The sequence below is a fragment of the Lepisma saccharinum genome, chromosome 11 (assembly GCF_977018435.1).
Source record: "Lepisma saccharinum chromosome 11, izLepSacc3.1, whole genome shotgun sequence".
NCBI lineage: Eukaryota > Metazoa > Arthropoda > Insecta > Zygentoma > Lepismatidae > Lepisma > Lepisma saccharinum.
This window is the reverse complement of record NC_139239.1, coordinates 86,416,634-86,560,812: the sequence shown is the minus strand read 5'-3', so window position 1 is coordinate 86,560,812 and position 144,179 is coordinate 86,416,634.

The following is a 144,179-nucleotide window of genomic DNA, read 5'->3' as shown; positions in this document are numbered from 1 at the left end:
TTTCGCTAATTCATCAAGGCATGATTTTTCGATAAATTCACGTTCAATGCTAATTTTCATATGAAAACTCATTTTCTCTACAGACCAACCCAGAGACGATTTTTTTAAAAATGTTGAATTATTATGCATTTCAGAGCATGAGAAGCGTTTTAATTATTACATTTTGCTTAGAAGATAAAAACTTGATTTTTAGAAAAATTCGCGTTTAATGCTAATTTTCGTTTGAATCTCATATTCTATACAGAAGAAGCCAGAGGAGTCATTCCATGCCAAATCAACACAGATATGTGCAATTTTTAACCTGACCATCTCCGATTTCCATGAAATTTGGGGAATTGAAACTATGCATGGAACTTAGTAAGTATGAAAATTTTTAGTTTCGTGCGTCTTGTAATTGTTAAATTATTCAAGGTCAAAGTTAGCATAAATTGCCCTTTTTGAGCCCGCTTAGCTATACTAAATCTGCTGTAACTGCGCCCCTATTTTGCCTAGGAAGCTCAAATAAAGCTTATTGTACAGGGAATTGAACAAGCTTTCCAGTGATATATAACAAGCCTACCTTTGGATACAAATATAATTTTGTCACGTGACCTTGACTTTGACCTTGAATATCTCAAAACATGTCATCACCAAAAATCGTGAAAAAAATATATTTGGTCCCTCATACCATACTCTAAAACATATCAAAAAATCATTCTGGGACTGCAATGGGATCAGAAGATACAATATAATATGTGTAACTATGTGACTGATAAAAGCCCGATTACATGAACTTTGAAGAGTCAAATGTCCCTTAACACTCCCTACAAAATGTGAAGGAGTTATCCTGGGTATAATTGGTCATGAAAGAAATAGGTTAGGCACAGGGAGATCCCTAGCCGTGTGTGTCAAGCACAGGTCCGGCATATTGTTGACCACCATATTGAATTCAACGCAAAAATTTCAAAGGAAAGGGGGTGATGTGATATATCAAATGAGGCTAGAATTTCACGAGAAATGAAGTAACGAAGGTTTATCCAACATATATTTAACCAGCAAAAATGTATTACTGCATGCTTGTAACCATTTTCTCCTTTTCGAGGTGTTAAAAACAAAGCATTGGAATTCTCCTAACGTGTTAGGAACTCATCGAGATCACGCTGACACCTTGGGAGAGAAAGAAGTATACGAACCATTGGATATGATTTTAATCAGCTGCATTCACCAAATAGTTGAATAGTGAAGAATATTGGGAAAAGTATCTCAAACAATTACGTGACACTTCCTTTGGAATGAAAAATTCTTCAGTGACGAGGCAAATTTTTATGTTCACGGTGAAGTTAATAAAAAATAATATGCAATACCTGTGATTTGCTCAGTCGAATGGTTGTTGCTGGTAAGCTAATTATGTGGTATAATGTATGGCGAACGGAAATGGTTGGTCCATATTCAACAACGGAACCTTAAATGGTGAGGACTTCTTGGATTTGTTAAGTGAACAGGTTTTTTCACCCTTGCTTTCGGGATATGGCACTTTTCGAGAGTTTTGAAACAGGACAGAATGTGACTACACTATGTAGACATTTTCGCAATTTCTTGATGGTAATTTTCTAGGTAGATTGATGGGCACACGGGGATCTATTAAAAGGCCTGCACATTCCCCAGATCTAACATCTTAGGAGGACTTTTGCCTTCAGAAACATTTGAAAAGAATGGTGCATGCACTAAAAGTCCCTGATATTGACCATCTGAGAAAAGGCATAGTTGCTGCTTGCGATGTTGTTGCACATGCTACATTACCAAATGTTCTACGCGAGTGTGAGAGACGTCAACGAGTGTGCTCACAGGAACATTGACAACATTATAATGTGCATATATCGTAAGTGAAAGATATTTGTATAAATTTTTGCTGGTTAAATATATGTTGGATAAACCTTCTTCACTTCATTTCTCGTGAAATTCTAGCCTCATTTGATATATCACATCACCCCCTTTCCTTTGAAATTTTTGCGTTGAATTCAATATGGTGGTCAACAATATGCCGGACCTGTGCTTGACACACACGGCTAGGGATCTCCCTGTACCTAACCTATTTCTTTCATGACCAATTATACCCAGGATAACTCCTTCACATTTTGTAGGGAGTGTTAAGGGACATTTGACTCTTCATAGTTCATGTAATCGGGCTTTTATCAGTCACATAGTTACACATATTATATTGTATCTTCTGATCCCATTGCAGTCCCAGAATGATTTTTTGATATGTTTTAGAGTATGGTATGAGGGACCAAATATATTTTTTTCACGATTTTTGGTGATGACATGTTTTGAGATATTCAAGGTCAAAGTCAAGGTCACGTGACAAAATTATATTTGTATCCAAAGGTAGGCTTGTTATATATCACTGGAAAGCTTGTTCAATTCCCTGTACAATAAGCTTTATTTGAGCTTCCTAGGCAAAATAGGGGCGCAGTTACAGCAGATTTAGTATAGCTAAGCGGGCTCAAAAAGGGCAATTTATGCTAACTTTGACCTTGAATAATTTAACAATTACAAGACGCACGAAACTAAAAATTTTCATACTTACTAAGTTCCATGCATAGTTTCAATTCCCCAAATTTCATGAAAATCGGAGATGGTCAGGTCAAAGGCTGTGTTGATTTCGCATGGAGTGACTCAGAGATGATTTTCATTAAAATGTTTTATTATTATGCTTTTCAAAGCCTGAACATCGTTTAAAATCTGACATTCTGTCTACAGTATCAAAACTTGATTTTTCGAGAAATTCTCGTTGAATGGTAAACAAACCTTGAATCTTATTTTCTATACAGACCAAACTACAGATGATTTTCAGATAAATGTTGCATTATTATGCCTTACAGAGCTTGAAAAGCTTATTAATTCTGACATTTCGACTATAGGATCAAAATTTGATTTTTCGAGAAATTCGCGTTCAAGGCTAATACAAGCTTGAATATCATTTTCTTTACAGACCTAGCCAGAGATGATTTTCAGAAAAATGTTGTATCAATATGCTTTTCAGTGCCTGAAAAGCGTTTTTATTCTGATATTTCGACTTTAGGATCAAAGCTTAATTTTTCGAGAAATTCGTGTTCAACGCTAATATTCGTTATAAACTCAATTTCTATACTGACCAAACCAGAGATAATTTACAGAGAAATGTATTATTATGCTTTTTCAGAGCCTGAAAAGCGTTTTAATTCTGACATTTCGACTATAGGATCAAAACTTGACTTACCGAGAAATTCGAGTTCATTGCTAATATTTGTATTAAACTCATTTTCTGTGCAAATCAAACCAGAGATGATTTTCAGAAAAATTTTGTTTTATTATGCTTTTCAGAACGTGAAAACCGTTTTGTTTGTGACACTTTGACTATAAAGCTAATACTCGCTTGAAACTAATTTTCTATATAGACCAAACCAGAGATGATTTTCAGGAAACTTACTTACTTACTTCCTATAGTCCCCTTCTGCCATCATAGCGTAGGGTTGGTTGTCTCGATCCATCTCCTCCATTCCTGTCTGTTTCCCATCATTCTCTTCATCATATTTATTCTCTTATTCCTTTCTCTTCCAATCTTTTCCATTCTGTCTTCAAACATTATCCTTGGTCTTCCTTTACCTCTCCTACCTTACATCTTTACTTCTAGAATTTGCTTTACCATTTTGTCTTCATTCATTCTGAATACATGTCCCCACCACTTTAGCTGTCTCTTTTCAATTATTTTCTCTAGCGATTCCTGTTCCACTTCTCTTCTTATTCTTTCATTCCTCACTTTATCTCTCGTAGTCTTATTAACATCTCTTCTCAGGTATTTCATTCCACTAGCCTGAATTTTATTCAGATGTTTATCTTGAAGTGGTAAACTTTCCATTCCATATGTTAATGTAGGGACCAATACTGATTTGCATAGCTGCATTTTTGTCTTTACTGCCACTTCTTTCTTTCCCATTATTGTTTTACTGAACTGATAATATACTGTATTTGCTTTTCTTTTCCTATTTAGGATTTCTTCATCACACCTACCATCACTTGTTATGATGGTTCCTAAATATTCATATTCATCTACTTCTTCCAAGTTCTCGTTTCCATACCTAATTGCTATTTCATGATCTTCTTCTCCTTTTGTCACCTGCATAACTTTACTTTTCTTAATATTAATCTTCATCCCTTTTCTAGCAATTTCTTCTCGCCATTCTATAACGCTCCTCTGTAAATTCTCTTCACTTCTAGCAATTAAGACTCTATCATCAGCATATAGCAGTACTTGCAGTTGTATTACTCTCATATTCCAATATCCTATTTGTACTCTTGGGGTTCTTCTTCTGCAAATTTTAGTTATTTCATCCATTACATTAATGAAAAGTAAAGGACTGAAACTATCTCCCTGTTTAATTCCCTTTTCTATTTGAAGTTCCTTAGACTCGTTTCCTTCTATTCTTACTATTCCTTTTACATCCTTATATACACTTCTTATTGCTTTAATAAGTTCCTTAGGTACTTCCTTACTTTCTAATGCCTCCCATAGATATTTTCTACGTACCGAGTCAAATGCTGGTATATTCGTTTATTTTTGTCCAGCATTTTCCCCATTATTGTTCTTAATATAAAAATGTGATCTTGAGTCTGTCTCCCAGGTCTAAATCCAGCTTGTTCCTCTTCAAGTTTTCCCTCCATGATTTTTCTCAGCCTCCTTTCCAATATATTCGTATACATCTTATATAACAAAAATTTCGCTCTATAATTATCACATTCCTAATTACTCACTTTCTTGTGTACTGGCACAATTATGTTCCTTTTCCACTCTTCTGGTATAGTCTTAGTACTCCATGCTTCCCTTAATATATTCAGTAGTATTTCAGCCATTCTTGGTCCTCCATATTTTATAAATTCTGGTGCTATTTCATCCCATCCTGCTGCTTTACCAATTCGTATCCGTTTAATTGCTTCTCTCACTTCATTCTCTTATGACGATGGAACGTAATGAAAAGAGAAGAAAGTGTGACTAAATATCAAGAAGACAATTCAGTCCAATCTATCTCTCAACTAATCATTCACTTTGAAAAATGTCCTCGGTTATCTATGAAGTCTTGATTGGCACATCATTTTATGTATATAACTGTCAAAAATTCAAATCAATGTTATAGCTCAGTAGGTAGCTACGGATATATGTTGAAAAGGAATACCAGCTTACATATGAAGAATAGTGCTTATATAATATAAAATAAATATTTTTATAATTATTACATTGATAAAATAACTAGAAATAACAAGAGTTACAAGAGCATCAAATTATGCAATTGTTTGAAAGAACATTTATAACATATAATGTTATTTATATGAAGAAAACACTTCTTTACTGTCTCCTTGCGAGGCAGAGCAAGTCCTTCTCTAAATATTTTGGCATCTATCAGTTCTACATCTGATCACACTCAACATGTCAAATTCCTCAATCAGGTCTACAACATGACATCCTAAAATTTTCAAAACTTCACATTTGGCTTATTCACATCCAAAATGAAGAAAATATTTCACTCACTTAGTCTTATTTCTCATAACATTTCATTTTAGATAATGCAGATGCCAGCAGATAATAATTTCCTGCTTCCAAATATTAAACTAGGCAGTTTACACCAGTTCCAAATCTTTCCTTTTTCGTTTTACAGATATAAAAGCATTTCCAAGCTTCTGTTATCAACAAAATGTCTCTGTATAGTTTAAACAAACTATTAAAGTTTAACTTATCAAGTATAATCTCTCAAAATATCCAGATTTTTAACGATATCAAACCTTCAACAAAAGCCACATCCATACTCAGATTACTCAAAGTCCAGACAACTAGTATTAGAGCAAGTAGTTCAAGCCAGATTTTTTATTATGAGTTATCTTCAATTGTTTCTGTTTTATATTTTTGTCCATAAGGGCTTAACAGCTTGAATGTTTGTGTAGTAAATGTACATATTTGCTCTGTTACTGCTATTTTACTATGTATATCACAATATACTTATCTAATGATTACAATTACCATTTTTTGAATGTTGATACAAAATATCAAGTATGACATCATATTATACATTGAACAATTTTAAAGAGTTGACCTTTGTATATAAACCTTGATGCCAATGCAAATGTACATAAATTCAATAAATTTAATTATAAATTTGAAAGTATCATATCTTTCTTGTCAGAAAGAACACATATGATTTAAAATATTTGTTTTTCATTTTGTCAGTCAAAAATAACTGTTATGAATATGAATTCAGAATATTTCACAAATTTGAAATTTTTGTCATGATATACAAATTGGATTTTTTAAACATCATATTTAATGGAATAGGTTTAAGTAGTAATTTCAGATATTTAATTGTATTATTTGAATAAAATTTTGAGCAATCATATGACTAAGTTATTATAAATATTGCACAAAAGTGGATCTTTGGACTTAGCCTAACCATTTTCAAATGTAGTTATGACAATGTATTATTTTTATTGTCATACTCTGTTATCATCATATCTTCTTCTACATGCTCCTCCTCTTCTCTTTTTTCTTATTCTCTCATCCTCCTCCTGTTCCTGTTCCTGTTCCTGCTCCTCATCTTGTTCTTGCTCATTTGTCCCATCCTTGAACTTTTCTTCATAGCATTTTCTCCATTCCTCCCTTCCTATGACTAGTACATTTTCCTTATTTCTTATAGCTCTTGCTCCTTTTCCCCAATTTCCTTTCAAGTTTTTAACCATATTCCAGAACTGCTTTCTATGTTCTACAAAACTTTATTCAATATCATTTACAAACTTCTCCCATGATTTTCGCTTTGCCTCCTCTAAAGCCAATTTACTATCATTTCTTTTTTGCACATATATTAAACTATGTTATTCTGATCTTAATTCTATGTAATTCTTCCATGCTTTCTTTTACTCTTTCACATTCCTCCTTACTTCATCCGTCCACCAATTAGTTCTTTTCCTTTTTGTATTCACATTAACTTTGCCACATACTTCCATTGCTGCATACAGTATCACTTCCTTAAATTTTTTCCACATACTGTCAATTTCCATTCCTCTTATTTCCAATTCATTCATTTTTTCTTCTTCTAGTTCCTTATACTGTTTTCTCTTCTCTTCCTTATCCAGCTGCTTTACTTGTATCTTTTCAAACTTCCTATCTCTTTCTCTATTAGTCTTCTTAAATCTTGTTATAGCTATTAGCAGTCTGTGGTCAGTACTCAATTCAGCACCTCGAATTACCTTTACATCCATAAAGGCATATAGAAGTGCTCTTGCGTAAATTATGTAGTCTATTATACTCTTTGCCTCCCTTCCCTCAGCTTCATAAGTGATTTTATGAATTTTCTTATGCTGGAAAAAGGAGTTTCCTTGTAGCAATTGGTTCTCTACACAGAATCCTATTAATCTTTCTCCATTTTCATTTATCACACTTTCCCCTCCATATGGTCCCATACAAAAATGTGACTTTATCCTATTGTTTCCAGTTCTACCATTAACATCTACCATCAATATTACCTTCCTATTCTCTTCATTCTCTTTATTCACTACTCCTTGTAATTGAGTATAGAAAACTTCTTTCTCCAATATGTCCTGATCATTTGTCGGGGCATAAACTTGTATTATTGTTATTCTTTCTTCGATTTTCAGTCTAACTACTATTATCCTTGAATTCATTGGTTCCCATGATTCCACCCTTTCTTCCATTTGCTCATTAACTATTATTCCAACTCCCTCCTTAGCTCTTCTTCCTCTTCCTGCTCCAACATGTATAAGCACATATCCTCTTTCAAGGCACATTATACCACTGCCTTTCTTCCTTACTTCACTTAGTCCTAGTACTGCTAGTTTATACTTTTCCATTTCTCCTACAATCTCCACTTCTTTTCCATTAATTGTTTTAATATTCCAAGTTCCAATTCGGATATTCCATTTCCTTGCTTGTCGTCTTAAACTAAATCCATCCTTTCCGAGGCTACCTTTATTTATCTGAATCCACTAGTTTTAGTCTGGTGTGGGGAATTAGCCCAACGACCAGGCTGATTTTCATTTTCAGGGATTATCCTTTTCAGAGCCTGAAAAGCGTTTTCTTTCTGACATTTCGACTATAGGATCAAAACTTGATTTTTCCAGAAATTCGCGCTCAATGTTCATACTCGCTTGAAACTCATTTTCTATACAGACCAAACCTGAGATGATTTTCTTTAAAATGTTGAATTGTTATGCTTTTCAGAGCCTTAAAACGTTTTAATTATGACATTTTTATTATAGGATGAATAATGATTCTTCGACAAATACCTGTTCAATGCTAGTTCTCGTTTGAAACTCATTTTCTCTACAGACCTAGCCAGAGATCATTTTCTTTAAAATGTTGAATTATTGTGCTTTTCAGATCCTGAAAAGCGCTTTAATTATTACATTTAGTCTATAGGATCAAAACTTGATCCTTCGAGAAATTCGCGTTAAATGCTAATTTTCGTTTGTAACTCATTTTCTCTACAGACCAAGCCAGAGATGTTTTTCATGAAAGTGTTGAATTATTATACTTTTCACAGCCTTAAAAACGTTTTAATTATGACATTTTTATTATAGGATGAATACTTGATTCTTCGACAAATACCCGTTCAATGCTAGTACTCGTTTGAAACTCATTTTCTCTTCAGACCTATCGAGAAATGATTTTCATTAAAATGTTGAAATATTAAGCTTTTCAGACCCTGAAAAGCGTTTTAATTATTACATTTCGAATATAGTATCAAAACTTAATTTTTCGCGAAATTCTCATTCAATGCTAATACTCACTTGAAACTCATTTTCTCTACAGACCTAGCCAGAGAAGATTTTCATCAAGGTTTTGAGTTATTAAGCTTTTCAGAGCTTGAAAAGCTTTTTAATTATGACATTTGGACTATGGGATTAATACTTGATTTTTCGACAAATACGCGTTCAAATGCTAGTACACGTTTGAAACTCATTTTCTCTACAGATCAAGCCAGATATGATTTTCTTTAAATTGTTGAAATATTATGCCTTTCAGAGCCTGAAAAGCATTTTAATTATTACATTTCGCTAATTCATCAAGGCATGATTTTTCGATAAATTCACGTTCAATGCTAATTTTCATATGAAAACTCATTTTCTCTACAGACCAACCCAGAGACGATTTTTTAAAAAATGTTGAATTATTGTGCATTTCAGAGCATGAGAAGCGTTTTAATTATTACATTTTGCTTAGAAGATAAAAACTTGATTTTTAGAAAAATTCGCGTTTAATGCTAATTTTCGTTTGAATCTCATATTCTATACAGAAGAAGCCAGAGATGATTTTCATTAAAATGTTTTATTATTATGCTTTTCAAAGCCTGAACATCGTTTAAAATCTGACATTTTGTCTACAGTATCAAAACTTGATTTTTCGAGAAATTCTCGTTGAATGGTAAACAAACCTTGAATCTTATTTTCTATACAGACCAAACTACAGATGATTTTCAGATAAATGTTGCATTATTATGCCTTACAGAGCTTGAAAAGCTTATTAATTCTGACATTTCGACTATAGGATCAAAATTTGATTTTTCGAGAAATTCGCGTTCAAGGCTAATACAAGCTTGAATATCATTTTCTTTACAGACCTAGCCAGAGATGATTTTCAGAAAAATGTTGTATCAATATGCTTTTCAGTGCCTGAAAAGCGTTTTTATTCTGATATTTCGACTTTAGGATCAAAGCTTAATTTTTCGAGAAATTCGTGTTCAACGCTAATATTCGTTATAAACTCAATTTCTATACTGACCAAACCAGAGATAATTTACAGAGAAATGTATTATTATGCTTTTTCAGAGCCTGAAAAGCGTTTTAATTCTGACATTTCGACTATAGGATCAAAACTTGACTTACCGAGAAATTCGAGTTCATTGCTAATATTTGTATTAAACTCATTTTCTGTGCAAATCAAACCAGAGATGATTTTCAGAAAAATTTTGTTTTATTATGCTTTTCAGAACGTGAAAACCGTTTTGTTTGTGACACTTTGACTATAAAGCTAATACTCGCTTGAAACTAATTTTCTATATAGACCAAACCAGAGATGATTTTCAGGAAACTTACTTACTTACTTCCTATAGTCCCCTTCTGCCATCATAGCGTAGGGTTGGTTGTCTCGATCCATCTCCTCCATTCCTGTCTGTTTCCCATCATTCTCTTCATCATATTTATTCTCTTATTCCTTTCTCTTCCAATCTTTTCCATTCTGTCTTCAAACATTATCCTTGGTCTTCCTTTACCTCTCCTACCTTACATCTTTACTTCTAGAATTTGCTTTACCATTTTGTCTTCATTCATTCTGAATACATGTCCCCACCACTTTAGCTGTCTCTTTTCAATTATTTTCTCTAGCGATTCCTGTTCCACTTCTCTTCTTATTCTTTCATTCCTCACTTTATCTCTCGTAGTCTTATTAACATCTCTTCTCAGGTATTTCATTCCACTAGCCTGAATTTTATTCAGATGTTTATCTTGAAGTGGTAAACTTTCCATTCCATATGTTAATGTAGGGACCAATACTGATTTGCATAGCTGCATTTTTGTCTTTACTGCCACTTCTTTCTTTCCCATTATTGTTTTACTGAACTGATAATATACTGTATTTGCTTTTCTTTTCCTATTTAGGATTTCTTCATCACACCTACCATCACTTGTTATGATGGTTCCTAAATATTCATATTCATCTACTTCTTCCAAGTTCTCGTTTCCATACCTAATTGCTATTTCATGATCTTCTCCTTTTGTCACCTGCATAACTTTACTTTTCTTAATATTAATCTTCATCCCTTTTCTAGCAATTTCTTCTCGCCATTCTATAACGCTCCTCTGTAAATTCTCTTCACTTCTAGCAATTAAGACTCTATCATCAGCATATAGCAGTACTTGCAGTTGTATTACTCTCATATTCCAATATCCTATTTGTACTCTTGGGGTTCTTCTTCTGCAAATTTTAGTTATTTCATCCATTACATTAATGAAAAGTAAATGACTGAGACTATCTCCCTGTTTAATTCCTTTTTCTATTTGAAGTTCCTTAGACTCGTTTCCTTCTATTCTTACTATTCCTTTTACATCCTTATATACACTTCTTATTGCTTTAATAAGTTCCTTAGGTACTTCCTTACTTTCTAATGCCTCCCATAGATATTTTCTACGTACCGAGTCAAATGCCGGTATATTCTTTTATTTTTGTCCAGCATTTTCCCCATTATTGTTCTTAATATAAAAATGTGATCTTGAGTCTGTCTCCCAGGTCTAAATCCAGCTTGTTCCTCTTCAAGTTTTCCCTCCATGATTTTTCTCAGCCTCCTTTCCAATATATTCGTATACATCTTATATAACAAAAATTTCGCTCTATAATTATCACATTCCTAATTACTCACTTTCTTGTGTACTGGCACAATTATGTTCCTTTTCCACTCTTCTGGTATAGTCTTAGTACTCCATGCTTCCCTTAATATATTCAGTAGTATTTCAGCCATTCTTGGTCCTCCATATTTTATAAATTCTGGTGCTATTTCATCCCATCCTGCTGCTTTACCAATTCGTATCCGTTTAATTGCTTCTCTCACTTCATTCTCTTATGACGATGGAACGTAATGAAAAGAGAAGCAATTGTTTGAAAGAACATTTATAACATATAATGTTATTTATATGAAGAAAACACTTCTTTACTGTCTCCTTGCGAGGCAGAGCAAGTCCTTCTCTAAATATTTTGGCATCTATCAGTTCTACATCTGATCACACTCAACATGTCAAATTCCTCAATCAGGTCTACAACATGACATCCTTCAATTTTCAAAACTTCACATTTGGCTTATTCACATCCAAAATGAAGAAAATATTTCACTCACTTAGTCTTATTTCTCATAACATTTCATTTTAGATAATGCAGATGCCAGCAGATAATAATTTCCTGCTTCCAATTATTAAACTAGGCAGTTTACACCAGTTCCAAATCTTTCCTTTTATAAAAGCATTTCCAAGCTTCTGTTATCAACAAAATGTCTCTGTATAGTTTAAACAAACTATTAAAGTTTAACTTATCAAGTATAATCTCTCAAAATATCCAGATTTTTTAACGATATCAAACCTTCAACAAAAGCCACATTTTTACTTATCTCCCATCCATCCTCAGATTACCCAAAGTCCAGACAACTAGTATTAGAGCAAGTAGTTCAAGCCAGATTTTTTATTATGAGTTATCTTCAATTGTTTCTGTTTTATATTTTTGTCCATAAGGGCTTAACAGCTTGAATGTTTGTGTAGTAAATGTACATATTTGCTCTGTTACTGCTATTTTACTATGTATATCACAATATACTTATCTAATGATTACAATTACCATTTTTTGAATGTTGATACAAAATATCAAGTATGACATCATATTATACATTGAACAATTTTAAAGAGTTGACCTTTGTATATAAACCTTGATGCCAATGCAAATGTACATAAATTCAATAAATTTAATTATAAATTTGAAAGTATCATATCTTTCTTGTCAGAAAGAACACATATGATTTAAAATATTTGTTTTTCATTTTGTCAGTCAAAAATAACTGTTATGAATATGAATTCAGAATATTTCACAAATTTGAAATTTTTGTCATGATATACAAATTGGATTTTTTAAACATCATATTTAATGGACTAGGTTTAAGTAGTAATTTCAGATATTTTATTGTATTATTTGAATAAAATTTTGAGCAATCATATGACTAAGTTATTATAAATATTGCACAAAAGTGGATCTTTGGACTTAGCCTAACCATTTTCAAATGTAGTTATGACAATGTATTATTTTTATTGTCATACTCTGTTATCATCATATCCTCTTCTACATGCTCCTCCTCTTCTATTTTTTCTTATTCTCTCATCCTCCTCCTGTTCCTGTTCCTGCTCCTCATCTTGTTCTTGCTCATTTGTCCCATCCTTGAACTTTTCTTCATAGCATTTTCTCCATTCCTCCCTTCCTATGACTAGTACATTTTCCTTATTTCTTATAGCTCTTGCTCCTTTTCCCCAATTTCCTTTCAAGTTTTTAACCATATTCCAGAACTGCTTTCTATGTTCTACAAAACTTTATTCAATATCCTTTACAAACTTCTCCCATGATTTTCGCTTTGCCTCCTCTAAAGCCAATTTACTATCATTTCTTTTTTGCACATATATTAAACTATGTTATTCTGATCTTAATTCTAGGTAATTCTTCCATGCTTTCTTTTTCTCTTTCACATTCCTCCTTACTTCATCCGTCCACCAATTAGTTCTTTTCCTTTTTGTATTCACCCTAACTTTGCCACATACTTCCATTGCTGCATACAGTATCACTTCCTTAAATTTTTTCCACATACTGTCAATTTCCATTCCTCTTATTTCCAATTCATTCCATTTTTCTTCTTCTAGTTCCTTATACTGTTTTCTCTTCTCTTCCTTATCCAGCTGCTTTACTTGTATCTTTTCAAACTTCCTATCTCTTTCTCTATTAGTCTTCTTAAATCTTGTTATAGCTATTAGCAGTCTGTGGTCAGTACTCAATTCAGCACCTCGAATTACCTTTACATCCATAAAGGCATATAGAAGTGCTCTTGCGTAAATTATGTAGTCTATTATACTCTTTGCCTCCCTTCCCTCAGCTTCATAAGTGATTTTATGAATTTTCTTATGCTGGAAAAAGGAGTTTCCTTGTAGCAATTGGTTCTCTACACAGAATTCTATTAATCTTTCTCCATTTTCATTTATCACACTTTCCCCTCCATATGGTCCCATACATAAATTTGACTTTATCCTATTGTTTCCAGTTCTATCATTAACATCTACCATCAATATTACCTTACTATTCTCTTCATTCTCTTTATTCACTACTCTTTGTAATTGAGTATAGAAAACTTCTTTCTCCAATATGTCCTGATCATTTGTCGGGGCATAAACTTGTATTATTGTTATTCTTTCTTCGATTTTCAGTCTAACTACTATTATCCTTGAATTCATTGGTTCCCATGATTCCACCCTTTCTTCCATTTGCTCATTAACTATTATTCCAACTCCCTCCTTAGCTCTTCTTCCTCTTCCTGCTCCAACATGTATCACCACATATCCTCTTTCAAGGCACATTATACCACTGCCTTTCTTCCTTACTTCACTTAGTCCTAGTACTGCTAGTTTATACTTTTCCATTTCTCCTACAATCTCCACTTCTTTTCCATTAATTGTTTTAATATTCCAAGTTCCAATTCGGATATTCCATTTCCTTGCTTGTCGTCTTAAACTAAATCCATCCTTTCCGAGGCTACCTTTATTTATCTGAATCCGCTAGTTTTAGTCTGGTGTGGGGAATTACCCCAACGACCAGGCTGATTTTCATTTTCAGGGATTATCCTTTTCAGAGCCTGAAAAGCGTTTTCTTTCTGACATTTCGACTATAGGATCAAAACTTGATTTTTCCAGAAATTCGCGCTCAATGTTCATACTCGCTTGAAACTCATTTTCTATACAGACCAAACCTGAGATGATTTTCTTTAAAATGTTGAATTGTTATGCTTTTCAGAGCCTTAAAACGTTTTAATTATGACATTTTTATTATAGGATGAATAATGATTCTTCGACAAATACCTGTTCAATGCTAGTTCTCGTTTGAAACTCATTTTCTATACAGACCAAACCTGAGATGATTTTCTTTAAAATGTTGAATTATTATACTTTTCACAGCCTTAAAAACGTTTTAATTATGACATTTTTATTATAGGATGAATACTTGATTCTTCGACAAATACCCGTTCAATGCTAGTACTCGTTTGAAACTCATTTTCTCTTCAGACCTATCGAGAAATGATTTTCATTAAAATGTTGAAATATTAAGCTTTTCAGACCCTGAAAAGCGTTTTAATTATTACATTTCGAATATAGTATGAAAACTTAATTTTTCGCGAAATTCGCATTCAATGCTAATACTCACTTGAAACTCATTTTCTCTACAGACCTAGCCAGAGAAGATTTTCATCAAGGTTTTGAGTTATTAAGCTTTTCAGAGCTTGAAAAGCTTTTTAATTATGACATTTGGACTATGGGATTAATACTTGATTTTTCGACAAATACGCGTTCAAATGCTAGTACACGTTTGAAACTCATTTTCTCTACAGATCAAGCCAGATATGATTTTCTTTAAATTGTTGAAATATTATGCCTTTCAGAGCCTGAAAAGCATTTTAATTATTACATTTCGCTAATTCATCAAGGCATGATTTTTCGATAAATTCACGTTCAATGCTAATTTTCATATGAAAACTCATTTTCTCTACAGACCAACCCAGAGACGATTTTTTTAAAAATGTTGAATTATTATGCATTTCAGAGCATGAGAGGCGTTTTAATTATTACATTTTGCTTAGAAGATAAAAACTTGATTTTTAGAAAAATTCGCGTTTAATGCTAATTTTCGTTTGAATCTCATATTCTATGCAGAAGAAGCCAGAGATGATTTTCATTAAAATGTTTTATTATTATGCTTTTCAAAGCCTGAACATCGTTTAAAATCTGACATTTTGTCTACAGTATCAAAACTTGATTTTTCGAGAAATTCTCGTTGAATGCTAAAGAAACCTTGAATCTTATTTTCTATACAGACCAAACTACAGATGATTTTCAGATAAATGTTGCATTATTATGCCTTACAGAGCTTGAAAAGCTTATTAATTCTGACATTTCGACTATAGGATCAAAATTTGATTTTTCGAGAAATTCGCGTTCAAGGCTAATACAAGCTTGAATATCATTTTCTTTACAGACCTAGCCAGAGATGATTTTCAGTAAAATGTTGTATCAATATGCTTTTCAGTGCCTGAAAAGCGTTTTTATTCTGATATTTCGACTTTAGGATCAAAGCTTAATTTTTCGAGAAATTCGTGTTCAACGCTAATATTCGTTATAAACTCAATTTCTATACTGACCAAACCAGAGAAATGTATTATTATGCTTTTTCAGAGCCTGAAAAGCGTTTTACTTCTGACATTTCGACTATAGGATCAAAACTTGACTTACCGAGAAATTCGAGTTCATTGCTAATAGTTGTATTAAACTCATTTTCTGTGCAAATCAAACCAGAGATGATTTTCAGAAAAATTTTGTTTTATTATGCTTTTCAGAACGTGAAAACCGTTTTGTTTGTGACACTTTGACTATAAAGCTAATACTCGCTTGAAACTTATTTTCTATATAGACCAAACCAGAGATGATTTACAGGAAACTTATTTACTTACTTCCTATAGTCCCCTTCTGCCATCATAGCGTAGGGTTGGTTGTCTCGATCCATCTCCTCCATTCCTGTCTGTTTCCCATCATTCTCTTCATCATATTTATTCTCTTATTCCTTTCTCTTCCAATCTTTTCCATTCTGTCTTCAAACATTATCCTTGGTCTTCCTTTACCTCTCCTACCTTACATCTTTACTTCTAGAATTTGCTTTACCATTTTGTCTTCATTCATTCTGAATACATGTCCCCACCACTTTAGCTGTCCCTTTTCAATTATTTTCTCTAGCGATTCCTGTTCCACTTCTCTTCTTATTCTTTCATTCCTCACTTTATCTCTCGTAGTCTTATTAACATCTCTTCTCAGGTATTTCATTCCACTAGCCTGAATTTTATTCAGATGTTTATCTTGAAGTGGTAAACTTTCCATTCCATATGTTAATGTAGGGACCAATACTGATTTGCATAGCTGCATTTTTGTCTTTACTGCCACTTCTTTCTTTCCCATTATTGTTTTACTGAACTGATAATATACTGTATTTGCTTTTCTTTTCCTATTTAGGATTTCTTCATCACACCTACCATCACTTGTTATGATGGTTCCTAAATATTCATATTCATCTACTTCTTCCAAGTTCTCGTTTCCATACCTAATTGCTATTTCATGATCTTCTCCTTTTGTCACCTGCATAACTTTACTTTTCTTAATATTAATCTTCATCCCTTTTCTAGCAATTTCTTCTCGCCATTCTATAACGCTCCTCTGTAAATTCTCTTCACTTCTAGCAATTAAGACTCTATCATCAGCATATAGCAGTACTTGCAGTTGTATTACTCTCATATTCCAATATCCTATTTGTACTCTTAGGGTTCTTCTTCTGCAAATTTTAGTTATTTCATCCATTACATTAATGAAAAGTATAGGACTGAGACTATCTCCCTGTTTAATTCCTTTTTCTATTTGAAGTTCCTTAGACTCGTTTCCTTCTATTCTTACTATTCCTTTTACATCCTTATATACACTTCTTATTGCTTTAATAAGTTCCTTAGGTACTTCCTTACTTTCTAATGCCTCCCATAGATATTTTCTACGTACCGAGTCAAATGCCGGTATATTCTTTTATTTTTGTCCAGCATTTTCCCCATTATTGTTCTTAATATAAAAATGTGATCTTGAGTCTGTCTCCCAGGTCTAAATCCAGCTTGTTCCTCTTCAAGTTTTCCCTCCATGATTTTTCTCAGCCTCCTTTCCAATATATTCGTATACATCTTATATAACAAAAATTTCGCTCTATAATTATCACATTCCTAATTACTCACTTTCTTGTGTACTGGCACAATTATGTTCCTTTTCCACTCTTCTGGTATAGTCTTAGTACTCCATGCTTCCCTTAATATATTCAGTAGTATTTCAGCCATTCTAGGTCCTCCATATTTTATAAATTCTGGTGCTATTTCATCCCATCCTGCTGCTTTACCAATTCGTATCCGTTTAATTGCTTCTCTCACTTCATTCTCTTATGACGATGGAACGTAATGAAAAGAGAAGCAATTGTTTGAAAGAACATTTATAACATATAATGTTATTTATATGAAGAAAACACTTCTTTACTGTCTCCTTGCGAGGCAGAGCAAGTCCTTCTCTAAATATTTTGGCATCTATCAGTTCTACATCTGATCACACTCAACATGTCAAATTCCTCAATCAGGTCTACAACATGACATCCTTCAATTTTCAAAACTTCACATTTGGCTTATTCACATCCAAAATGAAGAAAATATTTCACTCACTTAGTCTTATTTCTCATAACATTTCATTTTAGATAATGCAGATGCCAGCAGATAATAATTTCCTGCTTCCAATTATTAAACTAGGCAGTTTACACCAGTTCCAAATCTTTCCTTTTTCGTTTTACAGATATAAAAGCATTTCCAAGCTTCTGTTATCAACAAAATGTCTCTGTATAGTTTAAACAAACTATTAAAGTTTAACTTATCAAGTATAATCTCTCAAAATATCCAGATTTTTTAACGATATCAAACCTTCAACAAAAGCCACATTTTTACTTATCTCCCATCCATCCTCAGATTACCCAAAGTCCAGACAACTAGTATTAGAGCAAGTAGTTCAAGCCAGATTTTTTATTATGAGTTATCTTCAATTGTTTCTGTTTTATATTTTTGTCCATAAGGGCTTAACAGCTTGAATGTTTGTGTAGTAAATGTACATATTTGCTCTGTTACTGCTATTTTACTATGTATATCACAATATACTTATCTAATGATTACAATTACCATTTTTTGAATGTTGATACAAAATATCAAGTATGACATCATATTATACATTGAACAATTTTAAAGAGTTGACCTTTGTATATAAACCTTGATGCCAATGCAAATGTACATAAATTCAATAAATTTAATTATAAATTTGAAAGTATCATATCTTTCTTGTCAGAAAGAACACATATGATTTAAAATATTTGTTTTTCATTTTGTCAGTCAAAAATAACTGTTATGAATATGAATTCAGAATATTTCACAAATTTGAAATTTTTGTCATGATATACAAATTGGATTTTTTAAACATCATATTTAATGGAATAGGTTTAAGTAGTAATTTCAGATATTTAATTGTATTATTTGAATAAAATTTTGAGCAATCATATGACTAAGTTATTATAAATATTGCACAAAAGTGGATCTTTGGACTTAGCCTAACCATTTTCAAATGTAGTTATGACAATGTATTATTTTTATTGTCATACTCTGTTATCATCATATCCTCTTCTACATGCTCCTCCTCTTCTATTTTTTCTTATTCTCTCATCCTCCTCCTGTTCCTGTTCCTGCTCCTCATCTTGTTCTTGCTCATTTGTCCCATCCTTGAACTTTTCTTCATAGCATTTTCTCCATTCCTCCCTTCCTATGACTAGTACATTTTCCTTATTTCTTATAGCTCTTGCTCCTTTTCCCCAATTTCCTTTCAAGTTTTTAACCATATTCCAGAACTGCTTTCTATGTTCTACAAAACTTTATTCAATATCCTTTACAAACTTCTCCCATGATTTTCGCTTTGCCTCCTCTAAAGCCAATTTACTATCATTTCTTTTTTGCACATATATTAAACTATGTTATTCTGATCTTAATTCTAGGTAATTCTTCCATGCTTTCTTTTTCTCTTTCACATTCCTCCTTACTTCATCCGTCCACCAATTAGTTCTTTTCCTTTTTGTATTCACCCTAACTTTGCCACATACTTCCATTGCTGCATACAGTATCACTTCCTTAAATTTTTTCCACATACTGTCAATTTCCATTCCTCTTATTTCCAATTCATTCCATTTTTCTTCTTCTAGTTCCTTATACTGTTTTCTCTTCTCTTCCTTATCCAGCTGCTTTACTTGTATCTTTTCAAACTTCCTATCTCTTTCTCTATTAGTCTTCTTAAATCTTGTTATAGCTATTAGCAGTCTGTGGTCAGTACTCAATTCAGCACCTCGAATTACCTTTACATCCATAAAGGCATATAGAAGTGCTCTTGCGTAAATTATGTAGTCTATTATACTCTTTGCCTCCCTTCCCTCAGCTTCATAAGTGATTTTATGAATTTTCTTATGCTGGAAAAAGGAGTTTCCTTGTAGCAATTGGTTCTCTACACAGAATTCTATTAATCTTTCTCCATTTTCATTTATCACACTTTCCCCTCCATATGGTCCCATACATAAATTTGACTTTATCCTATTGTTTCCAGTTCTATCATTAACATCTACCATCAATATTACCTTACTATTCTCTTCATTCTCTTTATTCACTACTCTTTGTAATTGAGTATAGAAAACTTCTTTCTCCAATATGTCCTGATCATTTGTCGGGGCATAAACTTGTATTATTGTTATTCTTTCTTCGATTTTCAGTCTAACTACTATTATCCTTGAATTCATTGGTTCCCATGATTCCACCCTTTCTTCCATTTGCTCATTAACTATTATTCCAACTCCCTCCTTAGCTCTTCTTCCTCTTCCTGCTCCAACATGTATCACCACATATCCTCTTTCAAGGCACATTATACCACTGCCTTTCTTCCTTACTTCACTTAGTCCTAGTACTGCTAGTTTATACTTTTCCATTTCTCCTACAATCTCCACTTCTTTTCCATTAATTGTTTTAATATTCCAAGTTCCAATTCGGATATTCCATTTCCTTGCTTGTCGTCTTAAACTAAATCCATCCTTTCCGAGGCTACCTTTATTTATCTGAATCCGCTAGTTTTAGTCTGGTGTGGGGAATTAGCCCAACGACCAGGCTGATTTTCATTTTCAGGGATTATCCTTTTCAGAGCCTGAAAAGCGTTTTCTTTCTGACATTTCGACTATAGGATCAAAACTTGATTTTTCCAGAAATTCGCGCTCAATGTTCATACTCGCTTGAAACTCATTTTCTATACAGACCAAACCTGAGATGATTTTCTTTAAAATGTTGAATTGTTATGCTTTTCAGAGCCTTAAAACGTTTTAATTATGACATTTTTATTATAGGATGAATAATGATTCTTCGACAAATACCTGTTCAATGCTAGTTCTCGTTTGAAACTCATTTTCTATACAGACCAAACCTGAGATGATTTTCTTTAAAATGTTGAATTATTATACTTTTCACAGCCTTAAAAACGTTTTAATTATGACATTTTTATTATAGGATGAATACTTGATTCTTCGACAAATACCCGTTCAATGCTAGTACTCGTTTGAAACTCATTTTCTCTTCAGACCTATCGAGAAATGATTTTCATTAAAATGTTGAAATATTAAGCTTTTCAGACCCTGAAAAGCGTTTTAATTATTACATTTCGAATATAGTATGAAAACTTAATTTTTCGCGAAATTCGCATTCAATGCTAATACTCACTTGAAACTCATTTTCTCTACAGACCTAGCCAGAGAAGATTTTCATCAAGGTTTTGAGTTATTAAGCTTTTCAGAGCTTGAAAAGCTTTTTAATTATGACATTTGGACTATGGGATTAATACTTGATTTTTCGACAAATACGCGTTCAAATGCTAGTACACGTTTGAAACTCATTTTCTCTACAGATGAAGCCAGATATGATTTTCTTTAAATTGTTGAAATATTATGCCTTTCAGAGCCTGAAAAGCATTTTAATTATTACATTTCGCTAATTCATCAAGGCATGATTTTTCGATAAATTCACGTTCAATGCTAATTTTCATATGAAAACTCATTTTCTCTACAGACCAACCCAGAGACGATTTTTTTAAAAATGTTGAATTATTATGCATTTCAGAGCATGAGAAGCGTTTTAATTATTACATTTTGCTTAGAAGATAAAAACTTAATTTTTAGAAAAATTCGCGTTTAATGCTAATTTTCGTTTGAATCTCATATTCTATGCAGAAGAAGCCAGAGATGATTTTCATTAAAATGTTTTATTATTATGCTTTTCAAAGCCTGAACATCGTTTAAAATCTGACATTTTGTCTACAGTATCAAAACTTGATTTTTCGAGAAATTCTCGTTGAATGCTAAAGAAACCTTGAATCTTATTTTCTATACAGACCAAACTACAGATGATTTTCAGATAAATGTTGCATTATTATGCCTTACAGAGCTTGAAAAGCTTATTAATTCTGACATTTCGACTATAGGATCAAAATTTGATTTTTCGAGAAATTCGCGTTCAAGGCTAATACAAGCTTGAATATCATTTTCTTTACAGACCTAGCCAGAGATGATTTTCAGAAAAATGTTGTATCAATATGCTTTTCAGTGCCTGAAAAGCGTTTTTATTCTGATATTTCGACTTTAGGATCAAAGCTTAATTTTTCGAGAAATTCGTGTTCAACGCTAATATTCGTTATAAACTCAATTTCTATACTGACCAAACCAGAGAAATGTATTATTATGCTTTTTCAGAGCCTGAAAAGCGTTTTAATTCTGACATTTCGACTATAGGATCAAAACTTGACTTACCGAGAAATTCGAGTTCATTGCTAATAGTTGTATTAAACTCATTTTCTGTGCAAATCAAACCAGAGATGATTTTCAGAAAAATTTTGTTTTATTATGCTTTTCAGAACGTGAAAACCGTTTTGTTTGTGACACTTTGACTATAAAGCTAATACTCGCTTGAAACTTATTTTCTATATAGACCAAACCAGAGATGATTTACAGGAAACTTATTTACTTACTTCCTATAGTCCCCTTCTGCCATCATAGCGTAGGGTTGGTTGTCTCGATCCATCTCCTCCATTCCTGTCTGTTTCCCATCATTCTCTTCATCATATTTATTCTCTTATTCCTTTCTCTTCCAATCTTTTCCATTCTGTCTTCAAACATTATCCTTGGTCTTCCTTTACCTCTCCTACCTTACATCTTTACTTCTAGAATTTGCTTTACCATTTTGTCTTCATTCATTCTGAATACATGTCCCCACCACTTTAGCTGTCTCTTTTCAATTATTTTCTCTAGCGATTCCTGTTCAAATTCTCTTCTTATTCTTTCATTCCTCACTTTATCTCTCGTAGTCTTATTAACAGCTCTTCTCAGGTATTTCATTCCACTAGCCTGAATTTTATTCAGATGTTTATCTTGAAGTGGTAAACTTTCCATTCCATATGTTAATGTATTGACCAATACTGATTTGTATAGCTGCATTTTTGTCTTTACTGCCACTTCTTTCTTTCCCATTATTGTTTTACTGAACAGATAATATACTGTATTTGCTTTTCTTTTCCTATTTAGGATTTCTTCATCACACCTACCATCACTTGTTATGATGGTTCCTAAATATTCATATTCATCTACTTCTTCCAAGTTCTCGTTTCCATACCTAATTGCTATTTCATGATCTTCTTCTCCTTTTGTCACCTGCATAACTTTACTTTTCTTAATATTAATCTTCATCCCTCTTCTAGCAATTTCTTCTCGCCATTCTATAACGCTCCTCTGTAAATTCTCTTCACTTCTAGCAATTAAGACTCTATCATCAGCATATAGCAGTACTTGCAGTTGTATTACTCTCATATTCCAATATCCTATTTGTACTCTTGGGGTTCTTCTTCTGCAAATTTTAGTTATTTCATCCATTACATTAATGAAAAGTAAAGGACTGAGACTATCTCCCTGTTTAATTCCCTTTTCTATTTGAAGTTCCTTAGACTCGTTTCCTTCTATTCTTACTATTCCTTTTACATCCTTATATACACTTCTTATTGCTTTAATAAGTTCCTTAGGTACTTCCTTACTTTCTAATGCCTCCCATAGATATTTTCTACGTACCGAGTCAAATGATGGTATATTCGTTTATTTTTGTCCAGCATTTTCCCCATTATTGTTCTTAATATAAAATGTGATCTTGAGTCTGTCTCCCAGGTCTAAATCCAGCTTGTTCCTCTTCAAGTTTTCCCTCCATGATTTTTCTCAGCCTCCTTTCCAAAATATTCGTATACATCTTATATAACAAAAATTTCGCTCTATAATTATCACATTCCTAATTACTCACTTTCTTGTGTACTGGCACAATTACGTTCCTTTTCCACTCTTCTGGTATAGTCTTAGTACTCCATGCTTCCCTTAATATATTCAGTAGTATTTCAGCCATTCTTGGTCCTCCATATTTTATAAATTCTGGTGCTATTTCATCCCATCTTGCTGCTTTACCAATTCGTATCCGTTTAATTGCTTCTGTCACTTCATTCTCTTATGACGATGGAACGTAATGAAAAGAGAAGAAAGTGTGACTAAATATCAAGAAGACAATTCAGTCCAATCTATCTCTCAACTAATCATTCACTTTGAAAAATGTCCTCGGTTATCTATGAAGTCTTGATTGGCACATCATTTTATGTATATAACTGTCAAAAATTCAAATCAATGTTATAGCTCAGTAGGTAGCTACGGATATATGTTGAAAAGGAATACCAGCTTACATATGAAGAATAGTGCTTATATAATATAAAATAAATATTTTTATAATTATTACATTGATAAAATAACTAGAAATAACAAGAGTTACAAGAGCATCAAATTATGCAATTGTTTGAAAGAACATTTATAACATATAATGTTATTTATATGAAGAAAACACTTCTTTACTGTCTCCTTGCGAGGCAGAGCAAGTCCTTCTCTAAATATTTTGGCATCTATCAGTTCTACATCTGATCACACTCAACATGTCAAATTCCTCAATCAGGTCTACAACATGACATCCTTCAATTTTCAAAACTTCACATTTGGCTTATTCACATCCAAAATGAAGAAAATATTTCACTCACTTAGTCTTATTTCTCATAACATTTCATTTTAGATAATGCAGATGCCAGCAGATAATAATTTCCTGCTTCCAATTATTAAACTAGGCAGTTTACACCAGTTCCAAATCTTTCCTTTTATAAAAGCATTTCCAAGCTTCTGTTATCAACAAAATGTCTCTGTATAGTTTAAACAAACTATTAAAGTTTAACTTATCAAGTATAATCTCTCAAAATATCCAGATTTTTTAACGATATCAAACCTTCAACAAAAGCCACATTTTTACTTATCTCCCATCCATCCTCAGATTACCCAAAGTCCAGACAACTAGTATTAGAGCAAGTAGTTCAAGCCAGATTTTTTATTATGAGTTATCTTCAATTGTTTCTGTTTTATATTTTTGTCCATAAGGGCTTAACAGCTTGAATGTTTGTGTAGTAAATGTACATATTTGCTCTGTTACTGCTATTTTACTATGTATATCACAATATACTTATCAAATGATTACAATTACCATTTTTTGAATGTTGATACAAAATATCAAGTATGACATCATATTATACATTGAACAATTTTAAAGAGTTGACCTTTGTATATAAACCTTGATGCCAATGCAAATGTACATAAATTCAATAAATTTAATTATAAATTTGAAAGTATCATATCTTTCTTGTCAGAAAGAACACATATGATTTAAAATATTTGTTTTTCATTTTGTCAGTCAAAAATAACTGTTATGAATATGAATTCAGAATATTTCACAAATTTGAAATTTTTGTCATGATATACAAATTGGATTTTTTAAACATCATATTTAATGGAATAGGTTTAAGTAGTAATTTCAGATATTTAATTGTATTATTTGAATAAAATTTTGAGCAATCATATGACTAAGTTATTATAAATATTGCACAAAAGTGGATCTTTGGACTTAGCCTAACCATTTTCAAATGTAGTTATGACAATGTATTATTTTTATTGTCATACTCTGTTATCATCATATCTTCTTCTACATGCTCCTCCTCTTCTATTTTTTCTTATTCTCTCATCCTCCTCCTGTTCCTGTTCCTGCTCCTCATCTTGTTCTTGCTCATTTGTCCCATCCTTGAACTTTTCTTCATAGCATTTTCTCCATTCCTCCCTTCCTATGACTAGTACATTTTCCTTATTTCTTATAGCTCTTGCTCCTTTTCCCCAATTTCCTTTCAAGTTTTTAACCATATTCCAGAACTGCTTTCTATGTTCTACAAAACTTTATTCAATATCATTTACAAACTTCTCCCATGATTTTCGCTTTGCCTCCTCTAAAGCCAATTTACTATCATTTCTTTTTTGCACATATATTAAACTATGTTATTCTGATCTTAATTCTAGGTAATTCTTCCATGCTTTCTTTTTCTCTTTCACATTCCTCCTTACTTCATCCGTCCACCAATTAGTTCTTTTCCTTTTTGTATTCACATTAACTTTTCCACATACTTCCATTGCTGCATACAGTATCACTTCCTTAAATTTTTTCCACATACTGTCAATTTCCATTCCTCTTATTTCAAATTCATTCCATTTTTCTTCTTCTAGTTCCTTATACTGTTTTCTCTTCTCTTCCTTATCCAGCTGCTTTACTTGTATCTTTTCAAACTTCCTATCTCTTTCTCTATTAGTCTTCTTAAATCTTGTTATAGCTATTAGCAGTCTGTGGTCAGTACTCAATTCAGCACCTCGAATTACCTTTACATCCATAAAGGCATATAGAAGTGCTCTTGCGTAAATTATGTAGTCTATTATACTCTTTGCCTCCCTTCCCTCAGCTTCATAAGTGATTTTATGAATTTTCTTATGCTGGAAAAAGGAGTTTCCTTGTAGCAATTGGTTCTCTACACAGAATTCTATTAATCTTTCTCCATTTTCATTTATCACACTTTCCCCTCCATATGGTCCCATACAAAAATTTGACTTTATCCTATTGTTTCCAGTTCTACCATTAACATCTACCATCAATATTACCTTACTATTCTCTTCATTCTCTTTATTCACTACTCTTTGTAATTGAGTATAGAAAACTTCTTTCTCCAATATGTCCTGATCATTTGTCGGGGCATAAACTTGTATTATTGTTATTCTTTCTTCGATTTTCAGTCTAACTACTATTATCCTTGAATTCATTGGTTCCCATGATTCCACCCTTTCTTCCATTTGCTCATTAACTATTATTCCAACTCCCTCCTTAGCTCTTCTTCCTCTTCCTGCTCCAACATGTATCAGCACATATCCTCTTTCAAGGCACATTATACCACTGCCTTTCTTCCTTACTTCACTTAGTCCTAGTACTGCTAGTTTATACTTTTCCATTTCTCCTACAATCTCCACTTCTTTTCCATTAATTGTTTTAATATTCCAAGTTCCAATTCGGATATTCCATTTCCTTGCTTGTCGTCTTAAACTAAATCCATCCTTTCCGAGGCTACCTTTATTTATCTGAATCCGCTAGTTTTAGTCTGGTGTGGGGAATTAGCCCAACGACCAGGCTGATTTTCATTTTCAGGGATTATCCTTTTCAGAGCCTGAAAAGCGTTTTCTTTCTGACATTTCGACTATAGGATCAAAACTTGATTTTTCCAGAAATTCGCGCTCAATGTTCATACTCGCTTGAAACTCATTTTCTATACAGACCAAACCTGAGATGATTTTCTTTAAAATGTTGAATTGTTATGCTTTTCAGAGCCTTAAAACTTTTTAATTATGACATTTTTATTATAGGATGAATAATGATTCTTCGACAAATACCTGTTGAATGCTAGTTCTCGTTTGAAACTCATTTTCTCTACAGACCTAGCCAGAGATCATTTTCTTTAAAATGTTGAATTATTGTGCTTTTCAGATCCTGAAAAGCGCTTTAATTATTACATTTAGTCTATAGGATCAAAACTTGATCCTTCGAGAAATTCGAGTTAAATGCTAATTTTCGTTTGTAACTCATTTTCTCTACAGACCAAGCCAGAGATGTTTTTCATGAAAGTGTTGAATTATTATACTTTTCACAGCCTTAAAAACGTTTTAATTATGACATTTTTATTATAGGATGAATACTTGATTCTTCGACAAATACCCGTTCAATGCTAGTACTCGTTTGAAACTCATTTTCTCTTCAGACCTATCGAGAAATGATTTTCATTAAAATGTTGAAATATTAAGCTTTTCAGACCCTGAAAAGCGTTTTAATTATTACATTTCGAATATAGTATGAAAACTTAATTTTTCGCGAAATTCGCATTCAATGCTAATACTCACTTGAAACTCATTTTCTCTACAGACCTAGCCAGAGAAGATTTTCATCAAGGTTTTGAGTTATTAAGCTTTTCAGAGCTTGAAAAGCTTTTTAATTATGACATTTGGACTATGGGATTAATACTTGATTTTTCGACAAATACGCGTTCAAATGCTAGTACACGTTTGAAACTCATTTTCTCTACAGATCAAGCCAGATATGATTTTCTTTAAATTGTTGAAATATTATGCCTTTCAGAGCCTGAAAAGCATTTTAATTATTACATTTCGCTAATTCATCAAGGCATGATTTTTCGATAAATTCCGGTTCAATGCTAATTTTCATATGAAAACTCATTTTCTCTACAGACCAACCCAGAGACGATTTTTTTAAAAATGTTGAATTATTATGCATTTCAGAGCATGAGAAGCGTTTTAATTATTACATTTTGCTTAGAAGATAAAAACTTGATTTTTAGAAAAATTCGCGTTTAATGCTAATTTTCGTTTGAATCTCATATTCTATACAGAAGAAGCCAGAGATGATTTTCATTAAAATGTTTTATTATTATGCTTTTCAAAGCCTGAACATCGTTTAAAATCTGACATTTTGTCTACAGTATCAAAACTTGATTTTTCGAGAAATTCTCGTTGAATGCTAAAGAAACCTTGAATCTTATTTTCTATACAGACCAAACTACAGATGATTTTCAGATAAATGTTGCATTATTATGCCTTACAGAGCTTGAAAAGCTTATTAATTCTGACATTTCGACTATAGGATCAAAATTTGATTTTTCGAGAAATTCGCGTTCAAGGCTAATACAAGCTTGAATATCATTTTCTTTACAGACCTAGCCAGAGATGATTTTCAGAAAAATGTTGTATCAATATGCTTTTCAGTGCCTGAAAAGCGTTTTTATTCTGATATTTCGACTTTAGGATCAAAGCTTAATTTTTCGAGAAATGCGTGTTCAACGCTAATATTCGTAATAAACTCAATTTCTATACTGACCAAACCAGAGAAATGTATTATTATGCTTTTTCAGAGCCTGAAAAGCGTTTTAATTCTGACATTTCGACTATAGGATCAAAACTTGACTTACCGAGAAATTCGAGTTCATTGCTAATATTTGTATTAAACTCATTTTCTGTGCAAATCAAACCAGAGATGATTTTCAGAAAAATTTTGTTTTATTATGCTTTTCAGAACGTGAAAACCGTTTTGTTTGTGACTGACTATAAAGCTAATACTCGCTTGAAACTTATTTTCTATATAGACCAAACCAGAGATGATTTACAGGAAACTTATTTACTTACTTCCTATAGTCCCCTTCTGCCATCATAGCGTAGGGTTGGTTGTCTCGATCCATCTCCTCCATTCCTGTCTGTTTCCCATCATTCTCTTCATCATATTTATTCTCTTATTCCTTTCTCTTCCAATCTTTTCCATTCTGTCTTCAAACATTATCCTTGGTCTTCCTTTACCTCTCCTACCTTACATCTTTACTTCTAGAATTTGCTTTACCATTTTGTCTTCATTCATTCTGAATACATGTCCCCACCACTTTAGCTGTCTCTTTTCAATTATTTTCTCTAGCGATTCCTGTTCCACTTCTCTTCTTATTCTTTCATTCCTCACTTTATCTCTCGTAGTCTTATTAACAGCTCTTCTCAGGTATTTCATTCCACTAGCCTGAATTTTATTCAGATGTTTATCTTGAAGTGGTAAACTTTCCATTCCATATGTTAATGTAGGGACTAATACTGATTTGTATAGCTGCATTTTTGTCTATACTGCCACTTCTTTCTTTCCCATTATTGTTTTACTGAACTGATAATATACTGTATTTGCTTTTCTTTTCCTATTTAGGATTTCTTCATCACACCTACCATCACTTGTTATGATGGTTCCTAAATATTCATATTCATCTACTTCTTCCAAGTTCTCGTTTCCATACCTAATTGCTATTTCATGATCTTCTTCTCCTTTTGTCACCTGCATAACTTTACTTTTCTTAATATTAATCTTCATCCCTTTTCTCGCAATTTCTTCTCGCCATTCTATAACGCTCCTCGGTAAATTCTCTTCACTTCTAGCAATTAAGACTCTATCATCAGCATATAGCAGTACTTGCAGTTGTATTACTCTCATATTCCAATATCCTATTTGTACTCTTGGGGTTCTTCTTCTGCAAATTTTAGTTATTTCATCCATTACATTAATGAAAAGTATAGGACTGAGAAGGAAAAGGAATACCAGCTTACATATGAAGAATAGTGCTTATATAATATAAAATAAATATTTTTATAATTATTACATTGATAAAATAACTAGAAATAACAAGAGTTACAAGAGCATCAAATTATGCAATTGTTTGAAAGAACATTTATAACATATAATGTTATTTATATGAAGAAAACACTTCTTTACTGTCTCCTTGCGAGGCAGAGCAAGTCCTTCTCTAAATATTTTGGCATCTATCAGTTCTACATCTGATCACACTCAACATGTCAAATTCCTCAATCAGGTCTACAACATGACATCCTTCAATTTTCAAAACTTCACATTTGGCTTATTCACATCCAAAATGAAGAAAATATTTCACTCACTTAGTCTTATTTCTCATAACATTTCATTTTAGATAATGCAGATGCCAGCAGATAATAATTTCCTGCTTCCAATTATTAAACTAGGCAGTTTACCAGTTCCAAATCCTACAGGCGAAATGTAATAATTAAAGCGCATTTTAGGCTCTGAAGAGCATAACAATTCAACATTTTAAAAAAATCATTTCTGGTTTGGTCTGTATAGAAAATGAGTTTCAAGCGAGTATGAACATTCAGCGCGAATTTCTCGAAAAATCAAGTTTTGATCCTATAGTCGAAATGTCAGAATGAAAACGCTTTTCAGGCTCTGAAAGGGATAATCCCTGAAAATAAAAATCAGCCTGGTCGTTGGGCTAATCCACCACACCAGACTAAAACTAACGGATTCAGATAAATAAAGGTAACCTCGGAAAGAATGGATTTAGTAGAAGACGACAAGCAAGGAAATGGAATATCCGAATTGGAACTTGGAATATTAAAACAATTAATGGAAAAGAAGTTGAGATTGTAGGAGAAATGGAAAAGTATAAACTAGCAGTACTAGGACTAAGTGAAGTAAGGAAGAAAGGCAGTGGTATAATGTGCCTTGAAGGAGGATATGTGCTGAGATATGTTGGATTATTTAGAGGAAGAAGAGCTAAGGAGGGAGTTGGAATAATAGTTAATGACCAAATGGAAGGAAGGGTGGAATCATGCGAACCAATGAATTCAAGGATAATAGTAGTTAGACTGAAAATCGAAGAAAGAATAACTATAATAAAAGTTTATGCCCCGACAAATGATCAGGACATATTGGAGAAAGAAGTTTTCTATACTCAATTACAAAGAGTAGTGAATAAAGAGAATGTAGATAATAGGAAGGTAATATTGATGGTAGATGTTAATGGTAGAACTGGAAACAATAGGATAAAGTCACATGGTTGTATGGGACCATATGGAGGGGAAAGTGTGATAAATGAAAATGGACAAAGTTTAATAGAATTCTGTGTAGAGAATCAATTGCTACAAGGAAACTCCTTTTTCCAGCATAAGAAAATTCATAAAATCACTTATGAAGCTGAGGGAAGGGAGGCAAAGACTATAATAGACTACATAATTTACGCAAGAGCACTTCTATATGCCTTTATGGATGTAAAGGTAAATCGAGGTGCTGAATTGAGTACTGACCAAAGACTGCTAATAGCTGTAACAAGATTTAAGAGGAATAATAGAGAAAGAGATAGGAAGTTTGAAGAGATACAAGTAAAGCAGCTGAATAAGGAAGAGAAGAGAAAACAGTATAAGGAACTAGTAGAAGAAAAATTGAATGAATTGGAAATGAGAGGAATGGAAATTGACAGTATGTGGGAAAAATTTAAGGAAGTGATACTGTATGCAGCAATGGAAGTATGTGGCAAAGTTAGGGTGAATACAAAAAGGAAAAGAACTAATTGGTGGACGGATGAAGTAAGGAGGAATGTGAAAGAGAAAAAGAAAGCATGGAAGAATTATCTAGAATTAAGATCAGAGGAACATAGTTTAATATATGTGCAAGAAAGAAATGAGAGTAAATTGGCTGTAGAGAGAGGCAAATCGAAAATCATGCGAGAAGTTTGGAAATGATATTGAACAAAGTTTTGTAGAACATAGAAAGCAGTTCTGGAAAATGGTTAAAAGCCTGAAGGGAAAATGGGGAAAAGCAGCAAGAGCTATAAGAAATAAGGAAAATGTACTAGTCATAGGAAGGGAGAATGTGATGGAGGAATGGAAAAATACTATGAAGAAAAGTTCAAGGATAGGACAAATGAGCAAGAACAAGATGAGGAGCAGGAACAGGAACAGGAACAGGAGGAGGAGGAGAGAATAAGAAAAAAGAGAAGAGGAGGAGCATGTAGAAGAAGATATGATGACAACAGAGTATGACAATAAAAATAATAAATTGTCATAACTACATTTGAAAATGGTTAGGCTAAGTACAAAGATCTACTATTGTGCAATATTTATAATAATTTAGTCATATGATTGCTCAAAATTTTATTCAAATAATACAATTAAATGTCTGAAATTACTACTTAAACATATTCCATTAAATATGATGTTTAAAAAATCGAATTTGTATATCATGACAAAAATTTCAAATTTGTGAAATATTTTGAATTCATATTCATAACAGTTATTTTTGACTGACAAAATGAAAAACAAATATTTTAAATCATATGTGTTCTTTCTGACAAGAAAGATATGATACTTTCAAATTTATAATTAAATTTATTGAAATTATGTACATTTGCATTGGCATCAAGGTTTATATACAAACGTCAACTCTTTAAAATTGTTCAATGTATAATATGATGTCATACTTGATATTTTGTATCAACATTCAAAAAATGGTAATTGTAATCATTAGATAAGTATATTGTGATATACATAGTAAAATAGCAGTAACAGAGCAAATATGTACATTTACTACACAAACATTCAAGCTGTTAAGCACTTATGGACAAAAATATAAAACAAAGCAATTGAAGATAACTCATACTAAATAATCTGGCTTGAACTAGTTGCTCTAATACTAGTTGTCTGGACTTTGGGTAATCTGAGGATGGATGGGAGATAAGTAAAATTGTGGCTTTTGGTGAAGGTTTGATATCGTTAAAAATCTGGATATTTTGAGAGATTATACTTGATAAGTTAATCTTTAATAGTTTGTTTAAACTATACAGAGACATTTTGTTGATAACAGAAGCTTGAAAATGCTTTTATACCTGTAAAACGAAAAAGGAAAGATTTGGAACTGGTGTAAAGTCCTTAGTTTAATAATTGGAAGCAGGAAATTATTATCTGGTGGCATCTGCATTATCTAAAATGAAATGTTATGAGAAATAAGACTAAGTGAGTGAAATATTTTCTGCATTTTGGATGTGAATAAGCCAAATGTGAAGTTTTGAAAATTGAAGGAAGTCATGTTGTAGACCTGATTGAGGAATTTGACATGTTGAGTGTGATCAGATGTAGAACTGATAGATGCCAAAATATTTAGAGAAGGACTTGCTCTGCCTCGCAAGGAGACAGTAAAGAAGTGTTTTCTTCATATAAATAACATTATATGTTATAAATGTTCTTTCAAACAATTGCATAATTTGATGCTCTTGTAACTCTTGTTATTTCTAGTTATTTTATCAATGTAATAATTATAAAAATATTTATTTTATATTATATAAGCACTATTCTTCATATGTAAGCTGGTATTCCTTTTCAACATATATCCGTAGCTACCTACTGAGCTATAACATTGATTTGAATTTTTGACAGTTATATACATAAAATGATGTGCCAATCAAGACTTCATAGATAACCGAGGACATTTTTCAAAGTGAATGATTAGTTGAGAGATAGATTGGACTGAATTGTCTTCTTGATATTTAGTCACACTTTCTTCTCTTTTCATTACGTTCCATCGTCATAAGAGAATGAAGTGAGAGAAGCAATTAAACGGATACGAATTGGTAAAGCAGCAGGATGGGATGAAATAGCACCAGAATTTATAAAATATGGAGGACCAAGAATGGCTGAAATACTACTGAATATATTAAGGGAAGCATGGAGTACTAAGACTATACCAGAAGAGTGGAAAAGGAACATAATTGTGCCAGTACACAAGAAAGTGAGTAATTAGGAATGTGATAATTATAGAGCGAAATTTTTGTTATATAAGATGTATACGAATATTTTGGAAAGGAGGCTGAGAAAAATCATGGAGGGAAAACTTGAAGAGGAACAAGCTGGATTTAGACCTGGGAGACAGACTCAAGATCACATTTTTATATTAAGAACAATAATGGGGAAAATGCTGGACAAAAATAAACGAATATACCAGCATTTGACTCGGTACGTAGAAAATATCTATGGGAGGCATTAGAAAGTAAGGAAGTACCTAAGGAACTTATTAAAGCAATAAGAAGTGTATATAAGGATGTAAAAGGAATAGTAAGAATAGAAGGAAACGAGTCTAAGGAACTTCAAATAGAAAAAGGAATTAAACAGGGAGATAGTCTCAGTCCTTTACTTTTCATTAATGTAATGGATGAAATAACTAAAATTTGCAGAAGAAGAACCCCAAGAGTACAAATAGGATATTGGAATATGAGAGTAATACAACTGCAAGTACTGCTATATGCTGATGATAGAGTCTTAATTGCTAGAAGTGAAGAGAATTTACAGAGGAGCGTTATAGAATGGCGAGAAGAAATTGCTAGAAAAGGGATGAAGATTAATATTAAGAAAAGTAAAGTTATGCAGGTGACAAAAGGAGAAGAAGACCATGAAATAGCAATTAGGTATGGAAACGAGAACTTGGAAGAAGTAGATGAATATGAATATTTAGGAACCATCATAACAAGTGATGGTAGGTGTGATGAAGAAATCCTAAATAGGAAAAGAAAAGCAAATACAGTATATTATCAGTTCAGTAAAACAATAATGGGAAAGAAAGAAGTGGCAGTAAAGACAAAAATGCAGCTATACAAATCAGTATTGGTCCCTACATTAACATATGGAATGGAAAGTTTACCACTTCAAGATAAACATCTGAATAAAATTCAGGCTAGTGGAATGAAATACCTGAGAAGAGCTGTTAATAAGACTACGAGAGATAAAGTGAGGAATGAAAGAATAAGAAGAGAAGTGGAACAGGAATCGCTAGAGAAAATAATTGAAAAGAGACAGCTAAAGTGGTGGGGACATGTATTCAGAATGAATGAAGACAAAATGGTAAAGCAAATTCTAGAAGTAAAGATGTAAGGTAGGAGCGGTAAAGGAAGACCAAGGATAATGTTTGAAGACAGAATGGAAAAGATTGGAAGAGAAAGGAATGAGAGAATAAATATGATGAAGAGAATGATGGGAAACAGACAGGAATGGAGGAGATGGATCGAGACAACCAACCCTACGCTATGATGGCAGAAGGGGACTATAGGAAGTAAGTAAGTAAGTTTCCTGAAAATCATCTCTGGTTTGGTCTATATAGAAAATTAGTTTCAAGCGAGTGTCACAAACAAAACGGTTTTCACGTTCTGAAAAGCATAATAAAACAAAATTTTTCTGAAAATCATCTCTGGTTTGATTTGCACAGAAAATGAGTTTAATACAAATATTAGCAATGAACTCGAATTTCTCGGTAAGTCAAGTTTTGATCCTATAGTCGAAATGTCAGAATTAAAACGCTTTTCAGGCTCTGAAAAAGCATAATAATACATTTCTCTGGTTTGGTCAGTATAGAAATTGAGTTTATAACGAATATTAGCGTTGAACACGAATTTCTCGAAAAATTAAGCTTTGATCCTAAAGTCGAAATATCAGAATAAAAACGCTTTTCAGGCACTGAAAAGCATATTGATACAACATTTTTCTGAAAATCATCTCTGGCTAGGTCTGTAAAGAAAATGATATTCAAGCATGTATTAGCCTTGAACGCGAATTTCTCGAAAAATCAAATTTTGATCCTATAGTCGAAATGTCAGAATTAATAAGCTTTTCAAGTTCTGTAAGGCATAATAATGCAACATTTATCTGAAAATCATCTGTAGTTTGGTCTGTATAGAAAATAAGATTCAAGGTTTGTTTAGCATTCAACGGGAATTTCTCGAAAAATCAAGTTTTGATACTGTAGACAAAATGTCAGATTTTAAACGATGTTCAGGCTTTGAAAAGCATAATAATAAAACATTTTAATGAAAATCATCTCTGGCTTCTTCTGTATAGAATATGAGATTCAAACGAAAATTAGCATTAAACGCGAATTTTTCTAAAAATCAAGTTTTTATCTTCTAAGCAAAATGTAATAATTAAAACGCTTCTCATGCTCTGAAATGCATAATAATTCAACATTTTTAAAAAAAATCGTCTCTGGGTTGGTCTGTAGAGAAAATGAGTTTTCATATGAAAATTAGCATTGAACGTGAATTTATCGACAAATCATGCTTTGATGAATTAGCGAAATGTAATAATTAAAATGCTTTTCAGGCTCTGAAAGGCATAATATTTCAACAATTTAAAGAAAATCATATCTGGCTTGATCTGTAGAGAAAATGAGTTTCAAACGTGTACTAGCATTTGAACGCGTATTTGTCGAAAAATCAAGTATTAATCCCATAGTCCAAATGTCATAATTAAAAAGCTTTTCAAGCTCTGAAAAGCTTAATAACTCAAAACCTTGATGAAAATCTTCTCTGGCTAGGTCTGTAGAGAAAATGAGTTTCAAGTGAGTATTAGCATTGAATGCGAATTTCGCGAAAAATTAAGTTTTCATACTATATTCGAAATGTAATAATTAAAACGCTTTTCAGGGTCTGAAAAGCTTAATATTTCAACATTTTAATGAAAATCATTTCTCGATAGGTCTGAAGAGAAAATGAGTTTCAAACGAGTACTAGCATTGAACGGGTATTTGTCGAAGAATCAAGTATTCATCCTATAATAAAAATGTCATAATTAAAACGTTTTTAAGGCTGTGAAAAGTATAATAATTCAACACTTTCATGAAAAACATCTCTGGCTTGGTCTGTAGAGAAAATGAGTTACAAACGAAAATTAGCATTTAACGCGAATTTCTCGAAGGATCAAGTTTTGATCCTATAGACTAAATGTAATAATTAAAGCGCTTTTCAGGATCTGAAAAGCACAATAATTCAACATTTTAAAGAAAATGATCTCTGGCTAGGTCTGTAGAGAAAATGAGTTTCAAACGAGAACTAGCATTGAACAGGTATTTGTCGAAGAATCATTATTCATCCTATAATAAAAATGTCATAATTAAAACGTTTTAAAGCTCTGAAAAGCATAACAATTCAACATTTTAAAGAAAATCATCTCAGGTTTGGTCTGTATAGAAAATGAGTTTCAAGCGAGTATGAACATTGAGCGCGAATTTCTGGAAAAATCAAGTTTTGATCCTATAGTCGAAATGTCAGAAAGAAAACGCTTTTCAGGCTCTGAAAAGGATAATCCCTGAAAATGAAAATCAGCCTGGTCGTTGGGCTAATTCCCCACACCAGACTAAAACTAGCGGTTTCAGATAAATAAAGGTAGCCTCGGAAAGGATGGATTTAGTTTAAGACGACAAGCAAGGAAATGGAATATCCGAATTGGAACTTGGAATATTAAAACAATTAATGGAAAAGAAGTGGAGATTGTAGGAGAAATGGAAAAGTATAAACTAGCAGTACTAGGACTAAGTGAAGTAAGGAAGAAAGGCAGTGGTATAATGTGCCTTGAAAGAGGATATGTGCTGATACATGTTGGAGCAGGAAGAGGAAGAAGAGCTAAGGAGGGAGTTGGAATAATAGTTAATGAGCAAATGGAAGAAAGGGTGGAATCATGGGAACCAATGAATTCAAGGATAATAGTAGTTAGACTGAAAATCGAAGAAAGAATAACAATAATACAAGTTTATGCCCCGACAAATGATCAGGACATATTGGAGAAAGAAGTTTTCTATACTCAATTACAAAGAGTAGTGAATAAAGAGAATGAAGAGAATAGTAAGGTAATATTGATGGTAGATGTAAATGGTAGAACTGGAAACAATAGGATAAAGTCAAATTTTTGTATGGGACCATATGGAGGGGAAAGTGTGATAAATGAAAATGGAGAAAGATTAATAGAATTCTGTGTAGAGAACCAATTGCTACAAGGAAACTCCTTTTTCCAGCATAAGAAAATTCATAAAATCACTTATGAAGCTGAGGGAAGGGAGGCAAAGAGTATAATAGACTACATAATTTACGCAAGAGCACTTCTATATGCCTTTATGGATGTAAAGGTAATTCGAGGTGCTGAATTGAGTACTGACCACAGACTGCTAATAGCTATAACAAGATTTAAGAAGACTAATAGAGAAAGAGATAGGAAGTTTGAAAAGATACAAGTAAAGCAGCTGGATAAGGAAGAGAAGAGAAAACAGTATAAGGAACTAGAAGAAGAAAAATTGAATGAATTGGAAATAAGAGGAATGGAAATTGACAGTATGTGGAAAAAAATTAAGGAAGTGATACTGTATGCAGCAATGGAAGTATGTGGCAAAGTTAGGGTGAATACAAAAAGGAAAAGAACTAATTGGTGGACGGATGAAGTAAGGAGGAATGTGAAAGAGTAAAAGAAAGCATGGAAGAATTACCTAGAATTAAGATCAGAATAACATAGTTTAATATATGTGCAAAAAAGAAATGATAGTAAATTGGCTTTAGAGGAGGCAAAGCGAAAATCATGGGAGAAGTTTGTAAATGATATTGAATAAAGTTTTGTAGAACATAGAAAGCAGTTCTGGAATATGGTTAAAAACTTGAAAGGAAATTGGGGAAAAGGAGCAAGAGCTATAAGAAATAAGGAAAATGTACTAGTCATAGGAAGGGAGGAATGGAGAAAATGCTATGAAGAAAAGTTCAAGGATGGGACAAATGAGCAAGAACAAGATGAGGAGCAGGAACAGGAACAGGAGGAGGATGAGAGAATAAGAAAAAATAGAAGAGGAGGAGCATGTAGAAGAAGATATGATGATAACAGAGTATGACAATAAAAATAATACATTGTCATAACTACATTTGAAAATGGTTAGGCTAAGTCCAAAGATCCACTTTTGTGCAATATTTATAATAACTTAGTCATATGATTGCTCAAAATTTTATTCAAATAATACAATTAAATATCTGAAATTACTACTTAAACCTATTCCATTAAATATGATGTTTAAAAAATCCAATTTGTATATCATGACAAAAATTTCAAATTTGTGAAATATTCTGAATTCATATTCATAACAGTTATTTTTGACTGACAAAATGAAAAACAAATATTTTAAATCATATGTGTTCTTTCTGACAAGAAAGATATGATACTTTCAAATTTATAATTAAATTTATTGAATTTATGTACATTTGCATTGGCATCAAGGTTTATATACAAAGGTCAACTCTTTAAAATTGTTCAATGTATAATATGATGTCATACTTGATATTTTGTATCAACATTCAAAAAATGGTAATTGTAATCATTAGATAAGTATATTGTGATATACATAGTAAAATAGCAGTAACAGAGCAAATATGTACATTTACTACACAAACATTCAAGCTGTTAAGCCCTTATGGACAAAAATATAAAACAGAAACAATTGAAGATAACTCATAATAAAAAATCTGGCTTGAACTACTTGCTCTAATACTAGTTGTCTGGACTTTGGGTAATCTGAGGATGGATGGGAGATAAGTAAAAATGTGGCTTTTGTTGAAGGTTTGATATCGTTAAAAAATCTGGATATTTTGAGAGATTATACTTGATAAGTTAAACTTTAATAGTTTGTTTAAACTATACAGAGACATTTTGTTGATAACAGAAGCTTGGAAATGCTTTTATATCTGTAAAACGAAAAAGGAAAGATTTGGAACTGGTGTAAACTGCCTAGTTTAATAATTGGAAGCAGGAAATTATTATCTGCTGGCATCTGCATTATCTAAAATGAAATGTTATGAGAAATAAGACTAAGTGAGTGAAATATTTTCTTCATTTTGGATGTGAATAAGCCAAATGTGAAGTTTTGAAAATTGAAGGATGTCATGTTGTAGACCTGATTGAGGAATTTGACATGTTGAGTGTGATCAGATGTAGAACTGATAGATGCCAAAATATTTAGAGAAGGACTTGCTCTGCCTCGCAAGGAGACAGTAAAGAAGTGTTTTCTTCATATAAATAACATTATATGTTATAAATGTTCTTTCAAACAATTGCATAATTTGATGCTCTTGTAACTCTTGTTATTTCTAGTTATTTTATCAATGTAATAATTATAAAAATATTTATTTTATATTATATAAGCACTATTCTTCATATGTAAGCTGGTATTCCTTTTCAACATATATCCGTAGCTACCTACTGAGCTATAACATTGATTTGAATTTTTGACAGTTATATACATAAAATGATGTGCCAATCAAGACTTCATAGATAACCGAGGACATTTTTCAAAGTGAATGATTAGTTGAGAGATAGATTGGACTGAATTGTCTTCTTGATATTTAGTCACACTTTCTTCTCTTTTCATTACGTTCCATCGTCATAAGAGAATGAAGTGAGAGAAGCAATTAAACGGATACGAATTGGTAAAGCAGCAAGATGGGATGAAATAGCACCAGAATTTATAAAATATGGAGGACCAAGAATGGCTGAAATACTACTGAATATATTAAGGGAAGCATGGAGTACTAAGACTATACCAGAAGAGTGGAAAAGGAACGTAATTGTGCCAGTACACAAGAAAGTGAGTAATTAGGAATGTGATAATTATAGAGCGAAATTTTTGTTATATAAGATGTATACGAATATTTTGGAAAGGAGGCTGAGAAAAATCATGGAGGGAAAACTTGAAGAGGAACAAGCTGGATTTAGACCTGGGAGACAGACTCAAGATCACATTTTTATATTAAGAACAATAATGGGGAAAATGCTGGACAAAAATAAACGAATATACCAGCATTTGACTCGGTACGTAGAAAATATCTATGGGAGGCATTAGAAAGTAAGGAAGTACCTAAGGAACTTATTAAAGCAATAAGAAGTGTATATAAGGATGTAAAAGGAATAGTAAGAATAGAAGGAAACGAGTCTAAGGAACTTCAAATAGAAAAAGGAATTAAACAGGGAGATAGTCTCAGTCCTTTACTTTTCATTAATGTAATGGATGAAATAACTAAAATTTGCAGAAGAAGAACCCCAAGAGTACAAATAGGATATTGGAATATGAGAGTAATACAACTGCAAGTACTGCTATATGCTGATGATAGAGTCTTAATTGCTAGAAGTGAAGAGAATTTACAGAGGAGCGTTATAGAATGGCGAGAAGAAATTGCTAGAAAAGGGATGAAGATTAATATTAAGAAAAGTAAAGTTATGCAGGTGACAAAAGGAGAAGAAGACCATGAAATAGCAATTAGGTATGGAAACGAGAACTTGGAAGAAGTAGATGAATATGAATATTTAGGAACCATCATAACAAGTGATGGTAGGTGTGATGAAGAAATCCTAAATAGGAAAAGAAAAGCAAATACAGTATATTATCAGTTCAGTAAAACAATAATGGGAAAGAAAGAAGTGGCAGTAAAGACAAAAATGTAGCTATACAAATCAGTATTGGTCCCTACATTAACATATGGAATGGAAAGTTTACCACTTCAAGATAAACATCTGAATAAAATTCAGGCTAGTGGAATGAAATACCTGAGAAGAGCTGTTAATAAGACTACGAGAGATAAAGTGAGGAATGAAAGAATAAGAAGAGAAGTGGAACAGGAATCGCTAGAGAAAATAATTGAAAAGAGACAGCTAAAGTGGTGGGGACATGTATTCAGAATGAATGAAGACAAAATGGTAAAGCAAATTCTAGAAGTAAAGATGTAAGGTAGGAGAGGTAAAGGAAGACCAAGGATAATGTTTGAAGACAGAATGGAAAAGATTGGAAGAGAAAGGAATAAGAGAATAAATATGATGAGGAGAATGATGGGAAACAGACAGGAATGGAGGAGATGGATCGAGACAACCAACCCTACGCTATGATGGCAGAAGGGGACTATAGGAAGTAAGTAAATAAGTTTCCTGTAAATCATCTCTGGTTTGGTCTATATAGAAAATAAGTTTCAAGCGAGTATTAGCTTTATAGTCAAAGTGTCACAAACAAAACGGTTTTCACGTTCTGAAAAGAATAATAAAACAAAATTCATCTCTGGTTTGATTTGCACAGAAAATGAGTTTAATACAAATATTAGCAATGAACTCGAATTTCTCGGTAAGTCAAGTTTTGATCCTATAGTCGAAATGTCAGAATTAAAACGCTTTTCAGGCTCTGAAAAAGCATAATAATACATTTCTCTGGTTTGGTCAGTATAGAAATTGAGTTTATTACGAATATTAGCGTTGAACACGCATTTCTCGAAAAATTAAGCTTTGATCCTAAAGTCGAAATATCAGAATAAAAACGCTTTTCAGGCACTGAAAAGCATATTGATACAACATTTTTCTGAAAATCATCTCTGGCTAGGTCTGTAAAGAAAATGATATTCAAGCTTGTATTAGCCTTGAACGCGAATTTCTCGAAAAATCAAATTTTGATCCTATAGTCGAAATGTCAGAATTAATAAGCTTTTCAAGCTCTGTAAGGCATAATAATGCAACATTTATCTGAAAATCATCTGTAGTTTGGTCTGTATAGAAAATAAGATTCAAGGTTTCTTTAGCATTCAACGAGAATTTCTCGAAAAATCAAGTTTTGATACTGTAGACAAAATGTCAGATTTTAAACGATGTTCAGGCTTTGAAAAGCATAATAATAAAACATTTTAATGAAAATCATCTCTGGCTTCTTCTGTATAGAATATGAGATTCAAACGAAAATTAGCATTAAACGCGAATTTTTCTAAAAATCAAGTTTTTATCTTCTAAGCAAAATGTAATAATTAAAACGCTTCTCATGCTCTGAAATGCATAATAATTCAACATTTTTAAAAAAATCGTCTCTGGGTTGGTCTGTAGAGAAAATGAGTTTTCATATGAAAATTAGCATTGAACCGGAATTTATCGAAAAATCATGCCTTGATGAATTAGCGAAATGTAATAATTAAAATGCTTTTCAGGCTCTGAAAGGCATAATATTTCAACAATTTAAAGAAAATCATATCTGGCTTGATCTGTAGAGAAAATGAGTTTCAAACGTGTACTAGCATTTGAACGCGTATTTGTCGAAAAATCAAGTATTAATCCCATAGTCCAAATGTCATAATTAAAAAGCTTTTCAAGCTCTGAAAAGCTTAATAACTCAAAACCTTGATGAAAATCTTCTCTGGCTAGGTCTGTAGAGAAAATGAGTTTCAAGTGAGTATTAGCATTGAATGCGAATTTCGCGAAAAATTAAGTTTTCATACTATATTCGAAATGTAATAATTAAAACGCTTTTCAGGGTCTGAAAAGCTTAATATTTCAACATTTTAATGAAAATCATTTCTCGATAGGTCTGAAGAGAAAATGAGTTTCAAACGAGTACTAGCATTGAACGGGTATTTGTCGAAGAATCAAGTATTCATCCTATAATAAAAATGTCATAATTAAAACGTTTTTAAGGCTGTGAAAAGTATAATAATTCAACACTTTCATGAAAAACATCTCTGGCTTGGTCTGTAGAGAAAATGAGTTACAAACGAAAATTAGCATTTAACTCGAATTTCTCGAAGGATCAAGTTTTGATCCTATAGACTAAATGTAATAATTAAAGCGCTTTTCACGATCTGAAAAGCACAATAATTCAACATTTTAAAGAAAATCATCTCTGGCTAGGTCTGTAGAGAAAATGAGTTTCAAACGAGAACTAGCATTCAACAGGTATTTGTCGAAGAATCATTATTCATCCTATAATAAAAATGTCATAATTAAAAAGTTTTAAGGCTCTGAAAAGCATAACAATTCAACATTTTAAAGAAAATCATCTCAGGTTTGGTCTGTATAGAAAATGAGTTTCAAGCGAGTATGAACATTGAGCGCGAATTTCTGGAAAAATCAAGTTTTGATCCTATAGTCGAAATGTCAGAAAGAAAACGCTTTTCAGGCTCTGAAAAGGATAATCCCTGAAAATGAAAATCAGCCTGGTCGTTGGGCTAATTCCCCACACCAGACTAAAACTAGCGGATTCAGATAAATAAAGGTAGCCTCGGAAAGGATGGATTTAGTTTAAGACGACAAGCAAGGAAATGGAATATCCGAATTGGAACTTGGAATATTAAAACAATTAATGGAAAAGAAGTGGAGATTGTAGGAGAAATGGAAAAGTATAAACTAGCAGTACTAGGACTAAGTGAAGTAAGGAAGAAAGGCAGTGGTATAATGTGCCTTGAAAGAGGATATGTGCTGATACATGTTGGAGCAGGAAGAGGAAGAAGAGCTAAGGAGGGAGTTGGAATAATAGTTAATGAGCAAATGGAAGAAAGGGTGGAATCATGGGAACCAATGAATTCAAGGATAATAGTAGTTAGACTGAAAATCGAAGAAAGAATAACAATAATACAAGTTTATGCCCCGACAAATGATCAGGACATATTGGAGAAAGAAGTTTTCTATACTCAATTACAAAGAGTAGTGAATAAAGAGAATGAAGAGAATAGTAAGGTAATATTGATGGTAGATGTTAATGGTAGAACTGGAAACAATAGGATAAAGTCAAATTTTTGTATGGGACCATATGGAGGGGAAAGTGTGATAAATGAAAATGGAGAAAGATTAATAGAATTCTGTGTAGAGAACCAATTGCTACAAGGAAACTCCTTTTTCCAGCATAAGAAAATTCATAAAATCACTTATGAAGCTGAGGGAAGGGAGGCAAAGAGTATAATAGACTACATAATTTACGCAAGAGCACTTCTATATGCCTTTATGGATGTAAAGGTAATTCGAGGTGCTGAATTGAGTACTGACCACAGACTGCTAATAGCTATAACAAGATTTAAGAAGACTAATAGAGAAAGAGATAGGAAGTTTGAAAAGTTACAAGTAAAGCAGCTGGATAAGGAAGAGAAGAGAAAACAGTATAAGGAACTAGAAGAAGAAAAATGGAATGAATTTGAAATAAGAGGAATGGAAATTGACAGTATGTGGAAAAAATTTAAGGAAGTGATACTGTATGCAGCAATGGAAGTATGTGGAAAAGTTAATGTGAATACAAAAAGGAAAAGAACTAATTGGTGGACGGATGAAGTAAGGAGGAATGTGAAAGAGAAAAAGAAAGCATGGAAGAATTACCTAGAATTAAGATCAGAATAACATAGTTTAATATATGTGCAAAAAAGAAATGATAGTAAATTGGCTTTAGAGGAGGCAAAGCGAAAATCATGGGAGAAGTTTGTAAATGATATTGAATAAAGTTTTGTAGAACATAGAAAGCAGTTCTGGAATATGGTTAAAAACTTGAAAGGAAATTGGGGAAAAGGAGCAAGAGCTATAAGAAATAAGGAAAATGTACTAGTCATAGGAAGGGAGGAATGGAGAAAATGCTATGAAGAAAAGTTCAAGGATGGGACAAATGAGCAAGAACAAGATGAGGAGCAGGAACAGGAACAGGAGGAGGATGAGAGAATAAGAAAAAATAGAAGAGGAGGAGCATGTAGAAGAAGATATGATAATAACAGAGTATGACAATAAAAATAATACATTGTCATAACTACATTTGAAAATGGTTAGGCTAAGTCCAAAGATCCACTTTTGTGCAATATTTATAATAACTTAGTCATATGATTGCTCAAAATTTTATTCAAATAATACAATTAAATATCTGAAATTACTACTTAAACCTATTCCATTAAATATGATGTTTAAAAAATCCAATTTGTATATCATGACAAAAATTTCAAATTTGTGAAATATTCTGAATTCATATTCATAACAGTTATTTTTGACTGACAAAATGAAAAACAAATATTTTAAATCATATGTGTTCTTTCTGACAAGAAAGATATGATACTTTCAAATTTATAATTAAATTTATTGAATTTATGTACATTTGCATTGGCATCAAGGTTTATATACAAAGGTCAACTCTTTAAAATTGTTCAATGTATAATATGATGTCATACTTGATATTTTGTATCAACATTCAAAAAATGGTAATTGTAATCATTAGATAAGTATATTGTGATATACATAGTAAAATAGCAGTAACAGAGCAAATATGTACATTTACTACACAAACATTCAAGCTGTTAAGCCCTTATGGACAAAAATATAAAACAGAAACAATTGAAGATAACTCATAATAAAAAATCTGGCTTGAACTACTTGCTCTAATACTAGTTGTCTGGACTTTGGGTAATCTGAGGATGGATGGGAGATAAGTAAAAATGTGGCTTTTGTTGAAGGTTTGATATCGTTAAAAAATCTGGATATTTTGAGAGATTATACTTGATAAGTTAAACTTTAATAGTTTGTTTAAACTATACAGAGACATTTTGTTGATAACAGAAGCTTGGAAATGCTTTTATATCTGTAAAACGAAAAAGGAAAGATTTGGAACTGGTGTAAACTGCCTAGTTTAATAATTGGAAGCAGGAAATTATTATCTGCTGGCATCTGCATTATCTAAAATGAAATGTTATGAGAAATAAGACTAAGTGAGTGAAATATTTTCTTCATTTTGGATGTGAATAAGCCAAATGTGAAGTTTTGAAAATTGAAGGATGTCATGTTGTAGACCTGATTGAGGAATTTGACATGTTGAGTGTGATCAGATGTAGAACTGATAGATGCCAAAATATTTAGAGAAGGACTTGCTCTGCCTCGCAAGGAGACAGTAAAGAAGTGTTTTCTTCATATAAATAACATTATATGTTATAAATGTTCTTTCAAACAATTGCATAATTTGATGCTCTTGTAACTCTTGTTATTTCTAGTTATTTTATCAATGTAATAATTATAAAAATATTTATTTTATATTATATAAGCACTATTCTTCATATGTAAGCTGGTATTCCTTTTCAACATATATCCGTAGCTACCTACTGAGCTATAACATTGATTTGAATTTTTGACAGTTATATACATAAAATGATGTGCCAATCAAGACTTCATAGATAACCGAGGACATTTTTCAAAGTGAATGATTAGTTGAGAGATAGATTGGACTGAATTGTCTTCTTGATATTTAGTCACACTTTCTTCTCTTTTCATTACGTTCCATCGTCATAAGAGAATGAAGTGACAGAAGCAATTAAACGGATACGAATTGGTAAAGCAGCAAGATGGGATGAAATAGCACCAGAATTTATAAAATATGGAGGACCAAGAATGGCTGAAATACTACTGAATATATTAAGGGAAGCATGGAGTACTAAGACTATACCAGAAGAGTGGAAAAGGAACGTAATTGTGCCAGTACACAAGAAAGTGAGTAATTAGGAATGTGATAATTATAGAGCGAAATTTTTGTTATATAAGATGTATACGAATATTTTGGAAAGGAGGCTGAGAAAAATCATGGAGGGAAAACTTGAAGAGGAACAAGCTGGATTTAGACCTGGGAGACAGACTCAAGATCACATTTTTATATTAAGAACAATAATGGGGAAAATGCTGGACAAAAATAAACGAATATACCAGCATTTGACTCGGTACGTAGAAAATATCTATGGGAGGCATTAGAAAGTAAGGAAGTACCTAAGGAACTTATTAAAGCAATAAGAAGTGTATATAAGGATGTAAAAGGAATAGTAAGAATAGAAGGAAACGAGTCTAAGGAACTTCAAATAGAAAAAGGAATTAAACAGGGAGATAGTCTCAGTCCTTTACTTTTCATTAATGTAATGGATGAAATAACTAAAATTTGCAGAAGAAGAACCCCAAGAGTACAAATAGGATATTGGAATATGAGAGTAATACAACTGCAAGTACTGCTATATGCTGATGATAGAGTCTTAATTGCTAGAAGTGAAGAGAATTTACAGAGGAGCGTTATAGAATGGCGAGAAGAAATTGCTAGAAAAGGGATGAAGATTAATATTAAGAAAAGTAAAGTTATGCAGGTGACAAAAGGAGAAGAAGACCATGAAATAGCAATTAGGTATGGAAACGAGAACTTGGAAGAAGTAGATGAATATGAATATTTAGGAACCATCATAACAAGTGATGGTAGGTGTGATGAAGAAATCCTAAATAGGAAAAGAAAAGCAAATACAGTATATTATCAGTTCAGTAAAACAATAATGGGAAAGAAAGAAGTGGCAGTAAAGACAAAAATGTAGCTATACAAATCAGTATTGGTCCCTACATTAACATATGGAATGGAAAGTTTACCACTTCAAGATAAACATCTGAATAAAATTCAGGCTAGTGGAATGAAATACCTGAGAAGAGCTGTTAATAAGACTACGAGAGATAAAGTGAGGAATGAAAGAATAAGAAGAGAAGTGGAACAGGAATCGCTAGAGAAAATAATTGAAAAGAGACAGCTAAAGTGGTGGGGACATGTATTCAGAATGAATGAAGACAAAATGGTAAAGCAAATTCTAGAAGTAAAGATGTAAGGTAGGAGCGGTAAAGGAAGACCAAGGATAATGTTTGAAGACAGAATGGAAAAGATTGGAAGAGAAAGGAATGAGAGAATAAATATGATGAAGAGAATGATGGGAAACAGACAGGAATGGAGGAGATGGATCGAGACAACCAACCCTACGCTATGATGGCAGAAGGGGACTATAGGAAGTAAGTAAGTAAGTTTCCTGAAAATCATCTCTGGTTTGGTCTATATAGAAAATTAGTTTCAAGCGAGTGTCACAAACAAAACGGTTTTCACGTTCTGAAAAGCATAATAAAACAAAATTTTTCTGAAAATCATCTCTGGTTTGATTTGCACAGAAAATGAGTTTAATACAAATATTAGCAATGAACTCGAATTTCTCGGTAAGTCAAGTTTTGATCCTATAGTCGAAATGTCAGAATTAAAACGCTTTTCAGGCTCTGAAAAAGCATAATAATACATTTCTCTGGTTTGGTCAGTATAGAAATTGAGTTTATAACGAATATTAGCGTTGAACACGAATTTCTCGAAAAATTAAGCTTTGATCCTAAAGTCGAAATATCAGAATAAAAACGCTTTTCAGGCACTGAAAAGCATATTGATACAACATTTTTCTGAAAATCATCTCTGGCTAGGTCTGTAAAGAAAATGATATTCAAGCATGTATTAGCCTTGAACGCGAATTTCTCGAAAAATCAAATTTTGATCCTATAGTCGAAATGTCAGAATTAATAAGCTTTTCAAGTTCTGTAAGGCATAATAATGCAACATTTATCTGAAAATCATCTGTAGTTTGGTCTGTATAGAAAATAAGATTCAAGGTTTGTTTAGCATTCAACGGGAATTTCTCGAAAAATCAAGTTTTGATACTGTAGACAAAATGTCAGATTTTAAACGATGTTCAGGCTTTGAAAAGCATAATAATAAAACATTTTAATGAAAATCATCTCTGGCTTCTTCTGTATAGAATATGAGATTCAAACGAAAATTAGCATTAAACGCGAATTTTTCTAAAAATCAAGTTTTTATCTTCTAAGCAAAATGTAATAATTAAAACGCTTCTCATGCTCTGAAATGCATAATAATTCAACATTTTTAAAAAAAATCGTCTCTGGGTTGGTCTGTAGAGAAAATGAGTTTTCATATGAAAATTAGCATTGAACGTGAATTTATCGACAAATCATGCTTTGATGAATTAGCGAAATGTAATAATTAAAATGCTTTTCAGGCTCTGAAAGGCATAATATTTCAACAATTTAAAGAAAATCATATCTGGCTTGATCTGTAGAGAAAATGAGTTTCAAACGTGTACTAGCATTTGAACGCGTATTTGTCGAAAAATCAAGTATTAATCCCATAGTCCAAATGTCATAATTAAAAAGCTTTTCAAGCTCTGAAAAGCTTAATAACTCAAAACCTTGATGAAAATCTTCTCTGGCTAGGTCTGTAGAGAAAATGAGTTTCAAGTGAGTATTAGCATTGAATGCGAATTTCGCGAAAAATTAAGTTTTCATACTATATTCGAAATGTAATAATTAAAACGCTTTTCAGGGTCTGAAAAGCTTAATATTTCAACATTTTAATGAAAATCATTTCTCGATAGGTCTGAAGAGAAAATGAGTTTCAAACGAGTACTAGCATTGAACGGGTATTTGTCGAAGAATCAAGTATTCATCCTATAATAAAAATGTCATAATTAAAACGTTTTTAAGGCTGTGAAAAGTATAATAATTCAACACTTTCATGAAAAACATCTCTGGCTTGGTCTGTAGAGAAAATGAGTTACAAACGAAAATTAGCATTTAACGCGAATTTCTCGAAGGATCAAGTTTTGATCCTATAGACTAAATGTAATAATTAAAGCGCTTTTCAGGATCTGAAAAGCACAATAATTCAACATTTTAAAGAAAATCATCTCTGGCTAGGTCTGTAGAGAAAATGAGTTTCAAACGAGAACTAGCATTGAACAGGTATTTGTCGAAGAATCATTATTCATCCTATAATAAAAATGTCATAATTAAAACGTTTTAAGGCTCTGAAAAGCATAACAATTCAACATTTTAAAGAAAATCATCTCAGGTTTGGTCTGTATAGAAAATGAGTTTCAAGCGAGTATGAACATTGAGCGCGAATTTCTGGAAAAATCAAGTTTTGATCCTATAGTCGAAATGTCAGAAAGAAAACGCTTTTCAGGCTCTGAAAAGGATAATCCCTGAAAATGAAAATCAGCCTGGTCGTTGGGCTAATTCCCCACACCAGACTAAAACTAGCGGTTTCAGATAAATAAAGGTAGCCTCGGAAAGGATGGATTTAGTTTAAGACGACAAGCAAGGAAATGGAATATCCGAATTGGAACTTGGAATATTAAAACAATTAATGGAAAAGAAGTGGAGATTGTAGGAGAAATGGAAAAGTATAAACTAGCAGTACTAGGACTAAGTGAAGTAAGGAAGAAAGGCAGTGGTATAATGTGCCTTGAAAGAGGATATGTGCTGATACATGTTGGAGCAGGAAGAGGAAGAAGAGCTAAGGAGGGAGTTGGAATAATAGTTAATGAGCAAATGGAAGAAAGGGTGGAATCATGGGAACCAATGAATTCAAGGATAATAGTAGTTAGACTGAAAATCGAAGAAAGAATAACAATAATACAAGTTTATGCCCCGACAAATGATCAGGACATATTGGAGAAAGAAGTTTTCTATACTCAATTACAAAGAGTAGTGAATAAAGAGAATGAAGAGAATAGTAAGGTAATATTGATGGTAGATGTAAATGGTAGAACTGGAAACAATAGGATAAAGTCAAATTTTTGTATGGGACCATATGGAGGGGAAAGTGTGATAAATGAAAATGGAGAAAGATTAATAGAATTCTGTGTAGAGAACCAATTGCTACAAGGAAACTCCTTTTTCCAGCATAAGCAAATTCATAAAATCACTTATGAAGCTGAGGGAAGGGAGGCAAAGAGTATAATAGACTACATAATTTACGCAAGAGCACTTCTATATGCCTTTATGGATGTAAAGGTAATTCGAGGTGCTGAATTGAGTACTGACCACAGACTGCTAATAGCTATAACAAGATTTAAGAAGACTAATAGAGAAAGAGATAGGAAGTTTGAAAAGATACAAGTAAAGCAGCTGGATAAGGAAGAGAAGAGAAAACAGTATAAGGAACTAGAAGAAGAAAAATTGAATGAATTGGAAATAAGAGGAATGGAAATTGACAGTATGTGGAAAAAATTTAAGGAAGTGATACTGTATGCAGCAATGGAAGTATGTGGCAAAGTTAGGGTGAATACAAAAAGGAAAAGAACTAATTGGTGGACGGATGAAGTAAGGAGGAATGTGAAAGAGTAAAAGAAAGCATGGAAGAATTACCTAGAATTAAGATCAGAATAACATAGTTTAATATATGTGCAAAAAAGAAATGATAGTAAATTGGCTTTAGAGGAGGCAAAGCGAAAATCATGGGAGAAGTTTGTAAATGATATTGAATAAAGTTTTGTAGAACATAGAAAGCAGTTCTGGAATATGGTTAAAAACTTGAAAGGAAATTGGGGAAAAGGAGCAAGAGCTATAAGAAATAAGGAAAATGTACTAGTCATAGGAAGGGAGGAATGGAGAAAATGCTATGAAGAAAAGTTCAAGGATGGGACAAATGAGCAAGAACAAGATGAGGAGCAGGAACAGGAACAGGAGGAGGATGAGAGAATAAGAAAAAATAGAAGAGGAGGAGCATGTAGAAGAAGATATGATGATAACAGAGTATGACAATAAAAATAATACATTGTCATAACTACATTTGAAAATGGTTAGGCTAAGTCCAAAGATCCACTTTTGTGCAATATTTATAATAACTTAGTCATATGATTGCTCAAAATTTTATTCAAATAATACAATTAAATATCTGAAATTACTACTTAAACCTATTCCATTAAATATGATGTTTAAAAAATCCAATTTGTATATCATGACAAAAATTTCAAATTTGTGAAATATTCTGAATTCATATTCATAACAGTTATTTTTGACTGACAAAATGAAAAACAAATATTTTAAATCATATGTGTTCTTTCTGACAAGAAAGATATGATACTTTCAAATTTATAATTAAATTTATTGAATTTATGTACATTTGCATTGGCATCAAGGTTTATATACAAAGGTCAACTCTTTAAAATTGTTCAATGTATAATATGATGTCATACTTGATATTTTGTATCAACATTCAAAAAATGGTAATTGTAATCATTAGATAAGTATATTGTGATATACATAGTAAAATAGCAGTAACAGAGCAAATATGTACATTTACTACACAAACATTCAAGCTGTTAAGCCCTTATGGACAAAAATATAAAACAGAAACAATTGAAGATAACTCATAATAAAAAATCTGGCTTGAACTACTTGCTCTAATACTAGTTGTCTGGACTTTGGGTAATCTGAGGATGGATGGGAGATAAGTAAAAATGTGGCTTTTGTTGAAGGTTTGATATCGTTAAAAAATCTAAATATTTTGAGAGATTATACTTGATAAGTTAAACTTTAATAGTTTGTTTAAACTATACAGAGACATTTTGTTGATAACAGAAGCTTGGAAATGCTTTTATATCTGTAAAACGAAAAAGGAAAGATATGGAACTGGTGTAAACTGCCTAGTTTAATAATTGGAAGCAGGAAATTATTATCTGCTGGCATCTGCATTATCTAAAATGAAATGTTATGAGAAATAAGACTAAGTGAGTGAAATATTTTCTTCATTTTGGATGTGAATAAGCCAAATGTGAAGTTTTGAAAATTGAAGGATGTCATGTTGTAGACCTGATTGAGGAATTTGACATGTTGAGTGTGATCAGATGTAGAACTGATAGATGCCAAAATATTTAGAGAAGGACTTGCTCTGCCTCGTAAGGAGACAGTAAAGAAGTGTTTTCTTCATATAAATAACATTATATGTTATAAATGTTCTTTCAAACAATTGCATAATTTGATGCTCTTGTAACTCATGTTATTTCTAGTTATTTTATCAATGTAATAATTATAAAAATATTTATTTTATATTATATAAGCACTATTCTTCATATGTAAGCTGGTATTCCTTTTCAACATATATCCGTAGCTACCTACTGAGCTATAACATTGATTTGAATTTTTGACAGTTATATACATAAAATGATGTGCCAATCAAGACTTCATAGATAACCGAGGACATTTTTCAAAGTGAATGATTAGTTGAGAGATGGATTGGACTGAATTGTCTTCTTGATATTTAGTCACACTTTCTTCTCTTTTGATTACGTTCCATCGTCATAAGAGAATGAAGTGAGAGAAGCAATGAAAAGGATACGAATTGGTGAAGCAGCAGGATGGGATGAAATAGCACCAGAATTTATAAAATGTGGAGGACCAAGAATGGCTGAAATACTACTGAATATATTAAGGGAAGCATGGAGTACTAAGACTATACCAGAAGAGTGGAAAAGGAACATAATTGTGCCAGTACACAAGAAAGTGAGTAATTAGGAATGTGATAATTATAGAGCGAAATTTTTGTTATATAAGATGTATACGAATATATTGGAAAGGAGGCTGAGAAAAATCATGGAGGGAAAACTTGAAGAGGAACAAGCTGGATTTAGACCTGGGAGACAGACTCAAGATCACATTTTTATATTAAGAACAATAATGGGGAAAATGCTGGACAAAAATAAACGAATATACCGGCATTTGACTCGGTACGTAGAAAATATCTATGGGAGGCATTAGAAAGTAAGGAAGTACCTAAGTAACTTATTAAAGCAATAAGAAGTGTATATAAGGATGTAAAAGGAATAGTAAGAATAGAAGTAAACGAGTCTAAGGAACTTCAAATAGAAAAAGGAATTAAACAGGGAGATAGTCTCAGTCCTATACTTTTCATTAATGTAATGGATGAAATAACTAAAATTTGCAGAAGAAGAACCCCAAGAGTACAAATAGGATATTGGAATATGAGAGTAATACAACTGCAAGTACTGCTATATGCTGATGATAGAGTCTTAATTGCTAGAAGTGAAGAGAATTTACAGAGGAGCGTTATAGAATGGCGAGAAGAAATTGCGAGAAAAGGGATGAAGATTAATATTAAGAAAAGTAAAGTTATGCAGGTGACAAAAGGAGAAGATCATGAAATAGCAATTAGGTATGGAAACGAGAACTTGGAAGAAGTAGATGAATATGAATATTTAGGAACCATCATAACAAGTGATGGTAGGTGTGATGAAGAAATAAATAGGAAAAGCAAATACAGTATATTATCAGTTCAGTAAAACAATAATGGGAAAGAAAGAAGTGGCAGTAAAGACAAAAATGCAGCTATACAAATCAGTATTAGTCCCTACATTAACATATGGAATGGAAAGTTTACCACTTCAAGATAAACATCTGAATAAAATTCAGGCTAGTGGAATGAAATACCTGAGAAGAGCTGTTAATAAGACTACGAGAGATAAAGTGAGGAATGAAAGAATAAGAAGAGAAGTGGAACAGGAATCGCTAGAGAAAATAATTGAAAAGAGACAGCTAAAGTGGTGGGGACATGTATTCAGAATGAATGAAGACAAAATGGTAAAGCAAATTCTAGAAGTAAAGATGTAAGGTAGGAGAGGTAAGGGAAGACCAAGGATAATGTTTGAAGACAGAATGGAAAAGATTGGAAGAGAAAGGAATAAGAGAATAAATATGATGAAGAGAATGATGGGAAACAGACAGGAATGGAGGAGATGGATCGAGACAACCAACCCTACGCTATGATGGCAGAAGGGGACTATAGGAAGTAAGTAAATAAGTTTCCTGTAAATCATCTCTGGTTTGGTCTATATAGAAAATAAGTTTCAAGCGAGTATTAGCTTTATAGTCAAAGTGTCACAAACAAAACGGTTTTCACGTTCTGAAAAGCATAATAAAACAAAATTCATCTCTGGTTTGATTTGCACAGAAAATGAGTTTAATACAAATATTAGCAATGAACTCGAATTTCTCGGTAAGTCAAGTTTTGATCCTATAGTCGAAATGTCAGAATTAAAACGCTTTTCAGGCTCTGAAAAAGCATAATAATACATTTCTCTGGTTTGGTCAGTATAGAAATTGAGTTTATTACGAATATTAGCGTTGAACACGCATTTCTCGAAAAATTAAGCTTTGATCCTAAAGTCGAAATATCAGAATAAAAACGCTTTTCAGGCACTGAAAAGCATATTGATACAACATTTTTCTGAAAATCATCTCTGGCTAGGTCTGTAAAGAAAATGATATTCAAGCTTGTATTAGCCTTGAACGCGAATTTCTCGAAAAATCAAATTTTGATCCTATAGTCGAAATGTCAGAATTAATAAGCTTTTCAAGCTCTGTAAGGCATAATAATGCAACATTTATCTGAAAATCATCTGTAGTTTGGTCTGTATAGAAAATAAGATTCAAGGTTTCTTTAGCATTCAACGAGAATTTCTCGAAAAATCAAGTTTTGATACTGTAGACAAAATGTCAGATTTTAAACGATGTTCAGGCTTTGAAAAGCATAATAATAAAACATTTTAATGAAAATCATCTCTGGCTTCTTCTGTATAGAATATGAGATTCAAACGAAAATTAGCATTAAACGCGAATTTTTCTAAAAATCAAGTTTTTATCTTCTAAGCAAAATGTAATAATTAAAACGCTTCTCATGCTCTGAAATGCATAATAATTCAACATTTTTAAAAAAATCGTCTCTGGGTTGGTCTGTAGAGAAAATGAGTTTTCATATGAAAATTAGCATTGAACCGGAATTTATCGAAAAATCATGCCTTGATGAATTAGCGAAATGTAATAATTAAAATGCTTTTCAGGCTCTGAAAGGCATAATATTTCAACAATTTAAAGAAAATCATATCTGGCTTGATCTGTAGAGAAAATGAGTTTCAAACGTGTACTAGCATTTGAACGCGTATTTGTCGAAAAATCAAGTATTAATCCCATAGTCCAAATGTCATAATTAAAAAGCTTTTCAAGCTCTGAAAAGCTTAATAACTCAAAACCTTGATGAAAATCTTCTCTGGCTAGGTCTGTAGAGAAAATGAGTTTCAAGTGAGTATTAGCATTGAATGCGAATTTCGCGAAAAATTAAGTTTTCATACTATATTCGAAATGTAATAATTAAAACGCTTTTCAGGGTCTGAAAAGCTTAATATTTCAACATTTTAATGAAAATCATTTCTCGATAGGTCTGAAGAGAAAATGAGTTTCAAACGAGTACTAGCATTGAACGGGTATTTGTCGAAGAATCAAGTATTCATCCTATAATAAAAATGTCATAATTAAAACGTTTTTAAGGCTGTGAAAAGTATAATAATTCAACACTTTCATGAAAAACATCTCTGGCTTGGTCTGTAGAGAAAATGAGTTACAAACGAAAATTAGCATTTAACTCGAATTTCTCGAAGGATCAAGTTTTGATCCTATAGACTAAATGTAATAATTAAAGCGCTTTTCACGATCTGAAAAGCACAATAATTCAACATTTTAAAGAAAATCATCTCTGGCTAGGTCTGTAGAGAAAATGAGTTTCAAACGAGAACTAGCATTCAACAGGTATTTGTCGAAGAATCATTATTCATCCTATAATAAAAATGTCATAATTAAAAAGTTTTAAGGCTCTGAAAAGCATAACAATTCAACATTTTAAAGAAAATCATCTCAGGTTTGGTCTGTATAGAAAATGAGTTTCAAGCGAGTATGAACATTGAGCGCGAATTTCTGGAAAAATCAAGTTTTGATCCTATAGTCGAAATGTCAGAAAGAAAACGCTTTTCAGGCTCTGAAAAGGATAATCCCTGAAAATGAAAATCAGCCTGGTCGTTGGGCTAATTCCCCACACCAGACTAAAACTAGCGGATTCAGATAAATAAAGGTAGCCTCGGAAAGGATGGATTTAGTTTAAGACGACAAGCAAGGAAATGGAATATCCGAATTGGAACTTGGAATATTAAAACAATTAATGGAAAAGAAGTGGAGATTGTAGGAGAAATGGAAAAGTATAAACTAGCAGTACTAGGACTAAGTGAAGTAAGGAAGAAAGGCAGTGGTATAATGTGCCTTGAAAGAGGATATGTGCTGATACATGTTGGAGCAGGAAGAGGAAGAAGAGCTAAGGAGGGAGTTGGAATAATAGTTAATGAGCAAATGGAAGAAAGGGTGGAATCATGGGAACCAATGAATTCAAGGATAATAGTAGTTAGACTGAAAATCGAAGAAAGAATAACAATAATACAAGTTTATGCCCCGACAAATGATCAGGACATATTGGAGAAAGAAGTTTTCTATACTCAATTACAAAGAGTAGTGAATAAAGAGAATGAAGAGAATAGTAAGGTAATATTGATGGTAGATGTTAATGGTAGAACTGGAAACAATAGGATAAAGTCAAATTTTTTTATGGGACCATATGGAGGGGAAAGTGTGATAAATGAAAATGGAGAAAGATTAATAGAATTCTGTGTAGAGAACCAATTGCTACAAGGAAACTCCTTTTTCCAGCATAAGAAAATTCATAAAATCACTTATGAAGCTGAGGGAAGGGAGGCAAAGAGTATAATAGACTACATAATTTACGCAAGAGCACTTCTATATGCCTTTATGGATGTAAAGGTAATTCGAGGTGCTGAATTGAGTACTGACCACAGACTGCTAATAGCTATAACAAGATTTAAGAAGACTAATAGAGAAAGAGATAGGAAGTTTGAAAAGTTACAAGTAAAGCAGCTGGATAAGGAAGAGAAGAGAAAACAGTATAAGGAACTAGAAGAAGAAAAATGGAATGAATTTGAAATAAGAGGAATGGAAATTGACAGTATGTGGAAAAAATTTAAGGAAGTGATACTGTATGCAGCAATGGAAGTATGTGGAAAAGTTAATGTGAATACAAAAAGGAAAAGAACTAATTGGTGGACGGATGAAGTAAGGAGGAATGTGAAAGAGAAAAAGAAAGCATGGAAGAATTACCTAGAATTAAGATCAGAATAACATAGTTTAATATATGTGCAAAAAAGAAATGATAGTAAATTGGCTTTAGAGGAGGCAAAGCGAAAATCATGGGAGAAGTTTGTAAATGATATTGAATAAAGTTTTGTAGAACATAGAAAGCAGTTCTGGAATATGGTTAAAAACTTGAAAGGAAATTGGGGAAAAGGAGCAAGAGCTATAAGAAATAAGGAAAATGTACTAGTCATAGGAAGGGAGGAATGGAGAAAATGCTATGAAGAAAAGTTCAAGGATGGGACAAATGAGCAAGAACAAGATGAGGAGCAGGAACAGGAACAGGAGGAGGATGAGAGAATAAGAAAAAATAGAAGAGGAGGAGCATGTAGAAGAAGATATGATAATAACAGAGTATGACAATAAAAATAATACATTGTCATAACTACATTTGAAAATGGTTAGGCTAAGTCCAAAGATCCACTTTTGTGCAGTATTTATAATAACTTAGTCATATGATTGCTCAAAATTTTATTCAAATAATACAATTAAATATCTGAAATTACTACTTAAACCTATTCCATTAAATATGATGTTTAAAAAATCCAATTTGTATATCATGACAAAAATTTCAAATTTGTGAAATATTCTGAATTCATATTCATAACAGTTATTTTTGACTGACAAAATGAAAAACAAATATTTTAAATCATATGTGTTCTTTCTGACAAGAAAGATATGATACTTTCAAATTTATAATTAAATTTATTGAATTTATGTACATTTGCATTGGCATCAAGGTTTATATACAAAGGTCAACTCTTTAAAATTGTTCAATGTATAATATGATGTCATACTTGATATTTTGTATCAACATTCAAAAAATGGTAATTGTAATCATTAGATAAGTATATTGTGATATACATAGTAAAATAGCAGTAACAGAGCAAATATGTACATTTACTACACAAACATTCAAGCTGTTAAGCCCTTATGGACAAAAATATAAAACAGAAACAATTGAAGATAACTCATAATAAAAAATCTGGCTTGAACTACTTGCTCTAATACTAGTTGTCTGGACTTTGGGTAATCTGAGGATGGATGGGAGATAAGTAAAAATGTGGCTTTTGTTGAAGGTTTGATATCGTTAAAAAATCTGGATATTTTGAGAGATTATACTTGATAAGTTAAACTTTAATAGTTTGTTTAAACTATACAGAGACATTTTGTTGATAACAGAAGCTTGGAAATGCTTTTATATCTGTAAAACGAAAAAGGAAAGATTTGGAACTGGTGTAAACTGCCTAGTTTAATAATTGGAAGCAGGAAATTATTATCTGCTGGCATCTGCATTATCTAAAATGAAATGTTATGAGAAATAAGACTAAGTGAGTGAAATATTTTCTTCATTTTGGATGTGAATAAGCCAAATGTGAAGTTTTGAAAATTGAAGGATGTCATGTTGTAGACCTGATTGAGGAATTTGACATGTTGAGTGTGATCAGATGTAGAACTGATAGATGCCAAAATATTTAGAGAAGGACTTGCTCTGCCTCGCAAGGAGACAGTAAAGAAGTGTTTTCTTCATATAAATAACATTATATGTTATAAATGTTCTTTCAAACAATTGCATAATTTGATGCTCTTGTAACTCTTGTTATTTCTAGTTATTTTATCAATGTAATAATTATAAAAATATTTATTTTATATTATATAAGCACTATTCTTCATATGTAAGCTGGTATTCCTTTTCAACATATATCCGTAGCTACCTACTGAGCTATAACATTGATTTGAATTTTTGACAGTTATATACATAAAATGATGTGCCAATCAAGACTTCATAGATAACCGAGGACATTTTTCAAAGTGAATGATTAGTTGAGAGATAGATTGGACTGAATTGTCTTCTTGATATTTAGTCACACTTTCTTCTCTTTTCATTACGTTCCATCGTCATAAGAGAATGAAGTGAGAGAAGCAATTAAACGGATACGAATTGGTAAAGCAGCAAGATGGGATGAAATAGCACCAGAATTTATAAAATATGGAGGACCAAGAATGGCTGAAATACTACTGAATATATTAAGGGAAGCATGGAGTACTAAGACTATACCAGAAGAGTGGAAAAGGAACGTAATTGTGCCAGTACACAAGAAAGTGAGTAATTAGGAATGTGATAATTATAGAGCGAAATTTTTGTTATATAAGATGTATAAGAATATATTGGAAAGGAGGCTGAGAAAAATCATGGAGGGAAAACTTGAAGAGGAACAAGCTGGATTTAGACCTGGGAGACAGACTCAAGATCACATTTTTATATTAAGAACAATAATGGGGAAAATGCTGGACAAAAATAAACGAATATACCAGCATTTGACTCGGTACGTAGAAAATATCTATGGGAGGCATTAGAAAGTAAGGAAGTACCTAAGGAACTTATTAAAGCAATAAGAAGTGTATATAAGGATGTAAAAGGAATAGTAAGAATAGAAGGAAACGAGTCTAAGGAACTTCAAATAGAAAAAGGAATTAAACAGGGAGATAGTCTCAGTCCTTTACTTTTCATTAATGTAATGGATGAAATAACTAAAATTTGCAGAAGAAGAACCCCAAGAGTACAAATAGGATATTGGAATATGAGAGTAATACAACTGCAAGTACTGCTATATGCTGATGATAGAGTCTTAATTGCTAGAAGTGAAGAGAATTTACAGAGGAGCGTTATAGAATGGCGAGAAGAAATTGCTAGAAAAGGGATGAAGATTAATATTAAGAAAAGTAAAGTTATGCAGGTGACAAAAGGAGAAGAAGATCATGAAATAGCAATTAGGTATGGAAACGAGAACTTGGAAGAAGTAGATGAATATGAATATTTAGGAACCATCATAACAAGTGATGGTAGGTGTGATGAAGAAATAAATAGGAAAAGCAAATACAGTATATTATCAGTTCAGTAAAACAATAATGGGAAAGAAAGAAGTGGCAGTAAAGACAAAAATGCAGCTATACAAATCAGTATTGGTCCCTACATTAACGTATGGAATGGAAAGTTTACCACTTCAAGATAAACATCTGAATAAAATTCAGGCTAGTGGAATGAAATACCTGAGAAGAGCTGTACGAGAGATAAAGTGAGAAATGAAAGAATAAGAAGAGAAGTGGAACAGGAATCGCTAGAGAAAATAATTGAAAAGAGACAGCTAAAGTGGTGGGGACATGTATTCAGAATGAATGAAGGCTAAATGGTAAAGCAAATTCTAGAAGTAAAGATGTAAGGTAGGAGAGGTAAAGGAAGACCAAGGATAATGTTTGAAGACAGAATGGAAAAGATTGGAAGAGAAAGGAATAAGAGAATAAATATGATGAAGAGAATGATGGGAAACAGACAGGAATGGAGGAGATGGATCGAGACAACCAACCCTACGCTATGATGGCAGAAGGGGACTATAGGAAGTAAGTAAGTAAGTTTCCTGAAAATCATCTCTGGTTTGGTCTATATAGAAAATTAGTTTCAAACGAGTATTAGCTTTATAGTCAAAGTGTCACAAACAAAACGGTTTTCACGTTCTGAAAAGCATAATAAAACAAAATTTTTCTGAAAATCATCTCTGGTTTGATTTGCACAGAAAATGAGTTTAATACAAATATTAGCAATGAACTCGAATTTCTCGGTAAGTCAAGTTTTGATCCTATAGTCGAAATGTCAGAATTAAAACGCTTTTCAGGCTCTGAAAAAGCATAATAATACATTTCTCTGGTTTGGTCAGTATAGAAATTGAGTTTATAACGAATATTAGCGTTGAACACGAATTTCTCGAAAAATTAAGCTTTGATCCTAAAGTCGAAATATCTGAATAAAAACGCTTTTCAGGCACTGAAAAGCATATTGATACAACATTTTTCTGAAAATCATCTCTGGCTAGGTCTGTAAAGAAAATAATATTCAAGCTTGTATTAGCCTTGAACGCGAATTTCTCGAAAAATCAAATTTTGATCCTATAGTCGAAATGTCAGAATTAATAAGCTTTTCAAGCTCTGTAAGGCATAATAATGCAACATTTATCTGAAAATCATCTGTAGTTTGGTCTGTATAGAAAATAAGATTCAAGGTTTCTTTAGCATTCAACGAGAATTTCTCGAAAAATCAAGTTTTGATACTGTAGACAAAATGTCAGATTTTAAACGATGTTCAGGCTTTGAAAAGCATAATAATAAAACATTTTAATGAAAATCATCTCTGGCTTCTTCTGTATAGAATATGAGATTCAAACGAAAATTAGCATTAAACGCGAATTTTTCTAAAAATCAAGTTTTTATCTTCTAAGCAAAATGTAATAATTAAAACGCTTCTCATGCTCTGAAATGCATAATAATTCAACATTTTTAAAAAAATCGTCTCTGGGTTGGTCTGTAGAGAAAATGAGTTTCCATATGAAAATTAGCATAGAACGTGAATTTATCGAAAAATCATGCCTTGATGAATTAGCGAAATGTAATAATTAAAATGCTTTTCAGGCTCTGAAAGGCATAATATTTCAACAATTTAAAGAAAATCATATCTGGCTTGATCTGTAGAGAAAATGAGTTTCAAACGTGTACTAGCATTTGAACGCGTATTTGTCGAAAAATCAAGTATTAATCCTATAGTCCAAATGTCATAATTAGAAAGCTTTTCAAGCTCTGAAAAGCTTAATAACTCAAAACCTTGATGAAATTCTTCTCTGGCTAGGTCTGTAGAGAAAATGAGTTTCAAGTGAGTATTAGCATTGAATGCGAATTTCGCGAAAAATTAAGTTTTCATACTATATTCGAAATGTAATAATTAAAACGCTTTTCAGGGTCTGAAAAGCTTAATATTTCAACATTTTAATGAAAATCATTTCTCGATAGGTCTGAAGAGAAAATGAGTTTCAAACGAGTACTAGCATTGAACGGGTATTTGTCGAAGAATCAAGTATTCATCCTATAATAAAAATGTCATAATTAAAACGTTTTTAAGGCTGTGAAAAGTATAATAATTCAACACTTTCATGAAAAACATCTCTGGCTTGGTCTGTAGAGAAAATGAGTTACAAACGAAAATTAGCATTTAACGCGAATTTCTCGAAGGATCAAGTTTTGATCCTATAGACTAAATGTAATAATTAAAGCGCTTTTCAGGATCTGAAAAGCACAATAATTCAACATTTTAAAGAAAATCATCTCTGGCTAGGTCTGTAGAGAAAATGAGTTTCAAACGAGAACTAGCATTGAACAGGTATTTGTCAAAGAATCATTATTCATCCTATAATAAAAATGTCATAATTAAAACGTTTTAAGGCTCTGAAAAGCATAACAATTCAACATTTTAAAGAAAATCATCTCAGGTTTGGTCTGTATAGAAAATGAGTTTCAAGCGAGTATGAACATTGAGCGCGAATTTCTGGAAAAATCAAGTTTTGATCCTATAGTCGAAATGTCAGAAAGAAAACGCTTTTCAGGCTCTGAAAAGGATAATCCCTGAAAATGAAAATCAGCCTGGTCGTTGGGCTAATTCCCCACACCAGACTAAAACTAGCGGATTCAGATAAATAAAGGTAGCCTCGGAAAGGATGGATTTAGTTTAAGACGACAAGCAAGGAAATGGAATATCCGAATTGGAACTTGGAATATTAAAACAATTAATGGAAAAGAAGTGGAGATTGTAGGAGAAATGGAAAAGTATAAACTAGCAGTACTAGGACTAAGTGAAGTAAGGAAGAAAGGCAGTGGTATAATGTGCCTTGAAAGAGGATATGTGCTGATACATGTTGGAGCAGGAAGAGGAAGAAGAGCTAAGGAGGGAGTTGGAATAATAGTTAATGAGCAAATGGAAGAAAGGGTGGAATCATGGGAACCAATGAATTCAAGGATAATAGTAGTTAGACTGAAAATCGAAGAAAGAATAACAATAATACAAGTTTATGCCCCGACAAATGATCAGGACATATTGGAGAAAGAAGTTTTCTATACTCAATTACAAAGAGTAGTGAATAAAGAGAATGAAGAGAATAGTAAGGTAATATTGATGGTAGATGTTAATGGTAGAACTGGAAACAATAGGATAAAGTCAAATTTTTGTATGGGACCATATGGAGGGGAAAGTGTGATAAATGAAAATGGAGAAAGATTAATAGAATTCTGTGTAGAGAACCAATTGCTACAAGGAAACTCCTTTTTCCAGCATAAGAAAATTCATAAAATCACTTATGAAGCTGAGGGAAGGGAGGCAAAGAGTATAATAGACTACATAATTTACGCAAGAGCACTTCTATATGCCTTTATGGATGTAAAGGTAATTCGAGGTGCTGAATTGAGTACTGACCACAGACTGCTAATAGCTATAACAAGATTTAAGAAGACTAATAGAGAAAGAGATAGGAAGTTTGAAAAGATACAAGTAAAGCAGCTGGATAAGGAAGAGAAGAGAAAACAGTATAAGGAACTAGAAGAAGAAAAATTGAATGAATTGGAAATAAGAGGAATGGAAATTGACAGTATGTGGAAAAAATTTAAGGAAGTGATACTGTATGCAGCAATGGAAGTATGTGGCAAAGTTAATGTGAATACAAAAAGGAAAAGAACTAATTGGTGGACGGATGAAGTAAGGAGGAATGTGAAAGAGAAAAAGAAAGCATGGAAGAATTACCTAGAATTAAGATCAGAATAACATAGTTTAATATATGTGCAAAAAAGAAATGATAGTAAATTGGCTTTAGAGGAGGCAAAGCGAAAATCATGGGAGAAGTTTGTAAATGATATTGAATAAAGTTTTGTAGAACATAGAAAGCAGTTCTGGAATATGGTTAAAAACTTGAAAGGAAATTGGGGAAAAGGAGCAAGAGCTATAAGAAATAAGGAAAATGTACTAGTCATAGGAAGGGAGGAATGGAGAAAATGCTATGAAGAAAAGTTCAAGGATGGGACAAATGAGCAAGAACAAGATGAGGAGCAGGAACAGGAACAGGAGGAGGATGAGAGAATAAGAAAAAATAGAAGAGGAGGAGCATGTAGAAGAAGATATGATGATAACAGAGTATGACAATAAAAATAATACATTGTCATAACTACATTTGAAAATGGTTAGGCTAAGTCCAAAGATCCACTTTTGTGCAATATTTATAATAACTTAGTCATATGATTGCTCAAAATTTTATTCAAATAATACAATTAAATATCTGAAATTACTACTTAAACCTATTCCATTAAATATGATGTTTAAAAAATCCAATTTGTATATCATGACAAAAATTTCAAATTTGTGAAATATTCTGAATTCATATTCATAACAGTTATTTTTGACTGACAAAATGAAAAACAAATATTTTAAATCATATGTGTTCTTTCTGACAAGAAAGATATGATACTTTCAAATTTATAATTAAATTTATTGAATTTATGTACATTTGCATTGGCATCAAGGTTTATATACAAAGGTCAACTCTTTAAAATTGTTCAATGTATAATATGATGTCATACTTGATATTTTGTATCAACATTCAAAAAATGGTAATTGTAATCATTAGATAAGTATATTGTGATATACATAGTAAAATAGCAGTAACAGAGCAAATATGTACATTTACTACACAAACATTCAAGCTGTTAAGCCCTTATGGACAAAAATATAAAACAGAAACAATTGAAGATAACTCATAATAAAAAATCTGGCTTGAACTACTTGCTCTAATACTAGTTGTCTGGACTTTGGGTAATCTGAGGATGGATGGGAGATAAGTAAAAATGTGGCTTTTGTTGAAGGTTTGATATCGTTAAAAAATCTGGATATTTTGAGAGATTATACTTGATAAGTTAAACTTTAATAGTTTGTTTAAACTATACAGAGACATTTTGTTGATAACAGAAGCTTGGAAATGCTTTTATATCTGTAAAACGAAAAAGGAAAGATTTGGAACTGGTGTAAACTGCCTAGTTTAATAATTGGAAGCAGGAAATTATTATCTGCTGGCATCTGCATTATCTAAAATGAAATGTTATGAGAAATAAGACTAAGTGAGTGAAATATTTTCTTCATTTTGGATGTGAATAAGCCAAATGTGAAGTTTTGAAAATTGAAGGATGTCATGTTGTAGACCTGATTGAGGAATTTGACATGTTGAGTGTGATCAGATGTAGAACTGATAGATGCCAAAATATTTAGAGAAGGACTTGCTCTGCCTCGCAAGGAGACAGTAAAGAAGTGTTTTCTTCATATAAATAACATTATATGTTATAAATGTTCTTTCAAACAATTGCATAATTTGATGCTCTTGTAACTCATGTTATTTCTAGTTATTTTATCAATGTAATAATTATAAAAATATTTATTTTATATTATATAAGCACTATTCTTCATATGTAAGCTGGTATTCCTTTTCAACATATATCCGTAGCTACCTACTGAGCTATAACATTGATTTGAATTTTTGACAGTTATATACATAAAATGATGTGCCAATCAAGTCTTCATAGATAACCGAGGACATTTTTCAAAGTGAATGATTAGTTGAGAGATAGATTGGACTGAATTGTCTTCTTGATATTTAGTCACACTTTCTTCTCTTTTCATCACGTTCCATCGTCATAAGAGTTTGAATTGAGAGAAGCAATTAAACGGATACGAATTGGTAAAGCAGCAGGATGGGATGAAATAGCACCAGAATTTATAAAATATGGAGGACCAAGAATGGCTGAAATACTACTGAATATATTAAGGGAAGCATGGAGTACTAAGACTATACCAGAAGAGTGGAAAAGGAACATAATTGTGCCAGTACACAAGAAAGTGAGTAATTAGGAATGTGATAATTATAGAGCGAAATTTTTCTTATATAAGATATATACGAATATATTGGAAAGGATTCTGAGAAAAACCATGGAGGGAAAACTTGAAGAGGAACAAGCTGGATTTAGACCTGGGAGACAGACTCAAGATCACATTTTATATTAAGAACAATAATGGGGAAAATGCTGGACAAAAATAAACGAATATACCAGCATTTGACTCGGTACGTAGAAAATATCTATGGGAGGCATTAGAAAGTAAGGAAGTACCTAAGGAACTTATTAAAGCAATAAGAAGTGTATATAAGGATGTAAAAGGAATAGTAAGAATAGAAGGAAACGAGTCTAAGGAACTTCAAATAGAAAAGGGAATTAAACAGGGAGATAGTCTCAGTCCTTTACTTTTCATTAATGTAATGGATGAAATAACTAAAATTTGCAGAAGAAGAACCCCAAGAGTACAAATAGGATATTGGAATATGAGAGTAATACAACTGCAAGTACTGCTATATGCTGATGATAGAGTCTTAATTGCTAGAAGTGAAGAGAATTTACAGAGGAGCGTTATAGAATGGCGAGAAGAAATTGCTAGAAGAGGGATGAAGATTAATATTAAGAAAAGTAAAGTTATGCAGGTGACAAAAGGAGAAGAAGATCATGAAATAGCAATTAGGTATGGAAACGAGAACTTGGAAGAAGTAGATGAATATGAATATTTAGGAACCATCATAACAAGTGATGGTAGGTGTGATGAAGAAATCCTAAATAGGAAAAGAAAAGCAAATACAGTATATTATCAGTTCAGTAAAACAATAATGGGAAAGAAAGAAGTGGCAGTAAAGACAAAAATGCAGCTATACAAATCAGTATTGGTCCCTACATTAACATATGGAATGGAAAGTTTACCACTTCAAGATAAACATCTGAATAAAATTCAGGCTAGTGGAATGAAATACCTGAGAAGAGCTGTTAATAAGACTACGAGAGATAAAGTGAGAAATGAAAGAATAAGAAGAGAAGTGGAACAGGAATCGCTAGAGAAAATAATTGAAAAGAGACAGCTAAAGTGGTGGGGACATGTATTCAGAATGAATGAAGACAAAATGGTAAAGCAAATTCTAGAAGTAAAGATGTAAGGTAGGAGAGGTAAAGGAAGACCAAGGATAATGTTTGAAGACAGAATGGAAAAGATTGGAAGAGAAAGGAATGAGAGAATAAATATGATGAAGAGAATGATGGGAAACAGACAGGAATGGAGGAGATGGATCGAGACAACCAACCCTACGCTATGATGGCAGAAGGGGACTATAGGAAGTAAGTAAGTAAGTTTCCTGAAAATCATCTCTGGTTTGGTCTATATAGAAAATTAGTTTCAAGCGAGTATTAGCTTTATAGTCAAAGTGTCACAAACAAAACGGTTTTCACGTTCTGAAAAGCATAATAAAACAAAATTTTTCTGAAAATCATCTCTGGTTTGATTTGCACAGAAAATGAGTTTAATACAAATATTAGCAATGAACTCGAATTTCTCGGTAAGTCAAGTTTTGATCCTATAGTCGAAATGTCAGAATTAAAACGCTTTTCAGGCTCTGAAAAAGCATAATAATACATTTCTCTGGTTTGGTCAGTATAGAAATTGAGTTTATAACGAATATTAGCGTTGAACACGAATTTCTCGAAAAATTAAACTTTGATCCTAAAGTCGAAATATCTGAATAAAAACGCTTTTCAGGCACTGAAAAGCATATTGATACAACATTTTTCTGAAAATCATCTCTGGCTAGGTCTGTAAAGAAAATGATATTCAAGCTTGTATTAGCCTTGAACGCGAATTTCTCGAAAAATCAAATTTTGATCCTATAGTCGAAATGTCAGAATTAATAAGCTTTTCAAGCTCTGTAAGGCATAATAATGCAACATTTATCTGAAAATCATCTGTAGTTTGGTCTGTATAGAAAATAAGATTCAAGGTTTGTTTAGCATTCAACGAGAATTTCTCGAAAAATCAAGTTTTGATACTGTAGACAAAATGTCAGATTTTAAACGATGTTCAGGCTTTGAAAAGCATAATAATAAAACATTTTAATGAAAATCATTTCTGGCTTCTTCTGTATAGAATATGAGATTCAAACGAAAATTAGCATTAAACGCGAATTTTTCTAAAAATCAAGTTTTTATCTTCTAAGCAAAATGTAATAATTAAAACGCTTCTCATGCTCTGAAATGCATAATAATTCAACATTTTTAAAAAAATCGTCTCTGGGTTGGTCTGTAGAGAAAATGAGTTATCATATGAAAATTAGCATTGAACGTGAATTTATCGAAAAATCATGCCTTGATGAATTAGCGAAATGTAATAATTAAAATGCTTTTCAGGCTCTGAAAGGCATAATATTTCAACAATTTAAAGAAAATCATATCTGGCTTGATCTGTAGAGAAAATGAGTTTCAAACGTGTACTAGCATTTGAACGCGTATTTGTCGAAAAATCAAGTATTAATCCTATAGTCCAAATGTCATAATTAGAAAGCTTTTCAAGCTCTGAAAAGCTTAATAACTCAAAACCTTGATGAAATTCTTCTCTGGCTAGGTCTGTAGAGAAAATGAGTTTCAAGTGAGTATTAGCATTGAATGCGAATTTCGCGAAAAATTAAGTTTTCATACTATATTCGAAATGTAATAATTAAAACGCTTTTCAGGGTCTGAAAAGCTTAATATTTCAACATTTTAATGAAAATCATTTCTCGATAGGTCTGAAGAGAAAATGAGTTTCAAACGAGTACTAGCATTGAACGGGTATTTGTCGAAGAATCAAGTATTCATCCTATAATAAAAATGTCATAATTAAAACGTTTTTAAGGCTGTGAAAAGTATAATAATTCAACACTTTCATGAAAAACATCTCTGGCTTGGTCTGTAGAGAAAATGAGTTACAAACGAAAATTAGCATTTAACGCGAATTTCTCGAAGGATCAAGTTTTGATCCTATAGACTAAATGTAATAATTAAAGCGCTTTTCAGGATCTGAAAAGCACAATAATTCAACATTTTAAAGAAAATCATCTCTGGCTAGGTCTGTAGAGAAAATGAGTTTCAAACGAGAACTAGCATTGAACAGGTATTTGTCGAAGAATCATTATTCATCCTATAATAAAAATGTCATAATTAAAACGTTTTAAGGCTCTGAAAAGCATAACAATTCAACATTTTAAAGAAAATCATCTCAGGTTTGGTCTGTATAGAAAATGAGTTTCAAGCGAGTATGAACATTGAGCGCGAATTTCTGGAAAAATCAAGTTTTGATCCTATAGTCGAAATGTCAGAAAGAAAACGCTTTTCAGGCTCTGAAAAGGATAATCCCTGAAAATGAAAATCAGCCTGGTCGTTGGGCTAATTCCCCACACCAGACTAAAACTAGCGGATTCAGATAAATAAAGGTAGCCTCGGAAAGGATGGATTTAGTTTAAGACGACAAGCAAGGAAATGGAATATCCGAATTGGAACTTGGAATATTAAAACAATTAATGGAAAAGAAGTGGAGATTGTAGGAGAAATGGAAAAGTATAAACTAGCAGTACTAGGACTAAGTGAAGTAAGGAAGAAAGGCAGTGGTATAATGTGCCTTGAAAGAGGATATGTGCTGATACATGTTGGAGCAGGAAGAGGAAGAAGAGCTAAGGAGGGAGTTGGAATAATAGTTAATGAGCAAATGGAAGAAAGGGTGGAATCATGGGAACCAATGAATTCAAGGATAATAGTAGTTAGACTGAAAATCGAAGAAAGAATAACAATAATACAAGTTTATGCCCCGACAAATGATCAGGACATATTGGAGAAAGAAGTTTTCTATACTCAATTACAAAGAGTAGTGAATAAAGAGAATGAAGAGAATAGTAAGGTAATATTGATGGTAGATGTTAATGGTAGAACTCTAAACAATAGGATAAAGTCAAATTTTTGTATGGGACCATATGGAGGGGAAAGTGTGATAAATGAAAATGGAGAAAGATTAATAGAATTCTGTGTAGAGAACCAATTGCTACAAGGAAACTCCTTTTTCCAGCATAAGAAAATTCATAAAATCACTTATGAAGCTGAGGGAAGGGAGGCAAAGAGTATAATAGACTACATAATTTACGCAAGAGCACTTCTATATGCCTTTATGGATGTAAAGGTAATTCGAGGTGCTGAATTGAGTACTGACCACAGACTGCTAATAGCTATAACAAGATTTAAGAAGACTAATAGAGAAAGAGATAGGAAGTTTGAAAAGATACAAGTAAAGCAGCTGGATAAGGAAGAGAAGAGAAAACAGTATAAGGAACTAGAAGAAGAAAAATTGAATGAATTGGAAATAAGAGGAATGGAAATTGACAGTATGTGGAAAAAATTTAAGGAAGTGATACTGTATGCAGCAATGGAAGTATGTGGCAAAGTTAATGTGAATACAAAAAGGAAAAGAACTATTTGGTGGACGGATGAAGTAAGGAGGAATGTGAAAGAGAAAAAGAAAGCATGGAAGAATTACCTAGAATTAAGATCAGAATAACATAGTTTAATATATGTGCAAAAAAGAAATGATAGTAAATTGGCTTTAGAGGAGGCAAAGCGAAAATCATGGGAGAAGTTTGTAAATGATATTGAATAAAGTTTTGTAGAACATAGAAAGCAGTTCTGGAATATGGTTAAAAACTTGAAAGGAAATTGGGGAAAAGGAGCAAGAGCTATAAGAAATAAGGAAAATGTACTAGTCATAGGAAGGGAGGAATGGAAAAAATGCTATGAAGAAAAGTTCAAGGATGGGACAAATGAGCAAGAACAAGATGAGGAGCAGGAACAGGAACAGGAGGAGGATGAGAGAATAAGAAAAAATAGAAGAGGAGGAGCATGTAGAAGAAGATATGATGATAACAGAGTATGACAATAAAAATAATACATTGTCATAACTACATTTGAAAATGGTTAGGCTAAGTCCAAAGATCCACTTTTGTGCAATATTTATAATAACTTAGTCATATGATTGCTCAAAATTTTATTCAAATAATACAATTAAATATCTGAAATTACTACTTAAACCTATTCCATTAAATATGATGTTTAAAAAATCCAATTTGTATATCATGACAAAAATTTCAAATTTGTGAAATATTCTGAATTCATATTCATAACAGTTATTTTTGACTGACAAAATGAAAAACAAATATTTTAAATCATATGTGTTCTTTCTGACAAGAAAGATATGATACTTTCAAATTTATAATTAAATTTATTGAATTTATGTACATTTGCATTGGCATCAAGGTTTATATACAAAGGTCAACTCTTTAAAATTGTTCAATGTATAATATGATGTCATACTTGATATTTTGTATCAACATTCAAAAAATGGTAATTGTAATCATTAGATAAGTATATTGTGATATACATAGTAAAATAGCAGTAACAGAGCAAATATGTACATTTACTACACAAACATTCAAGCTGTTAAGCCCTTATGGACAAAAATATAAAACAGAAACAATTGAAGATAACTCATAATAAAAAATCTGGCTTGAACTACTTGCTCTAATACTAGTTGTCTGGACTTTGGGTAATCTGAGGATGGATGGGAGATAAGTAAAAATGTGGCTTTTGTTGAAGGTTTGATATCGTTAAAAAATCTAAATATTTTGAGAGATTATACTTGATAAGTTAAACTTTAATAGTTTGTTTAAACTATACAGAGACATTTTGTTGATAACAGAAGCTTGGAAATGCTTTTATATCTGTAAAACGAAAAAGGAAAGATTTGGAACTGGTGTAAACTGCCTAGTTTAATAATTGGAAGCAGGAAATTATTATCTGCTGGCATCTGCATTATCTAAAATGAAATGTTATGAGAAATAAGACTAAGTGAGTGAAATATTTTCTTCATTTTGGATGTGAATAAGCCAAATGTGAAGTTTTGAAAATTGAAGGATGTCATGTTGTAGACCTGATTGAGGAATTTGACATGTTGAGTGTGATCAGATGTAGAACTGATAGATGCCAAAATATTTAGAGAAGGACTTGCTCTGCCTCGCAAGGAGACAGTAAAGAAGTGATTTCTTCATATAAATAACATTATATGTTATAAATGTTCTTTCAAACAATTGCATAATTTGATGCTCTTGTAACTCTTGTTATTTCTAGTTATTTTATCAATGTAATAATTATAAAAATATTTATTTTATATTATATAAGCACTATTCTTCATATGTAAGCTGGTATTCCTTTTCAACAAATATCCGTAGCTACCTACTGAGCTATAACATTGATTTGAATTTTTGACAGTTATATACATAAAATGATGTGCCAATCAAGACTTCATAGATAACCGAGGACATTTTTCAAAGTGAATGATTAGTTGAGAGATAGATTGGACTGAATTGTCTTCTTGATATTTAGTCACACTTTCTTCTCTTTTCATTACGTTCCATCGTCATAAGAGAATGAAGTGACAGAAGCAATTAAACGGATACGAATTGGTAAAGCAGCAAGATGGGATGAAATAGCACCAGAATTTATAAAATATGGAGGACCAAGAATGGCTGAAATACTACTGAATATATTAAGGGAAGCATGGAGTACTAAGACTATACCAGAAGAGTGGAAAAGGAACATAATTGTGCCAGTACACAAGAAAGTGAGTAATTAGGAATGTGATAATTATAGAGCGAAATTTTTGTTATATAAGATGTATAAGAATATATTGGAAAGGAGGCTGAGAAAAATCATGGAGGGAAAACTTGAAGAGGAACAAGCTGGATTTAGACCTGGGAGACAGACTCAAGATCACATTTTTATATTAAGAACAATAATGGGGAAAATGCTGGACAAAAATAAACGAATATACCAGCATTTGACTCGGTACGTAGAAAATATCTATGGGAGGCATTAGAAAGTAAGGAAGTACCTAAGGAACTTATTAAAGCAATAAGAAGTGTATATAAGGATGTAAAAGGAATAGTAAGAATAGAAGGAAACGAGTCTAAGGAACTTCAAATAGAAAAAGGAATTAAACAGGGAGATAGTCTCAGTCCTTTACTTTTCATTAATGTAATGGATGAAATAACTAAAATTTGCAGAAGAAGAACCCCAAGAGTACAAATAGGATATTGGAATATGAGAGTAATACAACTGCAAGTACTGCTATATGCTGATGATAGAGTCTTAATTGCTAGAAGTGAAGAGAATTTACAGAGGAGCGTTATAGAATGGCGAGAAGAAATTGCTAGAAAAGGGATGAAGATTAATATTAAGAAAAGTAAAGTTATGCAGGTGACAAAAGGAGAAGAAGATCATGAAATAGCAATTAGGTATGGAAACGAGAACTTGGAAGAAGTAGATGAATATGAATATTTAGGAACCATCATAACAAGTGATGGTAGGTGTGATGAAGAAATAAATAGGAAAAGCAAATACAGTATATTATCAGTTCAGTAAAACAATAATGGGAAAGAAAGAAGTGGCAGTAAAGACAAAAATGCAGCTATACAAATCAGTATTGGTCCCTACATTAACGTATGGAATGGAAAGTTTACCACTTCAAGATAAACATCTGAATAAAATTCAGGCTAGTGGAATGAAATACCTGAGAAGAGCTGTACGAGAGATAAAGTGAGAAATGAAAGAATAAGAAGAGAAGTGGAACAGGAATCGCTAGAGAAAATAATTGAAAAGAGACAGCTAAAGTGGTGGGGACATGTATTCAGAATGAATGAAGGCTAAATGGTAAAGCAAATTCTAGAAGTAAAGATGTAAGGTAGGAGAGGTAAAGGAAGACCAAGGATAATGTTTGAAGACAGAATGGAAAAGATTGGAAGAGAAAGGAATAAGAGAATAAATATGATGAAGAGAATGATGGGAAACAGACAGGAATGGAGGAGATGGATCGAGACAACCAACCCTACGCTATGATGGCAGAAGGGGACTATAGGAAGTAAGTAAGTAAGTTTCCTGAAAATCATCTCTGGTTTGGTCTATATAGAAAATTAGTTTCAAACGAGTATTAGCTTTATAGTCAAAGTGTCACAAACAAAACGGTTTTCACGTTCTGAAAAGCATAATAAAACAAAATTTTTCTGAAAATCATCTCTGGTTTGATTTGCACAGAAAATGAGTTTAATACAAATATTAGCAATGAACTCGAATTTCTCGGTAAGTCAAGTTTTGATCCTATAGTCGAAATGTCAGAATTAAAACGCTTTTCAGGCTCTGAAAAAGCATAATAATACATTTCTCTGGTTTGGTCAGTATAGAAATTGAGTTTATAACGAATATTAGCGTTGAACACGAATTTCTCGAAAAATTAAGCTTTGATCCTAAAGTCGAAATATCTGAATAAAAACGCTTTTCAGGCACTGAAAAGCATATTGATACAACATTTTTCTGAAAATCATCTCTGGCTAGGTCTGTAAAGAAAATAATATTCAAGCTTGTATTAGCCTTGAACGCGAATTTCTCGAAAAATCAAATTTTGATCCTATAGTCGAAATGTCAGAATTAATAAGCTTTTCAAGCTCTGTAAGGCATAATAATGCAACATTTATCTGAAAATCATCTGTAGTTTGGTCTGTATAGAAAATAAGATTCAAGGTTTCTTTAGCATTCAACGAGAATTTCTCGAAAAATCAAGTTTTGATACTGTAGACAAAATGTCAGATTTTAAACGATGTTCAGGCTTTGAAAAGCATAATAATAAAACATTTTAATGAAAATCATCTCTGGCTTCTTCTGTATAGAATATGAGATTCAAACGAAAATTAGCATTAAACGCGAATTTTTCTAAAAATCAAGTTTTTATCTTCTAAGCAAAATGTAATAATTAAAACGCTTCTCATGCTCTGAAATGCATAATAATTCAACATTTTTAAAAAAATCGTCTCTGGGTTGGTCTGTAGAGAAAATGAGTTTCCATATGAAAATTAGCATTGAACGTGAATTTATCGAAAAATCATGCCTTGATGAATTAGCGAAATGTAATAATTAAAATGCTTTTCAGGCTCTGAAAGGCATAATATTTCAACAATTTAAAGAAAATCATATCTGGCTTGATCTGTAGAGAAAATGAGTTTCAAACGTGTACTAGCATTTGAACGCGTATTTGTCGAAAAATCAAGTATTAATCCTATAGTCCAAATGTCATAATTAAAAAGCTTTTCAAGCTCTGAAAAGCTTAATAACTCAAAACCTTGATGAAAATCTTCTCTGGCTAGGTCTGTAGAGAAAATGAGTTTCAAGTGAGTATTAGCATTGAATGCGAATTTCGCGAAAAATTAAGTTTTCATACTATATTCGAAATGTAATAATTAAAACGCTTTTCAGGGTCTGAAAAGCTTAATATTTCAACATTTTAATGAAAATCATTTCTCGATAGGTCTGAAGAGAAAATGAGTTTCAAACGAGTACTAGCATTGAACGGGTATTTGTCGAAGAATCAAGTATTCATCCTATAATAAAAATGTCATAATTAAAACGTTTTTAAGGCTGTGAAAAGTATAATAATTCAACACTTTCATGAAAAACATCTCTGGCTTGGTCTGTAGAGAAAATGAGTTACAAACGAAAATTAGCATTTAACGCGAATTTCTCGAAGGATCAAGTTTTGATCCTATAGACTAAATGTAATAATTAAAGCGCTTTTCAGGATCTGAAAAGCACAATAATTCAACATTTTAAAGAAAATCATCTCTGGCTAGGTCTGTAGAGAAAATGAGTTTCAAACGAGAACTAGCATTGAACAGGTATTTGTCAAAGAATCATTATTCATCCTATAATAAAAATGTCATAATTAAAACGTTTTAAGGCTCTGAAAAGCATAACAATTCAACATTTTAAAGAAAATCATCTCAGGTTTGGTCTGTATAGAAAATGAGTTTCAAGCGAGTATGAACATTGAGCGCGAATTTCTGGAAAAATCAAGTTTTGATCCTATAGTCGAAATGTCAGAAAGAAAACGCTTTTCAGGCTCTGAAAAGGATAATCCCTGAAAATGAAAATCAGCCTGGTCGTTGGGCTAATTCCCCACACCAGACTAAAACTAGCGGATTCAGATAAATAAAGGTAGCCTCGGAAAGGATGGATTTAGTTTAAGACGACAAGCAAGGAAATGGAATATCCGAATTGGAACTTGGAATATTAAAACAATTAATGGAAAAGAAGTGGAGATTGTAGGAGAAATGGAAAAGTATAAACTAGCAGTACTAGGACTAAGTGAAGTAAGGAAGAAAGGCAGTGGTATAATGTGCCTTGAAAGAGGATATGTGCTGATACATGTTGGAGCAGGAAGAGGAAGAAGAGCTAAGGAGGGAGTTGGAATAATAGTTAATGAGCAAATGGAAGAAAGGGTGGAATCATGGGAACCAATGAATTCAAGGATAATAGTAGTTAGACTGAAAATCGAAGAAAGAATAACAATAATACAAGTTTATGCCCCGACAAATGATCAGGACATATTGGAGAAAGAAGTTTTCTATACTCAATTACAAAGAGTAGTGAATAAAGAGAATGAAGAGAATAGTAAGGTAATATTGATGGTAGATGTTAATGGTAGAACTGGAAACAATAGGATAAAGTCAAATTTTTGTATGGGACCATATGGAGGGGAAAGTGTGATAAATGAAAATGGAGAAAGATTAATAGAATTCTGTGTAGAGAACCAATTGCTACAAGGAAACTCCTTTTTCCAGCATAAGAAAATTCATAAAATCACTTATGAAGCTGAGGGAAGGGAGGCAAAGAGTATAATAGACTACATAATTTACGCAAGAGCACTTCTATATGCCTTTATGGATGTAAAGGTAATTCGAGGTGCTGAATTGAGTACTGACCACAGACTGCTAATAGCTATAACAAGATTTAAGAAGACTAATAGAGAAAGAGATAGGAAGTTTGAAAAGATACAAGTAAAGCAGCTGGATAAGGAAGAGAAGAGAAAACAGTATAAGGAACTAGAAGAAGAAAAATGGAATGAATTGGAAATAAGAGGAATGGAAATTGACAGTATGTGGAAAAAATTTAAGGAAGTGATACTGTATGCAGCAATGGAAGTATGTGGCAAAGTTAATGTGAATACAAAAAGGAAAAGAACTAATTGGTGGACGGATGAAGTAAGGAGGAATGTGAAAGAGAAAAAGAAAGCATGGAAGAATTACCTAGAATTAAGATCAGAATAACATAGTTTAATATATGTGCAAAAAAGAAATGATAGTAAATTGGCTTTAGAGGAGGCAAAGCGAAAATCATGGGAGAAGTTTGTAAATGATATTGAATAAAGTTTTGTAGAACATAGAAAGCAGTTCTGGAATATGGTTAAAAACTTGAAAGGAAATTGGGGAAAAGGAGCAAGAGCTATAAGAAATAATGAAAATGTACTAGTCATAGGAAGGGAGGAATGGAGAAAATGCTATGAAGAAAAGTTCAAGGATGGGACAAATGAGCAAGAACAAGATGAGGAGCAGGAACAGGAACAGGAGGAGGATGAGAGAATAAGAAAAAATAGAAGAGGAGGAGCATGTAGAAGAAGATATGATAATAACAGAGTATGACAATAAAAATAATACATTGTCATAACTACATTTGAAAATGGTTAGGCTAAGTCCAAAGATCCACTTTTGTGCAGTATTTATAATAACTTAGTCATATGATTGCTCAAAATTTTATTCAAATAATACAATTAAATATCTGAAATTACTACTTAAACCTATTCCATTAAATATGATGTTTAAAAAATCCAATTTGTATATCATGACAAAAATTTCAAATTTGTGAAATATTCTGAATTCATATTCATAACAGTTATTTTTGACTGACAAAATGAAAAACAAATATTTTAAATCATATGTGTTCTTTCTGACAAGAAAGATATGATACTTTCAAATTTATAATTAAATTTATTGAATTTATGTACATTTGCATTGGCATCAAGGTTTATATACAAAGGTCAACTCTTTAAAATTGTTCAATGTATAATATGATGTCATACTTGATATTTTGTATCAACATTCAAAAAATGGTAATTGTAATCATTAGATAAGTATATTGTGATATACATAGTAAAATAGCAGTAACAGAGCAAATATGTACATTTACTACACAAACATTCAAGCTGTTAAGCCCTTATGGACAAAAATATAAAACAGAAACAATTGAAGATAACTCATAATAAAAAATCTGGCTTGAACTACTTGCTCTAATACTAGTTGTCTGGACTTTGGGTAATCTGAGGATGGATGGGAGATAAGTAAAAATGTGGCTTTTGTTGAAGGTTTGATATCGTTAAAAAATCTGGATATTTTGAGAGATTATACTTGATAAGTTAAACTTTAATAGTTTGTTTAAACTATACAGAGACATTTTGTTGATAACAGAAGCTTGGAAATGCTTTTATATCTGTAAAACGAAAAAGGAAAGATTTGGAACTGGTGTAAACTGCCTAGTTTAATAATTGGAAGCAGGAAATTATTATCTGCTGGCATCTGCATTATCTAAAATGAAATGTTATGAGAAATAAGACTAAGTGAGTGAAATATTTTCTTCATTTTGGATGTGAATAAGCCAAATGTGAAGTTTTGAAAATTGAAGGATGTCATGTTGTAGACCTGATTGAGGAATTTGACATGTTGAGTGTGATCAGATGTAGAACTGATAGATGCCAAAATATTTAGAGAAGGACTTGCTCTGCCTCGCAAGGAGACAGTAAAGAAGTGTTTTCTTCATATAAATAACATTATATGTTATAAATGTTCTTTCAAACAATTGCATAATTTGATGCTCTTGTAACTCTTGTTATTTCTAGTTATTTTATCAATGTAATAATTATAAAAATATTTATTTTATATTATATAAGCACTATTCTTCATATGTAAGCTGGTATTCCTTTTCAACATATATCCGTAGCTACCTACTGAGCTATAACATTGATTTGAATTTTTGACAGTTATATACATAAAATGATGTGCCAATCAAGACTTCATAGATAACCGAGGACATTTTTCAAAGTGAATGATTAGTTGAGAGATAGATTGGACTGAATTGTCTTCTTGATATTTAGTCACACTTTCTTCTCTTTTCATTACGTTCCATCGTCATAAGAGAATGAAGTGACAGAAGCAATTAAACGGATACGAATTGGTAAAGCAGCAAGATGGGATGAAATAGCACCAGAATTTATAAAATATGGAGGACCAAGAATGGCTGAAATACTACTGAATATATTAAGGGAAGCATGGAGTACTAAGACTATACCAGAAGAGTGGAAAAGGAACATAATTGTGCCAGTACACAAGAAAGTGAGTAATTAGGAATGTGATAATTATAGAGCGAAATTTTTGTTATATAAGATGTATAAGAATATATTGGAAAGGAGGCTGAGAAAAATCATGGAGGGAAAACTTGAAGAGGAACAAGCTGGATTTAGACCTGGGAGACAGACTCAAGATCACATTTTTATATTAAGAACAATGATGGGGAAAATGCTGGACAAAAATAAACGAATATACCAGCATTTGACTCGGTACGTAGAAAATATCTATGGGAGGCATTAGAAAGTAAGGAAGTACCTAAGGAACTTATTAAAGCAATAAGAAGTGTATATAAGGATGTAAAAGGAATAGTAAGAATAGAAGGAAACGAGTCTAAGGAACTTCAAATAGAAAAAGGAATTAAACAGGGAGATAGTCTCAGTCCTTTACTTTTCATTAATGTAATGGATGAAATAACTAAAATTTGCAGAAGAAGAACCCCAAGAGTACAAATAGGATATTGGAATATGAGAGTAATACAACTGCAAGTACTGCTATATGCTGATGATAGAGTCTTAATTGCTAGAAGTGAAGAGAATTTACAGAGGAGCGTTATAGAATGGCGAGAAGAAATTGCTAGAAAAGGGATGAAGATTAATATTAAGAAAAGTAAAGTTATGCAGGTGACAAAAGGAGAAGAAGATCATGAAATAGCAATTAGGTATGGAAACGAGAACTTGGAAGAAGTAGATGAATATGAATATTTAGGAACCATCATAACAAGTGATGGTAGGTGTGATGAAGAAATCCTAAATAGGAAAAGAAAAGCAAATACAGTATATTATCAGTTCAGTAAAACAATAATGGGAAAGAAAGAAGTGGCAGTAAAGACAAAAATGCAGCTATACAAATCAGTATTGGTCCCTACATTAACGTATGGAATGGAAAGTTTACCACTTCAAGATAAACATCTGAATAAAATTCAGGCTAGTGGAATGAAATACCTGAGAAGAGCTGTTAATAAGACTACGAGAGATAAAGTGAGAAATGAAAGAATAAGAAGAGAAGTGGAACAGGAATCGCTAGAGAAAATAATTGAAAAGAGACAGCTAAAGTGGTGGGGACATGTATTCAGAATGAATGAAGGCTAAATGGTAAAGCAAATTCTAGAAGTAAAGATGTAAGGTAGGAGAGGTAAAGGAAGACCAAGGATAATGTTTGAAGACAGAATGGAAAAGATTGGAAGAGAAAGGAATAAGAGAATAAATATGATGAAGAGAATGATGGGAAACAGACAGGAATGGAGGAGATGGATCGAGACAACCAACCCTACGCTATGATGGCAGAAGGGGACTATAGGAAGTAAGTAAGTAAGTTTCCTGAAAATCATCTCTGGTTTGGTCTATATAGAAAATTAGTTTCAAACGAGTATTAGCTTTATAGTCAAAGTGTCACAAACAAAACGGTTTTCACGTTCTGAAAAGCATAATAAAACAAAATTTTTCTGAAAATCATCTCTGGTTTGATTTGCACAGAAAATGAGTTTAATACAAATATTAGCAATGAACTCGAATTTCTCGGTAAGTCAAGTTTTGATCCTATAGTCGAAATGTCAGAATTAAAACGCTTTTCAGGCTCTGAAAAAGCATAATAATACATTTCTCTGGTTTGGTCAGTATAGAAATTGAGTTTATAACGAATATTAGCGTTGAACACGAATTTCTCGAAAAATTAAGCTTTGATCCTAAAGTCGAAATATCTGAATAAAAACGCTTTTCAGGCACTGAAAAGCATATTGATACATTTTTCTGAAAATCATCTCTGGCTAGGTCTGTAAAGAAAATAATATTCAAGCTTGTATTAGCCTTGAACGCGAATTTCTCGAAAAATCAAATTTTGATCCTATAGTCGAAATGTCAGAATTAATAAGCTTTTCAAGCTCTGTAAGGCATAATAATGCAACATTTATCTGAAAATCATCTGTAGTTTGGTCTGTATAGAAAATAAGATTCAAGGTTTCTTTAGCATTCAACGAGAATTTCTCGAAAAATCAAGTTTTGATACTGTAGACAAAATGTCAGATTTTAAACGATGTTCAGGCTTTGAAAAGCATAATAATAAAACATTTTAATGAAAATCATCTCTGGCTTCTTCTGTATAGAATATGAGATTCAAACGAAAATTAGCATTAAACGCGAATTTTTCTAAAAATCAAGTTTTTATCTTCTAAGCAAAATGTAATAATTAAAACGCTTCTCATGCTCTGAAATGCATAATAATTCAACATTTTTAAAAAAATCGTCTCTGGGTTGGTCTGTAGAGAAAATGAGTTTCCATATGAAAATTAGCATTGAACGTGAATTTATCGAAAAATCATGCCTTGATGAATTAGCGAAATGTAATAATTAAAATGCTTTTCAGGCTCTGAAAGGCATAATATTTCAACAATTTAAAGAAAATCATATCTGGCTTGATCTGTAGAGAAAATGAGTTTCAAACGTGTACTAGCATTTGAACGCGTATTTGTCGAAAAATCAAGTATTAATCCTATAGTCCAAATGTCATAATTAAAAAGCTTTTCAAGCTCTGAAAAGCTTAATAACTCAAAACCTTGATGAAAATCTTCTCTGGCTAGGTCTGTAGAGAAAATGAGTTTCAAGTGAGTATTAGCATTGAATGCGAATTTCGCGAAAAATTAAGTTTTCATACTATATTCGAAATGTAATAATTAAAACGCTTTTCAGGGTCTGAAAAGCTTAATATTTCAACATTTTAATGAAAATCATTTCTCGATAGGTCTGAAGAGAAAATGAGTTTCAAACGAGTACTAGCATTGAACGGGTATTTGTCGAAGAATCAAGTATTCATCCTATAATAAAAATGTCATAATTAAAACGTTTTTAAGGCTGTGAAAAGTATAATAATTCAACACTTTCATGAAAAACATCTCTGGCTTGGTCTGTAGAGAAAATGAGTTACAAACGAAAATTAGCATTTAACGCGAATTTCTCGAAGGATCAAGTTTTGATCCTATAGACTAAATGTAATAATTAAAGCGCTTTTCAGGATCTGAAAAGCACAATAATTCAACATTTTAAAGAAAATCATCTCTGGCTAGGTCTGTAGAGAAAATGAGTTTCAAACGAGAACTAGCATTGAACAGGTATTTGTCAAAGAATCATTATTCATCCTATAATAAAAATGTCATAATTAAAACGTTTTAAGGCTCTGAAAAGCATAACAATTCAACATTTTAAAGAAAATCATCTCAGGTTTGGTCTGTATAGAAAATGAGTTTCAAGCGAGTATGAACATTGAGCGCGAATTTCTGGAAAAATCAAGTTTTGATCCTATAGTCGAAATGTCAGAAAGAAAACGCTTTTCAGGCTCTGAAAAGGATAATCCCTGAAAATGAAAATCAGCCTGGTCGTTGGGCTAATTCCCCACACCAGACTAAAACTAGCGGATTCAGATAAATAAAGGTAGCCTCGGAAAGGATGGATTTAGTTTAAGACGACAAGCAAGGAAATGGAATATCCGAATTGGAACTTGGAATATTAAAACAATTAATGGAAAAGAAGTGGAGATTGTAGGAGAAATGGAAAAGTATAAACTAGCAGTACTAGGACTAAGTGAAGTAAGGAAGAAAGGCAGTGGTATAATGTGCCTTGAAAGAGGATATGTGCTGATACATGTTGGAGCAGGAAGAGGAAGAAGAGCTAAGGAGGGAGTTGGAATAATAGTTAATGAGCAAATGGAAGAAAGGGTGGAATCATGGGAACCAATGAATTCAAGGATAATAGTAGTTAGACTGAAAATCGAAGAAAGAATAACAATAATACAAGTTTATGCCCCGACAAATGATCAGGACATATTGGAGAAAGAAGTTTTCTATACTCAATTACAAAGAGTAGTGAATAAAGAGAATGAAGAGAATAGTAAGGTAATATTGATGGTAGATGTTAATGGTAGAACTCTAAACAATAGGATAAAGTCAAATTTTTGTATGGGACCATATGGAGGGGAAAGTGTGATAAATGAAAATGGAGAAAGATTAATAGAATTCTGTGTAGAGAACCAATTGCTACAAGGAAACTCCTTTTTCCAGCATAAGAAAATTCATAAAATCACTTATGAAGCTGAGGGAAGGGAGGCAAAGAGTATAATAGACTACATAATTTACGCAAGAGCACTTCTATATGCCTTTATGGATGTAAAGGTAATTCGAGGTGCTGAATTGAGTACTGACCACAGACTGCTAATAGCTATAACAAGATTTAAGAAGACTAATAGAGAAAGAGATAGGAAGTTTGAAAAGATACAAGTAAAGCAGCTGGATAAGGAAGAGAAGAGAAAACAGTATAAGGAACTAGAAGAAGAAAAATTGAATGAATTGGAAATAAGAGGAATGGAAATTGACAGTATGTGGAAAAAATTTAAGGAAGTGATACTGTATGCAGCAATGGAAGTATGTGGCAAAGTTAGGGTGAATACAAAAAGGAAAAGAACTAATTGGTGGACGGATGAAGTAAGGAGGAATGTGAAAGAGTAAAAGAAAGCATGGAAGAATTACCTAGAATTAAGATCAGAATAACATAGTTTAATATATGTGCAAAAAAGAAATGATAGTAAATTGGCTTTAGAGGAGGCAAAGCGAAAATCATGGGAGAAGTTTGTAAATGATATTGAATAAAGTTTTGTAGAACATAGAAAGCAGTTCTGGAATATGGTTAAAAACTTGAAAGGAAATTGGGGAAAAGGAGCAAGAGCTATAAGAAATAAGGAAAATGTACTAGTCATAGGAAGGGAGGAATGGAGAAAATGCTATGAAGAAAAGTTCAAGGATGGGACAAATGAGCAAGAACAAGATGAGGAGCAGGAACAGGAACAGGAGGAGGATGAGAGAATAAGAAAAAATAGAAGAGGAGGAGCATGTAGAAGAAGATATGATGATAACAGAGTATGACAATAAAAATAATACATTGTCATAACTACATTTGAAAATGGTTAGGCTAAGTCCAAAGATCCACTTTTGTGCAATATTTATAATAACTTAGTCATATGATTGCTCAAAATTTTATTCAAATAATACAATTAAATATCTGAAATTACTACTTAAACCTATTCCATTAAATATGATGTTTAAAAAATCCAATTTGTATATCATGACAAAAATTTCAAATTTGTGAAATATTCTGAATTCATATTCATAACAGTTATTTTTGACTGACAAAATGAAAAACAAATATTTTAAATCATATGTGTTCTTTCTGACAAGAAAGATATGATACTTTCAAATTTATAATTAAATTTATTGAATTTATGTACATTTGCATTGGCATCAAGGTTTATATACAAAGGTCAACTCTTTAAAATTGTTCAATGTATAATATGATGTCATACTTGATATTTTGTATCAACATTCAAAAAATGGTAATTGTAATCATTAGATAAGTATATTGTGATATACATAGTAAAATAGCAGTAACAGAGCAAATATGTACATTTACTACACAAACATTCAAGCTGTTAAGCCCTTATGGACAAAAATATAAAACAGAAACAATTGAAGATAACTCATAATAAAAAATCTGGCTTGAACTACTTGCTCTAATACTAGTTGTCTGGACTTTGGGTAATCAGAGGATGGATGGGAGATAAGTAAAAATGTGGCTTTTGTTGAAGGTTTGATATCGTTAAAAAATCTGGATATTTTGAGAGATTATACTTGATAAGTTAATCTTTAATAGTTTGTTTAAACTATACAGAGACATTTTGTTGATAACAGAAGCTTGAAAATGCTTTTATAATGGAATAATCTGTAAAGCGAAAAAGGAAAGATTTGGAACTGGTGTAAAGTGCCTAGTTTAATAATTGGAAGCAGGAAATTATTATCTGCTGGCATCTGCATTATCTAAAATGAAATGTTATGAGAAATAAGACTAAGTGAGTGAAATATTTTCTTCATTTTGGATGTGAATAAGCCAAATGTGAAGTTTTGAAAATTGAAGGATGTCATGTTGTAGACCTGATTGAGGAATTTGACATGTTGAGTGTGATCAGATGTAGAACTGATAGATGCCAAAATATTTAGAGAAGGACTTGCTCTGCCTCGCAAGGAGACAGTAAAGAAGTGTTTTCTTCATATAAATAACATTATATGTTATAAATGTTCTTTCAAACAATTGCATAATTTGATGCTCTTGTAACTCTTGTTATTTCTAGTTATTTTATCAATGTAATAATTATAAAAATATTTATTTTATATTATATAAGCACTATTCTTCATATGTAAGCTGGTATTCCTTTTCAACATATATCCGTAGCTACCTACTGAGCTATAACATTGATTTGAATTTTTGACAGTTATATACATAAAATGATGTGCCAATCAAGACTTCATAGATAACCGAGGACATTTTTCAAAGTGAATGATTAGTTGAGAGATAGATTGGACTGAATTGTCTTCTTGATATTTAGTCACACTTTCTTCTCTTTTCATTACGTTCCATCGTCATAAGAGAATGAAGTGAGAGAAGCAATTAAACGGATACGAATTGGTAAAGCAGCAAGATGGGATGAAATAGCACCAGAATTTATAAAATATGGAGGACCAAGAATGGCTGAAATACTACTGAATATATTAAGGGAAGCATGGAGTACTAAGACTATACCAGAAGAGTGGAAAAGGAACATAATTGTGCCAGTACACAAGAAAGTGAGTAATTAGGAATGTGATAATTATAGAGCGAAATTTTTGTTATATAAGATGTATAAGAATATATTGGAAAGGAGGCTGAGAAAAATCATGGAGGGAAAACTTGAAGAGGAACAAGCTGGATTTAGACCTGGGAGACAGACTCAAGATCACATTTTTATATTAAGAACAATAATGGGGAAAATGCTGGACAAAAATAAACGAATATACCAGCATTTGACTCGGTACGTAGAAAATATCTATGGGAGGCATTAGAAAGTAAGGAAGTACCTAAGGAACTTATTAAAGCAATAAGAAGTGTATATAAGGATGTAAAAGGAATAGTAAGAATAGAAGGAAACGAGTCTAAGGAACTTCAAATAGAAAAAGGAATTAAACAGGGAGATAGTCTCAGTCCTTTACTTTTCATTAATGTAATGGATGAAATAACTAAAATTTGCAGAAGAAGAACCCCAAGAGTACAAATAGGATATTGGAATATGAGAGTAATACAACTGCAAGTACTGCTATATGCTGATGATAGAGTCTTAATTGCTAGAAGTGAAGAGAATTTACAGAGGAGCGTTATAGAATGGCGAGAAGAAATTGCTAGAAAAGGGATGAAGATTAATATTAAGAAAAGTAAAGTTATGCAGGTGACAAAAGGAGAAGAAGATCATGAAATAGCAATTAGGTATGGAAACGAGAACTTGGAAGAAGTAGATGAATATGAATATTTAGGAACCATCATAACAAGTGATGGTAGGTGTGATGAAGAAATCCTAAATAGGAAAAGAAAAGCAAATACAGTATATTATCAGTTCAGTAAAACAATAATGGGAAAGAAAGAAGTGGCAGTAAAGACAAAAATGCAGCTATACAAATCAGTATTGGTCCCTACATTAACGTATGGAATGGATAGTTTACCACTTCAAGATAAACATCTGAATAAAATTCAGGCTAGTGGAATGAAATACCTGAGAAGAGCTGTTAATAAGACTACGAGAGATAAAGTGAGAAATGAAAGAATAAGAAGAGAAGTGGAACAGGAATCGCTAGAGAAAATAATTGAAAAGAGACAGCTAAAGTGGTGGGGACATGTATTCAGAATGAATGAAGGCTAAATGGTAAAGCAAATTCTAGAAGTAAAGATGTAAGGTAGGAGAGGTAAAGGAAGACCAAGGATAATGTTTGAAGACAGAATGGAAAAGATTGGAAGAGAAAGGAATAAGAGAATAAATATGATGAAGAGAATGATGGGAAACAGACAGGAATGGAGGAGATGGATCGAGACAACCAACCCTACGCTATGATGGCAGAAGGGGACTATAGGAAGTAAGTAAGTAAGTTTCCTGAAAATCATCTCTGGTTTGGTCTATATAGAAAATTAGTTTCAAGCGAGTATTAGCTTTATAGTCAAAGTGTCACAAACAAAACGGTTTTCACGTTCTGAAAAGCATAATAAAACAAAATTTTTCTGAAAATCATCTCTGGTTTGATTTGCACAGAAAATGAGTTTAATACAAATATTAGCAATGAACTCGAATTTCTCGGTAAGTCAAGTTTTGATCCTATAGTCGAAATGTCAGAATTAAAACGCTTTTCAGGCTCTGAAAAAGCATAATAATACATTTCTCTGGTTTGGTCAGTATAGAAATTGAGTTTATAACGAATATTAGCGTTGAACACGAATTTCTCGAAAAATTAAGCTTTGATCCTAAAGTCGAAATATCTGAATAAAAACGCTTTTCAGGCACTGAAAAGCATATTGATACAACATTTTTCTGAAAATCATCTCTGGCTAGGTCTGTAAAGAAAATAATATTCAAGCTTGTATTAGCCTTGAACGCGAATTTCTCGAAAAATCAAATTTTGATCCTATAGTCGAAATGTCAGAATTAATAAGCTTTTCAAGCTCTGTAAGGCATAATAATGCAACATTTATCTGAAAATCATCTGTAGTTTGGTCTGTATAGAAAATAAGATTCAAGGTTTCTTTAGCATTCAACGAGAATTTCTCGAAAAATCAAGTTTTGATACTGTAGACAAAATGTCAGATTTTAAACGATGTTCAGGCTTTGAAAAGCATAATAATAAAACATTTTAATGAAAATCATCTCTGGCTTCTTCTGTATAGAATATGAGATTCAAACGAAAATTAGCATTAAACGCGAATTTTTCTAAAAATCAAGTTTTTATCTTCTAAGCAAAATGTAATAATTAAAACGCTTCTCATGCTCTGAAATGCATAATAATTCAACATTTTTAAAAAAATCGTCTCTGGGTTGGTCTGTAGAGAAAATGAGTTTCCATATGAAAATTAGCATTGAACGTGAATTTATCGAAAAATCATGCCTTGATGAATTAGCGAAATGTAATAATTAAAATGCTTTTCAGGCTCTGAAAGGCATAATATTTCAACAATTTAAAGAAAATCATATCTGGCTTGATCTGTAGAGAAAATGAGTTTCAAACGTGTACTAGCATTTGAACGCGTATTTGTCGAAAAATCAAGTATTAATCCTATAGTCCAAATGTCATAATTAAAAAGCTTTTCAAGCTCTGAAAAGCTTAATAACTCAAAACCTTGATGAAAATCTTCTCTGGCTAGGTCTGTAGAGAAAATGAGTTTCAAGTGAGTATTAGCATTGAATGCGAATTTCGCGAAAAATTAAGTTTTCATACTATATTCGAAATGTAATAATTAAAACGCTTTTCAGGGTCTGAAAAGCTTAATATTTCAACATTTTAATGAAAATCATTTCTCGATAGGTCTGAAGAGAAAATGAGTTTCAAACGAGTACTAGCATTGAACGGGTATTTGTCGAAGAATCAAGTATTCATCCTATAATAAAAATGTCATAATTAAAACGTTTTTAAGGCTGTGAAAAGTATAATAATTCAACACTTTCATGAAAAACATCTCTGGCTTGGTCTGTAGAGAAAATGAGTTACAAACGAAAATTAGCATTTAACGCGAATTTCTCGAAGGATCAAGTTTTGATCCTATAGACTAAATGTAATAATTAAAGCGCTTTTCAGGATCTGAAAAGCACAATAATTCAACATTTTAAAGAAAATCATCTCTGGCTAGGTCTGTAGAGAAAATGAGTTTCAAACGAGAACTAGCATTGAACAGGTATTTGTCAAAGAATCATTATTCATCCTATAATAAAAATGTTATAATTAAAACGTTTTAAGGCTCTGAAAAGCATAACAATTCAACATTTTAGCTAATTAGCTAATTAGCCCAACGACCAGGCTGATTTTCATTTTCAGGGATTATCCTTTTCAGAGCCTGAAAAGCGTTTTCTTTCTGACATTTCGACTATAGGATCAAAACTTGATTTTTCCAGAAATTCGCGCTCAATGTTCATACTCGCTTGAAACTCATTTTCTATACAGACCAAACCTGAGATGATTTTCTTTAAAATGTTGAATTGTTATGCTTTTCAGAGCCTTAAAACGTTTTAATTATGACATTTTTATTATAGGATGAATAATGATTCTTTGACAAATACCTGTTCAATGCTAGTTCTCGTTTGAAACTCATTTTCTCTACAGACCTAGCCAGAGATGATTTTCTTTAAAATGTTGAATTATTGTGCTTTTCAGATCCTGAAAAGCGCTTTAATTATTACATTTAGTCTATAGGATCAAAACTTGATCCTTCGAGAAATTCGCGTTAAATGCTAATTTTCGTTTGTAACTCATTTTCTCTACAGACCAAGCCAGAGATGTTTTTCATGAAAGTGTTGAATTATTATACTTTTCACAGCCTTAAAAACGTTTTAATTATGACATTTTTATTATAGGATGAATACTTGATTCTTCGACAAATACCCGTTCAATGCTAGTACTCGTTTGAAACTCATTTTCTCTTCAGACCTATCGAGAAATGATTTTCATTAAAATGTTGAAATATTAAGCTTTTCAGACCCTGAAAAGCGTTTTAATTATTACATTTCGAATATAGTATGAAAACTTAATTTTTCGCGAAATTCGCATTCAATGCTAATACTCACTTGAAACTCATTTTCTCTACAGACCTAGCCAGAGAAGATTTTCATCAAGGTTTTGAGTTATTAAGCTTTTCAGAGCTTGAAAAGCTTTTCAATTATGACATTTGGACTATGGGATTAATACTTGATTTTTCGACAAATACGCGTTCAAATGCTAGTACACGTTTGAAACTCATTTTCTCTACAGATCAAGCCAGATATGATTTTCTTTAAATTGTTGAAATATTATGCCTTTCAGAGCCTGAAAAGCATTTTAATTATTACATTTCGCTAATTCATCAAGGCATGATTTTTCGATAAATTCACGTTCAATGCTAATTTTCATATGGAAACTCATTTTCTCTACAGACCAACCCAGAGACGATTTTTTTAAAAATGTTGAATTATTATGCATTTCAGAGCATGAGAAGCGTTTTAATTATTACATTTTGCTTAGAAGATAAAAACTTGATTTTTAGAAAAATTCGCGTTTAATGCTAATTTTCGTTTGAATCTCATATTCTATACAGAAGAAGCCAGAGATGATTTTCATTAAAATGTTTTATTATTATGCTTTTCAAAGCCTGAATATCGTTTAAAATCTGACATTTTGTCTACAGTATCAAAACTTGATTTTTCGAGAAATTCTCGTTGAATGCTAAAGAAACCTTGAATCTTATTTTCTATACAGACCAAACTACAGATGATTTTCAGATAAATGTTGCATTATTATGCCTTACAGAGCATGAAAAGATTATTAATTCTGACATTTCGACTATAGGATCAAAATTTGATTTTTCGAGAAATTCGCGTTCAAGGTTAATACAAGCTTGAATATTATTTTCTTTACAGACCTAGCCAGAGATGATTTTCAGAAAAATGTTGTATCAATATGCTTTTCAGTGCCTGAAAAGCGTTTTTATTCAGATATTTCGACTTTAGGATCAAAGCTTAATTTTTCGAGAAATTCGTGTTCAACGCTAATATTCGTTATAAACTCAATTTCTATACTGACCAAACCAGAGAAATGTATTATTATGCTTTTTCAGAGCCTGAAAAGCGTTTTAATTCTGACATTTCGACTATAGGATCAAAACTTGACTTACCGAGAAATTCGAGTTCATTGCTAATATTTGTATTAAACTCATTTTCTGTGCAAATCAAACCAGAGATGATTTTCAGAAAAATTTTGTTTTATTATGCTTTTCAGAACGTGAAAACCGTTTTGTTTGTGACACTTTGACTATAAAGCTAATACTCGCTTGAAACTAATTTTCTATATAGACCAAACCAGAGATGATTTTCAGGAAACTTACTTACTTACTTCCTATAGTCCCCTTCTGCCATCATAGCGTAGGGTTGGTTGTCTCGATCCATCTCCTCCATTCCTGTCTGTTTCCCATCATTCTCTTCATCATATTTATTCTCTTATTCCTTTCTCTTCCAATCTTTTCCATTCTGTCTTCAAACATTATCCTTGGTCTTCCTTTACCTCTCCTACCTTACATCTTTACTTCTAGAATTTGCTTTACCATTTAGCCTTCATTCATTCTGAATACATGTCCCCACCACTTTAGCTGTCTCTTTTCAATTATTTTCTCTAGCGATTCCTGTTCCACTTCTCTTCTTATTCTTTCATTTCTCACTTTATCTCTCGTAGTCTTATTAACAGCTCTTCTCAGGTATTTCATTCCACTAGCCTGAATTTTATTCAGATGTTTATCTTGAAGTGGTAAACTTTCCATTCCATACGTTAATGTAGGGACCAATACTGATTTGTATAGCTGCATTTTTGTCTTTACTGCCACTTCTTTCTTTCCCATTATTGTTTTACTGAACTGAAAATATACTGTATTTGCTTTTCTTTTCCTATTTAGGATTTCTTCATCACACCTACCATCACTTGTTATGATGGTTCCTAAATATTCATATTCATCTACTTCTTCCAAGTTCTCGTTTCCATACCTAATTGCTATTTCATGATCTTCTTCTCCTTTTGTCACCTGCATAACTTTACTTTTCTTAATATTAATCTTCATCCCTTTTCTAGCAATTTCTTCTCGCCATTCTATAACGCTCCTCTGTAAATTCTCTTCACTTCTAGCAATTAAGACTCTATCATCAGCATATAGCAGTACTTGCAGTTGTATTACTCTCATATTCCAATATCCTATTTGTACTCTTGGGGTTCTTCTTCTGCAAATTTTAGTTATTTCATCCATTACATTAATGAAAAGTAAAGGACTGAGACTATCTCCCTGTTTAATTCCTTTTTCTATTTGAAGTTCCTTAGACTCGTTTCCTTCTATTCTTACTATTCCTTTTACATCCTTATATACACTTCTTATTGCTTTAATAAGTTCCTTAGGTACTTCCTTACTTTCTAATGCCTCCCATAGATATTTTCTACGTACCGAGTCAAATGCTGGTATATTCGTTTATTTTTGTCCAGCATTTTCCCCATTATTGTTCTTAATATAAAAATGTGATCTTGAGTCTGTCTCCCAGGTCTAAATCCAGCTTGTTCCTCTTCAAGTTTTCCCTCCATGATTTTTCTCAGCCTCCTTTCCAATATATTCTTATACATCTTATAAATAACAAAAATTTCGCTCTATAATTATCACATTCCTAATTACTCACTTTCTTGTGTACTGGCACAATTATGTTCCTTTTCCACTCTTCTGGTATAGTCTTAGTACTCCATGCTTCCCTTAATATATTCAGTAGTATTTCAGCCATTCTTGGTCCTCCATATTTTATAAATTCTGGTGCTATTTCATCCCATCTTGCTGCTTTACCAATTCGTATCCGTTTAATTGCTTCTGTCACTTCATTCTCTTATGACGATGGAACGTAATGAAAAGAGAAGAAAGTGTGACTAAATATCAAGAAGACAATTCAGTCCAATCTATCTCTCAACTAATCATTCACTTTGAAAAATGTCCTCGGTTATCTATGAAGTCTTGATTGGCACATCATTTTATGTATATAACTGTCAAAAATTCAAATCAATGTTATAGCTCAGTAGGTAGCTACGGATATATGTTGAAAAGGAATACCAGCTTACATATGAAGAATAGTGCTTATATAATATAAAATAAATATTTTTATAATTATTACATTGATAAAATAACTAGAAATAACAAGAGTTACAAGAGCATCAAATTATGCAATTGTTTGAAAGAACATTTATAACATATAATGTTATTTATATGAAGAAAACACTTCTTTACTGTCTCCTTGCGAGGCAGAGCAAGTCCTTCTCTAAATATTTTGGCATCTATCAGTTCTACATCTGATCACACTCAACATGTCAAATTCCTCAATCAGGTCTACAACATGACATCCTTCAATTTTCAAAACTTCACATTTGGCTTATTCACATCCAAAATGAAGAAAATATTTCACTCACTTAGTCTTATTTCTCATAACATTTCATTTTAGATAATGCAGATGCCAGCAGATAATAATTTCCTGCTTCCAATTATTAAACTAGGCAGTTTACACCAGTTCCAAATCTTTCCTTTTTCGTTTTACAGATATAAAAGCATTTCCAAGCTTCTGTTATCAACAAAATGTCTCTGTATAGTTTAAACAAACTATTAAAGTTTAACTTATCAAGTATAATCTCTCAAAATATCCAGATTTTTTAACGATATCAAACCTTCAACAAAAGCCACATTTTTACTTATCTCCCATCCATCCTCAGATTACCCAAAGTCCAGACAACTAGTATTAGAGCAAGTAGTTCAAGCCAGATTTTTTATTATGAGTTATCTTCAATTGTTTCTGTTTTATATTTTTGTCCATAAGGGCTTAACAGCTTGAATGTTTGTGTAGTAAATGTACATATTTGCTCTGTTACTGCTATTTTACTATGTATATCACAATATACTTATCTAATGATTACAATTACCATTTTTTGAATGTTGATACAAAATATCAAGTATGACATCATATTATACATTGAACAATTTTAAAGAGTTGACCTTTGTATATAAACCTTGATGCCAATGCAAATGTACATAAATTCAATAAATTTAATTATAAATTTGAAAGTATCATATCTTTCTTGTCAGAAAGAACACATATGATTTAAAATATTTGTTTTTCATTTTGTCAGTCAAAAATAACTGTTATGAATATGAATTCAGAATATTTCACAAATTTGAAATTTTTGTCATGATATACAAATTGGATTTTTTAAACATCATATTTAATGGAATAGGTTTAAGTAGTAATTTCAGATATTTAATTGTATTATTTGAATAAAATTTTGAGCAATCATGTGAATAAGTTATTATAAATATTGCACAAAAGTGGATCTTTGGACTTAGCCTAACCATTTTCAAATGTAGTTATGACAATGTATTATTTTTATTGTCATACTCTGTTATCATCATATCCTCTTCTACATGCTCCTCCTCTTCTATTTTTTCTTATTCTCTCATCCTCCTCCTGTTCCTGTTCCTGCTCCTCATCTTGTTCTTGCTCATTTGTCCCATCCTTGAACTTTTCTTCATAGCATTTTCTCCATTCCTCCCTTCCTATGACTAGTACATTTTCCTTATTTCTTATAGCTCTTGCTCATTTTCCCCAATTTCCTTTCAAGTTTTTAACCATATTCCAGAACTGCTTTCTATGTTCTACAAAACTTTATTCAATATCATTTACAAACTTCTCCCATGATTTTCGCTTTGCCTCCTCTAAAGCCAATTTACTATCATTTCTTTTTTGCACATATATTAAACTATGTTATTCTGATCTTAATTCTAGGTAATTCTTCCATGCTTTCTTTTTCTCTTTCACATTCCTCCTTACTTCATCCGTCCACCAAATAGTTCTTTTCCTTTTTGTATTCACATTAACTTTGCCACATACTTCCATTGCTGCATACAGTATCACTTCCTTAAATTTTTTCCACATACTGTCAATTTCCATTCCTCTTATTTCCAATTCATTCAATTTTTCTTCTTCTAGTTCCTTATACTGTTTTCTCTTCTCTTCCTTATCCAGCTGCTTTACTTGTATCTTTTCAAACTTCCTATCTCTTTCTCTATTAGTCTTCTTAAATCTTGTTATAGCTATTAGCAGTCTGTGGTCAGTACTCAATTCAGCACCTCGAATTACCTTTACATCCATAAAGGCATATAGAAGTGCTCTTGCGTAAATTATGTAGTCTATTATACTCTTTGCCTCCCTTCCCTCAGCTTCATAAGTGATTTTATGAATTTTCTTATGCTGGAAAAAGGAGTTTCCTTGTAGCAATTGGTTCTCTACACAGAATTCTATTAATCTTTCTCCATTTTCATTTATCACACTTTCCCCTCCATATGGTCCCATACAAAAATTTGACTTTATCCTATTGTTTCCAGTTCTACCATTAACATCTACCATCAATATTACCTTACTATTCTCTTCATTCTCTTTATTCACTACTCATTGTAATTGAGTATAGAAAACTTCTTTCTCCAATATGTCCTGATCATTTGTCGGGGCATAAACTTGTATTATTGTTATTCTTTCTTCGATTTTCAGTCTAACTACTATTATCCTTGAATTCATTGGTTCCCATGATTCCACCCTTTCTTCCATTTGCTCATTAACTATTATTCCAACTCCCTCCTTAGCTCTTCTTCCTCTTCCTGCTCCAACATGTATCAGCACATATCCTCTTTCAAGGCACATTATACCACTGCCTTTCTTCCTTACTTCACTTAGTCCTAGTACTGCTAGTTTATACTTTTCCATTTCTCCTACAATCTCCACTTCTTTTCCATTAATTGTTTTAATATTCCAAGTTCCAATTCGGATATTCCATTTCCTTGCTTGTCGTCTTAAACTAAATCCATCCTTTCCGAGGCTACCTTTATTTATCTGAATCCGCTAGTTTTAGTCTGGTGTGGGGAATTAGCCCAACGACCAGGCTGATTTTCATTTTCAGGGATTATCCTTTTCAGAGCCTGAAAAGCGTTTTCTTTCTGACATTTCGACTATAGGATCAAAACTTGATTTTTCCAGAAATTCGCGCTCAATGTTCATACTCGCTTGAAACTCATTTTCTATACAGACCAAACCTGAGATGATTTTCTTTAAAATGTTGAATTGTTATGCTTTTCAGAGCCTTAAAACGTTTTAATTATGACATTTTTATTATAGGATGAATAATGATTCTTTGACAAATACCTGTTCAATGCTAGTTCTCGTTTGAAACTCATTTTCTCTACAGACCTAGCCAGAGATGATTTTCTTTAAAATGTTGAATTATTGTGCTTTTCAGATCCTGAAAAGCGCTTTAATTATTACATTTAGTCTATAGGATCAAAACTTGATCCTTCGAGAAATTCGCGTTAAATGCTAATTTTCGTTTGTAACTCATTTTCTCTACAGACCAAGCCAGAGATGTTTTTCATGAAAGTGTTGAATTATTATACTTTTCACAGCCTTAAAAACGTTTTAATTATGACATTTTTATTATAGGATGAATACTTGATTCTTCGACAAATACCCGTTCAATGCTAGTACTCGTTTGAAACTCATTTTCTCTTCAGACCTATCGAGAAATGATTTTCATTAAAATGTTGAAATATTAAGCTTTTCAGACCCTGAAAAGCGTTTTAATTATTACATTTCGAATATAGTATGAAAACTTAATTTTTCGCGAAATTCGCATTCAATGCTAATACTCACTTGAAACTCATTTTCTCTACAGACCTAGCCAGAGAAGTTTTTCATCAAGGTTTTGAGTTATTAAGCTTTTCAGAGCTTGAAAAGCTTTTTAATTATGACATTTGGACTATAGGATTAATACTTGATTTTTCGACAAATACGCGTTCAAATGCTAGTACACGTTTGAAACTCATTTTCTCTACAGATCAAGCCAGATATGATTTTCTTTAAATTGTTGAAATATTATGCCTTTCAGAGCCTGAAAAGCATTTTAATTATTACATTTCGCTAATTCATCAAGGCATGATTTTTCGATAAATTCACGTTCAATGCTAATTTTCATATGGAAACTCATTTTCTCTACAGACCAACCCAGAGACGATTTTTTTAAAAATGTTGAATTATTATGCATTTCAGAGCATGAGAAGCGTTTTAATTATTACATTTTGCTTAGAAGATAAAAACTTGATTTTTAGAAAAATTCGCGTTTAATGCTAATTTTCGTTTGAATCTCATATTCTATACAGAAAGCCAGAGATGATTTTCATTAAAATGTTTTATTATTATGCTTTTCAAAGCCTGAACATCGTTTAAAATCTGACATTTTGTCTACAGTATCAAAACTTGATTTTTCGAGAAATTCTCGTTGAATGCTAAACAAACCTTGAATCTTATTTTCTATACAGACCAAACTACAGATTTTCAGATAAATGTTGCATTATTATGCCTTACAGAGCTTGAAAAGCTTATTAATTCTGACATTTCGACTATAGGATCAAAATTTGATTTTTCGAGAAATTCGCGTTCAAGGCTAATACAAGCTTGAATATCATTTTCTTTACAGACCTAGCCAGAGATGATTTTCAGAAAAATGTTGTATCAATATGCTTTTCAGTGCCTGAAAAGCGTTTTTATTCTGATATTTCGACTTTAGGATCAAAGCTTAATTTTTCGAGAAATTCGTGTTCAACACTAATATTCGTTATAAACTCAATTTCTATACTGACCAAACCAGAGAAATGTATTATTATGCTTTTTCAGAGCCTGAAAAGCGTTTTAATTCTGACATTTCGACTATAGGATCAAAACTTGACTTACCGAGAAATTCGAGTTCATTGCTAATATTTGTATTAAACTCATTTTCTGTGCAAATCAAACCAGAGATGATTTTCAGAAAAAATTTGTTTTATTATGCTTTTCAGAACGTGAAAACCGTTTTGTTTGTGACACTTTGACTATAAAGCTAATACTCGCTTGAAACTAATTTTCTATATAGACCAAACCAGAGATGATTTTCAGGAAACTTACTTACTTACTTCCTATAGTCCCCTTCTGCCATCATAGCGTAGGGTTGGTTGTCTCGATCCATCTCCTCCATTCCTGTCAGTTTCCCATCATTCTCTTCATCATATTTATTCTCTTATTCCTTTCTCTTCCAATCTTTTCCATTCTGTCTTCAAACATTATCCTTGGTCTTCCTTTACCTCTCCTACCTTACATCTTTACTTCTAGAATTTGCTTTACCATTTAGCCTTCATTCATTCTGAATACATGTCCCCACCACTTTAGCTGTCTCTTTTCAATTATTTTCTCTAGCGATTCCTGTTCCACTTCTCTTCTTATTCTTTCATTTCTCACTTTATCTCTCGTAGTCTTATTAACAGCTCTTCTCAGGTATTTCATTCCACTAGCCTGAATTTTATTCAGATGTTTATCTTGAAGTGGTAAACTTTCCATTCCATACGTTAATGTAGGGACCAATACTGATTTGTATAGCTGCATTTTTGTCTTTACTGCCACTTCTTTCTTTCCCATTATTGTTTTACTGAACTGATAATATACTGTATTTGCTTTTCTTTTCCTATTTAGGATTTCTTCATCACACCTACCATCACTTGTTATGATGGTTCCTAAATATTCATATTCATCTACTTCTTCCAAGTTCTCGTTTCCATACCTAATTGCTATTTCATGATCTTCTTCTCCTTTTGTCACCTGCATAACTTTACTTTTCTTAATATTAATCTTCATCCCTTTTCTAGCAATTTCTTCTCGCCATTCTATAACGCTCCTCTGTAAATTCTCTTCACTTCTAGCAATTAAGACTCTATCATCAGCATATAGCAGTACTTGCAGTTGTATTACTCTCATATTCCAATATCCTATTTGTACTCTTGGGGTTCTTCTTCTGCAAATTTTAGTTATTTCATCCATTACATTAATGAAAAGTAAAGGACTGAGACTATCTCCCTGTTTAATTCCCTTTTCTATTTGAAGTTCCTTAGACACGTTTCCTTCTATTCTTACTATTCCTTTTACATCCTTATATACACTTCTTATTGCTTTAATAAGTTCCTTAGGTACTTCCTTACTTTCTAATGCCTCCCATAGATATTTTCTACGTACCGAGTCAAATGCTGGTATATTCGTTTATTTTTGTCCAGCATTTTCCCCATTATTGTTCTTAATATAAAAATGTGATCTTGAGTCTGTCTCCCAGGTCTAAATCCAGCTTGTTCCTCTTCAAGTTTTCCCTCCATGATTTTTCTCAGCCTCCTTTCCAATATATTCTTATACATCTTATATAACAAAAATTTCGCTCTATAATTATCACATTCCTAATTACTCACTTTCTTGTGTACTGGCACAATTATGTTCCTTTTCCACTTTTCTGGTATAGTCTTAGTACTCCATGCTTCCCTTAATATATTCAGTAGTATTTCAGCCATTCTTGGTCCTCCATATTTTATAAATTCTGGTGCTATTTCATCCCATCTTGCTGCTTTACCAATTCGTATCCGTTTAATTGCTTCTGTCACTTCATTCTCTTATGACGATGGAACGTAATGAAAAGAGAAGAAAGTGTGACTAAATATCAAGAAGACAATTCAGTCCAATCTATCTCTCAACTAATCATTCACTTTGAAAAATGTCCTCGGTTATCTATGAAGTCTTGATTGGCACATCATTTTATGTATATAACTGTCAAAAATTCAAATCAATGTTATAGCTCAGTAGGTAGCTACGGATATATGTTGAAAAGGAATACCAGCTTACATATGAAGAATAGTGCTTATATAATATAAAATAAATATTTTTATAATTATTACATTGATAAAATAACTAGAAATAACAAGAGTTACAAGAGCATCAAATTATGCAATTGTTTGAAAGAACATTTATAACATATAATGTTATTTATATGAAGAAAACACTTCTTTACTGTCTCCTTGCGAGGCAGAGCAAGTCCTTCTCTAAATATTTTGGCATCTATCAGTTCTACATCTGATCACACTCAACATGTCAAATTCCTCAATCAGGTCTACAACATGACATCTTTCAATTTTCAAAACTTCACATTTGGCTTATTCACATCCAAAATGAAGAAAATATTTCACTCACTTAGTCTTATTTCTCATAACATTTCATTTTAGATAATGCAGATGCCAGCAGATAATAATTTCCTGCTTCCAATTATTAAACTAGGCAGTTTGCACCAGTTCCAAATCTTTCCTTTTTCGTTTTACAGATATAAAAGCATTTCCAAGCTTCTGTTATCAACAAAATGTCTCTGTATAGTTTAAACAAACTATTAAAGTTTAACTTATCAAGTATAATCTCTCAAAATATCCAGATTTTTTAACGATATCAAACCTTCAACAAAAGCCACATTTTTACTTATCTCCCATCCATCCTCAGATTACCCAAAGTCCAGACAACTAGTATTAGAGCAAGTAGTTCAAGCCAGATTTTTTATTATGAGTTATCTTCAATTGTTTCTGTTTTATATTTTTGTCCATAAGGGCTTAACAGCTTGAATGTTTGTGTAGTAAATGTACATATTTGCTCTGTTACTGCTATTTTACTATGTATATCACAATATACTTATCTAATGATTACAATTACCATTTTTTGAATGTTGATACAAAATATCAAGTATGACATCATATTATACATTGAACAATTTTAAAGAGTTGACCTTTGTATATAAACCTTGATGCCAATGCAAATGTACATAAATTCAATAAATTTAATTATAAATTTGAAAGTATCATATCTTTCTTGTCAGAAAGAACACATATGATTTAAAATATTTGTTTTTCATTTTGTCAGTCAAAAATAACTGTTATGAATATGAATTCAGAATATTTCACAAATTTGAAATTTTTGTCATGATATACAAATTGGATTTTTTAAACATCATATTTAATGGAATAGGTTTAAGTAGTAATTTCAGATATTTAATTGTATTATTTGAATAAAATTTTGAGCAATCATATGAATAAGTTATTATAAATATTGCACAAAAGTGGATCTTTGGACTTAGCCTAACCATTTTCAAATGTAGTTATGACAATGTATTATTTTTATTGTCATACTCTGTTATCATCATATCCTCTTCTACATGCTCCTCCTCTTCTATTTTTTCTTATTCTCTCATCCTCCTCCTGTTCCTGTTCCTGCTCCTCATCTTGTTCTTGCTCATTTGTCCCATCCTTGAACTTTTCTTCATAGCATTTTCTCCATTCCTCCCTTCCTATGACTAGTACATTTTCCTTATTTCTTATAGCTCTTGCTCCTTTTCCCCACTTTCCTTTCAAGTTTTTAACCATATTCCAGATCTGCTTTCTATGTTCTACAAAACTTTATTCAATATCATTTACAAACTTCTCCCATGATTTTCGCTTTGCCTCCTCTAAAGCCAATTTACTATCATTTCTTTTTTGCACATATATTAAACTATGTTATTCTGATCTTAATTCTAGGTAATTCTTCCATGCTTTCTTTTTCTCTTTCACATTCCTCCTTACTTCATCCGTCCACCAATTAGTTCTTTTCCTTTTTGTATTCACCCTAACTTTGCCACATACTTCCATTGCTGCATACAGTATCACTTCCTTAAATTTTTTCCACATACTGTCAATTTCCATTCCTCTTATTTCCAATTCATTCCATTTTTCTTCTTCTAGTTCCTTATACTGTTTTCTCTTCTCTTCCTTATCCAGCTGCTTTACTTGTATCTTTTCAAACTTCCTATCTCTTTCTCTATTAGTCTTCTTAAATCTTGTTATAGCTATTAGCAGTCTGTGGTCAGTACTCAATTCAGCACCTCGAATTACCTTTACATCCATAAAGGCATATAGAAGTGCTCTTGCGTAAATTATGTAGTCTATTATACCCTTTGCCTCCCTTCCCTCAGCTTCATAAGTGATTTTATGAATTTTCTTATGCTGGAAAAAGGAGTTTCCTTGTAGCAATTGGTTCTCTACACAGAATTCTATTAATCTTTCTCCATTTTCATTTATCACACTTTCCCCTCCATATGGTCCCATACAAAAATTTGACTTTATCCTATTGTTTCCAGTTCTACCATTAACATCTACCATCAATATTACCTTACTATTCTCTTCATTCTCTTTATTCACTACTCCTTGTAATTGAGTATAGAAAACTTCTTTCTCCAATATGTCCTGATCATTTGTCGGGGCATAAACTTGTATTATTGTTATTCTTTCTTCGATTTTCAGTCTAACTACTATTATCCTTGAATTCATTGGTTCCCATGATTCCACCCTTTCTTCCATTTGCTCATTAACTATTATTCCAACTCCCTCCTTAGCTCTTCTTCCTCTTCCTGCTCCAACATGTATCAGCACATATCCTCTTTCAAGGCACATTATACCACTGCCTTTCTTCCTTACTTCACTTAATCCTAGTACTGCTAGTTTATACTTTTCCATTTCTCCTACAATCTCCACTTCTTTTCCATTAATTGTTTTAATATTCCAAGTTCCAATTCGGATATTCCATTTCCGTGCTTGTCGTCTTAAACTAAATCCATCCTTTCCGAGGCTACCTTTATTTATCTGAATCCGCTAGTTTTAGTCTGGTGTGGGGAATTAGCCCAACGACCAGGCTGATTTTCATTTTCAGGGATTATCCTTTTCAGAGCCTGAAAAGCGTTTTCTTTCTGACATTTCGACTATAGGATCAAAACTTGATTTTTCCAGAAATTCGCGCTCAATGTTCATACTCGCTTGAAACTCATTTTCTATACAGACCAAACCTGAGATGATTTTCTTTAAAATGTTGAATTGTTATGCTTTTCAGAGCCTTAAAACGTTTTAATTATGACATTTTTATTATAGGATGAATAATGATTCTTCGACAAATACCTGTTCAATGCTAGTTCTCGTTTGAAACTCATTTTCTCTACAGACCTAGCCAGAGATCATTTTCTTTAAAATGTTGAATTATTGTGCTTTTCAGATCCTGAAAAGCGCTTTAATTATTACATTTAGTCTATAGGATCAAAACTTGATCCTTTCGAGAAATTCGCCTTAAATGCTAATTTTCGTTTGTAACTCATTTTCTCTACAGACCAAGCCAGAGATGTTTTTCATGAAAGTGTTGAATTATTATACTTTTCACAGCCTTAAAAACGTTTTAATTATGACATTTTTATTATAGGATGAATACTTGATTCTTCGACAAATACCCGTTCAATGCTAGTACTCGTTTGAAACTCATTTTCTCTTCAGACCTATCGAGAAATGATTTTCATTAAAATGTTGAAATATTAAGCTTTTCAGACCCTGAAAAGCGTTTTAATTATTACATTTCGAATATAGTATGAAAACTTAATTTTTCGCGAAATTCGCATTCAATGCTAATACTCACTTGAAACTCATTTTCTCTACAGACCTAGCCAGAGAAGATTTTCATCAAGGTTTTGAGTTATTAAGCTTTTCAGAGCTTGAAAAGCTTTTTAATTATGACATTTGGACTATAGGATTAATACTTGATTTTTCGACAAATACGCGTTCAAATGCTAGTACACGTTTGAAACTCATTTTCTCTACAGATCAAGCCAGATATGATTTTCTTTAAATTGTTGAAATATTATGCCTTTCAGAGCCTGAAAAGCATTTTAATTATTACATTTCGCTAATTCATCAAGGCATGATTTTTCGATAAATTCACGTTCAATACTAATTTTCATATGGAAACTCATTTTCTCTACAGACCAACCCAGAGACGATTTTTTTAAAAATGTTGAATTATTATGCATTTCAGAGCATGAGAAGCGTTTTAATTATTACATTTTGCTTAGAAGATAAAAACTTGATTTTTAGAAAAATTCGCGTTTAATGCTAATTTTCGTTTGAATCTCATATTCTATACAGAAGAAGCCAGAGATGATTTTCATTAAAATGTTTTATTATTATGCTTTTCAAAGCCTGAACATCGTTTAAAATCTGACATTTTGTCTACAGTATCAAAACTTGATTTTTCGAGAAATTCTCGTTGAATGCTAAAGAAACCTTGAATCTTATTTTCTATACAGACCAAACTACAGATGATTTTCAGATAAATGTTGCATTATTATGCCTTACAGAGCTTGAAAAGCTTATTAATTCTGACATTTCGACTATAGGATCAAAATTTGATTTTTCGAGAAATTCGCGTTCAAGGCTAATACAAGCTTGAATATCATTTTCTTTACAGACCTAGCCAGAGATGATTTTCAGAAAAATGTTGTATCAATATGCTTTTCAGTGCCTGAAAAGCGTTTTTATTCTGATATTTCGACTTTAGGATCAAAGCTTAATTTTTCGAGAAATTCGTGTTCAACGCTAATATTCGTTATAAACTCAATTTCTATACTGACCAAACCAGAGAAATGTATTATTATGCTTTTTCAGAGCCTGAAAAGCGTTTTAATTCTGACATTTCGACTATAGGATCAAAACTTGACTTACCGAGAAATTCGAGTTCATTGCTAATATTTGTATTAAACTCATTTTCTGTGCAAATCAAACCAGAGATGATTTTCAGAAAAATTTTGTTTTATTATGCTTTTCAGAACGTGAAAACCGTTTTGTTTGTGACACTTTGACTATAAAGCTAATACTCGCTTGAAACTTATTTTCTATATAGACCAAACCAGAGATGATTTACAGGAAACTTATTTACTTACTTCCTATAGTCCCCTTCTGCCATCATAGCGTAGGGTTGGTTGTCTCGATCCATCTCCTCCATTTCTGTCTGTTTCCCATCATTCTCTTCATCATATTTATTCTCTTATTCCTTTCTCTTCCAATCTTTTCCATTCTGTCTTCAAACATTATCCTTGGTCTTCCTTTACCTCTCCTACCTTACATCTTTACTTCTAGAATTTGCTTTACCATTTTGTCTTCATTCATTCTGAATACATGTCCCCACCACTTTAGCTGTCTCTTTTCAATTATTTTCTCTAGCGATTCCTGTTCCACTTCTCTTCTTATTCTTTCATTCCTCACTTTATCTCTCGTAGTCTTATTAACAGCTCTTCTCAGGTATTTCATTCCACTAGCCTGAATTTTATTCAGATGTTTATCTTGAAGTGGTAAACTTTCCATTCCATATGTTAATGTAGGGACCAATACTGATTTGTATAGCTGCATTTTTGTCTTTACTGCCACTTCTTTCTTTCCCATTATTGTTTTACTGAACTGATAATATACTGTATTTGCTTTTCTTTTCCTATTTAGGATTTCTTCATCACACCTACCATCACTTGTTATGATGGTTCCTAAATATTCATATTCATCTACTTCTTCCAAGTTCTCGTTTCCATACCTAATTGCTATTTCATGATCTTCTTCTCCTTTTGTCACCTGCATAACTTTACTTTTCTTAATATTAATCTTCATCCCTCTTCTAGCAATTTCTTCTCGCCATTCTATAACGCTCCTCTGTAAATTCTCTTCACTTCTAGCAATTAAGACTCTATCATCAGCATATAGCAGTACTTGCAGTTGTATTACTCTCATATTCCAATATCCTATTTGTACTCTTGGGGTTCTTCTTCTGCAAATTTTAGTTATTTCATCCATTACATTAATGAAAAGTAAAGGACTGAGACTATCTCCCTGTTTAATTCCCTTTTCTATTTGAAGTTCCTTAGACTCGTTTCCTTCTATTCTTACTATTCCTTTTACATCCTTATATACACTTCTTATTGCTTTAATAAGTTCCTTAGGTACTTCCTTACTTTCTAATGCCTCCCATAGATATTTTCTACGTACCGAGTCAAATGCTGGTATATTCGTTTATTTTTGTCCAGCATTTTCCCCATTATTGTTCTTAATATAAAATGTGATCTTGAGTCTGTCTCCCAGGTCTAAATCCAGCTTGTTCCTCTTCAAGTTTTCCCTCCATGATTTTTCTCAGAATCCTTTCCAATATATTCGTATATATCTTATATAAGAAAAATTTCGCTCTATAATTATCACATTCCTAATTACTCACTTTCTTGTGTACTGGCACAATTATGTTCCTTTTCCACTCTTCTGGTATAGTCTTAGTTCTCCATACTTCCCTTAATATATTCAGTAGTATTTCAGCCATTCTTGGTCCTCCATATTTTATAAATTCTGGTGCTATTTCATCCCATCCTGCTGCTTTACCAATTCGTATCCGTTTAATTGCTTCTCTCACTTCATTCTCTTATGACGATGGAACGTAATGAAAAGAGAAGAAAGTGTGACTAAATATCAAGAAGACAATTCAGTCCAATCTATCTCTCAACTAATCATTCACTTTGAAAAATGTCCTCGGTTATCTATGAAGTCTTGATTGGCACATCATTTTATGTATATAACTGTCAAAAATTCAAATCAATGTTATAGCTCAGTAGGTAGCTACGGATATATGTTGAAAAGGAATACCAGCTTACATATGAAGAATAGTGCTTATATAATATAAAATAAATATTTTTATAATTATTACATTGATAAAATAACTAGAAATAACAAGAGTTACAAGAGCATCAAATTATGCAATTGTTTGAAAGAACATTTATAACATATAATGTTATTTATATGAAGAAAACACTTCTTTACTGTCCTCTTGCGAGGCAGAGCAAGTCCTTCTCTAAATATTTTGGCATCTATCAGTTCTACATCTGATCACACTCAACATGTCAAATTCCTCAATCAGGTCTACAACATGACATCTTTCAATTTTCAAAACTTCACATTTGGCTTATTCACATCCAAAATGAAGAAAATATTTCACTCACTTAGTCTTATTTCTCATAACATTTCATTTTAGATAATGCAGATGCCAGCAGATAATAATTTCCTGCTTCCAATTATTAAACTAGGCAGTTTACACCAGTTCCAAATCTTTCCTTTTTCGTTTTACAGATATAAAAGCATTTCCAAGCTTCTGTTATCAACAAAATGTCTCTGTATAGTTTAAACAAACTATTAAAGTTTAACTTATCAAGTATAATCTCTCAAAATATCCAGATTTTTTAACGATATCAAACCTTCAACAAAAGCCACATTTTTACTTATCTCCCATCCATCCTCAGATTACCCAAAGTCCAGACAACTAGTATTAGAGCAAGTAGTTCAAGCCAGATTTTTTATTATGAGTTATCTTCAATTGTTTCTGTTTTATATTTTTGTCCATAAGGGCTTAACAGCTTGAATGTTTGTGTAGTAAATGTACATATTTGCTCTGTTACTGCTATTTTACTATGTATATCACAATATACTTATCTAATGATTACAATTACCATTTTTTGAATGTTGATACAAAATATCAAGTATGACATCATATTATACATTGAACAATTTTAAAGAGTTGACCTTTGTATATAAACCTTGATGCCAATGCAAATGTACATAAATTCAATAAATTTAATTATAAATTTGAAAGTATCATATCTTTCTTGTCAGAAAGAACACATATGATTTAAAATATTTGTTTTTCATTTTGTCAGTCAAAAATAACTGTTATGAATATGAATTCAGAATATTTCACAAATTTGAAATTTTTGTCATGATATACAAATTGGATTTTTTAAACATCATATTTAATGGAATAGGTTTAAGTAGTAATTTCAGATATTTAATTGTATTATTTGAATAAAATTTTGAGCAATCATATGACTAAGTTATTATAAATATTGCACAAAAGTGGATCTTTGGACTTAGCCTAACCATTTTCAAATGTAGTTATGACAATGTATTATTTTTATTGTCATACTCTGTTATCATCATATCTTCTTCTACATGCTCCTCCTCTTCTATTTTTTCTTATTCTCTCATCCTCCTCCTGTTCCTGTTCCTGCTCCTCATCTTGTTCTTGCTCATTTGTCCCATCCTTGAACTTTTCTTCATAGCATTTTCTCCATTCCTCCCTTCCTATGACTAGTACATTTTCCTTATTTCTTATAGCTCTTGCTCCTTTTCCCCATTTTCCTTTCAATTTTTTAACCATATTCCAGAACTGCTTTCTATGTTCTACAAAACTTTATTCAATATCATTTACAAACTTCTCCCATGATTTTCGCTTTGCCTCCTCTAAAGCCAATTTACTATCATTTCTTTTTTGCACATATATTAAACTATGTTATTCTGATCTTAATTCTAGGTAATTCTTCCATGCTTTCTTTTTCTCTTTCACATTCCTCCTTACTTCATCCGTCCACCAATTAGTTCTTTTCCTTTTTGTATTCACATTAACTTTGCCACATACTTCCATTGCTGCATACAGTATCACTTCCTTAAATTTTTTCCACATACTGTCAATTTCCATTCCTCTTATTTCCAATTCATTCCATTTTTCTTCTTCTAGTTCCTTATACTGTTTTCTCTTCTCTTCCTTATCCAGCTGCTTTACTTGTATCTTTTCAAACTTCCTATCTCTTTCTCTATTAGTCTTCTTAAATCTTGTTATAGCTATTAGCAGTCTGTGGTCAGTACTCAATTCAGCACCTCGAATTACCTTTACATCCATAAAGGCATATAGAAGTGCTCTTGCGTAAATTATGTAGTCTATTATACTCTTTGCCTCCCTTCCCTCAGCTTCATAAGTGATTTTATGAATTTTCTTATGCTGGAAAAAGGAGTTTCCTTGTAGCAATTGGTTCTCTACACAGAATTCTATTAATCTTTCTCCATTTTCATTTATCACACTTTCCCCTCCATATGGTCCCATACAAAAATTTGACTTTATCCTATTGTTTCCAGTTCTACCATTAACATCTACCATCAATATTACCTTACTATTCTCTTCATTCTCTTTATTCACTACTCTTTGTAATTGAGTATAGAAAACTTCTTTCTCCAATATGTCCTGATCATTTGTCGGGGCATAAACTTGTATTATTGTTATTCTTTCTTCGATTTTCAGTCTAACTACTATTATCCTTGAATTCATTGGTTCCCATGATTCCACCCTTTCTTCCATTTGCTCATTAACTATTATTCCAACTCCCTCCTTAGCTCTTCTTCCTCTTCCTGCTCCAACATGTATCAGCACATATCCTCTTTCAAGGCACATTATACCACTACCTTTCTTCCTTACTTCACTTAGTCCTAGTACTGCTAGTTTATACTTTTCCATTTCTCCTACAATCTCCACTTCTTTTCCATTAATTGTTTTAATATTCCAAGTTCCAATTCGGATATTCCATTTCCTTGCTTGTCGTCTTAAACTAAATCCATCCTTTCCGAGGCTACCTTTATTTATCTGAATCCGCTAGTTTTAGTCTGGTGTGGGGAATTAGCCCAACGACCAGGCTGATTTTCATTTTCAGGGATTATCCTTTTCAGAGCCTGAAAAGCGTTTTCTTTCTGACATTTCGACTATAGGATCAAAACTTGATTTTTCCAGAAATTCGCGCTCAATGTTCATACTCGCTTGAAACTCATTTTCTATACAGACCAAACCTGAGATGATTTTCTTTAAAATGTTGAATTGTTATGCTTTTCAGAGCCTTAAAACTTTTTAATTATGACATTTTTATTATAGGATGAATAATGATTCTTCGACAAATACCTGTTGAATGCTAGTTCTCGTTTGAAACTCATTTTCTCTACAGACCTAGCCAGAGATGATTTTCTTTAAAATGTTGAATTATTGTGCTTTTCAGATCGTGAAAAGCGCTTTAATTATTACATTTAGTCTATAGGATCAAAACTTGATCCTTCGAGAAATTCGAGTTAAATGCTAATTTTCGTTTGTAACTCATTTTCTCTACAGACCAAGCCAGAGATGTTTTTCATGAAAGTGTTGAATTATTATACTTTTCACAGCCTTAAAAACGTTTTAATTATGACATTTTTATTATAGGATGAATACTTGATTCTTCGACAAATACCCGTTCAATGCTAGTACTCGTTTGAAACTCATTTTCTCTTCAGACCTATCGAGAAATGATTTTCATTAAAATGTTGAAATATTAAGCTTTTCAGACCCTGAAAAGCGTTTTAATTATTACATTTCGAATATAGTATGAAAACTTAATTTTTCGCGAAATTCGCTTTCAATGCTAATACTCACTTGAAACTCATTTTCTCTACGGACCTAGCCAGAGAAGATTTTCATCAAGGTTTTGAGTTATTAAGCTTTTCAGAGCTTGAAAAGCTTTTTAATTATGACATTTGGACTATGGGATTAATACTTGATTTTTCGACAAATACGCGTTCAAATGCTAGTACACGTTTGAAACTCATTTTCTCTACAGATCAAGCCAGATATGATTTTCTTTAAATTGTTGAAATATTATGCCTTTCAGAGCCTGAAAAGCATTTTAATTATTACATTTCGCTAATTCATCAAGGCATGATTTTTCGATAAATTCCGGTTCAATGCTAATTTTCATATGAAAACTCATTTTCTCTACAGACCAACCCAGAGACGATTTTTTTAAAAATGTTGAATTATTATGCATTTCAGAGCATGAGAAGCGTTTTAATTATTACATTTTGCTTAGAAGATAAAAACTTGATTTTTAGAAAAATTCGCGTTTAATGCTAATTTTCGTTTGAATCTCATATTCTATACAGAAGAAGCCAGAGATGATTTTCATTAAAATGTTTTATTATTATGCTTTTCAAAGCCTGAACATCGTTTAAAATCTGACATTTTGTCTACAGTATCAAAACTTGATTTTTCGAGAAATTCTCGTTGAATGCTAAAGAAACCTTGAATCTTATTTTCTATACAGACCAAACTACAGATGATTTTCAGATAAATGTTGCATTATTATGCCTTACAGAGCTTGAAAAGCTTATTAATTCTGACATTTCGACTATAGGATCAAAATTTGATTTTTCGAGATATTCGCGTTCAAGGCTAATACAAGCTTGAATATCATTTTCTTTACAGACCTAGCCAGAGATGATTTTCAGAAAAATGTTGTATCAATATGCTTTTCAGTGCCTGAAAAGCGTTTTTATTCTGATATTTCGACTTTAGGATCAAAGCTTAATTTTTCGAGAAATTCGTGTTCAACGCTAATATTCGTTATAAACTCAATTTCTATACTGACCAAACCAGAGAAATGTATTATTATGCTTTTTCAGAGCCTGAAAAGCGTTTTAATTCTGACATTTCGACTATAGGATCAAAACTTGACTTACCGAGAAATTCGAGTTCATTGCTAATATTTGTATTAAACTCATTTTCTGTGCAAATCAAACCAGAGATGATTTTCAGAAAAATTTTGTTTTATTATGCTTTTCAGAACGTGAAAACCGTTTTGTTTGTGACACTTTGACTATAAAGCTAATACTCGCTTGAAACTTATTTTCTATATAGACCAAACCAGAGATGATTTACAGGAAACTTATTTACTTACTTCCTATAGTCCCCTTCTGCCATCATAGCGTAGGGTTGGTTGTCTCGATCCATCTCCTCCATTCCTGTCTGTTTCCCATCATTCTCTTCATCATATTTATTCTCTTATTCCTTTCTCTTCCAATCTTTTCCATTCTGTCTTCAAACATTATCCTTGGTCTTCCTTTACCTCTCCTACCTTACATCTTTACTTCTAGAATTTGCTTTACCATTTTGTCTTCATTCATTCTAAATACATGTCCCCACCACTTTAGCTGTCTCTTTTCAATTATTTTCTCTAGCGATTCCTGTTCCACTTCTCTTCTTATTCTTTCATTCCTCACTTTATCTCTCGTAGTCTTATTAACAGCTCTTCTCAGGTATTTCATTCCACTAGCCTGAATTTTATTCAGATGTTTATCTTGAAGTGGTAAACTTTCCATTCCATTTGTTAATGTAGGGACCAATACTGATTTGTATAGCTGCATTTTTGTCTTTACTGCCACTTCTTTCTTTCCCATTATTGTTTTACTGAACTGATAATATACTGTATTTGCTTTTCTTTTCCTATTTAGGATTTCTTCATCACACCTACCATCACTTGTTATGATGGTTCCTAAATATTCATATTCATCTACTTCTTCCAAGTTCTCGTTTCCATACCTAATTGCTATTTCATGATCTTCTTCTCCTTTTGTCACCTGCATAACTTTACTTTTCTTAATATTAATCTTCATCCCTTTTCTCGCAATTTCTTCTCGCCATTCTATAACGCTCCTCTGTAAATTCTCTTCACTTCTAGCAATTAAGACTCTATCATCAGCATATAGCAGTACTTGCAGTTGTATTACTCTCATATTCCAATATCCTATTTGTACTCTTAGGGTTCTTCTTCTGCAAATTTTAGTTATTTCATCCATTACATTAATGAAAAGTATAGGACTGAGACTATCTCCCTGTTTAATTCCTTTTTCTATTTGAAGTTCCTTAGACTCGTTTACTTCTATTCTTACTATTCCTTTTACATCCTTATATACACTTCTTATTGCTTTAATAAGTTCCTTAGGTACTTCCTTACTTTCTAATGCCTCCCATAGATATTTTCTACGTACCGAGTCAAATGCCGGTATATTCGTTTATTTTTGTCCAGCATTTTCCCCATTATTGTTCTTAATATAAAAATGTGATCTTGAGTCTGTCTCCCAGGTCTAAATCCAGCTTGTTCCTCTTCAAGATTTCCCTCCATGATTTTTCTCAGCCTCCTTTCCAATATATTCGTATACATCTTATATAACAAAAATTTCGCTCTATAATTATCACATTCCTAATTACTCACTTTCTTGTGTACTGGCACAATTATGTTCCTTTTCCACTCTTCTGGTATAGTCTTAGTACTCCATGCTTCCCTTAATATATTCAGTAGTATTTCAGCCATTCTTGGTCCTCCATATTTTATAAATTCTGGTGCTATTTCATCCCATCCTGCTGCTTTACCAATTCGTATCCGTTTCATTGCTTCTCTCACTTCATTCTCTTATGACGCTGGAACGTAATCAAAAGAGAAGAAAGTGTGACTAAATATCAAGAAGACAATTCAGTCCAATCCATCTCTCAACTAATCATTCACTTTGATAAATGTCCTCGGTTATCTATGAAGTCTTTATTGGCACATCATTTTATGTATATAACTGTCAAAAATTCAAATCAATGTTATAGCTCAGTAGGTAGCTACGGATATATGTTGAAAAGGAATACCAGCTTACATATGAAGAATAGTGCTTATATAATATAAAATAAATATTTTTATAATTATTACATTGATAAAATAACTAGAAATAACATGAGTTACAAGAGCATCAAATTATGCAATTGTTTGAAAGAACATTTATAACATATAATGTTATTTATATGAAGAAAACACTTCTTTACTGTCTCCTTGCGAGGCAGAGCAAGCCTTTCTCTGAATATTTTGGCATCTATCAGTTCTACATCTGATCACACTCAACATGTCAAATTCCTCAATCAGGTCTACAAGATGACTTCCTTCAATTTTCAAAACTTCACATTTGGCTTATTCACATCCAAAATGAAGAAAATATTTCACTCACTTAGTCTTATTTCTCATAACATTTCATTTTAGATAATGCAGATGCCAGCAGATAATAATTTCCTGCTTCCAATTATTAAACTAGGCAGTTTACACCAGTTCCAAATCTTTCCTTTTTCGTTTTACAGATATAAAAGCATTTCCAAGCTTCTGTTATCAACAAAATGTCTCTGTATAGTTTAAACAAACTATTAAAGTTTAACTTATCAAGTATAATCTCTCAAAATATCCAGATTTTTTAACGATATCAAACCTTCAACAAAAGCCACATTTTTACTTATCTCCCATCCATCCTCAGATTACCCAAAGTCCAGACAACTAGTATTAGAGCAAGTAGTTCAAGCCAGATTTTTTATTATGAGTTATCTTCAATTGTTTCTGTTTTATATTTTTGTCCATAAGGGCTTAACAGCTTGAATGTTTGTGTAGTAAATGTACATATTTGCTCTGTTACTGCTATTTTACTATGTATATCACAATATACTTATCTAATGATTACAATTACCATTTTTTGAATGTTGATACAAAATATCAAGTATGACATCATATTATACATTGAACAATTTTAAAGAGTTGACCTTTGTATATAAACAAACTAAACCTGAGATCATTTTCGGAAAAATGTTTCATTATCAGGCTTTTCAGAGCCTGAAAATTCAGACATTTCCACATTAGCATCAAAACTTGATTTTTCGAGAAACTCGCGGTGAATACTAACACTCGTTTGAAACTCATTTTCAACACAAACCAAACCAGAGATGATTTTCATTAAAATGTTGTATTATTATGCTTTTCAGAACCTGAATAGCGTTTTAATTCTGAAATTTCGACTATAGGATCAAAACTTGATTTTTCGAGAAATTCTCGTTGAATGCTAATACAACCTTGAATTATTTTTTTTTATACAGACCAAACACAGATAATTTTCAGATTAATGTTGCATTATTATGCCTTTCAGAGCTTGTAAAGCTTATTAATTCTGACATTAATTTGATCGACTATAGGATCAAAATTTGATTTTTCGAGAAAGTCGCGTTCAAGGCTAATACAATCTTGAATATCATTTTCCATACAAACTAAACCAGAAATAATTTTCGGAAAAATGTTGTATTATCACGCTTTTCAGAGCCTGAAAATTCTGACATTTCCACATTAGGATCAAAACTTGATTTTTCGAGAAACTCGCGGTGAATACTAACACTCGTTTGAAACTCATTTTCTACACAAACCAAACCAGAGATGATTTTCAGAAAAACGTTGTATTATTATGCTTTTCAGAACCTGAAAAACGTTTTATTTCTGACATTTTGACTATAAAGCTAATACTCGCTTGAAACTTATTTTCTATACAAACCAAACCAGAGATGATTTTCAGGAAACTTACTTACTTACTTACTTCCTCTAGTCCCCTTCTGCCATCATCGCGTAGGGTTGGTTGCCTCGATCCATCTCCTCCATTCCTGTTTGTTTCCCATCATTCTCTTCATCATATTTATTGTCTTATACCTTTCTCTTCCAATCTTTTCCATTCTGTCTTCAAACATTATCCTTGGTCTTCCTTTATCTCTCCTACCTTCCATCTTTACTTCTAGAATTTGCTTTACCTTTTTGTCTTCATTCAGTCTGTATACATGTCCCCACCCCTTTAGCTGTCTCTTTTCAATTATTTTCTCTAGCGACTCCTGTTCCACTTCTCTTCTTATTCTTTCATTCCTCACTTTATCTCTCCTAGTCTTATTAACAGCTCTTATCAGGTATTTCATTCCACTAGCCTGAATTTTACTCAGATGTTTAGCTTGAAGTGGTAAACTTTCCAATCCATATGTTAATGTAGGGACCAATACTGATTTGTATAGCTGCATTTTTGTCTTTACTGCCACTTCTTTCTTTCCCATTATTGTTTTACTGAACTGATAATATACTGTATTTGCTTTTCTTTTCCTATTTAGGATTTCTTCATCACACCTACCATCACATGTTATGATGGTTCCTAAATATTCATATTCATCTACTTCTTCCAAGTTCTCGTCTCCATATCTAATTGCTTTTTCATGATCTTCTTCTCCTTTTTTGCCACCTGCATAACTTTACTTTTCTTAATATTAATCTTCATCCCTTTTCTCGCAATTTCTTCTCGCTATTCTATTACGCTCCTCTGTAAATTCTCTTCACTTCTAGCAATTAAGACTATATAATCAGCATATAGCAGTACTTGCAGTTGTATTACTCTCATATTCCAATATCCTATTTGTACTCTTGGGGTTCTTTTTCTGCAAATTTTAGTTATTTCATCCATTACATTAATGAAATTCCTTTTTCTATTTGAAGTTCCTTAGACTCGTTTACTTCTATTCTTACTATTCCTTTTACATCCTTATTGCTTTATTAAGTTCCTTAGGTACTTCCTTACTTTCTAATGCCTCCCATAGATATTTTCTACCTACCGAGTCAAATGCCACTTCAAGTCTAGAAATGCTAAGTATATTCTTTTATTTTTGTCCAGCATTTTACCCTTCATTGTTCGTAATATAAAAATCTTTTCCCTCCATGATTTTTCTCAGCCTCCTTTCCAATATATTCGTATACATCTTATATACCACATATTGCTCTATAATTATCACATTCCTAATTACTCCCTTTCTTGTGTACTGGCACAATTATGTTCCTTTTCCATTCTTCTGGTATAGTCTTAGTTCTCCATACTTCCCTTAATATATTCAGTAGTATTTCAGCCATTCTTGGTCCTCCATATTTTATAAATTCTGGTGCTATTTCATCCCATCCTGCTGCTTTACCAATTCGTATCCGTTTAATTGCTTCTCTCAATTCAAACTCTTATGATGATGGAACGTGATGAAAAGAGAAGAAAGTGTGACTAAATATCAAGAAGACAATTCAGTCCAATCTATCTCTCAACTAATCATTCACTTTGATAAATGTCCTCGGTTATCTATGAAGTCTTGATTGGCACATCATTTTATGTATATAACTGTCAAAAATTCAAATCAATGTTATAGCTCAGTAGGTAGCTACGGATATATGTTGAAAAGGAACACCAGCTTACATATGAAGAATAGTGCTTATATAATATAAAATAAATATTTTTATAATTATTACATTGATAAAATAATTAGAAATAACAAGAGTTACAAGAGCATCAAATTATGCAATTATTTGAAAGAACATTTATAACATAAATGTTATTAATATAAAGAAAACACTTCTTTACTGTCTCCTTGCGAGGCAGAGCAAGTCCTTCTCTAAATATTTAGGCATCTATCAGTTCTACATCTGATCACACTCAACATGACAAATTCCTCAATCAGTTCTACAAGATGACTTCCTTCAATTTTCAAAACTTCATATTTGGCTTATTCACATCCAAAATGCAGAAAATATTTCACTCACTTAGTCTTATTTCTCATAACATTTTAGATAATGCAGATGCCACCAGATAATAATTTCCTGCTTCCAATTATTAAACTAGGCACTTTACACCAGTTCCAAATCTTTCGTTTTTCGTTTTACAGATATGAAAGCATTTCCAAGCTTCTGTTATCAACAAAATGTCTCTGTATAGTTTAAACAAACTATTAAAGTTTAACTTATCAAGTATAATCTCTCAAAATATCCAGATTTTTAACGATATCAAACCTTCACCAAAAGCCACATTTTTACTTATCTCCCATCCATCCTCAGATTACCCAAAGTCCAGACAACTAGTAAGCAAGTAGTTCAAGCCAGATTTTTTATTATGAGTTATCTACAATTGTTTCTGTTTTATATTTTTGTCCATAAGGGCTTAACAGCTTGAATGTTTGTGTAGTAAATGTACATAGTAAATGTACTGCTATTTTACTATGTATATCACAATATACTTATCTAATGATTACAATTACCATTTTTTGAATGTTGATACAAAATATCAAGTATGACATCATATTATACATTGAACAATTTTAAAGAGTTGACTTTTGTATATAAACCTTGATGCCAATGCAAATGTCACACTTTCTTCTCTTTTCATCACGTTCCATCATCATAAGAGTTTGAATTGAGAGAAGCAATTAAACGGATACGAATTGGTAAAGCAGCAGGATGGGATGAAATAGCACCAGAATTTATAAAATATGGAGGACCAAGAATGGCTGAAATACTACTGAATATATTAAGGGAAGTATGGAGAACTAAGACTATACCAGAAGAATGGAAAAGGAACATAATTGTGCCAGTACACAAGAAAGGGAGTAATTAGGAATGTGATAATTATAGAGCAATATGTGGTATATAAGATGTATACGAATATATTGGAAAGGAGGCTGAGAAAAATCATGGAGGGAAAATATTTTTATATTACGAACAATGATGGGTAAAATGATGGACAAAAATAAAAGAATATACTTAGCATTTCTAGACTTGAAGTGGCATTTGACTCGGTAGGTAGAAAATATCTATGGGAGGCATTAGAAAGTAAGGAAGTACCTAAGGAACTTACTAAAGCAATAAGGATGTAAAAGGAATAGTAAGAATAGAAGTAAACGAGTCTAAGGAACTTCAAATAGAAAAAGGAATTTCATTAATGTAATGGATGAAATAACTAAAATTTGCAGAAAAAGAACCCCAAGAGTACAAATAGGATATTGGAATATGAGAGTAATACAACTGCAAGTACTGCTATATGCTGATTATATAGTCTTAATTGCTAGAAGTGAAGAGAATTTACAGAGGAGCGTAATAGAATAGCGAGAAGAAATTGCGAGAAAAGGGATGAAGATTAATATTAAGAAAAGTAAAGTTATGCAGGTGGCAAAAAAGGAGAAGAAGATCATGAAAAAGCAATTAGATATGGAGACGAGAACTTGGAAGAAGTAGATGAATATGAATATTTAGGAACCATCATAACATGTGATGGTAGGTGTGATGAAGAAATCCTAAATAGGAAAAGAAAAGCAAATACAGTATATTATCAGTTCAGTAAAACAATAATGGGAAAGAAAGAAGTGGCAGTAAAGACAAAAATGCAGCTATACAAATCAGTATTGGTCCCTACATTAACATATGGATTGGAAAGTTTACCACTTCAAGCTAAACATCTGAGTAAAATTCAGGCTAGTGGAATGAAATACCTGAGAAGAGCTGTTAATAAGACTAGGAGAGATAAAGTGAGGAATGAAAGAATAAGAAGAGAAGTGGAACAGGAGTCGCTAGAGAAAATAATTGAAAAGAGACAGCTAAAGGGGTGGGGACATGTATACAGACTGAATGAAGACAAAAAGGTAAAGCAAATTCTAGAAGTAAAGATGTAAGGTAGGAGAGATAAAGGAAGACCAAGGATAATGTTTGAAGACAGAATGGAAAAGATTGGAAGAGAAAGGTATAAGACAATAAATATGATGAAGAGAATGATGGGAAACAGACAAGAATGGAGGAGATGGATCGAGGCAACCAACCCTACGCGATGATGGCAGAAGGGGACTAGAGGAAGTAAGTAAGTAAGTAAGTTTCCTGAAAATCATCTCTGGTTTGGTTTGTATAGAAAATAAGTTTCAAGCGAGTATTAGCTTTATAGTCAAAATGTCAGAAATAAAACGTTTTTCAGGTTCTGAAAAGCATAATAATACAACGTTTTTCTGAAAATCATCTCTGGTTTGGTTTGTGTAGAAAATGAGTTTCAAACGAGTGTAAGTATTCACCGCGAGTTTCTCGAAAAATCAAGTTTTGATCCTAATGTGGAAATGTCAGAATTTTCAGGCTCTGAAAAGCGTGATAATACAACATTTTTCCGAAAATTATTTCTGGTTTAGTTTGTATGGAAAATGATATTCAAGATTGTATTAGCCTTGAACGCGACTTTCTCGAAAAATCAAATTTTGATCCTATAGTCGATCAAATTAATGTCAGAATTAATAAGCTTTACAAGCTCTGAAAGGCATAATAATGCAACATTAATCTGAAAATTATCTGTGTTTGGTCTGTATAAAAAAAAAAATTCAAGGTTGTATTAGCATTCAACGAGAATTTCTCGAAAAATCAAGTTTTGATCCTATAGTCGAAATTTCAGAATTAAAACGCTATTCAGGTTCTGAAAAGCATAATAATACAACATTTTAATGAAAATCATCTCTGGTTTGGTTTGTGTTGAAAATGAGTTTCAAACGAGTGTTAGTATTCACCGCGAGTTTCTCGAAAAATCAAGTTTTGATGCTAATGTGGAAATGTCTGAATTTTCAGGCTCTGAAAAGCCTGATAATGAAACATTTTTCCGAAAATGATCTCAGGTTTAGTTTGTATAGAAAATGAGTTTAAAAAGAATGTTAGCTTTGAACACGAATTTCTCGAAAAATTAAGTTTAAATCCTGTAGACGAAATGTCAGAATTTAAACGATGTTCAGGCTTTGAAAAGCAAAATAATAAAACATTTTAATGAAAATCATCTCTTGCTTCTTCTGTATAGAATATGAGATTCAAACGAAAATTAGCATTAAACGCGAATTTTTCTAAAAATCAAGTTTTTATCTTCTAAGCAAAATGTAATAATTAAAACGCTTCTCATAATCTGAAATGCATAATAATTCAACATTTTAAAGAAAATCGTCTCTCGATTGGTCTGTTAAGAAAATGAGTTTCAAACGAGTATTAGCTTTGAACGCGTATTTCTCAAAAAATGAAGTATTAATCCTATAGTCCAAATGTCGTTATTCAAACGTCTTTCAGTCTTTGAAAGGTATAATAATTCAACATTTTCATGAAAATCATCTCTGGCTTGGTCTGTAGAGAAAATGAGTTTCAAACGAAAATTAGCATTTAACGCGAATTTCTCGAAGAATCAAGTTTTGATCCTAGAGGCGAAATGTAATAATTAGAGCTCATTTTAGGCTCTGAAAGGTTTAACAATTCAACATCTTAAAGAAAATCATCTCTGGCTTGGTCTGTATAGAAATTGAGTCTCAGGTGACTATTAGCATTTACCGCGAATTTCTTGAAAAATCAAGTTTTGATCCTATAGTCCAAATGTCATAATTAAAACGCTTTTCAAGCTCTGAAAAGCTTAATAATAAAAAACCTTGATGAAAATCATCTCTGGCTAGGTCTGTAGAGAAAATGAGTCTCAAGTGAGTATTAGCATTGAATGCGAATTTCGAGAAAAATTAAGTTTTGATCCTATAGTCGAAATGTCAGAATGAAAACGCTTTTCATGCTCTTAAATGCATAGTAATTCAACATTTTTAAGGAAAGCATCTCTGGGTTGGTCTGTAGAGAAAATGAGGCTCAAGTGAGTAATAGCATTGAACGCGAATTTCTCAAAAAATCAAGTTTTGATCCTATAGGCTAAATGTAATAATTAAAACGCTTTTCAGGATCTGAAAAGCATAATAATTCAACATTTTAAAGAAAATCATCTCTGGCTAGGTCTGTAGAGAAAATAAGTTTCAAACGAGTACTAGCTTTGAACGGGTATTTGTCGAAGAATCAAGTATTCATCCTAAAATAAAAATGTCATAATTAAAACGTTTTTCAGGTTGTGAAAAGTATAATAATTCAACATTTTCATGAAAATCATCTCTGGCTTGGTCTGTAGAGAAAATGAGTTTCAAACGAAAATTAGCATTTAACGCGAATTTCTCGAAGAATCAAGTTTTGATCCTAGAGGCGAAATGTAATAATTAAAGCGCATTTTAAGATCTGAAGAGAATAACAAATCAACATTTTAAAGAAAATCATCTCTGGTTATGTCTGTATAGAAAATGAGTTTCAAGCGAGTATGAACATTGAGCGCGAATTTCTTGAAAATTGAAGTTTTGATCCTATAGTCGAAATTTCAAAATTAAAACGCTATTCAGGCTCTGAAAAGCATCATAATACAACATTTTTCTGAAAATCATCTCTGGTTTGTTTTGTGTTGAAAATGAGTTTCAAACGAGTGTAAGTATTCACCGCGAGTTTCTCGAAAAATCAAGTTTTGATCCTAATGTGGAAATGTCTGAATTTTCAGGCTCTGAAAAGCGTGATAATGAAACATTTTTTTGAAAATTATCTCTGGTTTAGTTTGTATAGAAAATAAGTTTAAAAAGAATGTTAGCTTTGATCACGAATTTCTCGAAAAATCAAGTTTAAATCCTGTAGACGAAATGTCAGAATTTAAACTATTTTCAGGCTCTAAAAAGCATAATAAAAAAACATTTTAAAGAAAATAATCTCTGGCTTCTTCTGTATAAAATATGAGTTTCAAACGAAAATTAGCATCAAACGCGAATTTTTCTAAAAATCAAGTTTTTTTCTTTTAAGCAAAATGTAATAATTAAAACGCTTCTCAGGCTCTGAAATGCATAATATTTCAACATTTTAAAGAAAATCGTCTCTGGGTTGGTCTGTAGAGAAAATGAGTTTGAAACGAAAATTAGCATTGAACGTGAATTATCGAAAAATCATGCCTTGATCAATTGGCGAAATGTAATAATTAAAACGCTTTTCAGGCTCTGAAAGCATAATATTTCAACATTTTAAAGAAAATCATATTTGGCCATGTCTGTAGAGAAAATAAGTTTAAAACGAGTGCTTTCATTGAACGTGAATTTCTCGAAAAATCAAGTTTGAATCCTTTAGTCCAAATGTCATAATGAAAAAGCTTTTGATCCTCTGAAAAGCATAATAATTCATCATCTTAAATATGATCATCTCTGGCTTGGTCAGTAGAGAAAATGAGTATCAAACGAAAATTAGCATTTAACGGGAATTTCTCGAAAAATCAAGGTATGATCCTGTAGGCGAGATGTAATAGTTAAAACGCTTTTCAGGCTCTGAAATGCATAATAATTCAACATTTTAAAGAAAATCGTCTCTGGGTTTGTCTGTAGAGAAAATGAGTTTCATACGTGTACTAGCATTGAACGCGTATTTGTCGAAAAATCAAGTATTCATCCCATAGTCCAAATGTCATAATTAAAACGCTTCTCAAGCTCTGAAAAGCTTAATAACTCAAAACCTTGATGAAAATCATCTCTGGCTAGGTCTGTAGAGAAAATGAGACTCACGTGAGTATTAGCATTGAACGCGAATTTCTCGAAAAATCAAGTTTTGATCCTATATTCGAAACGTAATAATTAAAACGCTTTTCAGTCTCTGAAAAGCTTAATAACTCAACATTTTAAAGAAAATTATCTCTGGCTAGGTCTGTAGAGAAAATTAGTTTCAAACGAGTACTAGCATTGAACGGGTATTTGTCGAAGAATCTAGTATTCATCCTGTCATAATTAAAACGTTTTTCAGGCTGTGAAAAGTATAATAATTCAACATTTTCATGAAAATCATCTCTGGCTTGGTCTGTAGAGAAAATGAGTTTCAAACGAGTGTTAGTATTCACCGCGAGTTTCTCGAAAAATCAAGTTTTGATGCTAATGTGGAAATGTCTGAATTTTCAGGCTCTGAAAAGCCTGATAATGAAACATTTTTCCGAAAATGATCTCAGGTTTAGTTTGTATAGAAAATGAGTTTAAAAAGAATGTTAGCTTTGAACACGAATTTCTCGAAAAATTAAGTTTAAATCCTGTAGACGAAATGTCAGAATTTAAACGATGTTCAGGCTTTGAAAAGCAAAATAATAAAACATTTTAATGAAAATCATCTCTTGCTTCTTCTGTATAGAATATGAGATTCAAACGAAAATTAGCATTAAACGCGAATTTTTCTAAAAATCAAGTTTTTATCTTCTAAGCAAAATGTAATAATTAAAACGCTTCTCATAATCTGAAATGCATAATAATTCAACATTTTAAAGAAAATCGTCTCTCGATTGGTCTGTTAAGAAAATGAGTTTCAAACGAGTATTAGCTTTGAACGCGTATTTCTCAAAAAATGAAGTATTAATCCTATAGTCCAAATGTCGTTATTCAAACGTCTTTCAGTCTTTGAAAGGTATAATAATTCAACATTTTCATGAACACCATTTCTGGCTTGGTCTGTAGAAAAAATGAGTTTCAAACGAAAATTAGCAATTAACTCGAATGACTCTAGAAATCAAATTTTGATCCTGTGGGCGAAATGTCATAATTAAAACGCTTCTCATGCTATTAAAAGCATAATAATTCAACATATTAAAGGAAAATATCTCTGGGTTGGTCTGCAGAGAAAATGAGGCTCAAGTGAGTATTAGCATTGAACGTGAATTTCTTTAAAATCAAGTTTTTATCCTATAGTCGATATATTATAATTAAAACTTTTTTCACGCTCTGAAAACCATAAAAAATTAAAATATTAAAGAAAATCATCTCTGGCTTGGTCTGTATAGAAAATTAGTCTTAAGTGAGTATTAGCAATCAACGCGAATTTCTCGAAAAATCAAGTTTTGATCCTTTAGACGAAATGTCATAATTAAAAAGCTTTTCAGCTTCTGAAAAGAATAATAATTCATAAACATGATCATCTCTGGCTTGGTCAGTAGAGAAAATGAGTATCAAACGAAAATTAGCATTTAACGGGAATTTCTCGAAAAATCAAGTTTTGATCCTGTAGGCGAGATGTAATAATTAAAACGCTTTTCAGGCTCTGAAATCCATAATAATTCAACATTTTAAAGAAAATCATCTCTGGGTTGGTCTGTAGAGAAAATGAGTTTCAAACTTGTACTAGCATTGAACGCGTATTTGTCGAAAAATCAAGTATTCATCCCATAGTCCAAATGTCATAATTAAAACGCTTTTCAAGCTCTGAAAAGCTTAATAATAAAAAACCTTGATGAAAATCATCTCTGGCTAGGTCTGTAGAGAAAATGAGTCTCAAGTGAGTATTAGCATTGAATGCGAATTTCGCGAAAAATTAAGTTTTGATCCTATAGTCGAAATGTCAGAATGAAAACGCTTTTCATGCTCTTAAATGCATAGTAATTCAACATTTTTAAGGAAAGCATCTCTGGGTTGGTCTGTAGAGAAAATGAGTAATAGCATTGAACGCGAATTTCTCGAAAAATCAAGTTTTGATCCTATAGGCTAAATGTAATAATTAAAACGCTTTTCAGGATCTGAAAAGCATAATAATTCAACATTTTAAAGAAAATCATCTCTGGCTAGGTCTGTAGAGAAAATAAGTTTCAAAGGAGTACTAGCATTGAACGGGTATTTGTCGAAGAATCAAGTATTCATCCTATAATAAAAATGTCATAATTAAAACGTTTTTCAGGTTGTGAAAAGTATAATAATTCAACATTTTCATGAAAATCATCTCTGGCTTGGTCTGTAGAGAAAATGAGTTTAACATTTAACGCGAATTTCTCGAAGAATCAAGTTTTGATCCTAGAGGCGAAATGTAATAATTAAAGCGCATTTTAAGATCTGAAGAGAATAACAAATCAACATTTTAAAGAAAATCATCTCTGGTTATGTCTGTATAGAAAATGAGTTTCAAGCGAGTATTAACATTGAGCGCGAATTTCTTGAGATATCAAGTTTTGATCCTATAGTCTAAATTTCAAAATTAAAACGCTATTCAGGCTCTGAAAAGCATCATAATACAACATTTTTCTGAAAATCATCTCTGGTTTGTTTTGTGTTGAAAATGAGTTTCAAACGAGTGTAAGTATTCACCGCGAGTTTCTCGAAAAATCAAGTTTTGATCCTAATGTGGAAATGTCTTAATTTTCAGGCTCTGAAAAGCGTGATAATGAAACATTTTTTTGAAAATTATCTCTGGTTTAGTTTGTATAGAAAATAAGTTTAAAAAGAATGTTAGCTTTGATCACGAATTTCTCGAAAAATCAAGTTTAAATCCTGTAGACGAAATGTCAGAATTTAAACTATTTTCAGGCTCTAAAAAGCATAATAAAAAAACATTTTAAAGAAAATCATCTCTGGCTTCTTCTGTATAAAATATGAGTTTCAAACGAAAATTAGCATCAAACGCGAATTTTTCTAAAAATCAAGTTTTTTTCTTTTAAGCAAAATGTAATAATTAAAAAGCTTCTCAGGCTCTGAAATGCATAATATTTCAACATTTTAAAGAAAATCGTCTCTGGGTTGGTCTGTAGAGAAAATGAGTTTGAAACGAAAATTAGCATTGAACGTGAATTATCGAAAAATCATGCCTTGATCAATTGGCGAAATGTAATAATTAAAACGCTTTTCAGGCTCTGAAAGCATAATATTTCAACATTTTAAAGAAAATCATATTTGGCTTGGTCTGTAGAGAAAATGAGTATCAAACGAAAATTAGCATTTAACGGGAATTTCTCGAAATATCAAGGTATGATCCTGTAGGCGAGATGTAATAGTTAAAACGCTTTTCAGGCTCTGAAATGCATAATAATTCAACATTTTAAAGAAAATCGTTTCTGGGTTGGTCTGTAGAGAAAATGAGTTTCATACGTGTACTAGCATTGAACGCGTATTTGTCGAAAAATCAAGTATTCATCCCTTAGTCCAAATGTCATAATTAAAACGCTTTTCAAGCTCTGAAAAGCTTAATAACTCAAAACCTTGATGAAAATCATCTCTGGCTAGGTCTGTAGAGAAAATGAGGCTCACGTGAGTATTAGCATTGAACGCGAATTTCTCGGAAAATCAAGTTTTGATCCAATATTCGAAACGTAATAATTAAAACGCTTTTCAGGCTCTGAAAAGCTTAATAATTCAACATTTTAAAGAAAATTATCTCTGGCTAGGTCTGTAGAGAAAATTAGTTTCAAACGAGTACTAGCATTGAACGGGTATTTGTCGATGAATCTAGTATTCATCCTGTCATAATTAAAACATTTTTCAGGCTGTGAAAAGTATAATAATTCAACATTTTCATGAAAATCATCTCTGGCTTGGTCTGTAGAGAAAATGAGTTTCAAACGAAAATTAGCATTTAACGCGAATTTCTCGAAGAATCAAGTTTTGATCCTAGAGGCGAAATGTAATAATTAGAGCTCATTTTAGGCTCTGAAAGGTTTAACAATTCAACATCTTAAAGAAAATCATCTCTGGCTTGGTCTGTATAGAAATTGAGTCTCAGGTGACTATTAGCATTTACCGCGAATTTCTTGAAAAATCAAGTTTTGATCCTATAGTCCAAATGTCATAATTAAAACGCTTTTCAAGCTCTGAAAAGCTTAATAATAAAAAACCTTGATGAAAATCATCTCTGGCTAGGTCTGTAGAGAAAATGAGTCTCAAGTGAGTATTAGCATTGAATGCGAATTTCGAGAAAAATTAAGTTTTGATCCTATAGTCGAAATGTCAGAATGAAAACGCTTTTCATGCTCTTAAATGCATAGTAATTCAACATTTTTAAGGAAAGCATCTCTGGATTGGTCTGTAGAGAAAATGAGGCTCAAGTGAGTAATAGCATTGAACGCGAATTTCTCAAAAAATCAAGTTTTGATCCTATGGGCTAAATGTAATAATTAAAACGCTTTTCAGGATCTGAAAAGCATAATAATTCAACATTTTAAAGAAAATCATCTCTGGCTAGGTCTGTAGAGAAAATAAGTTTCAAACGAGTACTAGCTTTGAACGGGTATTTGTCGAAGAATCAAGTATTCATCCTAAAATAAAAATGTCATAATTAAAACGTTTTTCAGGTTGTGAAAAGTATAATAATTCAACATTTTCATGAAAATCATCTCTGGCTTGGTCTGTAGAGAAAATGAGTTTCAAACGAAAATTAGCATTTAACGCGAATTTCTCGAAGAATCAAGTTTTGATCCTAGAGGCGAAATGTAATAATTAAAGCGCATTTTAAGATCTGAAGAGAATAACAAATCAACATTTTAAAGAAAATCATCTCTGGTTATGTCTGTATAGAAAATGAGTTTCAAGCGAGTATGAACATTGAGCGCGAATTTCTTGAAAATTGAAGTTTTGATCCTATAGTCGAAATTTCAAAATTAAAACGCTATTCAGGCTCTGAAAAGCATCATAATACAACATTTTTCTGAAAATCATCTCTGGTTTGTTTTGTGTTGAAAATGAGTTTCAAACGAGTGTAAGTATTCACCGCGAGTTTCTCGAAAAATCAAGTTTTGATCCTAATGTGGAAATGTCTGAATTTTCAGGCTCTGAAAAGCGTGATAATGAAACATTTTTTTGAAAATTATCTCTGGTTTAGTTTGTATAGAAAATAAGTTTAAAAAGAATGTTAGCTTTGATCACGAATTTCTCGAAAAATCAAGTTTAAATCCTGTAGACGAAATGTCAGAATTTAAACTATTTTCAGGCTCTAAAAAGCATAATAAAAAAACATTTTAAAGAAAATAATCTCTGGCTTCTTCTGTATAAAATATGAGTTTCAAACGAAAATTAGCATCAAACGCGAATTTTTCTAAAAATCAAGTTTTTTTCTTTTAAGCAAAATGTAATAATTAAAACGCTTCTCAGGCTCTGAAATGCATAATATTTCAACATTTTAAAGAAAATCGTCTCTGGGTTGGTCTGTAGAGAAAATGAGTTTGAAACGAAAATTAGCATTGAACGTGAATTATCGAAAAATCATGCCTTGATCAATTGGCGAAATGTAATAATTAAAACGCTTTTCAGGCTCTGAAAGCATAATATTTCAACATTTTAAAGAAAATCATATTTGGCCATGTCTGTAGAGAAAATAAGTTTAAAACGAGTGCTTTCATTGAACGTGAATTTCTCGAAAAATCAAGTTTGAATCCTTTAGTCCAAATGTCATAATGAAAAAGCTTTTGATCCTCTGAAAAGCATAATAATTCATCATCTTAAATATGATCATCTCTGGCTTGGTCAGTAGAGAAAATGAGTATCAAACGAAAATTAGCATTTAACGGGAATTTCTCGAAAAATCAAGGTATGATCCTGTAGGCGAGATGTAATAGTTAAAACGCTTTTCAGGCTCTGAAATGCATAATAATTCAACATTTTAAAGAAAATCGTCTCTGGGTTGGTCTGTAGAGAAAATGAGTTTCATACGTGTACTAGCATTGAACGCGTATTTGTCGAAAAATCAAGTATTCATCCCATAGTCCAAATGTCATAATTAAAACGCTTCTCAAGCTCTGAAAAGCTTAATAACTCAAAACCTTGATGAAAATCATCTCTGGCTAGGTCTGTAGAGAAAATGAGGCTCACGTGAGTATTAGCATTGAACGCGAATTTCTCGAAAAATCAAGTTTTGATCCTATATTCGAAACGTAATAATTAAAACGCTTTTCAGTCTCTGAAAAGCTTAATAATTCAACATTTTAAAGAAAATTATCTCTGGCTAGGTCTGTAGAGAAAATTAGTTTCAAACGAGTACTAGCATTGAACGGGTATTTGTCGAAGAATCTAGTATTCATCCTGTCATAATTAAAACGTTTTTCAGGCTGTGAAAAGTATAATAATTCAACATTTTCATGAAAATCATCTCTGGCTTGGTCTGTAGAGAAAATGAGTTTCAAACGAAAATTAGCATTTAACGCGAATTTCTCGAAGAATCAAGTTTTGATCCTAGAGGCGAAATGTAATAATTAGAGCGCATTTTAGGCTCTGAAAGGATTAACAATTCAACATTTTAAAGAAAATCATCTCTGGCTTGGTCTGTATAGAAATTGAGTTTCAGGTGAGTATTAGCATTTACCACGAATTTCTTGAAAAATCAAGTTTTGATCCTATAGTCGAAATGTCAGAATGAAAACGCTTTTCAGGCTCTGAAAGGGATAATCCCTGAAAATGAAAATCAGCCTGGTCGTTGGGCTAATCCCCCACACCAGACTAAAAATAACGGAATCAGATAAATAAGGGTAGCCTCAGAAAGGATGGATTTAGTAGAAGACGACAAGCAAGGAAAAGGAATATCCGAATTGGAACTTGGAATATTAAAACACTTAATGGAAAAGAAGTTGAGATTGTAGGAGAAATATAAAAGTATTAACTAGCAGTACTAGGACTAAGTGAAGTAAGGAAGAAAGGCAGTGGTATTATGTGCCTTGAAAGAGGATATGTGCTGAGATATGTTGGAGCAGGTAGAGGAAGAAGAGCTAAGGAGGGAGTTGGAATAATAGTTAATGAGCAAATGGAAGAAAGGGTGGAATCATGGGAACCAATGAATTCAAGGATAATAGTAGTTAGACTGAAAATCAAAGAAAGAATAACAATAATACAATTTTATGCCCCGACAAATGATCAGGACATATTGGAGAAAGAAGTTTTCTATAATCAATTACAAAGAGTAGTGAATAAAGAGAATGAAGAGAATAGGAAAATAATATTGATGGGAGATGTTAATGGTAGAACTGGAGACAATAGGATAAAGTCACCATATGGAGGGGAAAGTGTGATAAATGAAAATGGACAAAGATTAATAGAATTCTGTGTAGAGAACCAATTGCTACAAGGAAACTCCTTTTTCCAGCATAAGAAAATTCATAAAATCACTTATGAAGTTGAGGGAAGGGAGGCAAGGAGTATAATAGACTACATAATTTACGCAAGAGCACTTCGATATGCCTTTATAGATGTAAAGGTAATTCAAGGTGCTGAATTGAGTACCGGTAATAGCTATAACAAGATTTAAGAGGAATAATAGAGATAGAGATAGGAAGTTTGAAAAGATACAAGTAAAGCAGCTGGATAAGGAAGAGAAGAGAAAGCAGTATATGGAACTAGTAGAAGAAAAATTGAATGAAATGGAAATAAGAGGAATGGAAATTGAAAGTATGTAAAAAAAATTTAAGGAACTGATACTGTATGCAGCAATGGAAGTATGTGGCAAAGTTAGGGTGAATACAAAAAGGAAAAGAACTAATTGGTGGACAGATGAAGTAAAGAGGAATGTGAAAGAGAAAAAGAAAGCATGGAAGAATTACCTAGAATGTCCCAGAGGAACATAGTTTAATATATGTGCAAAAAAGAAATGATAGTATATTGGCTGTAGAGGAGGCAAAGTGAAAACCATGGGAGAAGTTTGGAAATGATATTGAACAAAATTTTGTAGAACATAGAAAGCCGTTCTGGAATATGGTTAAAAAATTGAAAGGAAAATGGGGAAAAGGAACAATAGCTATAAGAAATAAGGAAAATGTACTAGTCATAGGAAGGGAGAATGTGATGGAGGAATTGAGAAAATACTATGAAGAAAAGTTCAAGGATGGGACAAATGAGCAAGATCAAGATGAGGAGCAGGAACAGGAACAGGAACAGGAGGAGGATGAGAGAATAAGAAAAAATAGAAGAGGAGGAGCATGTAGAAGAAGATATGATGATAACAGAGTATGACAATAAAAATAATACATTGTCATAACTACATTTGAAAATGGTTAGGCTAAGTCCAAAGATCCACTTTTGTACAATATTTATAATAATTTAGTCATATGATTGCTCAAAATTTTATTCAAATAATACAATTAAATATCTGAAATTACTACTTAAACCTATTCCATTAAATATGATGTTTAAAAAATCCAATTTGTATATCATGACAAAAATTTCAAATTTGTGAAATAATCTGAATTCATATTCATAACAGTTATTTTTGACTGACAAAATGAAAAACAAATATTTTAAATCATATGTGTTCTTTCTGACAAGAAAGATATGATACTTTCAAATTTATAATTATTTTATTATTTATTTACATTTTACTTGGGATTACCGCTAAGCAGTTTTTCCCATATCTATATACATATGTACTGTACATAAACTTACATTTTTTAGTACATTATTATTAAAGGATACTATGAACATTTTTTTTTTCTATTAAATAGTTAAGCCACATTTTCTAAAAAAAGATAACAATATATATCCAACTGTAAGGTTAGGTTCACAAATCAAAGATTCCAAACACTGAGGAAAAGGAATTTCACAGTTTATAAGAGTTTTATAGAATGTCTCTCTTTCTTGTGTGTATCTATTACACTCAAATAGGATATGATGTATATCTTCCTTGTTGCCACATGTACAGTTTGGGTTTTGTACAATCCGGATCTTTTTTAAATGACTTTTAGTAGTTGTATGTCCTGACCTAATACGATTTAGTAATACTATCACATTCCGTGAACCTTGAACTTTTGTAAACCAAGGTCTCATTCTATTGAAATTAGCTATCCTCTGATAAAAGCTGCCTGCATTTTGAAATTCACCTTTGCACCATTCCGTCCAGTTTTCCTTCAACTTTTTCTTCACCCTCGGTAGAAGGTCTGTGTACCAGGTTTTCAGCTCCAGTACAGGTTGAATTACCCTAGCTTGTTTTGCATACAAATCTGCCATATCATTTCCTAAATTTTGACAATGTGCTTTAACCCAGGTTAAATGAATTATCTTTCCTCTGCTCCTTAAATTTTGTAAAGTTTTTACACAGTTTATAATGTATGGGGAGCATTTAAATAATAAATCATAATTGGACTCAATTGAATATAATACACTTTTGGAATCCGTTAATATTAATATATTTTTTTCTTGCAATTTATATGTATATATTAGTGCTTGGTAAATTGCATAAGCTTCAGCTGTAAAAATGGAAAAATCTTCCGGTAAATGTACCATAATTGATTCCTTCTTCTGTACATCATAAACAGCACATCCTACATTTTGACTACTTTTTGAACCGTCTGTATATATAAAGTAATAATCTTTCCATCTTTCCATGTAATCATATTTTGTATATTGTTCAGGAAAATAAATATCTCTATATTCACAAACAGGAAAATCTAGAGTATATATGGGCTTACTCCTTACTTTCAATAATTTTTGATGATCCTCATAGTACTCATTATATAATTGCACCCATCCTATATCTTCGCAGTTATTAATTTTGAATGTATCATATAATTCAACCAAGTCGAATTGAATGTCGTTAAACGGATGATTAACTTCTGACATTGTTTTCAACAGATATTTAATAGACATTTCTCTTTTCCTATAACTTAAGTTCCATTCGCATGCTTCCATGTATACAGCAACATTGGGAGTACTCTTCATCAGTCCTAGACACTTTCGTAGAACTTTCCTCTGCATTACTTCCAAAGGTCGAAATACACGTTCCGAAATTGTATTAAAGACTATAATCCCGTATTCTATTGTTGGTTTGTAATAGTTTTTGTAAAAATTCATCATGGTACTAGGATGACTTCCCCATTTTGTTGTAGCCATAGAACGAAATACATTGTAAATTACTTCTGCCTTTTTCACTAACATTTTTACATGAGGTTTCCATGTTAATTTACTATCAAATATAACGCCTAAATATTTCACTGAATTTTCTATGGGAATGTGTAACTTTTTTGTATATTGATTCACATTTTTCGGAGCTCCTTTTTTACTAAATATAATCAACTTTGATTTTTCTGACGATATATTCATAGACCTATTCTCAAGAAATTTCTTTATCTCTATTATTTTCGCTTCCATGTTGATGACTCCTTTATCTACTTGCTTGACACTCTCATATATACATAAATCATCTGCATATTGTATAAATCCAAATGGCTCAGGACATATTCTTTGAACATCCATTAAATATATATTAAAAAGTAAAGGACTTAAAGGGCTTCCCTGTGGAAGTCCTCTTGTTATCCATCTAGGACCCTCAACTTTATTGTGAAAGTAAAAATATAAACAACGATTTTTTAATAGATTCCAAATTATTTTTAGATGCATATAAGGTATTTTCAGATTTTGTAGAATGTTTAATAATGTATTTATATTTACATTATCATATGCCCCTTTAATATCTAAGAAAGCAGCAATAAGACTACTTTTCCTTTTCATTGTATCATAAATTTTTGATGATAACATTGCCAACGCATCTGTACACCCCATTCCCTTCCTAAATCCAACTTGAAGCCTTGAAAATAATTCCTGTCCCTCTATATGCCAACTTATTCTCTTTAGAATTAATTTTTCAAAAATTTTCCCCAGTACTGAAGACAAAGCTATCGGTCTATAAGATTATCCTTTATGTGGACTTTTGCCAGGTTTCAATATTGGTAAAATCATTTGAGTGTACCATGATTGCGGTACATTTCCTGAATGCATTATATAGTTGTAGATGTTACAAAGATATATTATACCACATTCCGGCAAGTTTTGAATCATCGAGTATGTTATTCCATCTTTTCCTGGAGTTGTGTCCTTGGCTCTTATTATTATGTTTCTTATTTCATCGATCATGATATTGGTATATAATCCTTGTGAATGTCTATCTTTAGGACTGAAAGAGAAAATTTCATCAGGGGCATCTGCAGGTTCTTGTTTATTATTACATGTTACCTTCATAATAAATTCATCTTTCCAGGTTTCTTTGAGTGGTATTAATCGAGGGGTATGTGGTTTGCGGATTGATTTAAATTTAGCCCACACGGTACTGATACTCTCTTTGTTATTTATGTCTTCACAATACTTTGCCCACGATTGTCTCTTTGCGCTGATATAACATTTCTTGGCCTGCGCTGTTGCTTTCTTATAATTAATCCAAGTTTCCTGATTTGGTATTGTTTTATAAACTTTAGTAGCTTCAATTCTCTGTATTTTAAAATTTTGGCAATCTTTATTCCACCAGTGTACTATTGGATACTTTTTTACAACTTCCTCTTTTGCCCTTGTACATGATCTGTCCATAACAATGCTAACAGAATCTACAAAATAATCATATGTACTCTTATCAATATTATTTAAATCTGTATTTTTAAATAAGATTGTAAGTAATTTAGAATATTTATTCCAATCAGCTTCGTTAACTTTCCATTTTCTGAGCGGAATAGTGAAAGATCTCACTGAATTAGTATCAGTATAAAAGAAACATGGATAATGGTCACTGGTTCTTTGATCACTGTCTGTTTCCCACTGAAATTGACCACATATATCATCTGACATTAACGTTAAATCTATAGCTGTTGGCCGAGTACCTAATCTTCCTATATACGTAGCAGACCCGTCATTAATTACAGTAAAGTTGTACAAATCCATACATTCTACTAACACTTTCCCCAACTTATCTTCATCCTGATCTCCCCATATTGTGTGATGGCAATTGAAATCCCCTGCTATAATAAAAGGCTTTTCTATGCATTGAAACATTTGCGATAATGTATTTGTCGTTAATTTCTGTGACTCTGCAACTGTAGGAATATATATAGATATAATACTAACTTTTTGATTCATAAAAGCGATTTTAATTCCTACGACTTCAATTTTGTATGTGTCGTATATAGACAATGTATAATCAAAAGATATAGGTTCAAATGGAATGCTTTCATGAATCATAATTGCAACTCCTTTACTATCATCTTTAATCTTTTCATAAATTATGTGATAATGATTGACTTTAAAATAATCTATGTTTGATGGGTTCACAGAGATTTCCGATAAACATAAAAGTTCAGGTCTATATTCATCTATTAATTTCACCAGATTTTGCTTTCTTGCTTTCAATGATCTTACATTCCAGTGTACCCCCACGAATGTTTTCCATTATTTTTCCTTCCACACCCTAAGGCGTCTCTCCAAAAATTTCCAAATCCTCAATAATTTTCTGCACCTGGCCATTTATTTGTGAGCCTTCTGTTAGTATTTCTTTTATGCTTAATAAGTCAGAATTTTTAGTTAATGTCGCCATAAGTTTCGCCATTAATTGTAACAAATTATACATAAGATCCTTCTGAGATGTTATGTGAGGAAAGTACACGATTTTTTTCTGTTCTTCATTGTTGTAGATTCTGGTGCTCACCTCCTGCATGCTTCTGTTTGTACTATCCACATCTTCCTCATTTTTCCTTGTCTTAATTACAGTTCCTGTAGACTTTCCATTTAATTGTTTTTGATTACTTTGTAATTTCTTTAGAGAACCTTTACTTGATTCTCCTTCAGAATTTCCATTATAATTCTTTGTTTGTGAATAGGAATTTAGTCTGAAATTTTTTCCATATTTATTTTCAAATTTGGAATAGTCTCTATGATGTTCTGGAGGCACTCTTTTCCATGAAACATTTTCCAAGTATGTATCTGATTTTCTTTCACCCCAATCGCTTAAGGCTTCAAATCTGTTTTGTATTGTTATGCTATTTCCTACAACACCAGTCTTTCTTGTGTCAATTTCACTTATTTGACTTTTGTTTATATGGTTTTTATTTGATCAGCATATGAGTTGCCTTGAACAACATAATTGCTTGGAACATTACCTGTTATTACTTTCTCTCTTGCATCTTGCCGGGATAAATTATCATATGCCATAACTCTCATGATTTCTCTTTCCATTTCCCATTTTACACATGACTTATCAGTAGCAACATGTTCTCCTCCGCAATTCAAACACTTCGGAGTTTCATTACAATTTTCATGTTCCTCTCTTCCACATCTAGCACACTTAGCTTTATGCTTGCATATGGCTGCTGAATGTGCGAACCTGTAACATTTCTTACATTGCATCACATTTCTAACTTTAGGAGTAACATCGAAAATGTGACTAACCACTATAATCTGTTTAGGCATTTCTTGAGATCTAAACGTGATTGATATTAGCTTAGTAGGAACAAAATAATATGAACCATCATCTTTTCGAATTCTCTTTTTCATTCTTTCCACTGATATTACTGTCGGGTCTTCAATACTTTCCTTAATTTCCTCCTCTTCAAATTCAGTGGGTACACCATATATCAATCCTTCCTTCACCAATAAGGATTCCGGGATAAACACATCAATATTATTTTCTTTATGAAAATGCATATTTTTCATGAAATTGTTAGCTTCATTCCTGGTGTAAAAATAAATCTTTGCTCTAAATAAACCACTTGGTTGGATATATCTGACCCTTATATCTTTCTTTCGCAATTCATTGCCTATTTTCATAGAGTTAAATTTCTTTTCTGCACCTTTAGTACTAGTCATTATTACTAAATATGGCCCATTATGTGTATCATAATACATTTTACACTTGTCTACATTATTTTCTCTTCGACCTTCTCCAAACGTGTTTACTTTATCTCTATTATCTAACCTGTCTAGCCTTACCGCTTTTGCTGGAACTTGATCATCTTCAGAAGATCTGACTCTTTTAGCTTGTTTTCTAGATGTTTCTTCTATAATGTTATCTTCTATAACAATTTCATTGTCTTCTACCAAGTTCGTTATAATTTCTACTTGATTATTAAGTTCCATATAACCTATGGCATCCGCCATGACGTTAACAAGAACTGCCTTACGAAAATCACATTAATGAGTATAATTCCTTTTACCGTACTTTTAAACTTCAACTTAAATAAGTATATGGGTTTAACTCAATTCCAGTCACAAAATTCTATTTTTTAAACAGTACTCACTTAATTAACAACTATTAATATTACCACAATATTACACAAACAGCTCAGTTTCCATCAACCACAGGCTATCTATTTCCTCAAATTTATAATTAAATTTATTGAAATTATGTACATTTGCATTGGCATCAAGGTTTATACACAAAGGTCAACTCTTTAAAATAGTTCAATGTATAATATGATGTCATACTTGATATTTTGTATCAACATTCAAAAAATGGTAATTGTAATCATTAGATAAGTATATTGTGATATACATAGTAAAATAGCAGTAACAGAGCAAATATGTACATTTACTACATAAACATTCAAGCTGTTAAGCACTTATGGACAAAAATATAAAACAAAAACAATTGAAGATAACTCATACTAAAAAATCTGGCTTGAACTAGTTGCTCTAATACTAGTTGTCTGGACTTTGGGTAATCTGAGGATGGATGGGAGATAAGTAAAAATGTGGCTTTAGGTGAAGGTTTGATATCGTTAAATATCTGGATATTTTGAGAGATTATACTTGATAAGTTAATCTTTAATAGTTTGTTTAAACTATACAGAGACATTTCGTTGATAACAGAAGCTTGAAAATGCTTTTATATCTGTAAAACGAAAAAGGAAAGATTTGGAACTGGTGTAAAGTGCCTAGTTTAATAATTGGAAGCAGGAAATTATTATCTGCTGGCATCTGCATTATCTAAAATGAAATGTTATGAGAAATAAGACTAAGTGAGTGAAATATTTTCTGCATTTTGGATGTGAATAAGCAAAATGTGAAGTTTTGAAAATTGAAGGAAGTCATCTTGTAGAACTGATTGAGGAATTTGACATGTTGAGTGTGATCAGATGTAGAACTGATAGATGCCAAAATATTTAGAGAAGGACTTGCTCTGCCTCGCAAGGAGACAGTAAAGAAGTGTTTTCTTCATATAAATAACATTATATGTTATAAATATTCTTTCAAATAATTGCATAATTTGATGTTCTTGTAACTCTTGTTATTTCTAGTTATTTTATCAATGTAATAATTATAAAACTATTTATTTTATATTATATAAGCACTATTCTTCATATGTAAGCTGGTATTCCTTTTCAACATATATCCGTAGCTACCTACTGAGCTATAACATTGATTTGAATTTTTGACAGTTATATACATAAAATGATGTGCCAATCAAGACTTCATAGATAACCGAGGACATTTATCAAAGTGAATGATTAGTTGAGAGATAGATTAGACTGAATTGTCTTCTTGATATTTAGTCACACTTTCTTCTCTTTTCATTACGTTCCATCGTCATAAGAGAATGAAGTGATTGAAGCAATTAAACGGATACGAATTGTTAAAGCAGCAGGATGGGATGAAATTGCACCAGAATTTATAAAATATGGAGGACCAAGAATGGCTGAAATACTACTGAATATATTAAGGTAAGTATGGTGAACTAAGACTATACCAGAAGAGTGGAAAAGAAACATAATTGTGCCAGTACACAAGAAAGGGAGTAATTAGGAATGTGATAATTATAGAGCGAAATTTTTGTTATATAAGATGTATACGAATATATTGGAAAGGAGGCTGAGAAAAATCATGGAGGGAAAACTTGAAGAGGAACAAGCTGGATTTAGACCTGGGAGACAGACTCAAGATCACATTTTTATATTAAGAACAATGATGAATATACTTAGCATTTCTAGACTTGAAAGCGGCATTTGACTCGGTACGTAGAAAATATCTATGGGAGGCATTAGAAAGTAAGGAAGTGCCTAAGGAACTTATTAGAGCTATAAGAAGTGTATATAAGGATGTAAAAGGAATAGTAAGAATAGAAGGAAACGAGTCTAAGGAACTTCAAATAAAAAAAGGAATTAAACAGGGAGATAGTCTCAGTCCTTTACTTTTCATTAATGTAATGGATGAAATAACTAAAATTTGCAGAAGAAGAACCCCAAGAGTACAAATAGGATATTGGAATATGAGAGTAATACAACTGCAAGACAGCTATATGCTGATGATATAGTCTTAATTGCTAGAAGTGAAGAGAATTTACAGAGGAGCGTAATAGAATGGGGAGAAGAAATTGCGAGAAAATTGATGAAGATTAATATTAAGAAAAGTAAAGTTATGCATGTGGCAAAAGAGAAAAAGATCATGAAATAGCAATTAGATATGGAAACGAGAACTTGGAAGAAGTAGATGAATATGAATATTTAGGAACCATCATAACAAGTGATGGCATGTGTGATGAAGAAATCCTAAATAGGAAAAGAAAAGCAAATACAGTATATTATCAGTTCAGTAAAACAATAATGGGAAAGAAAGAAGTGGCATTAAAGACAAAAATGCAGCTATACAAATCAGTATTGGTCCCTACATTAACATATGGAATGGAAAGTTTACCACTTCAAGATAAACATCTGAGTAAAATTCAGGCTAGTGGAATGAAATACCTGAGAAGAGCTGTTAATAAGACTAGGAGAGATAAAGTGAGGAATGATAGAATAAGAAGAGAAGTGGAACAGGAGTCGCTAGAGAAAATAATTGAAAAGAGACAGCTAAAGTGGTGGGGACATGTATTCAAAATGAATGAAGACAAAAAGGTAAATTAATTTTTTGAAGTAAAGATGTAAGGTAGGAGAGGTAAAGGAAGACCAAGGATAATGTTTGAAGACAGAATGGAAAAGATTGGAAGAGAAAGGTATAAGACAATAAATATGATGAAGAGAATGATGGGAAACAGACAGGAATGGATAAGATGGATAGAGGCAACCAACCCTACGCGATGATGGCAGAAGGGGACTAGAGGAAGTAAGTAAGTAAGTTTCCTGAAAATCATCTCTGGTTTGGTCTGTATAGAAAATAAGTTTCAAGCGAGTATTAGCTTTATAGTCAAAATTTCAGAAATAAAACGCTTTTCAGGTTCTGAAAAGCATAATAATACAACATTTTTCTGAAAATCATCTCTGGTTTTTTTTGTGCAGAAAATGAGTATCAAACGAGTGTTAGTATTCACCGCGAGTTTCTCGAAAAATCAAGTTTAGATTCTAATGTGGAAATGTCAGAATTTTCAGGATCTGAAAAGCGTGATAATACAACATTTTCCCGAAAATTATCTCTGGTTTAGTTTGTATGGAAAATGATATTCAAGATTGTATTAGCCTTGAACGCGAATTTCTCGAAAAATCAAATTTTGATCCTATAGTCGAAATGTCAGAATTAATAAGCTTTTCAAGCTCTGAAAGGCATAATAATGCAACATTTATCTGAAAATCATCTGTGTTTGGTCTGTATAGAAAATAAGATTCAAGGTTGTATTAGCATTCAACGAGAATTTCTCGAAAAATCTAGTTTTGATCCTATAGTCGAAATTTCAAAATTAAAACGCTATTCAGGCTCTGAAAAGCGTGATAATGCAACATTTTTCCGAAAACTATCTCTGGTTTAGTTTGTATAGAAAATAAGTTAAAAAAGAATGTTAGCTTTGAACACGAATTTCTCGAAAAATCAAGATTTTTATCCTGTAGTCGATATATAATAATTAAAACTATTTTCAGACTCTGAAAACCATAATAAATTAACATTTTGAAGAAAATCATATCTGGCTTGGACTGTATAGAAAATTGGTCTTAAGTGAGTATTAGCAATCAACGCGAATTTCTCGAAAAATCAAGTTTTAATCCTTTAGTCCAAATGTCATAATTAAAAAGCTTTTCAGCCTCTGAAAAGCATAATAATTAATCATTTTAAATATGATCATCTCTGGCTTGGTCAGTAGAGAAAATGAGTATCAAACGAAAATTAGCATTTAACGGGAATTTCTCGAAAAATCAAGTTTTGATCCTGTAGGCGAGATGTAATAATTAGAGCGCATTCTAGGCTCTGAAAGGATTAACAATTCAACATTTTAAAGAAAATCATCTCTGGCTTGGTCTGTAGAGAAAATGAGTTTCAAACGAGTGCTAGCATTGAACGGGTATTTGTCGAAGAATCAAGTATTCATCCTATAATAAAAATGTCATAATTAAAACGTTTTTCAGGCTGTGAAAAGTATAATAATTCAACATTTTCATGAAAATCATCTCTGGCTTGGTCTGTAGAGAAAATGAGTTTCAAACGAAAATTAGCATTTAACGCGAATTTCTCGAAGAATCAAATTTTGATCCTACATGCGAAATGTAATAATTAGAGCGCATTTTAGGCTCTGAAAGGATTAACAATTCAACATTTTAAAGAAAATCATCTCTGGCTTGGTCGGTATAGAAATTGAGTCTCAGGTGAGTATTAGCATTTACCGCGAATATCTCGAAAAATCAAGTTTTGATCCTATAGGCTAAATGTATTAATTAAAACGCTTTTCAGGATCTGAAAAGCATAATAATTCAACATTTTAAAGAAAATCATTTCTGGCTAGGTCTGTAGAGAAAATTAGTTTCAAACGAGTACTAGCATTGAACGGGTATTTGTCGAAGAATCAAGTATTCATCCTATAATAAAAATGTCATAATTAAAACGTTTTTCAGGCTGTGAAAAGTATAATAATTCAACATTTTCATGAAAATCATCTCTGGCTTGGTCTGTAGAGAAAATGAGTTTCAAACGAAAATTAGCATTTAACGCGAATATCTCGAAGAATCAAGTTTTGATCCTACAGGCGAAATGTAATAATTAAAGCGCATTTTAGGCTCTGAAGAGCATAACAATTCAACATTTTAAAAAAATCATTTCTGGTTTGGTCTGTATAGAAAATGAGTTTCAAGCGAGTATGAACATTCAGCGCGAATTTCTCAAAAAATCAAGTTTTGATCCTATAGTCGAAATGTCAGAATGAAAACGCTCTCAGGCTCTGAAAGGGATAATCCCTAAAAATGAAAATCAGCCTGGTCAGCCTGGTCGTTGGGCTAATCCCCCACACCAGACTAAAACTAACGGATTCAGATAAATAAAGGTAGCCTCGGAAAGGATGGATTTAGTAGAAGACGACAAGCAAGGAAATGGAATATCCGAATTGGTACTTGGAATATTAAAACAATTAATGGAAAAGAAGTTGAGATTGTAGGAGAAATATAAAAGTATTAACTAGCAGTACTAGGACTAAGTGAAGTAAGGAAGAAAGGCAGTGGTATAATGTGCCTTGAAAGAGGATATGTGCTGAGATATGTTGGAGCAGGTAGAGGAAGAAGAGCTAAGGAGGGAGTTGGAATAATAGTTAATGAGCAAATGGAAGAAAGGGTGGAATCATGAGAACCAATGAATTCAAGGATAATAGTAGTTAGACTGAAAATCGAAGAAAGAATAACAAAAATACAAGTTTATGCCCCGACAATTGATCAGGACATATTGGAGAAAGAAGTTTTCTATACTCAATTACAAAGAGTAGTGAATAAAGAGAATGTAGAGAATAGGAAGGTAATATTGATGGTAGATGTTAATGGTAGAACTGGAAACAATAGGATAAAGTCACATTTTTGTATGGGACCATATGGAGGGGAAAGTGTGATAAATGAAAATGGACAAAGATTAATAGAATTCTGTGTAGAGAACCAATTGCTACAAGGAAACTCTTTTTTCCAGCAGAAGAAAATTCATAAAATCACTTATGAAGCTGAGGGAAGGGAGGCAAAGAGTATAATAGACTACATAATTTACGCAAGAGCACTTCTATATGCCTTTATGGATGTAAAGGTAATTCAAGGTGCTGAATTGAGTACCGGTAATAGCTATAACAAGATTTAAGAGGAATAATAGCGAAAGAGATAGGAAGTTTGAAAAGATACAAGTAAAGCAGCTGGATAAGGAAGAGAAGAGAAAACAGTATAAGGAACTAGTAGAAGAAAAATTGAATGAATTGGAAATAAGAGGAATGGAAATTGACAGTATGTGGGAAAAATTTAAGGAAGTGATACTGTATGCAGCAATGGAAGTATGTGGCAAAGTTAGGGTGAATACAAAAAGGAAAAGAACTAATTGGTGGACGGATGAAGTAAGGAGGAATGTGAAAGAGAAAAAGAAAGCATGGAAGAATTACCTACAATTAAGATCAGAGGAACATAGTTTAATATATGTGCAAAAAAGAAATGAGAGTAAATTGGCTGTAGAGGAGGCAAAGCGAAAATCATGGGAGAAGTTTGGAAATGATATTGAACAAAGTTTTGTAGAACATAGAAAGCAGTTCTGGAAAATGGTTAAAAGCCTGAAGGGAAAATGGGGAAAAGCAACAAGAGCTATAAGAAATAAAGAAAATGTGCTAGTCATAGGAAGGGAGAATGTGATGGAGGAATGGAGAAAAT